General features: G+C 40.3%; 4 protein-coding genes across 11 annotated transcripts in view; 3 read left to right on the plus strand and 1 right to left on the minus strand.

Annotated features, from left to right (window-relative positions):
- Positions 1–1828, plus strand: part of MATN3 (matrilin 3) — a 15892-nt gene extending 14064 nt beyond the window's left edge. The window contains exon 8 of the mRNA XM_027690149.1: positions 1354–1828. Coding sequence (XP_027545950.1) covers positions 1354–1409 — 56 coding nt within the window. The 3' untranslated portion in view covers positions 1410–1828. The remainder of the gene's footprint in view (positions 1–1353) is intronic.
- Positions 1829–3832: 2004 nt separating this feature from the next.
- WDR35 (WD repeat domain 35) lies at positions 3833–47620 on the plus strand. Of its 3 annotated transcripts, none has more exons than XM_027690214.1 (29): positions 3833–3941; positions 4533–4650; positions 5403–5474; positions 7425–7517; positions 8901–9029; positions 9249–9382; positions 10645–10810; positions 10907–11046; positions 13166–13291; positions 16497–16682; positions 17247–17279; positions 19310–19370; positions 28602–28746; positions 29949–30018; positions 30585–30638; positions 32207–32316; positions 33836–34046; positions 34621–34701; positions 34833–34969; positions 37151–37354; positions 39270–39416; positions 40525–40657; positions 41634–41744; positions 42859–43023; positions 43978–44118; positions 44888–45044; positions 45713–45953; positions 46902–47083; positions 47120–47620. In XM_027690214.1, the coding sequence occupies exons 1-28, from the start codon at positions 3918–3920 to the stop codon at positions 47047–47049; spliced, it is 3537 nt and encodes a 1178-aa protein (XP_027546015.1). In that variant the 5' UTR covers positions 3833–3917; the 3' UTR covers positions 47050–47083; positions 47120–47620. The 3 variants fall into 3 exon arrangements, with proteins under 3 accessions (XP_027546015.1, XP_027546014.1, XP_027546016.1); XM_027690213.1 differs by having other exon boundaries at positions 46902–47082; positions 47114–47620; XM_027690215.1 differs by lacking the exon at positions 17247–17279 and having other exon boundaries at positions 46902–47082; positions 47114–47620.
- A 1257-nt stretch (positions 47621–48877) lies between these two features.
- On the plus strand, positions 48878–51533 carry TTC32 (tetratricopeptide repeat domain 32). 2 transcript variants are annotated; one of them, XR_003535354.1, is made up of 4 exons: positions 48878–48990; positions 49066–49226; positions 49885–50035; positions 50409–50516. XR_003535354.1 is itself a non-coding variant. In XM_027690216.1 (3 exons), exons 1-3 carry the CDS (start codon positions 48878–48880, stop codon positions 50536–50538), a joined length of 402 nt encoding a protein of 133 aa, XP_027546017.1. In that variant the 3' UTR covers positions 50539–51533. The 2 variants fall into 2 exon arrangements, 1 of the variants encoding a protein (XP_027546017.1); XM_027690216.1 differs by lacking the exon at positions 49885–50035 and having other exon boundaries at positions 50411–51533.
- A 4661-nt stretch (positions 51534–56194) lies between these two features.
- On the minus strand, positions 56195–73454 carry LOC113970927. 5 transcript variants are annotated; one of them, XM_027690364.1, is made up of 24 exons: positions 73363–73454; positions 72937–73029; positions 72791–72849; positions 72564–72656; positions 70787–70914; positions 69312–69458; positions 68073–68144; positions 66536–66703; positions 66349–66445; positions 65264–65481; positions 63947–64100; positions 62943–63151; positions 61589–61706; positions 60406–60611; positions 59665–59782; positions 59417–59583; positions 59192–59292; positions 58979–59100; positions 58810–58860; positions 58535–58718; positions 58330–58453; positions 57149–57245; positions 56834–56935; positions 56195–56315 (listed from the first exon to the last, which is right to left on the minus strand). In XM_027690364.1, the coding sequence occupies exons 2-23, from the start codon at positions 72963–72965 to the stop codon at positions 56853–56855; spliced, it is 2745 nt and encodes a 914-aa protein (XP_027546165.1). In that variant the 5' UTR covers positions 72966–73029; positions 73363–73454; the 3' UTR covers positions 56195–56315; positions 56834–56852. The 5 variants fall into 5 exon arrangements, with proteins under 5 accessions (XP_027546165.1, XP_027546164.1, XP_027546166.1 ...); XM_027690363.1 differs by lacking the exon at positions 73363–73454 and adding an exon at positions 73108–73316; XM_027690365.1 differs by lacking the exon at positions 73363–73454 and having other exon boundaries at positions 63024–63151; positions 72937–73317.
- Positions 73455–144179: the final 70725 nt, after the last annotated feature.

A 144179-nucleotide genomic window follows, 5' to 3' on the forward strand; every position in this document is an offset into this window, starting at 1 on the left:
GTCTCAAAACTTTAGAGACAACTTCACAGGGAGTGTGACAAGAGTCCTCTTAGGTGTGGTATTCCTCTGCATCCCATCTGCACAGGCAGGCACTGTCCCAAGTGGTTTTCATGCACCTTCTGTTCTGTGAAAATGTGCGAGCCTATTAATAACCAGCTCCTGGGATATAGGAAAATGGGAGAGCTGCAATGCAGGGTGCTGAGAAATGTGGTCAGCTCCCAGATTCAACATTCCACAAACACGTGGGAGAAAAAAACCCAAACAACATACAAAAAGAAAGCGGTGAACTCTGTGGTACCACACAAACCTGAATGCTGGAATAAATGCCCTCAGATGGCAAGGCAGGAACTAATAACTGGAATTTAAAGTTGGACAAGCTGTGGTCCATCCTAAGCCATAATTTTTAAAGTGAGAGTGGTTGATCACTTACAATTTACCAAAGATTGTGGCAGATTTTCCTTGCTGGAAGTTTTTGAAACTGCATTTTTTTTTCTGTAAAAGGTGCTCTTGTTCAAAGAGGGATTGATTTAGAGGAGCGTTATGTCAGTGGTAGTCATCCTGATCCCCGGGGCTTCAAAGAAGTATGGGCCATTTAGGATTAATCAGTGAAGGAGAGCAAACTAGTACGTTTTAGACATGAACTCATAATTTAGACAGATAAAAGAATTTTTCAGTTTGCCAAAGTTTCTGGAAGTAAAATGAAAACTTCTGCCAAGGACAAAAGGCTTTCCCAGAGCTTGAATAAATTCAAAGTTATTTTTATGAGATCTAATTGCAAATCTCTCTTTTTGCACTGTGTTTGGAGTTCAGTTTATCTGCCTGGGAAAATCGAAGGGAAGACTGATTTTTTTGATTATAATATATATTTCTGGGAATCTAAGTAGTTAAAAGTGAACAGTAAGATAACTAAACCTGTAATGTCATCTTAGAAGTAGCATGTCCTTCAGAGATCAATTTTTCTGCCTCAAGAGCTAATGTTAAGCAAAAAAATGCAGTGGTTTCAAGTTAGGATTTTACCTGATTATAAAGAATAGAGGCTTCCTTTCAGATTTGTATCCCTAGCATCATTTCAAGACAACCTGGAAAACACAGCATAGCACAGACAATCATCTGGCACTTCTCAGCCCTGAATGTCACTTGGTCCAATTCCTTCTAAGAAGTGAGGGTTGTTGAGATTATTTGGGAAGATGCCAGACCTTGACAGGTCTCTAAAATGTTTTGAAATCTGTGGTTCAAGCATGTATTGACCTCATCTAGAAAACAGATTGTGTGTTGAAAATGCAGCAATGAGAAAGATTAAAAATAAAACAAATCCTATAGGCATCTATTTTATTGCCCTTAACAACTGGCCACTAGATGAAGTGTCTGAGAAGCTGCGGGTGTATCAAGACAGACAGCAGGTTGTCTGAGTTATCCTTCTGCTTGATTTTAAAATAATCTTTCAGAATCAAACCTTTTTGTAGTTTTCGCCTTTACTTTGTTGCACAGCTTACAAAACAGGAGTTGGTTTGTTATTATTGACAAGTGCCAAGAAGACTTCATGAAGAAAACAGTCTTGAAAATACAGTGACCCTGAGGATCTTCATGTACAGTCACTTTATAGCCATAACACTACACCTGCTATGCTTCAGTTTGTTCTGCAAGTAGTGCAGCAGATACTGCTTTTCTGCAGTAGCTGCATTTTTTATTCTCTTACTTCAAAGTAAATACAGAAAAAATGAATGGATACAGTATATCAAATTATATAAAACTGTGAAATGGCAAAACAGAGAGAAAAAAATGTGCCTATGTTTTCTGTCTGTTAAACGGGAAAGTAAGTTGGGATCTTGTAACTTATTTTAATAAAATACAGTATGATAGGCACACTGATGTTGGAAGTGTTTTTGTATACAACTTAAAAGATGTGTGTTATGAAATAAAGGGTTTAAAAAAACAAAGAAACAAACCTTAAAGATAAAGGAGGCATAAATGGAAGAAATTCACAGAATTAAACAGGATACTATCCCCAAGTCACATAGTTGGAAAAAGAAGCATTTGATTTTAAAACCTACAAGTACTTATTAATGTAGGTAAAAGGTTTAACAGTAATTTCAAGCATTAAAAACGTTGTTTAATATTCAGAATGGTAACAGATATTCTCCAATTTAAGGTTTTTATCCTGCAAGATTTACTTATTAGTCAATTATTAGTAATTATTAGTTAATCATTCCTATTGTCATGCCAAGGACTTTACTGAGACTACTTGTGTCTGTTGTGCTTGTAGAAGAAAACACACAAGCTAACAATTAAAAAAATTAATTGTGAAAGGAATCTACTACTTTTGTACACTGGCATCTATAATAATCCAAATGCTTTAGAATCTATATTTAAATTTAGAGTCAAAACTATGATTAAGTTTTTTAAATCGAAAAATTCCAACATATTTTGTAGAGCCTTGCAATGTTATTACATAAAATATCTGGTAACTGGTTTGCCAAGGACATATTAACGACTTCTGTGCATGTTTTATACCCTCACATAATAGATACAAACAAGTCCAGTTATGTTGACTGCACATAGGAGTGAGACTTCAGGTATGTCTATACATTAATGTTAAGTTGGAATATAACACTTAATAGCACAAGTGAACAGTTTCAGCAAGGGCTAAAACCAAACTATAAACTGTCCAAGGATGCTGGATTGGACTGTGGTCGATATTTTATGATGTGTCCCCTCTGGTATTAATTTGCTGTCGTTCAATTAGTGGGACAACCTGGCTATGCTATACACTTGCTTCCTCCAAGTGCTGTGTATGCATACATTTTTTCTCTAAGTCGGGGAGGTTTATATCCAGCACTTTGCTTACTTTCATGTCCTCTGTTTAGACATGGGTATTATACAGGGATTTATAGGGCCAGAAGTAAGCCTTGGCCTCCGTAATTGGTAAGAATAAACAAGTTGTAAATCTAATGCAAGACTTTACAACTTTTTGGCAATTGAGAGTGGATGACATCAGTCCCATTTACACTAAGGCCAGTTGTCAGATGAGATGTAAAATTTTATACCATAGTGGAAAATTGTCCTGGAGGCCAGATGTGTCTTGCAAGCTGTCAGCTGGGCAGGCTTTGTTTCATGCACTAGTATTCATAACTCCATTTTATGTTACAAATGATAGTATTTACACTCAATTCCTCTGAGCAATTATCTGTCTCACTTTGTGAGTACCAGGTAAACTAGGGTGATAAAACCGATTTTTTTAAAAATACAACATATTGTTGTCCAGAAAAATGGGATTTGTTACCCTGTGTGCCACAAGCCAATAATTACATTCTCAAGAGAGACACTGATTATTTAGATAGATACAAATTCTCTTAGATACATTTAGATATGAAGAAGAAACTCTTTACTGTGGGGTGGTGAGGCACTGGTGCAGGTTGCTCAGAGCAGCTGTGGCTGCCCCATCCCTGGAAGTGTTCAAGGCCAGGTTGGATGGGGCTCTGAGCAACCTGGTCTAGAGGAAGGTGTCCCTGCCCATGGCATGGAGATTGGAACTTTAAGGTCCCTTCCAACCATTTGTGAGTCTATGTTGATAAAAGTTACACTACAAACGCCGCATACACAGAACTTGGGGTTCACAAGCTTTGCGATTTTCCTTGGCGTAGAAGCAGAGTGACCTTTATTAACGATAACCAAGCCGAGTACTACCGCCAGTGCCTGTGCCGCCCACACAGCCTCTGCCGGTACCCACCACGGCTCCGGTCCCTCACGGCCCCGCCCCGAAGCACCTCGTTCGCGGAGCCGGGGCGGGCACAGCCCGCTAATGGCGCCCGTCCGCTCCCCTCCGGAAGCGGCGCCATTTCCGCGCCCGTTGCCAGGGAGACGCGGTGGCTGCGCTGCCGTGCGGGGCGGCCCGGGCCCGCTGCCTTTGCTCCGCCGCGATGTTCATCTACCTGTGCAAGAAGGTGCTCTTGGGGCACGGGGGACACGCGGGGCGCGGCCGGCTCTGGGGGAGAGGGAGCTCCCCACTCGCCCCCCGTCTCACCCGGGAGCTCCCCGGGATCGGGAGCGCGGAGCCCTGAGGGACCCGCGGGGTCTCTCCCGCTGCGGGCCGTCTGGTGCCGGTGCAGCGCTTCCCAGAACGCTGCCCTGCTCTGTCCCCCCAGTTCCCTCGGCCTGGGATTGGGGCTTGGGGTTCGGTCTCCAGTGTTCCAGCTGCTCCCCCGGGAAGCTTTGGACACGGCTGGAGACCGAAGCCCTGTGCACTGTGTGACCTCTCTCCCCTGTTGTGTCAGCACACCTTTGAAGGTGTCCTGATATTGTTATTTACTGCATGTGTTCGACTACTCGCGTGTGGCACAGCTCCACTAGTGCTTGTCGTTCTGTCTTCTGTCTCTTTTTGTGTGTACTACTCTGTTAATAGAAATAAATTTTTCTCACGTGATTAAATTTTTCTCACGTGCTATCGTAGGTGTCTTTGAGGTGTTTAAGTAGAGCATGTGAAATAAAACGTGATTCTTGCAACTGTGTAGAGATACAAAGGACTTCTTTTTCAGATTGCAATTCCCGGTAATGTTCGCTTAAAATGTATTTCCTGGAATAAGAATCAAGGTTTCATAGCCTGTGGTGGAGAGGATGGATTGCTGAAAGTTCTAAAATTAGAAACACAAACAGGTAAATGAGGGTTTTTAATTTTTTTTTTTTTAAAGAACAACACCCACCACACTTTAGAAAGCATAACTTCTTCCACAGATTACCTGTTGATATGGCATGTTTTAAATCTGTACCTGGCTAGTTACATATTTACACTAACATCAAATTCTTTCATTACTTTAATTTGAACAGTTTTTCTTCAGCTGGTCTTACATGATGCATGTGTAATTTGCCTGTTATATCTGCTGATGTTTTCTTCAGTGCTTCTGCTTCTTTTTTCAGGGCATGTATTTAATTGTTGTTCTTTTTGTGTAGGCTTTCCCTTTATTTTGGAACTTTTTTCATGATTTCATGATTTTTGTTTGAATGCTCTCTGTCTGCCACCTTAGTAATTTCCGGGAGAAAGTTGTGTATTTTCATTTAAATAAATATGTTCCAAGAAAAGTAAAATCTATTCTCAAAATTTTTTAGACCTTTTTCTGAATGTAATAAAATGTGATAGCCACAGCTGTTGTTGTGGGGGATTTTGTTTATTTTGTTGTGGTTTTTTTCCTGAAAGAATGCTAGACCATAAAGCATGTATCAGTTTGGATGACAGATGTCAGTAGTGAACACATTGAGCTGACGGGTGGGAAATTCAGCCTGCAGTTACCATTTACATACTTTTAGGTGATTTATTGATGTAAATAGTGATTAGAGCTGCAGTATTCATAGAGACACAGTAATATGTATGGTTTGTTAGGTTTATTTTTATATGATTTTTGGTATTTTAGATGAAGCAAAAATAAAGGGACTGGCGGCTCCTAGCAATGTTTCTGTCAATCAAACTCTTGAAGGTCACAGTGGTAAGTGTATTTAGGCATTTAATCTACCTTTGGTTAGACTAAAAAGATACAAGATTTTATGAAGCTGATAGAGTAATTTTGGTATAACTTTTTATTTTAAACCTGAAATAAAGGTTACCAGTATTCAACTTGAGTATGTAACAGCTTGGCTGTCAATTTTTACCAGGTTATCTGATGAAAGACCTGCAGTCAATATTTCATGATCGTAAGTGAATCACTGGGTTGGGAATCAAACTAATGCAGCCTTCCCTCAGTTCTCCTGGCTGATTTTGTATGTGTGGAGCAGAGTGCATCCTGCACAGAAAAATCTCTGCTCTGCCTGATATGATTTCCAGTTTGCTTATGGATTTTGCAAGGTTAAGTCTGAACTTGGACATCACGGCCTAACTTGTGTTTTGTATTACCTCAATTTTGCTTTTTCCATATTATTTGGTGCCTATTCATTATCTTGAGAAGTAAATGTTGATTTCTATTTAAGTGGGTGATGCTGTTGTATGTGTTATATTACAGAGGGACTTTTGTTGTTTTTGCTTTTGTTTTTTTTTTAATTGTGCAGTGTTACTGGTATAGTACTTGTTGTCTCTGACTTCAGCATGGCTAATATGGAAGTGCTACTCTGTTGTGTGGGACAGGAATATATTTTTAAGTATTTACATAACAGATCATGATACGTTTGCTTCTGTACATTTGTTCACACACTGCCTTGGTAGATGACAGATAAAGAATGGTTTATGGTAGAAAAGATAAACTGATAGGCAGTTGATGCTGGAATTGGTGAGTTTAAAAAAAAAGAACAACAATTTTTTGTCACGCTGTATATAAAGTTTAAATTCCATATGATATGGTAAAATCTGAAATGACACTAAAAGCCTTAAGCATTTTTTCTAGTGATTCATATGTGGATAAGTCCATTTGGTTTGTTTTTATAGTGTCTGTGTGATTTGCCTATATGTTGTGGTAACTTTACATTTTCTTCTGAAGAAATCACAGTAAACCTTAACTCTGTCTTAAATATATCTTCATTTTCCCTTTATTGATGAAGTGCAGAATGTATACGTGCTTAAACTGCAGTATAGTATACAGACAAAGTTTATCCCATAGACGGGATATGAAGAGAATGCTAAAATCCTTGCATTATTTGAAGAAATTGACTTTTTATGAGGATTTGCATTTGAAACCTGCCAAGAGTCAGGTTATTTTAGAGACCTAGTTAAATAGAATTGGAACAAATAAATTGTGAGGAATTGATTTAGAGGATACTTTGAATGGATGTTTTCAATTCTGAATAGATCACTGTTACCTTAAAAATCCCTGAAATTCAAGATATCTCTGATTGCATCTAGTGATAAAGTTCATGAATGAAATACTGAAAAATGGAAAGGATACATAGAAAATGAGTGACTAACATTAAGGGCATGAAAAAGCATGATGCAACTTCATATCCAGTATGGAACTGATGAAATAAGGTTTGAAGACGATTCAAGTCAAATATTTATGAGTAGGATCCCATATGAGACTTCAGGGTCTGACAGAGTTGTGTGTAGAGTGCTCTCGGTAATTGCGAGGGAGATTTTGTTTTAAAAGCGCAACACTAGTGAGGATCAAACTACTAAGAGAAAGAAAAAAACCCACAAATTCCTGTGACAGTGAAAGTTTGTCAGTGTCCCAGACTGTCAGAGGCGGTCAGAAACCACCATTATTTGGGTTTTGCTTGGAAGCAACATTCCGAGCAGGATTTGGAGAGGACGTTACTCAAATAGGCGAATACAGAAGCAAAAGGAGCTGTTGAGCAGAATTTAGAAAGAGGAAACCAATGGTACGGAAAGAATACAACTAAGTCAAAGTCAGCAGTGTAAATCTCTGAAAAGCTTCAGGTTGATTGAGTTGGATGTGGTGGTTTTTGTTAACTTACTTAAATAATGTCAATAAAAAATTTGTATCACTTTCTAGGTTTTGTCCAGGTTGTGACATGGAATGAACAGTATCAAAAACTGACTACCAGTGATCAAAATGGCCTCATCATTGTGTGGATGCTGTACAAAGGTATTCTGCAGGATAAACTTGAGATGGGATAATATTCCATGTTGTGAGAAATCTTTTTTTTTTTTTAACCCCCCAGAAATTTTTACAATTCTTTTTCAGAGTTTTTATTTTGCAGATTGTAAAGCTCAAAATAGTTTTAAAACAATTCCTGAGTTTTTATTGTAATACTTGTCTACAAAAGGCATTTGTACTGCAGAGCTGCCTCGAGAGAATGTTCAGTTCTTAGCCATATGCTTGATAAACTGCTCTAAATTTCTTATCTCTGTTACTTTATTCCCTTAGAGGAAAATAATATATTGTGCATCAAGCGCAAGCATATTGGTAGAACTGCAAGAACTTAGCAACCCTGCTTAGAGCATCAATTAAATACTTCCATAAAAACAATCTTTAGAAATGTTTAATTAAGGCAGTGAACTAATATGACTAAGCAATGTATTGCTGTAATCATCTTTAATTACTCTTGACCTTTTCACATTTACATATACTACTTTGGTGCACTTCAATTCATTTGAAAGCCAGCAAACCTCACAGTCAAGTCAACCACTGCCCAACATATGTGGGAAAAAAATAAAGGGTTTTCTTTTTCTCTTGGGGATTTTAGTTTAATGAAAAATGGAAACAAATAAAATCTCAGCTTAGCTTTCCATTTCAAGAATAATGAATATAACTCAATTAGTCTTTCTGCCTGATATGTGGTGGCCACTGTCACATAAATAAGCTCATAATTTAGGGAAATATTCAGTAAATTACTTACTACCTATTACTGGCAAAGATGGTTGTTCTCTCTGATAATGTTTCCTAGTGTGTTCTTGTCAGTTCTGAAATTACTTAAGCACAGAGTTCTTCCTGTAGGGCCCCTCTTGGGCTTTGGCTCCCCTTTCGGATTCTTCATTTGTTAGTATTCGTTTCAGAAATAAGCTGCTCACATCTGAACACTGGGTTTCACAATAATTATATCTGTGTCTTCTGGGGGACACTGTCTTGCTAGACTGTTACTGAAAGGGCAGAACTTTCTTTCCAAAGATCAGTTCTTTTCCAAAACTTACTGCTTCTGTAGCTTTTTGTTGTATATTGCATTGCAGAGTCACGTGTAACTTACTGCATCATGTTTACTTAAAACCACCATTCTTGAGTTTCTCTATTTCAATGAGCACCTAATTTGATTGCTTGGGAACTTTTTTAAACTGTATTATGTTTAACTTATGTTTTTTTACAACATCTTCGGGAATTCATATGGCTAAGAAATATCATTACCATCTCATTTGCATACCTTTTTAATAAAGAGTAACTTAATTTTGAATTCAGTGATTAGTGTGTATCTTGAATCCTCTAGAGGATTATCAAATCACAAGTGTAACTCAGTTTTTCATTCACTGCTAATAGGTGCTTGGTATGAAGAGATGATTAACAACAGAAATAAATCAGTTGTTCGAAGTATGAGCTGGAATGCTGATGGACAAAAGATTTGTATTGTATATGAAGATGGAGCTGTGATTGTTGGATCAGTGGATGGTAAAATTTAAGCTCTACTAATTGTTTTGTTGTTACACAACTTCTGTTTGCAGTGTTATATACACAGTGGCCCTGTTTCTCTAGGTAAATACAATTAATAGTTACTTACTAATTGTTGCTTTGACTTTCTTTAGCTGTTTTAGTGTTTACATCGGTAACTTGCATCCTGTTTTTAATTTTGTGGTGTATTTATTAAGTACAAACAATATTCTGTTACAGGCAATCGCATTTGGGGAAAAGACTTGAAAGGTTCCCACCTGTGCCACGTGGCTTGGTCCTCTGATAGCAAAGTTTTACTCTTTGGAATGGCAAATGGAGAGGTTCACATTTATGACAATCAGGGAAATTTTATTGTAAGTTCATCCTCTTTAGGACATCTGAAAATCTTTTATTTTTGAAGATGGTTGTGATGATAGGACAGATTTAATATTTTTTAGCTATTGTTTTTTCTTACTTTCATTAAAGTAAGAGGAACTAATTGGAGGAACTAATGCTGGCTTAAAGGATATTAACTTCTTACAGCTTCTGTTTCTGAAAGAAGCAGTATTTTATTTTCCTATTGCTCCTATTATTCTTTTTTACATAAGGAATGTTACATGCTTTAGAGAAAACCTGGTAGTGAGTGTGAGAATGAAAGGAGATAACTATAGGATATTATTGCACTCCTACAACCTAGGTTTGTTTATTTATTTATTTATTTATACTTGTCTACTTGGACTATTGGAATATGACTATGACAAAATCCTAAACAGAAATAAAACATTGACTTTAAAAAAAGGTATTTGGGACCATGTTCTTAACTTTCAGATGCTTAATATGGCAAATTTTCTCCTCCTTTCCATTGCCTCCTTAAGAAAGTATCTGTTACCCTTCCCATTTTCTTTTCTTTAACCTCCCACTATATCTTTCTTTCTTCCCACTGTGTGAGTCATGGTGTTTCCAACTGCTACAAATTACTGAAATTCTTTAAATAATTTGTTGTCACTTCCCCCACCATATCAACAATATGTATGGTTGTGCTCTCTCTTCCTCTCCCTCCTCTCTCCCACAGGTTACCTGGTATCCCTCTTTGAATTGATCCAGGAATACTCTTACCTTTCAGAAAAAGCCCTTACATGTGTTACCAGGCATCCAGAGCTAATTATTGCAAAAGTTAACTTACTTTAATTGGTATTCTAATTTGGACACTTATTTTTTTCCACTTATTTTTATATGTTATTCAGCAGACTTTTATTAAGAAAACACTCACAAATTGTTTATTTTTAAACAAAAAACAACGTGGCCAGGAATGGTTTGAAATTTTTTTTTCCCAAAGCTCCAGCAGGGTTCCATGTGTTTACACACGTGTGTGTGTGGTGGGGTTTTTTATGTTGTTCGTTTTCTCTGGTTTTCAGTTATTTTTCAAAGACTGAAAATGCCAACGTTAAGGTACTTCTTTGTAGTTAAAAATATGTGTTTTCATATGCCTGATCTGGCTTTGATTATATAAGGATGTTTTTTAAACCCGTGAAATTCTGAGAACTTGAGAATTTTTCTCTGGACAGGAAAACAATTTTGCTTACACATCTGTTTTTTTGCAAGCTGTATATTACTTTAATTAATCATTCTTATCTAGGTGAAAATGAAGCTGAGTTGTTTGGTGAACTTAACTGGAGCATTCAGTATTGCTGGGATACATTGGTATCACGGCACCGAAGGCTACATTGAACCAGATTGTCCTTGCCTTGCTGTCTGTTATGACAATGGAAGATGCCAGATAATGAGGAATGAGAATGACTACAGTAGGTACAAAATGTGGGGTGCGAGTTACGGAGCTCCTCTTGACCCAAAATGTCTACTTGTGTTGATATTCTTAATGTTTATTCCTTAAAAACTAGATCCTGTTTTGATTGACACTGGTATGAATGTAGTATGTATTCAGTGGAACCCCTGTGGAAGTGTATTGGCAGTGGCAGGCTCCCTGAAAGGAACTTCTCAAGATGCCAACATTGTGCAGTTCTATACTCCCTTTGGTGAGGTAAAAATATTTGATATACTCAAATAGTATAAATGTGTTTTGGTTGGGGTTTTTTTGTTGTTTTTGTTGTTGTTGTTGTTGTTGTTTTTTTGTTTTGTTTTAAATCTTAGTATGTCTTGTCTATATGGTCATTACTGGTGGAATTTGGATGCCAAAATGCAGGTGTTTAGTGTGTTCAACATGCTCCAAGTTATCTGGGATATCCATGTGGATCTGGAAAGATGACATGGGACCAAGTGCCCTTTTAGAACAGCAAGATAGTCGCCAGCATGGAAATCCGAGTGCATCTCGTAAAACACTAAATGCTGGGATATGTGCAGTGTCTAACTTGGAACACTTGACTCAGATACCAGAGCTCAGACTATAGACAATAAGTGATTTGGAGCTTAGGCAGCAGTCAAGATGTCAACATCTGTGTATCAAATCCAGAGGTACTTGCCTTTTTACACTGGCTGTGTACATCTCCTGGACATTTTACCTGGACATCTCTAGATTAGGGGCTTAAAACATGGCAGTGAAAGATCCCTTCTATTTTTATGGAATCAGTAAAACCGAGAAAATGGCATCTGGTGTCAGTAAAAGCAATGGTTCAGAAACCTCAGAAAAGGTAAACTGTTTCTCATCTGCTTCATATGGCTGTTGGGGATGTTGTTTTGTAAGTGTTTTTTGTACATCTCTTTTTTATAGTATGTTAAATGTTTGATAGTTGAGAGACAACTTTCCAATGTATTTTTGTTTATGGTGCTATTTTTGCCTTGCTGGGTAATTTCAGGTAATTTCCCTTTCCCTCCTAGGAATATATCTGGAAATCAGTAAGTTGGTGTTATTTATGACTGTGAGGAAGGTTGTCCCTTGTACAGAGGAAGTATTGGCCAGCTCTGAGTTGTGCTGTGAAAGGGGTTAAGATCCAGCATCATCTGTAGGGGTTTCCTTAGCTGACAGTATTTCATGGAACCAAAGTTTTGACAATAATGTTACATCTCTAGTTGCTAATGTCCTTCAGATTAACTGAAACTGGTGTTCCAGATTTTGTATTTAGTGTTTAGAAGTAAATTCTTTAGGTTTTAGAATTGTTTTGTTCTAGTTCTGATACTTAGATATGAACTTAACTTTTTGGAAGATGGTATTTTTTGTGAATAATGTGTGATGAGTGTTTTGACTTGGTATTTGCATCTGGTCAGAGACACAAAATGGGTACTGATAGCAGTTTCTATAGGCCCAAAGTTTTACCCTCAAAAGGAATCTGAGCATGTATCAGTATTCCACTCAGTAAAATGTTATATTTATTTAAAGCCTAAGATTATTCAAAATCTTACAGTAAACAGTAGATTAGTATATCCTTTATTACATTCATCTACATTATTTGCAAACAAAAAGATACCACAAAGAAGTTCTCTGTGGGACTACGGTTATTGTTTTTGAAACATTATTTTTTTCCCCAGTTGTTTCCTTCGTTCAATTTTAAATTCTTCAACAAAGTAAAGATCTTAAAAAAAGATGGAAAGTGTAATAACTGCCTTTCTTAGACTCTTTTTGAAAAGGAATAGCGAAGAGAAAAACATCCATTGCCTCACTGCAAATTGTGGACCTATGCAGCTAATTCATTATATGCTCTTCACATAGATTAGCAACACCATTTTATTTGATTAAACTATCAGCTGTAGTTAGGGGTGTTGTGTGTCAACTGACTAATACATTTCCAGCATCAATGAAACTTCTCAGGCATGTCAGGATCGCTACTGTTATTGTGTTTGTTTTAGTTGTGACTGAAATTACAAAGGTGATTCAAGTTACCAGCCAAAGGAACAAACGTTTATACTGTCATTCTCCATCTACTCTTTATCTTTGTAAGCTTGAACTATCACTGAGTCCTGATTTTTCTTTCTCCCTGGAAAAAACCCACACACCAATCCTGAAGCAAAAGAACACTTTATGGTATTGCATGTTAAATGTCTCCCTCATTGCTTACTTATGTGTTGCAATTTGAGAGTCATTATGCAGTGCTGTTAAGAAGATCTGTGTTTTTTTTCATCCACTATCACAACTGTTGCTTATCTATTTTAAAAAAGGTATTCCTGTGATAAATTCAGATTCTTTTTCTTTCCTTGTTTTAACCAAGCATTTACATACACTGAAAGTTCCTGGCAAACAAATATCCTCCTTGTCTTGGGAGGGAGGTGGACTGAAAATTGCACTGGCTGTCGATTATTACATATACTTTGCAAACATCCGTCCACATTACAAGGTATGTAGTAACGTGACACTTAATTGTATTAATAAGTTTCCTGTTATTTCTTTTCTTTCTGAACGGGTTGAAAGAGTAGTTTGGTCTAATATATGTCTATCAGTGCTTAATTTATGATTACTGCTTGACTAACACTACTGACTTGAAGACTTTTTGGAGTCTGAGTGTCTGTCTTGGTGATGGAATTATTTAGTCATTGCTTTTACAGTGAATTTTTGATTTTATTTTCATAACAAGGAAATGTATGCATTATTAATATTAACAGAATTGGGCACAATTCTAAATTTGGTAGTAATTGAGGCTGTCATGTAGGTAAGGCTCCAGTGTTTTCATTGCTGTTTGGTTAACCAGAGTGGGCTAAGTGATACGATGGGAATTATTTGAGCCGTACTTTTCCTGTCATTTTTTCTGGCGGTGAATTATTTGTTTGAACCAGGAGAGTTGTGTAGAAACCTGAACAGTAGAAATGAATATAACCTGATAGACATACTTCCTACTAATATTTCGATTCCCAATATACTTTTTAGAAGTGTGTATTCACAGCTAATTCTAAATAATGTTTTTATCTTGACTATCATCTGGGTTTTTTCACTTGTTTAGTTGGTTTTTGTTTTTGTTTTTTTAAGAGTTAGGACTATTTCACTTAAATTTACAGTTTAACAAAAGTAGCAATTACTTTCCAGTATGCAGTATTGTGTTTTTGGTTTTTTTTTTTCCCAGCACAGGGTATGTTCTTTAATCATCAGTGTGTAACCACTGTGATTACAGAGAGGGAGAATGCAATGTGAGGAACATACTGCAGATATATTGAAATGTATTGTTCCACTTGGTTGTGAAAAACCAGTGGTCAGAGAGTTATAAACACAAATCTGCTAGGAAGCAATCTCAAATAATTTGTTGTAAATCTGCTGGAAAAGACTTTGGAAATTTGAGCTGGAAATTAGTCCTGCAGGAAATGCTACCTGATGTTTATTTTGGGAAATGTGTAACAGCTGGAACACAGGCCTGTTGCTTTCTCTTAAACTTATCAGTATCTATGAGACCATGTGTATTTCAGGATCTGGCACAGTTTGCAAATTAATATTTGGAAGTCTTAGTTTTAAAAACTGCATGTGTAAGCTCTTCCCCCCCTTTCACTTGAAGTGGAAAAAGATATGTTCAAATTATTTTATTTCTACAGCAAATAAACTCTTAATGTGTTGGTAGTATACTCGGTTTCAATGTTAAATATTTTTATTGGTGAATGATGCATGTTTTCCTTCAATAAATAATACACATGACTTCTGCTATGTTCTGATTATATCAGTAACTCCCTTTTAGGAAGCAGATATTCTAAAAGGTGGCAGTCATTAAGTGGGAGTGATTCAAAGCTGTTATTAACTTAGGCTGGATTGGAATTAATGACCTGGAGATGAAGTGTTAGTATCACGTTACCCCTCCACTGAATAATCTGGTTTCCCCTATTTTTTTCTTTTACATGAGTGTAATAAGAGAAAGGTGGTTCTAAGTTAATATGACAGTAAAAACTATGCATTGAGCTGATCTTTTTTTAAACTATTCATAGTTTACGTAGTATCTTTTTGGAGCTGTAATACTAACTTAGAGTCTACAGCTGTAGTTACATTTCTTCTGGTGTATATTACCTTGTAGAAATCTACATTCCACCGTGTAGAAATGTCATCATCCAGCATTCTGGGGTCCTTTGCCACTTCTTGAAATCAGTTTTATGTTTGACAAACACGATTTACAGTTACCTCATAATTTACTCCTTTCGTATACATTTTGAATATTCAAAGTAGTATAAGTTCCAGTTTGCATCTCTGAGAAGGACCCTGTGCATATTGCGCTTGGTTGTCAAAAACTGTTTTTATTCCAATCCTTTTACTTTTTTCCTGTATCCAAAATGAGCTTGATTTTATTGAAAATCCAACTGATATCCTACTGATAAGATCAAGTGGGTTGTATCAGTTGGGTAATTTTCATTTACATGCCTGTTGCTTCTCTGAAATATAATAATAAAGGAATGAGATTCAACTTCCAGGGCTAAAAACATGATGACTGTCCAGTATGTTATGTTTATCCATGTCCACCTAATGCCATTATTCTCTTGTTTATTTACATTTCTACCTTGTGTGAAAGATAGATTTACTGATTTGTGATTCCTGGAATCATAAGGCTTTCTACATCTGCCCACTCCTGTTCCTCTGGCTCCATTCCACAGCATTATGCTTGAATTCCCATAGAATTCAACTCTGCTTGAGTGAAAACCTTTGGGCTCTGACAATTTATTGCCATTCAGTTTAGAGATCTATTCTAGAAATTCTTCTGCTGATGCTTTAGTTTATTGTCTCAGTTTCATTTCCTGTGGAGTGTGGGAACCCCTGTGGCCAGCACTCCAACAAGCCTTCTCCTCTCCCTCTCCCTCTCCTCCCCTCCCCTCTCTTGTGGATGCTGATGCAGAGACTTCTATTAGTTTTTCTACAATTGCATCATCATCTTTAAGTTGTTTGTTTTATATCTTGTTTATTTGACAACTTCACCTCCTTTCTCAGATATTTTCTGATTCTGCTGCATTAGAAAATTCTATAGTTTAAATCAGTTGAATGCAATAAAATGCATCTTTCTATGATATTCCATTTCTTTTGCCTTTTTGCCATTTCTCCTATTTGTTACATGAATAATTATATTCTTCTGGGAGGAAGAGAGGGTTTTTCTCATGTTACTAATATGAAAGAGGTGATGTGAGTTATTACAGTGCTCTCATATAATTGCTTGTTTTTGTCTGCTTCAGGAATTGCATTGTTTGAGGTGTTTATTATATTTTCCTTGGGAAATGAACTTTGGGTTCCCAAATCAGTAGTCATAGAGCAAGCACGTTCATGGCAAAAACCACCATCACAGTGGGTATTTCTGTGTACCTGCTGAAGAAGGAAGAAATGTCATATTTTGACGTTGATCCTCCAGTTCTGAGCTTTACTGTGTGTTATGGGGAGGCTTCTTCTGCCAGTTTAATATTATGGCAATAACTTATTACTGGAGTTGTGTTCACATACTCTTTATAAATCAGTACATCACCTGACAGGTAAAAAGTATTGAATGCTGATGATGTACATGAAATAAACCCTTTCTGTCTTAGCTGTGAACAATTTATTATTGAACTCTCATAATTTCTGATAGGTTTTATCCAAATTGTCTTTCCTGGCAGTGGGGTTACTGCTCCAACACAGTTGTTTATGCCTACACCCGACCTGATCGCCCGGAATGCTGTGTAGTCTTTTGGGACACAAAAAATAACGAGAAGTATGTAAAATATGTCAAGAGCCTTCTTTCCATAACAACTTATGGAGACTTCTGTGTTTTAGCAACTAAAGCAGATGAAAATCAACCTCAGGTAAAGCCTGTCTTTTAATTTTCAATTGAAATGCTCTGTTCCACGTCAGTTCTTTACAGCCAGAATAGGATGAAATGGACAAGTCTCAATCTGTCTTAGAGTTGTCAGTTGTCATTTAACAGAATGGCACTTGAATGGGCTCAGTGTTTAAGAACAAAGAACCCCAACAAACAACAAAGGAACTGATTAACTGCCTCTACAGTTTAACTCCTTGTAGCCACTAGTAATCTAATAAAACTGCAGACTTCCAGATTAATGTTTCTTCAGAAATATTTAGAACAGTTCTCCAGAGACAAGCTAAAAGCAGGAGAGCATTAGAATGGTAATGAATATTTCATCAGTCAGAAATGGGAAAAAAAGGCAATTTCTTAGGTGATATAAATTACATGTTAGAACAAACTGCTCTGTTTATTAATTTATTTTATATGTAGCAACAAATGATATGATAAATGTATCCTTTGGCTAATGAATGTTCATTTAGCATCATGCTAACTGTTAAATGATTTTTCTTACTGCATTTACTTCTGAATTTTTTTCTATATCACTTGTATATTGCTTACAAAGGAGGAGAATGAGACAGAGTCATTTGGTGCAATGGTAAAAAAAAACAATCATGCTTTAGTGCTGCTTTGCTTGATTGTGCAATAAATGGTGTACTGTCATATGGACTGAAAATATAGTATACATGGCAAAAAACATTTGGTGAAGTTGAGTGCAATATAATGACTTTTTTCTGGATTGTATTTTAAAAATAGGAAACAAACAGTGGAGGGACTTAATGTAACTTTCTTAAGCATAAAGAAGAGATTTAATTTTAGCATCTGAAAATTACAGATAATAAGGATCTTTCGGTTGTTTTGAAATGGCTCCAGTGCAATTATTAACACCATGAGGGGCCCGCTTTTAGGAAATGAAGTGCACAAGTTTATGGGTAGCAGTTCATTAGAGTTGCTTTCTGAAAAACAGATTTGTTTTACAAAGAGATTTTGGTCATTAGGATTGGGATTTCAAAATGGCAGAAAGTCCAGCAATAGCTCATGGGGCCAAAAACCTAATTTCAGCAGGCCCTTTTTAAAGGTATTGCAAGTTGATCGTGAGTGTCAGTAAGTTAGGAAGGACTTAATGTTGATATCTATAGTAAGGCTGGATAAATCAGACAGTGCAAACTCCCTGCCCCTGGCACCGCTCTGTGCAGGTCATACAGCCTCCGTCTTGGATACTGTTACTGCATTGCCCCTTGCCAGGCTCTCATCTACTGACCTGGAGTCTCAGAGATGACTAAAGAGGGCATAATATAAACATGATGGAAATAAAAAAGCCCAGTGTGGTTTCCTACAGAGGTGGATGCTCAACATATTTTTTCTGGAAAAGAGAAATTTGAGTATGCTGGTGTAAAGTTTAACTCATGAACAAAGAAATAAAAATACTATCTTTTTGAGGTGCTTATTGATGGCAGAACCAGAAAAAATAAATTTTTTAATGAAAAGAAATCCTTGTTCAGATCTTTTTCTTTGAAAGAGTGAAGTTAATATAGTAGCTGAAAAGCTAAATTGAGCTGTTCTCATGTGATTAGTAAGATGTCAATCTGTTATTTTAAAGGGGTAAGCTCTACAGTTGCTCTAGTCTGCTACCACAATTACAGGAATTGTTCAGGAGGTGAAAGAGCTATGAAAAACTAATTATCTTTCACTTCTTGGAGAGTCAGGGTATCAGCTCTTAGGCAATTCAAGTTTTGGTAGCCCAGTATATTTTATTTATTTTTATTTTATTGTAAGTCTAAAGATTTGACAATAGAAATTGCTCCTTAATGTCCACACTTGTCATTCAAGACATTTCCCTATACAATCACTGTTAGGCTATTTTATCTTTGATTTAGGTCTGGAAAAGGAAATACATCAGCTACAACAATGAAGCATTTATGTCTAGTCAATTTTTATTTATTTGTACCTTCCTGAATTTAACAGCCCAATCTGAGGTTCCTGTGCTATCAAGACCTTCCCCAGCGGGATTACAAGGAGGGCAAAACTAACAAAACTCACCAGTTTTGTAGCACCTGTGATGTGCAGGACAAAGGGAGAGCCTTATCACAGTTCTCCCCACACTGTTACCTTCTTAGAGGTTCAAGGAGATGGAGGTCTGCGAAGGATAGAACAAAGGTCCTCCTAACTTGTGGGAGTTTTTAGGTTATGTTTTGCATGGACAGTGATGAGAGTTAAGTCCCTGAGTCCCTGGTGGATCATGCTCATACATAATCGCAGTGCAGTCAGTGCCTCACACAGAGCAGGTGACACAGTGGCTCTCTTGCCCATGTCTTGTCTGCGGACCGTGCTGGTGGTACATCCTTCCTGTTGTGTTTTGTCTGCTAGATTTGTTCCTTTGCTTAAAACAGCTGGTCATTTTCCTGTTTTGTGCTTGTTCTTCATTTATAATTGGCAAATAGCTTATTACTCTCATGCTTATGCTGCTTTATATTTACTGCAGTCATAGTCCCTCTGTTTTCTGTTGCTGATCAGCATTAAGCTATGTGACATGTGGGTTATGAGATGCACCTTCACAGAAAACCTTGTGCAGATCACTACCATATTTTTTCTAAATTAGTAATGACCCTTGCTTTTGTATCCATACAGTATGTGCTGGTTCTCTGCAATTCTATTGGCACGCCCTTGGACCCAAAATATATCGATGTTGGTAAGCAACTGGCAATAGTCTTATTCTGCTGGCATTTTTTCTAGTCTTCATAGTTAATTTCCTATGCAAGTCTCTTTTTCAATGATATAATTACCGTGTGTTAACACCACTTCCATTCAAACGTTGTGACCTTCTGTTCTGTATGTAGTTGTAACTATGATTTTATATTGGCTTCTCCCTTCTGCTTGGAATCTCTCTAAGTAAAATAAACATGTATTTAGGAGTTCCCATGTTGTGAACTGTAATTTGTGTTGGAAATAACCTCTTAATTACTCTGTTAATAAAAACAGTGGCTCATAAAACTAGTCATATTCCTTGTAAAATTGGCTACACTTAAAAAATTGTTACTTTTCCCTTTTTTTTGGATGGATGTTTTTGGTGATTCCAATTTGCCTTCACAACAGTGTAATTCAACTCCTTTTTAGGAAAAGGTACTTTGAAGAGGGTCTAGTTTATCAGAGCAAGTGAAATAATTTGATCTGGACTTTAATTTAAAATTAACTTGTTGCTGCTTCCCAAATTCTTGTGTTTCAGTGTTGTTAATATCTCTTCCTTATCTTCCTGACAATTGTTTTATCTAAATAGTTTCAGATTATAAATTAAAATTCAATTAAAAAAAAAACCAGTGAATTATAACAGGAGTATGAATCCTAGGGCTGAATTCCAGGCTTTCACTACTGCTTGTTTGCTGCAGGTGTGGTGCAGAACATTGCCAAGTAATTGCAAACCACTGTTTTCTGGGAATTTTGCTTGAAGATAAAGATCACTGATTTTTTTTCTCTTTAAATAGATGAGGGAAATGTGGACAAACTGAAAAATTAATGAGCTTTTTGATTAAGTAATCCACTTTTGTTTGTTCTGGGTTTTGCTTTATTTTTGGTTTGTTATCCAAATAGGTCTGAATTTGGATTCAGAATAGACACTGTGAACCCCATTTGCAGTTTTTGTTTCAAAGCTTGATTCGTTGAGTAACTCTTCTGTTTTGTTGAAAGGCTAAATAATTTGTAATGAAGGTTTAGCAAAAATATTTATTTGCTTTTGAATGAGAGAGGGGAGTCTTGTTATTTAAATGAAAAGTATGTATCTATTTTTAGTTTTTGAACCTCTTAACAAAGTGATGGTAAGTAGAAGGGGTATTTGGCAGTAGACATCTAATGTGATCCCACTGTGTTGGAAGGGTGGGATATGCTGTACCCTCTGCTGTGATCAGTCATGTGGCACTTTGTGAGCACACTAAAATCCTTAGGGACAAAAAATAGTCTCTACATGTCTGATACAGTAGAGGAACATAGGCTTATCCGTAGATTATGGATAAAACAATTGTTTATTGTAAACCTGGAAGAATCGCTCCCCTCATTTTATTAATGTAAAGGTGTCTACTTAATATGTGCATATAGCTTTGGAACTTACGTGCTCTGATTCTGCAGAAATTAGGTTTAATTTTTAATGAAACTGAAACAAAATCTTTTCTTTGCCTGTGCCAAAAAGGGGTGTAGCCATTATGACAGGAAACCTCAAAGTTTTTTCAGTGTCAATTACCTTCTAGACCCATTGTTTCATCTTCTCTGCAAAATGAAACTCTTCTCTCTTAAGTTAATGTCATCAGAGAAGTTAGCTCCAAGCTATAGTGCTAATACTTGGTTTTAATATTAAACAACGAACAGCTATTCTGTCTGATAAAATAGATGGGAAAAGTTTTAGTAAGATAGAAATGTTAAGGAAAGTAAGGTGAAGAATTATTAGACAAGGAAGTAACAACAATTCACAGAAGAATATAAGTAGGGAAAAAATCAAGTAAAGACTAGAAATAGTTGAGATCATGAAGATGATTATTTTCCTTAACGAGTGCTTCTAAACAGTTTTATTCTTTATTATATATTAACTAAATTTATAAGTTTGTGTCTGCAACCGGACATGCCTATCTCGTATTGACCTTTTTAGCCACCAACGCGTTTGCAACAAATGTGGGTAGAGCCCTTCCCAAATCTTCGTTCGCGAAGCCCAGCCATGATGATGATGAAGTTTGTGTCATTTTCTAATGTTCAGTTTTTCAGTGGTAGCAGCAGGAAATCAACTGTGAGTCATAAATATATATATGGTGAAATTCACGCCTTATACTGCAGATCATAATTAAAATGAAAAGTATCCTGTGCTGATAAATGAGTTTGATTACTTTGTCCTATGGAATGTGTATGAAATATTGTGGAAGTTTTTAGTCTTGTAATTTCTGTTTGTGCCAGTTTGATGTCCTCTTGCCACCTTTCACAACAGGGGTGGCACATCAGAATCTTAAGGAATAAAGTGTCCAGGAAATTCAATACCAAAAATTTTATAATGAATGGAGGGGAAAAAACCCAAACAACCAACCCAAAGTCCCCAAAAACATCCCTCCTGCCGAAAATAAAAACCCAACCCCCAAACCTGAGCACTGAAGTAAGATGATGTGGTGGATGATAGTGGTGTGAGTTGGGTGTCTGTTGTGTCCCCCCTGTCCTGCCATGTGCCCACCAGTTTCCAGAACATAATTGGCAGGTGGGATTGGGGTGGTGGGAGGAGGATTCAGGGACTTAGAGGGAGTAGTTTGTCTCATTTCTACAGCTGACATCTAAAATAAGTTCAGTGAATCATTCATAAAGGGGTCTTTTTGCTCTTCATTGGGTACAAAGAAGCCCAGGGCAGACAGCTCATCTGTCAGAGATGTCTAAAATTAGGTGAGATGAATCCCACTCAGATGGTCAAAATTAGCTTTGCATGGACACCTCTACCTCTGCATGTAAACTTTTTGCTTGGCATTTTTCTAGTGTTCTGTTTATGTGAGCTCTCTGAATCTATCTGTGATAGTTTTATTTATATTATGAACAAAGGTATCAATTTCTTTATGATTCTTCTACTATGACCCATCTCCTACAGCTGCTTGTAAAAGAATCTTCTCCAGTGAAGACAGTTATGATGAAATGCTATTTAATTGAAAAATGCTGCTGTTATTCCAGCTGTATTTGAATTGTTCTGAAGAGATTAAACAATCTGGAAAAAGCTTCTCTTCCTTTAGCACAACTAAGCTTTCTGCAGTCTCCTGCTGTTCCCTCCAGTGTCTGAGGACCAGTTGAGTGCATGGATTTGCAATGCTCTTCCCTAGTGTGAGTTCACTTGTGAAAATGCTGGGCATTATAGCCTTCAACCTCATAGATGGGCAAATACCAGAGGTTGGGAATATTTGCATTTTTGAGTCCTGAAAATTTTCTGTAGCCTCAGTAGTTCAAGCATTACAAGTGAGTCTTTCATTGCTGTTTAGTAAACACAGCCAAAGATTCAACCTTTTTTTTTTAATATATGCATCCTTCAAGACTGCTTTAAAGCTTGCCCACCAAAACTACAGAAGAGATTGAAGGAAAAAGTGAAAAGCAAACACCTTTAAATGCAACAATTTTGAGCACATCGTGCTGGCTTCATCATAGTTACTTTCCTTTTCTTGTAACATTTGAAGATACAACTTTATAGAACAAATTGAAATATTTATAATGTATGGTCAGTTTGTGTGAGGGGTTGACAGCTGTACATAATCAAGGTCTTACTGTACAGTATATCATGCTGTTTATCACAGTTGGAGCTTCTTGGCAGTAGGATGTGTAATTGTTCCTTTGACAGCATGCTGAACTTAAGCAGCTGTCTGGCCTTGCTTGAGGTCAATAGAGAGAGAAGACCTTGCAAAACCTTAAGGACAGATGACCTTTCCAAAAGTTCATGTAAGATTCCAGTAGGTACGTAATTTCTAACAAAATCGTTAGCTTTTTGTCCTGTTTATCAATGAGAAAAATCAGCAGTGAATCAATTTTCAGGTCAGAGTAACCATTAATAGTTTAAGATATAAGCAATTCAAAAGTAAAATTAACATATCTGTTACTCAAGTATTATTGACTTATGAAAAAATGTATCACCTGTTTGTTAAATTCTTTTTTTTCCTCTCCTTTCTACCAATACAGTTTTTCAATTTTCTTTTAGTAAAGCAATAAATTGTTGCATAAATTCTGTACATAAAATAATTTGCTTAGGTAACTTTTGTTTTGAACTCTTGTTCTTGTTTCGGACTTCTAAGTGCCATCTTTCAGAGTGGCTTAAATACAACTTAGTTTGTCATTTTATTTGATTTTCATAAATACTTATGAAAAATACTTTCTCATGCATGTCCTCAACAAGCCACTTGGTATCTGTGTGCTCCTTCCTGTTCTTGAGTGGGTGCTCTTCTCTGCCATGAGTCTAAACGCTGTTTGACTGGCTGTAATAACTGCAATTTGAACACACACCATCTTTGGTTTTTAGTAGAGTGCCCCTTGTTGGAACAGCAATCACCTGGTGCTCTCCTGAGCATAAAGGGTTTAGTCCTCCTCGAGACTTTGGTGCTGTGCTCTTGGGCAAAGCCTCTTGGGCTTTGTCCTGGCAGGAAATTGATAGTGGAGAAAAAAGATTGCTCATTTAGGGATGCTAAGTAGCTGACAGGATATTTGAATAATGCATCTGAGAATGTGTGTTAAGGCACAACTTGTACGAATTGTCAATTTATAACATTTTATAATGTTCCAACAAAGTGCTATTAATCTCCTAATGAATTGTGACATTGTGCAATGTTTGATTCACCCCCAGGAGATGCAAATCTTAGGTTGTTGGGCTCTATGCCAGTAGTTCAAGAAAGGCTCAAAAGAAGAAGTGCTTATTTCCTACATTCTGTTGAATTTTTAATTATGTCATTAGCTTTCTAATGCTTGCTTCTGCTAACAGTGACAAAAATGATTAATCAGTCATTATCTGATGAAGGGCCATCACTTCAGCTTTCTTTAGACATTGATGGATGGTTACACTTTCAGGCTGTTCCTCATATTGCTTTTTATTTTGTCCAAAGGCATTTTTCTTCCTGTGCTTCCTGTGCCTTTTGTTTGAGGTCCTTCACAATAGCTCATGTTTGCTAGCCCATAAATTAGTCTTTTCTTCATTGTCTAGCATTATTGCATTCCATCCTACTCTGGTACAAAAATTAACCAACACAGTTTTTTCTGTGCTTGTTTCACAGGCTTACAGACTTTCTGTTGAAGTCCTTTGATGAATAACTAAATATAAACTACAGAAGGTTAAATATCTTGTTATATAATATCTTTTTAATGGAAACACAACAGATGGTATCTGTTAAGAAAAGGTCACTCAGGCTGGATTATATCATCTTCTTACATGTGCTTAGGAGCACTGACACAGGGAAGTGTTATCTTTCAAGTGTGCCTTAGTACCCAGTGAAATTCATACAACAGCCTGACCAACATACAGGTGGATTAAAGGCAGAGAGCTGGAGTCATGCCCAGGTGTCTTGCCTCCCTCCTGGATGCCTTGAAAAGGGTGATGGAGCTACATGTGAAACAGCACTTGAATTGCTGTTACTTAAAGTTGAACCCTTTAATGTAAATTATAACTGATTTTGAGTATTTCTTTGTGTTCTGTAAACTGTGTTTGTTCATGAGTTGTCCCACATGCAGTTCAGTTGTCCCAGCTGCTGCCTGACATTTTCTTCTATTTGTGAGCCAACACTTCTAGAGACATTTAAATCAAGCTCTAAAATGACGTAGATTTTCTTGATTAGACTAAGTTCATTCCAGTTTCTCAGGAACAGCCTGTATTAGACTTGTATGAAAACAACAGTTTAGTATTGTGTCTGTCTGTCAGATTGCTTCCTTTCCATCAGATTTGGGTGGGATGACTTGCCTGTCTTGTGTTTGTGTATCTCAGCTTTTTCATGTGGCAGAGTAATGTAGTCATGCATTAAGTTTGTTTTCCATTTACTATTTTTATAAGAAGATCAGACATGAAAGCAGGTGTTTTCTTACAGTTTTGAAGTGAGATGGAGTGTGTGTGGATGAAATGCAGACATTGTGAAAGGTTAGTTGAGATTCCTGGATATGTAAGAAGTAAAGCTTCTTTCCTTCAGGGAGGAGGTTTTATGAAGGAACAGTGAAGAGAAATGAGGTGAGAAGAGAAAGAAGGTCCAGAGAAAACTTATAGGGCAGTTGTTTCACATGTTGGAGTTGTTTTGATGGGGATGGTATGTTTAATACTTTTCAGTATTTGATCACTGAAAAGTAAGGCACCTGTTTAAATGTTTTCCATACATATTTTCAAGGTCTGAAAATTAAGTATTGTCTTAGTACTGAAGCTGGCTATCTGAAAAATCAGCAGGAAGAGCTAGACTATCTCAGAAGTCTACGTTTAGCATGGAAAGCTGCTATGCAGTGAAAGTGCTGAGCAGAAGAGTACCCAAATATCTTGCCTTCTTCAGACTTTAGGTGCTTGCATTTCTGTCTAATTAATAGTCAGAGCACAGATTCTGTGAAGGGTGCTGATGCTCAAGTGAGCAGCACTGGCTGCTAAAACTAATGCTGCTGTATAAGATGGTAATACTTCTCTACACTAAAGGAAACTAAGTAGTTTAACCAGCTGCCTTGAAAGGGGTTCTAGATCTTCCTCAGCCTGAGGGAGTTGAAATGAGCGTCTTTCCTAGGAAAGGAGAAATCCTATTACTTCCTTCTCTGCCCCAGCAACAGCCTAAACTTGTAGTGGCTGGGGGCATCCTTCCCTTATGTTGAATCAATGCTGTTATGCAGTCAAGAAGGAGAACGTTTTAGGAGCAGAGTGTTAGCCCAGTGATGAAGGCTCTCTGGTGAAAAGGCAGACTAGAATACTCTCAGTTGGAAGGGACTGACTCACCAATCCAGTTCAGGACCAGTCCAGGGCTGACCAAAAGCATATTGCTAAGGGCATTGTCCAAATGCCTCTTAAACACTGACAGGCTTGGGGCACTGACCACCTCTCTAGGAAGCCTGTTCCAATATGTGACTACCTTCTCTGTAAAGAAGTGTTTCCTAGTGTCCAGTCTAGACTTGGATTTTAGTTTCTTTTTCAACAGATTTTTCTGTTTGTATTTTTTGTGTTTTCTTGTTCAATGACTGACCAGTATAAAATCCTAAAGCAATTCTAGAAAAAATCATGTGTCTTCTATGCAATTGTTTAAGTTATACAGGCAGTTTTGTAAAACCATCAGTTCCCACATGTAGATACTGCTCTTCCAGATGTGGTTTTGAATGGATCTGATCCTGATGATTGTGTCTGTGTGCTGTCTATTCCTGGGATTTCACATTTGGCTTAAATCCAATCATCGTGGAGCCTGCTGTTGCAAAGACGGGAGGGCCCTGCCCTCCATACTGGCTGCTCATTCCTGCCTGCTCCAGAATTTGTGATTTTCTCTTTAATCCAACTTAAACTAATCTTTTATTTATTTAATTTTGAGGTCGGTTAGATGAATGAACTGATCCAACTTACTCTGTTGTCAAGCTGCTCCTAGAGCTGCTATAAAAGAAGTGGCAGGGAAATGTGTCAGGGGTTGGTGTATGTGTGTTTTTTGACAGTCAGTATAAGTCAGACATGTTCATAAAATATCTAACTGATTGCATCCCCTGGATAAAGCATGGATGCTTTGCCATCTTATTTCTAGATCACAACAGACCTTATGTGAACATCCTTTTTCCTGGCTTGGGGTATTTTAAGCTGTGCACAAATGAGTAAGTTTAGGCTCCGTGGAAGCTGCAGGTCAAATGGGAAGTCACCTGGTGAGTGTGAGGAATGCCCATGGCTTTCAGGTGTGGGCCTGGTTTAGCATTGTCTTGGACTACAAGTGCTTAAATGTTGACTAAGTTGAGTCCCAGTATGAGGCTTAGTACAAAAATTTAGTGATTTGAGCAAACCTTATTCCCGTTCAAGTCAGAAGATTTTGATGTTTCATTTTTAAAGGATAAAAACATAATTGTTACAGCACCTATGGCTGCAAGTTAATAAAAGAATTTATTAATACTGTTGATGAAACAGGAGACTGTACCCTTCAGTTTGGATGTGACTAATTATTGAATGTGTTGTAAGTACATGAAATACACTGAGTTGCATATAACGTAAACAACTCTGCTGCTCACATGTTAAGCATCATCACTAAGCCTTCTTACCCAGTATTCACATTTTTACTGAAAAGTATTCTGCAGCCATCGGGTAGCTTATATAATCCTCTTGGTTTCAAAGAAATAAAATCTGTTCAACCAATCTTCCCCCATCTGTCTCTTGTAGCACTGCTCTCCTTTATGGCAGGCTTATAGCTCCCTCCAGAGTTCTGTTCTGTGCTAAAATACAGAAAAAAAGATCCACAGTAAAAGAATTGTATTTTGTGCTCACATCATGTTATCTGTATGACTCAGTGTTCCCCCACCAGGCTGGGCCATACAATTCTTTTGAATTTGCCTGGCTTTTTTTGGTAGCATGATGATTTACTTGTAGAATATGATGGCATTGGGAGATTTACTTACTAGGTTTCTTCATTCTTCTATGCCTTCTTATGTGCATTCACTGGTTTTCAGAAAGATGAAACAAAGGACTGTAAAAAGGAAAAATGAGCTTTAATACAGTCAAGACAGTGTATTATAAAGAATATTGTAATGCTTTATGTGCATATATATATATTTATGTATATTTGGTCACTGAACATGGACATCAGGAATAAGATACTCAGTTTATGCACATATTCTAAGTGGGCTTAGGGCTGAAGTAAAGAAAATACCCTGCATTCCTACAGTGTAATCTTTGGATATAATAAAGTAAGACTAAGCATACACTCTGCTAAATATTTAATTTGCTTCCATTCAGATAAAGAATTGATATTTGGCCCAGCTATTAACGAAGATACAAATAGTATTTCTAGGTCTCGTCTAATTTAAAATTTACCAAGTGTTTTTAAGTGATGCTGATCAAAGAATCTCTTCTAGGCTATCAACTTTTGAGTAGCCCCCCTTTTATTTATATTTGAGTAATTACAGATATGTCAGATATGGAGGTATGTTATAGATCTTGTAAAGACATTCAAGGTGTTCCTGAACTGGTCATTAACCTGAAAGTTTGCTATATGTATTTGATGTTTTCAACATTAGCACATGGAAATCTGCTGAAATAATAGGGGGAAAAGTGTTAATTGTAAAATCAGAACTTACAAGGAATTTCCCTCTTCTTCTGGAAAAGGCCACAAGGCCCCTATGAAACTTCTTAGCAGTTAACAAAAACTGCTGCTAGGTTTTTTGGGGGTGTGGGTGTGGATTGTTGTTTTTTGGCATCTATTCCAGTGCTTGCCACTCTAAATTTGCAACCCTTTGGGTTTCATAACAGAGCCATTGTTTGTCACGATGACCAAAACACATGTGATAGCAGCTTCCAGAGGAGCGTTTTACATCTGGCAGTACCGTGTGGCCAAGAAGCTCACAGCAATGGAAATCAATCAGGTAGCACGGACCAGGAAAGAAGGCAGAGAAAGGTTTGTCTTCAGGCTTTGTCAGTTTTCTTCCTTTGCTCTGGTGTTATTGATAAAGGTGAACTCTCCTGTGCCTAAAATATAAACTCTTCTCATTTTTCTAATCACATTTGTTGACTTGTAGGCTTGTAAGATTAAATACTATTTTTTCATAACAAATGTGTGTTTGTTATCCAAATCTCTTAGACGTTTTTGGATTAGTTCCTGTTCAGTGTCTCCATTTGCTCTCTATGTGCTTCTCTTAGGGAGCTGTGTGTCTTCATGCCTTTTTACCCCTCCCCTTTTTCTCCTCCATGCTCTTCGTTTTCAGGCAGCTATATTCCCTTGGATAACTTCAACTGCTTCTCATGTGTCAGACAGAACATAGTCTGTCCAGCTGGTTCTTCTCTAAATACACTTGTGTCTGATTGTGGCTTTGACAACTAATCCTGTATGGACTTTTATCCTCTCAAACTAAACAAGCCAAAATCAACATCATTCTGCCTCCAAAATATTTCCTTCCCAGGTGCTCATTTCTAGCATTAAATTTTCTGTCACCTCCACAAGCTTTCAACTTTGTTATGGTTTCCTTTTGTGTTATTTTTTGTGTTCTTCCATAGAGGTGCTGTAAAATCTTCCTATAAATCTACCATTTCCTGTCACTGTATATCTATAATAATGAATAATTATTTGTACATGTAATAACTTACATTGTTGTAGGACCTGTATGTCCTAGCCTTGGAAAAGATTGTAAATTTGGTAAAATATTGAAAAAAGTAAATAGTTGTAATTCAACCTTAATGATGATTTTAGCATTCTAAAATCTATCCCAATGCTACTTTTTAAGGCAAAAGAGAAGTTATGATGAAATATTGATAATACAGTAATACATAAGTTTTGTGGCTATGAAGGTGAAGCTCTTCATACGTGTAGAGAAGAACCTGGTGAAATATGGAAGTGCATGTTTGAAGGTGGTTGATGGTTTGCTGCAGAATGAAAATTCTCAGATCATGTGGGAATGGACCATCAGGGGCTGTGAAAGTGAAAGCAATCACCATATCTTTATATCAATAGAAAGCAGGATTATCAGTGGGAATACTATGGGAACATAAGAACAGGCATAGCTTTTGTTCTCTTCTCCAATTCCAATGGTTTCTTCTCCAAGGATTGGAGATAGGTATATGCTACCAAAAATGATCCTCTGTTTGGACTTGTTTTTTGTACAGGATCTATCATATTGATGACACCTCTTCAGGGTCTGGAGATGGACGCCTTGATTACAGCAGAGCTATTGAAGTGAGTGATGTTTTTAACTAGTTTATTGTGGTGTCACTCGTAGCTTGAAAGAGCAGTAGTTAGCTTTATTTATTTTCATAGATTTTCATTGGTAGAAGTGGTGGTACTTAAACTTTTTTTCATTCTTACCTTTTTTGCATACATGTTATGTTTCATCCCTCTGGTTTGTGCTGTTACTGTGTCATTAAGTATTACTGGAAATATACAGCAAATTGTAGGGAGTGTGGAAAAAGTATTTTCTGGGGTGCAGTATGTAGATACCTGCTGTCTTCGTGGTCAGAAGCAGCTCCTCTTCCACAAAATACAGACTTGTTGAAACTCAATAACCCTTGTAATCTTTTCTAGTATTTTTGGCCATTTTCACTTTATGTGGTGTGTGAGTGCTGGCTATACCCACAAACATACTTGAAATTAATTAGAGACATCACGAGTCAAAGATAGTTGCCTTCCTGTGTTTTCTGTTAAACATCTGTTATATTTTGTGTTTCTTACTTTTTTTTTTTTTTTTTAGCAGGGTATTCTTACCTTTGCAGTAAAACATACTGATGTTGCTTGTATACTTTCAGGGAACAAGAGATCCAATTTGTGCAATAACAGCATCTGATAAGATACTACTTGTGGTAAGTTATGTGATTAAAACAACTCCTTATTGCTCCTTGTGCTTGTAAGCATGAGATTCTTCTGCAGAATGTCATAAGCAGTCATAATTTCAAAGCATTTTTGAATTTAGAATTTATACAGACAAAATCTCTTTCTAAACTTCTCCAGAGATAACTTTAACAGTTTCTTCTGTTAACCTGGGTTCTTTCCTTAGGAGGGCTAATTCACGAAGTACTTACAGTTTAGGACTGGTTGCCTGAGTTGATACTTATACATAGGGTTTGATAAAGTCCAGGTTAAGACTTAATTCTGTAATCTGAGTTCTGGGAAGTCTCTTCTAGGCTCTGTGTTCTAGACAAAAAGATTTATAACGTTTGTCTGTTTACATATTAATGGTATAATGTATTGTAGTTTGCTATATCCCTATTAGTAACTAAGTGAGCAGAACAAAGATAGAAAAAGAACACTGTTTCCTCATGTTATCCACATTCCAAGAAATACCTTGGTGTTTTCCCATGTTTCTGCTTGAGCTATTGGTTGTTGTTGTTGTTTATGTCCTTTGCTGGATTTTACAAAACCAATGGGTCACGAGAAAAAGCATGAATGAAAAAAGTGTTATGGTTAGTTGGTAATGATGGGATTCTGTTTGTGTTTGAAGAATAGGAATGAGAAAATGAAATTCAGACAATAATTAATAAGTGTCTTTGGTTAAAAGGAAGGGAATGAGAGGAAATGCCTTTGAGATCAAATCTGGATAAATGTGCTGAAGGTGAATGCATGTTGCAGTGGCTAGATTTTTCTAATGCTTCTGACCAAATCTGCTTTTTAGTTTATAGGGCATACAGATGTGAAAAAATCAAAGGTGGTATTTTATGCTGAGGATCCTAGGGGTGGCTTTGGGAGAAGAAAAAAGAAAAAGAAGGAATGAAGTTTAGACTACCTTAAAGTTTAATGTTGACTCATTTCCAGCATAAGAGTTGAACAGTAGGTAAACAGTAGGTAAACCAAGCTGGATATGTTACTCAGTCTACAGAAACACCATGAGAAAATAGTGGCAGTGACCATTTCAGTCCAGAGATGTCAAACTCCTTTCAGACTGTTGGCCTGATAGTGTCTCGACACAGGGAATGGGTCTGTCATTCATCAAAATAAAGATAAATCACATCAGTACTTAGATTTGTTTCCTGTGAATAACCAGTGTATTTTACACCGGTATTTACTGTATTTACTACTTTTAAAAGTAGCACTGTTTGAGGGGATTTACTAGCACAGGACAAAGATCTTTTGACTGTTTTTCTTTTTTGTTATGTAGACCATGTCTGGAAGTTCATAGGGTCTGTTCTGTGGGCTGTATGTGGACTAGAGCTGTTTGTTTTAACATCACTGATTTAAGCAGATCTGTCAATTGTAGCATCGTGTTTAAATAGCAGAATTCAGAACTTTTAGGGTGATGATACTCCCTCTTTCCACTTACGCTCTGTCACTTATCCAAAAGCTCTTTTGACTAAGACAGCATATAAAGAAAACCATTTTAAAGAGTTTACTGATGGAAAAATTCTCGTGCTAAGCCAGGATCGCTTTTCCCTAGGGAAGAGAATCCGGCACTATTCAGAGATACAGTCTCCCTAGTGTGGCTCTAGTGCAGACCTATATCCTGAACTGTCGTGCCTATCAGCTGTCTTTGAACTGCAACTCCAGGTAAGTTACAGATCTGCTTCTAACACAGGTATCCAATTTCAAACTAAAGCACTGAAATTTGTGAAAATACTAATTCTATGAAATCTATAATTCTATAATAAGTATGTACTGATTTTAATTTAATATAAACTATTAATTTTATTGTTATTCATGGTTGCTTAACCGTTTCTTTATTACTAATTATAGACAGTCATCAGAGACTGCTCTGACACACTTAGTAAAGCTCTCCTATGCTTTATACCATGTATACATGAAAATATCTTTGTTTTATTAGATGAACCAAGCATAACCTTCCTGTGATCATGAAATTAGTTGACAAAATTATGTTATAACCTGAAACTTTGTATCTCCAAGACATCTTTATATTTCCCTGTCCTTCTAATGTCTGGAAAGTTTGTTCATCCCATATTAATTTTGTTACAACCTGTAACTGGTGGCAATACTTCTAGCAAGTCTGCTTTCTACTGAACAGCTACTGGCTTTCTACTGGCTTTCTACTTTACAGCTATTTTTGGGCAAGAGAGCACACAAGAGTCTTGGCAGAAAAGGCAAAAATATACTGACTAAAGAGTACTTGCAAGACAATTTAAATCACTTCAAAATAACTTTATAATTTCAAAAAAGATTCCTAATGCTTGTGTAGATCTCTTGCCTCTTTAGGTATAGCCAAAAATAGATTGCTTCAGTCAAAAGGTAATGTGATCGAGTCAGAACCACATTCATTTTGTTCTGAACCCAAGCTGTTTCTTTCCTAAATGACTTTGTGCTAGGGAAAAAGGCTCAGATCCATAAGCTTTTTAAAGTTAATTTTCTAAATTGCTTTTGAAATTTTAGTAGGGATTTAGGGTGTCTACCATTCAGTATTTAGAAATGCTTCTAAAATGGCCTTGTAGTAAATACAGGCTACTATGATTTCCTATGAAGACCTATGTAACTGGAAATTTTCAAATATAACATTTTAGAAATTGTATTTTTCCCATATTTTGAATCACTTGAAAGATTAATTGGATTATACTTTTTATTACCTTGAAAAAACCTAAAGAATACCCTTTGTAGAAATGTAAGAAATCCTGTTTTAGGAATTAACAGTTTACATCACCAAACTGACTTTTTAATTTAATAATCTGCTTCATTGCCTCCTAGTAAATAAAGAAAACAAGTTCTGTTCAGTTGTTAATTTTAGTCTTTGTCAAGAAAAGTTTGGTGAGGGGCAGAACCTGTAATTTACTCAACTTGATATCTGATGTACTAAGGATCTTCAAAATGCTGGATGAAAAAATGGGCGTATTTCAGAGCCTTTGCAGGGCCAGATCCTATATGAACAGATGTTTCCATGTCTCTGGTCTCTGCTGTGCAGATAAATGAAAATCACATGCATCTGTGCTGGTTTTGGCACACGACGGCATCTCATGGAATCACAGCATTATACTGTGCCAGTTTTGAGAGCTATTTCACATTTGCAGCCTTGAATAGTGTTGTTTTAGCCGTCTTATTTTTTTATTCCTTTGTTTGTCTGTAGTCGTCTCGCTATCATAGACCTTTCAGGTGTTCTGACTTTCTTTGACTTGGACGCGCGGGCAATAGACAGCACAGGGCAGCAGGTGATAGGGGAGCAGCTGAAACTGGAACGCAAAGATGTCTGGGACATGAAATGGGCCAAAGATAACCCAGATTTGTTTGCAATGATGGAGAAAACAAGAATGTATGTTTTCAGAAACTTGGATCCAGAGGTAAATATTAACATACATAAACTGTTCATTTTACAAGTTTGCTCATAAGTTAATGGCTCTTTCTTGAATAATAGTATTATTGTGCTTACCATTCAGTTAGACAAGTGTTTATTTAAACTTTCTTCTGGAAATCTCAAAATCTTCCCAACTCTCATGTAGGAATGTTGTTTTGGAACAAATAAGTAAAATGAGCTATCAGTCCTGGAAACATAAAAATGCTGTCATATTTTTATAAAACGTATGAGATGTTTTCAGGAGCATATTGTTTTTGCATGCTTTGGGAAACAAATGCAATTTTAGTAAAGATACTTGTAAAACACAGTTCAGTTGACTCTAAATAATAGGTGTTTATCTCTCTCATAATTTAGTTACAGAAAACATGAGAATTTTTTATGATGTCTGTGTTTATAGAATTGCCAATAATGTTAATGACTTTAGTATTTGTTTCTTGTTGGAAGTGCAATTAAATCCTAGTTTGGAGATGAATGTATTTATATGTATACTTAACAGATTTGATTAGGATTTAGTCAGAAAGAATACAAGTTCATTCCTTTGTAACTTATTTAACTTTAAGGAACCTATACAAACATCTGGATATATTTGCAACTTTGAAGATTTAGAAATTAAATCTGTTCTTCTGGATGAAATATTAAAGGTAAGTATAATTAATTTTATTTTGTAGGAAAAGTTGGTGTCTGTCTTAATGATTTGAACAGTAGATATTTTTGTTGGATGAAAACAAAGGTCACATGGAATAAAAATATGTTTCTTTATCCATTATGTTAGAATCCTGAACATCCTAACAAAGATTACATCATCAATTTTGAGATACGGTCATTACGAGACAGTCGAGCGTTGATTGAAAAAGTTGGCATTGAGGAATCTTCCCAATTCATAGAAGACAATCCACATCCCAGACTTTGGTAAAATCCTTTATAAGCCAACTTTGTGTAAATTTGTGCTCTTTTGTACTCTTTTACTGTTCAGACAGATCTAGTATGAAATTACAAAACCTCAAATTAAAACCAGCTAAGGAGTATGCACTAAGAATTTATGAATGTTGGAGTGCCTGGAATGGCAGGCATGTAGTGTGTGTCATGGCAGTGGGTGTAGGGTACAGGCTCTCTACTGTATGAGCCCCAAAACGCAGTGCTCCCTGCTTTTAGGGGTGAATTTAAAGGAAATAAAAAAGCTGGCAGAAAGCCAACTGACAGTTGGTTAAATTAAACATTAAATTTATATATTTGATATTGAACCTTAATGACAAAGCACTTAAAAAAAAAGGGAACACATCAGAATGATAAGATAAGAGTAGTTTGACTAACCTTGTAGCATTTTGGACAGGCCATAAAGGACAGAAATGAGAAGGGCTGGGTATGTTAATCATGTTATGATGCAGCATCTCAGAAGTAATCTGAGAGTTGGAGATGCTGGCATGCTTAAACTAAACATGGATTTAGCTATTAAAGTTGAAAAGCCTACATGTAAGCAAACATGTAAAAATAAACCTGGGAAAACAGTAGTTCTGGAAATCTCTTTAATATCCCAAGTCATAAGGGCTGTAAGAGTAAATGCATCAGTAGGTAATTTAATGAAAAGTGAGTAGCAGAACCTAAAACTTCATTGACGAGTTTCTTGATGAATGATGCCAATTCTCTTTAACTCTATGGAGATTGTTCTTTATCCTTACCTGTCTTTACTAATTTTGGCTTTATTTGGAAGCTAACTGATTGGATGTTTGGCTGTTAATTCTGACAGTTCAGAGGAAAATTAAGAGTTGCTGAAAGACTGGCCAAGACAGCTTGTTTTAAGTTTGTCCCTAAAAGATTTCTTCCTATCTACTTGTGCTTTTGTCTCCAGAATGTTCATTCTGAAAAAAAAGATTTGCTAGCTACATATTGAAAGTTTCTGTAATAATACTGTAGTTTTATTAGCTTGAGTGTGTTGGGTAAAATGTTGGTTTTGTGAATCTTCATTTTTACTAATGTCTTGAGCTAGCTGAAGATTTTTGGAGCTTTGAAGTCATCCATGCTTTTTGCTATTAGTTTGAAAATCTGTGTCTCAGTAAAAGTTTTATATTGTAAAATCACAAAACACACATCGAATTCTGTTCATCTTGCTCCAAAATTGCCATGAACTTCATTTTTATTATGCAAGAAAACACATGTCACATATTTATAAAGAAGAGATGGATTAGAAGTACTGGCTATAAAGCAAATACATTCCAGATCAGAACAGGACAGTGCCCTTAATTCTAGAATGCAGCAAACAGGATGATGTGTTTAGTAGATGGATTAAATTTGCCATACTGTTCTTCTCTCGGTTTCTTTGATGTCAGTGATGAGCACTTGATTTGAAGTGATACCAGCCTTCTCAAATTGATTCAAAAATACGGAGTTGGTACTGCCTTAAGCATGGCTTAGGTCACTGAACACAGCAGCAATATTATTGGTTTTGTCAGTGCCCTGCTGTGCTGACTTTCTTTCAGTGTCAGTCAGCCAGGCTAAATTTAACTAGCGTGATTTTTGCAGAGAATTCTAGAGCTCACTCAAGCACCTGATTCATGTAGGTTGACCTGCAGGTAGAAGTTCACTATTTGCAGAACTAACCAATGGGGCTGAACCAGTACAAGCTTTCCCAAAGTTCCCTGCTCTCCCGGACTACCATCCTAACAGGACAAGGAACATCCAGATGGATCAGAAGGATAATTTATTTGTCATGGCCAATGTAGTTGGAGTCTTTTAGGCTGAGGCTGCCATCAAGGTTTAAAGCAATGACAGATGGATAGGTAGAAATATCTAAATGGAACTGCATTGAGACCAACAACCCATTTCGTGCAGGACAAGTGTAACACTCAAATCCTGCCCATTCCTCCCAACCCACTGTCCATTTGAACAGCTGAAAAAAAGAATATTAGCAATTGCTTGAACATCTTTCCCCCAGAAGGTACTGGGAACAATCATACAACTGTATTAAGATAAGCTAGTAAACAATACAATTGCAATAACTTGAATGTCTTCTTTAAATAATTACTAGTTAAATGGATCCTCATTTAATTTACTCTCTAGCTGCTTTTCCATCTGTCATGTTTGTTTTTCACACAGGCGTCTCCTGGCTGAAGCTGCTCTTCAGAAGCTGGATCTGCAGATGGCTGAACAAGCTTTCGTGCGTTGCAAAGATTATCAAGGTATTAAATTTGTGAAGTGTCTGGGCAACCTGCAGAGCGAGTCCATGAAGCAAGCAGAAGTAGCAGCCTATTTTAGCAGATTTGAAGAAGCTGAAAGAATGTATCTGGATATGGACAGAAGGTAATTGTATGGAATCATCTCAGCAGCAAATAAAGAAAGAAAGTCTGAAAAAAAAAAGCATGCCTAAATCAGGAATAGCTGTTTTAGCTCTGAAGAGTCTTTACCAGTTTCTGCAAAGACATAAAAGGATCAAATGGAGAGAATTTTTTTGTATCCATAGATAACCAGTTCTATATGTAAATCAGCGCATTCCAAACTGGTTGCAAAACCTCGGCTGTTCTAGGTAGTGCTGTGTTTCATAGATTTTTTTTCACAAGTATTTTGTCAGTATTTCAGCTGGGATTTCAAAACTACAAACAGTCTTAACTAATGTTTAATTTATGTGCTGTTGGTCTTAGCTAGTAGCCAAGTACACATTCTTCCCAATTACATATACAAACAACAGAGTTTTTAATGAACTGTAATCTCTGGAGAGACAGAAAGCACTCTGGATGAAACTGTGGACCAATCAATGGAATTTTTCCTCAGGAATGAAAACAAACAAAGCAAAATTACAGTATTGCTGGGAATATAAATTAACACTAAGCAATTAGCTAGAGCACTGTCTCTGCTGGAAAAGGATAATGTTAAATCATCAGCAGCAGTTGTACAGTGTAGCCGGTAGATGGTGGTCAAACATGGAGAAACATGAATCACTTGTGCACACATGAAATTTTTAAGCTTTGATTAATGGAGCCATGAAAAACAGTAGGGAATGATGGAGAAAAAGATTAGTTATTCTTTCATGCTGTAAGAATGAGAAACCTTCCTCTTTCCCAGTAAGGGGGACAGGACGGGAGGGCAGAGGGAGAAGGCAGGAGCTGAAGGGAGATGCCCATTAGAGCCTGGTAATGGAAAACTTTCTTGCCTGTAGTTAATTATTCAATGGCAGTATGCTGCTTTGGGGAGGTGGACTGCCTCCTGAGCACTGCAGTCACACTGCAACACTGATTTTTAAATGTGGCTTATTCCTTTTCACATGGCTGAAGAGAAATGTGGACATTATAGGATTGCAGAAGTCAAAAACTTACTTTTTTACTGGTTTCTTCAACAGTAGAGCATCTTATTCTCCAGCTACGAGAATATGGGAATTCTGTATTGACGTTACGTGTCTCCTCACCACTAGAAAAATCCTGAGAAATATCTACCATAAATCATGTTGAAATAAATCTATTTTTCAAATACAATTTTAATGTTTTTAGATGGATACTCTTATTTTGCTGACTGCACTGACTTGCTACTGCCTTCCTTCATTTGTAAGCTGAGGGCATTTTTACAAGACATGTATAAGTCTCTCCCATTTATTTTCTATGCACCTGCAGAATTACTTTTATATGAAGTAATACAGAATTATTCTATTTGATGGAAAAACATGCCAGACAGACACACAGTGAGTCATATGTATGCATGAATAATAAAAATAATAAAAAGGAAAAACTACATCTGAATCCTTTCTCCTTTAGCCAAAGTCACCCTGAATCTGAAAGAGAAGTCTCTGAAATCCACATGATTTCATCTCAGCTTTAGCCTCCATTATTCATATTCCTCGCTTCTTGGCCTTTCCCCTCATCTTCCTCCTGCCTCCAGCCTTTTGCAGCTGGTGCCATCTCTTGTGGTGGTCAGCATGAAAGATACAGAACAGAGTAAGAGGGAACCTGGAGTAACATCAGCCCAGTTGTCTCACCAGCCGCTCATTTAACTCCTCACATAGGAGTATGGCTAATAAGGAGGTGCATACTTCTGAAATAACCTGTGAGCTCTCTGAGTATTTGCTTTCATAGAATAGTGTTTAAAATCAAAACAAGATATCTGGGATCACTGTGATACCTGCAGTGCAGGTTAAGAACATGAAAATACTTTTGGATGCTTTTCTCAAGATTTTTGTTACCCATTTTACTGTCTTTGACTTTTCCCTGCTAATTTCTGTTTATACCAGAGATCTTGCCATTGGTCTGCGGATCAAACTGGGAGATTGGTTTCGGGTATTGCAGCTGCTGAGAACTGGCTCAGGGGACTCGGATGACGCCCTCCTGGAACAGGCACACAATGCTATTGGAGACTACTTTGCAGACCGTCAGAAGTGGTATGTTCTGTAGAAGAACTAGTAAGAAGGAAATTACAAAGAAAATTATTAAACTGATGACAAGACTTAATTTATGAGGAGGGACAGACATCAGGATGCAGTACATGGGATAATTCTGGAATTATGAGATTTAGCTCAGACCTTTATGGTTCCATCATAAGATAAACAGAGAGCTGTTATCAGCTGTCTAAAGAATGGAGGTGATAAAAATCTCCATTTTGCCAGAAGTCTGTCTGTTTCAAAAGAGGGGAGGGGAAGAGAAATACCTCTACAGTTGTATTAGGCTGGATATAGAAAGTATTAAAGAAAAAAAGTAGTTAAAGGTAGGAGAGAATTATTAAACATCAGTGAATTTTCTAGAATGGTTCAACCCACAAATATTTGAAAAGGTTCAGATTTCTTTATGGCCTGGAACAGTCTCCAGCTGTTGCCCAAACTGGGCGCCCAAGGAATATTTTAAGGACAGTGCACACCCGTAATCGTATTTCTGCAGAACACATTTTGCAGTCAAGTACTTAGTGAGCCAGAGGTAATGTCTTCTTAGTTAATAACTTGCCAAGAATTTTTTTCATGCACTTTTCTTGTTGCCTTCTAACTATGTCTCAGAGTTCCACAGCTCCACTGTGTATTGTGATTACCCAAATTGTATTATCATAAAGAACTTGGGTCCCAAAGCAGTTGAAAACTTGTGATTAAATTTTGAAAGTTGACTTTTAGATGTTTTAGGTAACTTTGGAGAATGGTCTTGGAGGTCCCAGTGCTTGTGTTTTAAAATACAGAGGCACAACAGTAAAGCCCTTTTCTGAAGGTTTAGTTGTAAGTTATCCATTATCTGCTATGATCTATAGTTTCAAGATTCCTTGACTTCCTAACCTTATGCTAGTCAGAGAATCAGTCTTGCTACTACTTGAATATAATGATCTCTGAAAATTAAAACTTGCAGTACTTTTTAGAAAAACAGTGAAATTCTAGCTACAGAAGTTTTTCCAAGGAAAGCTGCATGTTAAAAATAATGATTTTAGATTTAAAAATGTAAAAGGCTTACAGAATTAAAAACTTCACTTGTGTTTATATATTAGAAGCCACCACATCTTTTTTGTCCTACTAGGTTAAATGCTGTACAGTATTATGTGCAGGGACGAAACCAGGAACGTTTGGCTGAATGTTACTACATGCTAGAGGACTACCAAGGACTGGAGAATCTGGCTAACTCACTTCCAGAGAATCATAAATTGCTCTCTGTAAGCAAAAAGCACCTTTATTTTTCATTGTCTTATTTATACCCAATTATTTATTTAAAATTTCACATCTTGGGAGGGTTAAGGAACAGAGAAGGAATGCAGCATAGGACCTACTCACTTAAGCATAATGGTGTTACTGTGGTATTGATGTCCAGTATTACTGTTGTTTTCATACTCCATTATTCTTCCTTTCTCTTATTGTCTCAGTTCTCCAGAAAGGCCCAATTGTTCATCAGGTTTTATTGCCACATGGCTAAGTCATAATTTACTGTTTCTCTCCCCAAATTGTGGCATTTCTCTCTGAAATAGCTGTACTTCACTGAGAAGTCACTCACGGATGGACAGTTACTTTAGATTTCATTTTGTCATCTTGTTTACACTGTTGGTTGTTTTTTTTCCCTAAATCCTTCCTAGTTGCTATCCCTAACTTCTTGCATGGTAACACTAATGTACAATGAAAATTGAAGATACTCTCAAAGGAGAAAAAGTAGGTGGGATAGGGTGAATAGGATATATAGGTGTACAGGGTATAGCTGTGTATGTATAGCAGGATATGACCTACTATGTAATAGCTAATTTAAAGCTATGCTATGGTCGATTAATTCAAAATGCTTGAAAAATGCAAAACGTGCTCCTTTTATGCCATTTTCAGTAAAGCAAGACCTAGCACTTTCTTTTTTAACTTCACTGTAGTAGCGAAGTTTCATAAAATACTCTAAACAGTAAGAATACAATCCTTTTGGTATGATTTTATTGGAAAGAAAAATTTTTAAATAGCTTTTTTAAATTTAGAAGGAGTGTGTGAAAGTAGCACATTCACTGTTCTAAATATTTGCATCAGTGCATGATGCCTTCATAGGATCTATGAAGGAAACAACCCCTTCCCCAGCCTCTTGGAATTAAATTAAGCAATATAAGTACAGAATGTACTAAAAATGTAGAAGTGAATTTAACATGGTGCTGATGATTTTTGCAGGATATAGCTTATATGTTTGTACGAGTGGGGATGTGTGAACAAGCTGTGTCAGCCTTTCTGAAATGTAATCAACCAAAGGATGCAGTGGATACCTGTGTGCACCTCAACCAGGTAAAACAGCAGGAGATCATCTGCTTTACCAATACCAGTTTAACTGTGAGATTTCTATCCTAGTGCCCAGTTAAATACAAGTCCTTGTTAAGTGTCTGGAAGATTTGTCACAGTTTCTGGAAGATTTATACTTCAGGGTTAAGCCAGTTCTTCAAGATTAAGATTAGACTATTAGAGGGACAGTGCAAAGGCACGTGCAGGGTGTGCGGTCAGCATGCTCAGCATACAGACATTTGTAGCCTCTCTGGAGCTGGGCTGTGCTGCCTTCTGATGGAATGGGAGGACGACTGGAGGAGAGAGAGATGTCTGTTCAGGATGTTTTCCACATTCCCCTCCTTCTTTGTATAGATGCAAATGGATTTGTGACTGAGTGAGGATGTAGCTGGAAAAAGCTGATCTGAAAATTGATCTGTGTGTTTACATCTACAGCTGTTTCCTGGTATGACTTACTTATGCAAATGTTTGTGTCGACAGAAGTAAGAGAAAAACTGAGGATGGCTATGAGGAACTTGATGTATGGGAATGGCAGGACTGGCTAGAGCTGGCTTTATATCAACAATTTCTTAGTTTATGGATCTGAAGAGCTATTAGGTGTGAGATACAGCTAAGACTCTCAGTCCTGCCAAACTTTTAATCTGAGGAAAACACAGTAGCCAAACTGTTGAAGGTCAGGAAAATTTGCAGACAAAATGAGGTGTATAGAAGGATAAGTAAAGTGTTACTGTGTGCTTTAAGATTCTCGGCTGAAGTCTTCTTTTAGGCCTGCTTTTGAGAGTCTGGCTTTAGTAATATCAGAAGTGTTGAAATCCATGTGTCCAGCTATGAGCTGCATTGAAGTGATTTTGCAAAGCTTTTACCAAAGCAGAAGCAACTGTTTTGTATGTGGTTTTGGACAGAAGTCCAGCATTTGTTTCACAGGCCTGCTGCATCACATGATTGGCAATGATGTTAGCATTTGTATTCTCTTGCTTTTTATGTTAATTTTATAGTAGTCTGGTTCTAAATGGCAGTGAAATATTGCACACAAATGTATCAGTCTGTTCATGGATAACCAGCTTGTTCTGAGAATGTATTTGAATAAATTAGGTTAATAATTGTCTCCTTTCATTTCTAGTGGAATAAAGCTGTGGAGCTGGCTAAAAATCATAATATGAAAGAGATTGGATCCTTGTTAGCCAGATATGCAAGTCATTTGCTGGAAAAGAATAAAATCCTTGATGCTATAGAACTCTATCGTAAAGCCAATTATTTCTTTGAAGCTGCTAAGCTCATGTTCAAGGTATCACAGGTTTTATTTTTGTGTCAAGTGGCTGGCTTTTTGCACTAGCTCTTATTACTTCCATGCTACTTTTATTCTCTTGGAGTTATTTTAGTTTTAGCAATGTCTGTGCTATGAGCAGATGCCATTATACGGGATACTGCAAAGATGAATCCAATTCTCAGAGTTCAGGTATCTCTATAATAGTTACCCTTGATGTCCTCTGTAGCTAATGGAGAGGATACTTTTGGGATGTCATCATTTCGAGACTTTCACTTCAGTGTGAGATGAACTGCACCTCAGAAAAGGTCCTGTTGCTCTGCACTGCCTAGTAAAGAAGTATGGTAGACTGGCCTGGGCTGCCATGTTCACACTATTTTATGTGTTATGTGAGTTAGTTTTATCTCCTTTTTAAAAAAAATAGCAATGTCAATAACTTTAAGATGTTAAATTTTGGTATTTCTTCAATTAGTACCTTCAGTTAGAAATGGCTGTGGTGGGCTTCAAGATAGAGATGTTGCTTAGATTTGGGTTGGCTGCAGAGATTTCTGTACATAACTTAAAGTCTGTAAGAGTGATATGTAATTTTTACAGCAAATATATATAGCAGTGTATATATATAATATATGTTTCTTTCAAAAGCCATTCTTCTTTCCTGGGAAAACCACCAGACCATATTGAAAGCTATGTATGTGTTTAAAAATTGCTATTTTTTAGTTTATTTTTATACTAAGTCAATAGACTTATACATGGTTACACTGATTTATCCTTCATGAGAATCTGGCTTTATATACATGTTACCTAAATAAATATAGAATAATGTGCATACTTCACTTTGACATTTTCATTTATAGTTATATTTGCAATCTAAATTATTACATTTAAAGGCAGAATCATTTTTTGGCATGATTTCCTAGGTTTGAACAAGCATGCAATTGTCTAAGAGAATTAAATCCCTTTGTTTTGTTTTTTAAGATTGCAGATGAAGAGTCGAAGAAAAGGACAAAACCTTTGCGAGTTAAAAAGCTTTATGTGTTGTCAGCCTTACTTATGGAACAGTGCCATGAACAGATGCAAAATGCACAAAGGGGAAAAGTTAAAGAGAAAAGTTCAGAGGTAGTGTCTTTTTTTTTTCTTTCTGAATTCTGGTATGTGCTACCTAGAATAAAGCAAGCTATCTTCATGGGAGGCTATAATGTTTTTCTAATAACCCTTTTTCCTGCTAAGAACAAAGCTTTCCTTAAAGCAAGTCTTCCATGAAAACCTATTAAGTATTATTTTAAAACATTTAAATCATATATATTAATAGATATTTTTCTTCCCAAGTTTAATGTGTTTTTCTTAATATTTTCACTGTAACAATGAAAACCATACTAAGAAACTCCAGACTTTTTTTTTCCTGCAAGACTGTCACTTTCATGTCATTTAGGAGTAAGGATTGATCCCAAAGAGGGATCTCTGATTAGATTATCTTACCTTAATTTAGCAGGGAGATGGCTCCAGATATGAGGGAAACAAATGGAAGCATTTTTTTTTCTGCGCACATTCATCTTCATATGCCCAAATGAAATAGTTTGGACAAAGTTTTAAGAGCTCTGGTGTTGAAATGCAGTATTAATCCAAGTATGAACCAGTCTGCAGATGTGCACAAAATATATTTGTACACACGTATACAATATTTATCTTTGAAAATCTGCACCATATGTTGTGCCTGTGCTCTGTATAAAATGTCTGACAATGTTCACTTTAGGTCCATTTATATTTCCCCTAGTTAACACAGACAGTGGTGTAATCACCAAGTACAGAAAAGTTCTTTTCATGTATCCCCATTTCCTGCTGTATCTGTTTCATATAAAAATTACTTGTGATACTGCTTTGTTTTCAGAGTGCTTCAGCTTTGGCTGGTTTGCTGGAAGAAGATGTTCTTTCTTCAACTAATCGCTTTGCAGACAATGCTTGGCGAGGAGCTGAGGCTTACCATTTTTTCATACTTGCACAAAAACAGCTCTATAAAGGGTCTGTAGATGCAGCGCTTAAAACAGGTAGGACTTCATTTTTAACCCTGTAAAGAAGTTGCAGAAACTGTTCTAATTGCACAGCACCTGCACAGCACATAATTTCATTTACAGTTGGCACTTTTTTCCTCTTCTTAATAGATCCATGGAATTTAAACCAAAACCATATAATGAATTGAATATGGCTGCAGTCAATGTGGCTGGAAAGGACTTTCCTGAAGACAATGCAAATCTAATTTTCCAAATATTACCTGGTTAAATTGGTCAAGTTCTGTAGCTATTCTGTTGACTGTTTTGTTTCTTTCCTTAAATTCTAAGGCATACCTGAATTCACATCGGACCTCCCGGTAGAGCTTCATAAAAAATCTGTGGCAGTTAAGAGAAGCAAGTAGTGCTTTACACTTTATCCAAGTAATGAAGATCTATTTCAAAACCTTGTAACATCTTTAAACCAAAGCAACCAAACAAAATGAAGTGTTTCAAGAAGACACCTCAATTTCCCAGTCAAATCCCCTAATTTTATTTATTTTTAAAAAGCAGTGCTTCATAGTCATGTCAGTAAAAAGACTTTGGTTCACTTTGTCCAATTTGTAGGATTAATACTGTGTCCTAGTAGCAAATATTTCATACAGATGCTTGCAGTTCTCAGAAGACGTGTAATAATTTCCCTGGATTTCTTTTTTCTTCTTTTTTAGCTCTTCATTTGAGAGATTATGAAGACATTATCCCTGCAGTTGAAATCTATTCCCTTTTGGCACTCTGTGCATGTGCAAACAGAGCATTTGATACTTGCTCAAAAGCATTTGTTAAACTAGAATCCTTGGAAACTCTTAGGCCAGAGCAGAGGCAACAGTATGAAGATCTTGCTCTAGAGATATTCACGAGATACAGTCCAAAGTATAACACAAAGTCTGATCTGGATGATGTTCTTGAGAGGTGGGCTTATTTTTATATCATACTGTAATAATACTATCATTTTTTTCCTGCTGTTGGTCTTTATTTTGGGTTTTAGCAGGTTTTGTGTGTGACCAAGTTAATTAAATGCTTTGCTGCTTAAACCAAATATTGGGCAAGAACGATGCAGGTGTCAGCCACTTTGCAGAAAGGGTAATACAGCACTGTGTTGTTTGGGGAAATAGACACTGACTGCGTTCAGGAACTGGGCATAAAGATGTAACTTCACCTTAATTTGAAATGCAGGTGGACAGAGCACGGGAGTTTTAGGACTTCTGATACTGTGTCACATGACATTACTACTTTAATGTTACTGTTTGCATCACCATTGTGGTGTGAAGCAAATATCCACAAGTGAATGTTTAACCATTATTAACTAATAAGTCCCAGTGTTTTGTGAATTACCTAAATCTACATGGTGTGAGGATATGTCAAGTGAAAAAAATAGAGTAAGAAGGGCACATTTAAGGGGTAAGTCCTTGGAATGGCTATACCCACAACAGTGTCTTTGACATGTTTCCTGCTAACAGCATGGAATTTGTGAGTATGGAAATTGACTGTGAGTCAATTTTCTTATTAAAAAGGATTTTAACATGTCTTGTTTGATCCTACTGTGCAGCTGTACAGAATCTCACAAACAGCTGTCAAGTTGACTCGTCAGAGGAAGGAGCATAATAGTAGTGCAGGTGTCTAATCTGACCTTACCTTTATATGGCCTTCCCTGCTTCTCTTCATCTTTTGGATCTGCTGCTCCTGATTTGTTGACTGTATGGTTCTAGGGGTGGGCATTCTCTGGTGTGAAGATTTACGTATTTGGCTATGTGAACAGTGAAGTGTTACATGATTTAATAACTTCTAATTAACAGTTGGCACACCATGTTTTTATTCTTTCAGCTTTATTTACTCTCTTTTTTTTTTTTTTTTAAATAGTGGAGATGGGAAACTTCCTGTATGTGTTGCAACAGGAGACCCTATCCTGGAGTATCGATTCTGGATGTGCAGTGTATGTAAGCATTGTATGAAAGCCAGTGAAGCAGGCAATTATAAGTCCTGTCCTCTGTGCCACAGCACAGTATAGCTGAGGATAAAGGCCCACATATCCTCATTTATGACTCTTAAAAATAGCCTCTAAAACGTTACCAATGTACTATATTTTAAAATACAACTCAAGTACTGTATTGTAGCAGATAGTGCTGCTATTAGGGAAACATTAAAAAAACAACAAAACAGAAAACCCACAAGAGAAAGCTTTACTGGTTCCATTTATGTGAATAAACAACCACATTAATAGACTCCATTTTTGTTACACTTTAAAAAAAAATTTAAGGTAAAAGCATTATTTTCTAATTGTAGATTGAGCCTAGTTTTAAAACCATGTGAGTTGAATGTAGGTTCATATTAGTATGTTTTACTCTGAGCAGGCTCCATTTTTTTTGTCTCTGTAATTCCATAGAAGATTATTGGGTTTTCTCAGAATTCACAGTTTTGTGAAGGAAGTAATTCCTGAGTTGAAATAAAGCCACAATAGTTCTGATAATATTATTGTATACCTTTTTGTAAGAGTAATGATACTAGTATAGGTATGTTTGTGCTGGTTTCTTTTGCCAAGTGTATTTAAACCCACCACAGCAATAAAGGGCTTGAAAACACTCAGCAGTCAGTGCTGTCTGTCTGTATCCAGGTTCCTGAGCTTGGCTGACGTGATCTTCAACCAGTTAAGGAAACCTCTATGAACCTTCAAACTGGAATCTGGCAATTTTTTTCAAGTGGCTTGAGAGAGCAGCTGACATCTGTTGAACAGATATCAGGACCTGAATGGTCACCCTTGTTACACACAAAGGTCTAAGAAACGATGTCTTACTTAGAACTGCACTCTTCTGTGTTACTGCTGGATTTGAGCCTCTGCTCTGGAAGTGCTGCAGGTCCTCGCTGCACAGGGTGAGCTTTCCCCAGGACCAGCCACCATTTGGCTGTTTGGAAAGAGCCATGAGCTGTGACATTCATGCTGTGCGTTGGCACATTTCTGAGAGGAGAGTGTGACACCTCTTCTGCACTGTCTTTCAGGGCAAGTCATGTCTCTCACCTAAACTTAGGCCAGGAAAGGATAAACTCCATTTGCATAGAACCCCAGAGTTGTAGAACAGTTTGTGTTGGAAGGGACCTTAAAGATCATGTCGTTCCAAACCCTTTGCCCTGGGCAGGGACATCTTCCACTAGAGCAGGCTGCTCAAAGTCCCATCCAACCTAGGTTTGAACACTTCCAGGGATGGGGCAGCCACAGCTTCTCTGAGAAACTTGTTCAGTGCTTCACCAGCCTCACAGTAAAGAATTTCTTCCTTATGTCTAATCTAGACCAACTCTCCTTTAGATTAAAGCCATTCCCCTTTGTCCTGTCACTCTATGTCCTTGTAAAAGTCCCTTTCTGGTTCTCTTGGAGCCCCTTTAGGTACTGGAAGGTGCTATAAGGTCTCCCTGGAGCCTTCTGTTCTCCAGGCTGAACAGCCCCAGCTCTCTCAGCCTGTCTCCATAGGAGGGGTAATCCAGCCCTCGAAACGTCTTCATGGCCTCCTCTGGACCTGCTCCAGCAGATCCATGTCCTTCCTGTGCTGGGGGCCCCAGAGCTGGACACAGCCCTGCAGGTGGGGTCTCACAAGAGTGGAGCAGAGGGGCAGAATCACCTCCCCGGGCTGGTCACAGCTCTTCGATGCAGCCTAAGATACATTTTGTATCGAAAACACTGAAATACTGTATTTTGTGCGTATGTGTGTGTGTTCTAGTATTTGAGTTTGCTGTTCCATCCGAGCATCGTCCCTCCCCGGGCTGAGCCCGGTCCTGCAGCGGTGCCCGCGGGGGCAGCGCCCTCCGCCCGCCCTCCGCGGCTCCCCTTCCGTTCACGTCACGGGCCGATGGCGCAGGAGGCGGCGGAGCTGCTGGCGGCGGCGCGGGCCGAGCTGGCGGCGCGGCGGCTCTCGGCGGCCGAGGAGCTCTACAGCCGCTTCATCGCCCGCAGCCCCGCGGGGTAGGGCCGGGGCCGGGGCGTGGGGCGGGGGCGTGGGGCGGGTCCCCCGTAACGCCGCTCGCTCTGTGCCCGCAGCGCCCGCCGCGACCTCGCCACGGCCCTCAACGACCGCGGGCAGGTGCGGTACCTGCGCGTGGAGTTCGCCGCCGCCCTGCAGGATTACACGGCCGCCATCGAGTGCCAGCCCGGCTTCGAGGTGCCCTACTACAACCGGGGGCTGGTGCGCTACCGGCTGGGTACGACCCGGGGCAGGGCAGGGCGGCCCGGGCGCGACCGCCGCGTCCCGGGCGGGGGCACCTGCCTGGCACAGGGGCGGAGGGCGGTGTCACACCAGAGCCAGGCGGGACACGCTTTGTCAGGCAGTGACAGGACGTTCGGCTACGAGCCCGCCCCGTGTGTGCAGAGACCTCATCGCAGTCTACAACTTCCTCGTTAGAGGAAGAGGAGGGAAAGAACTGCTCCGTTCTCTTGGTGACCAGTGACAGGACCCGAGGGAATGGCCTGAAGTTATGTCAGGGGAGGTTTAGATATCAGAAAAAGGTTCTTCACCCAGAGGGTGATTGGGATCTGGAACAGGCTCCCCAAGGCAATGGTCACAAACCCAAGCCTGACAGAGTTCGAGGAGCGTTTGGAGAACACTCTCAGGCACGTGGTGTGATTCTTGGGGATGGTCCTGTGCGGGGCCAGGGTTTGGACTCTCTGATCCTTGTGGGTCCCTTCCAACTCAGCACATTCTGTGATTCTAGGTGTGCTGGTGTGTCATTGGAAATTATGCTATTCAGTGAAAAATAGGGGGAAAGGTGCAGTTTCAGTTCTGGAAAAGTCTGCATTGGGGTAAAAGAAGCCAGTTCCAAGCAGTGCCATTAAACCTGAGATAAAGCATCTTCCAAGCAGGTGTACCTCCAGAGAGCAGACTCTTCTCAACTTCCAGTTGGCTGCCAGACACTTCTGGGGAATTTCTTGCCCAGGCTTTGACTATACCATAAGAAGATGACACCTCTGTGCCTTTTGTTGGAGCTTGGCTGTTGCAAAGTCCAGACATAGATGCTGAGGGACTTAAGTGAGCACTAGGAGAATGGAGCCAGACCACAGGCACCATCTGGGAAGCTGTATGCCAGTGTGCCAGGTGTAAAGCAGCCTGACTGTTCGCATGGGCCTTTTGGCTCCTCTCCTGAATTAATAATGTGGCTGAATTGAGCATCAAGTCTGTTTTAGGTTCAAAAATAAACACTCTGGTTCTTGCTCTGAGACCCTTTGACTCCCACTTGGGCCTCTGGAGAATCCAAATGTAATGGGTCCAATAAGTCCAGCTGCTGGTTTTTGTTAGTGAAAGTACTAGGAGGTGTTCTTCAGTTGTGGTTTGAAAGATAATTATTTTCTTTCTTTCTTTCTTTCTTCCCCTTTTTTTTTTTTGGGACAGGAGACTTTGATGAGGCCATGCAAGATTTCAGGAAAGTATTAGAGTTAAATCCCCAGTTTGAAGATGCTGCATTGAGTCTAAAACAGGCTATTCTTGATAAAGAAGAAAAACAGAAGCGGGGATATTGAAAATAGAGCTAGTGGTGTGAAAATGTTCTGCTAAACATGATTTTTGTCATTGACGGATGAAACACGAGATCGTTTACATCTGTTATGACCTACTGAAGAAACCTCATTCTTGGATAAACAAGTTAAAAATGGATATGATTGCAGAATAAACTGTGTTTGGTTAGTGTTGAGGATAAGTATAACGTTGGATCTCTGTGAGGCATGAGTACAGATTTTGTACAGAAATACCTTGTAAAGATTTTGGAAGCTCAGTAGCAGCAAATGAAGCCTGTAGTTCTCTTACTAAAACTTCTTTATTCATTCACAGATTGTTTTAAACAGTCTTTCACAAGGAGGAAAAATCAAACTGCACAAAACATTTAAATACTTATGATTGGAGCTTGTGAGAAATACAATAATGATAGTGTTTGTCCACATAGAAATGTTACATTTTATTTAAGCCTGAAGTGCGATTGTTTGTTGTAAGGTGTTGTCCTTTAGATTCTCTATGGTATCTGAATTTCTTTTTCATTTCAGAGTGTTTCTGTCTTAAGAAGCACTTAAAAGAGGTAATGAGATCTGTACCTTGCTCAAGGAATGTGGTAGGAGAATTCAGTCCTTTGTTCGTTCATTCACTCCTGGGGTTAGTTTTACATTACCCTAACAGGTAGGAACAGAGCACACCTCTTTTTTGTAATCCTATTGTAAAAGTTTTGGCCAGATTAATAATTGAAAGAATAAAAATGAGCATGTACTTTTTATCTTATGATTGTCTGCAAAAAGCTTTTCTTAGAAAATATTCACAGGAGGAATTGTGGCTTTCTCATTCTTATTGAAGAGATCAATTACCTGAAAAATGCAGTGTTAAATCAGTCTGATGAAACTGGCTGTCAATACCCAGGCCACCTCATTTCTCATGTGGTAGGAGGGGCCATTACTGAAATCATCAGCAAGAAACACTCTTGCATGTTCATAGCAATACAAGTTCTAATAAAAGAAATACTCTCTTGATTGCCCACATAAGCATTAGGATTTTTTTTTTTAAAATAAAATTATTCCAGTGACATTTCTGCTTCTTGTGGCGAGTTCTTCTGTGGATGACCCCGAGCCTGCACAAGCACAGGGCTCACTGAAGATCGTGGGACCCTCTGGGTGAGTCAGTCTGGAGCCTGTGGACATCCTTCACAGCAGCCTCACCGAGATCACTTTCAGCCTTGGGATGACACAGCAATGTCAGCTACAATGAGCAAATTTGAGACAGGGATGAGAAAATGCTACATTTACCTCTCATGCTCCTGACAATTGACTGCAGCGATTTGAAGTTACATAAATACATCGCATGATAGCAGGATGTGACCATTTACAGTTTGGAAAGTAAGCAGTGGCCATTTTTTTCCCCCACAAAGTCTTAATTTTGGACTTTTCTGGATATATTAAGCACATGCATTGCTACCATTTATCTTAGACCTCTGTCTCCAAAAAACACAAACAATTTACTGACTTGGCACACTTTGTGCCACCTCAGTCTTAAAAAGTGAGAAGTCATACCAACTCTTGGTTGATGGTAAGTGGATGACCATGGATGACTGACCATGCCAAGAAAATTAAAAAGAACAGTTGAATATGACCTATGAAGTTTTACTGTGAGAGGAGAGATCACAGATGTGGTTCTGCACAAAACTCTTTAAATGACAGGATACAGATAAAAATCAAAATCGTGAATAAGTATTTTAGAAAACAAAGATGCTAGAGATAATATTCCAGCTTGTGGTGTTCTGTGAATATTTCTTAATTACTTCTTGTGCAATCATTGGCAGAGAAATATTGCACTGGGCTGGGAGTAATTCTGTTGCTGGGAGCAGTTCTGTCTTACGGTATTTCCTTGTCTCTCCTGTGAAAGGACAAACCTGTCATCGTGCATTTCAGCATAATTTGGAATTCTTTCAAAGTAGTTTTGGCCAGTAGGGTTTTCACATTTTCCTCTTTCATATGCACGCGAGTCACTTAGTTCTCTGCCTTTACATCACAATACTAATTTGGGTTTTCAGTCTGAAATTATTAAATAGTAGTATGTGGTGTTCTTTCACTCAGGCCTGTTGAAAGGGTATTAACCATCATTACTCATATAAAAAAACCCTAAAACTTGAAGAGGAGGATGTATATAGTCCTGCAAAGTTTCCTGTCTGTAATAGTTTAAGATTTACAAATCTAATGGAGAGTAATAAAATTCTTTTTATGCAATGTATTGTGAAATTTGTGCAACCTCTCAGCCTGTAAAAGGAGTAGGGTTGTGTGCTTTCGATGTTTCACAATGTGGAGGTGCTGTGGGTTTATGCCTCCACAGGGATTTAGGGGTTGCCTCTGCCTGAGAATTCCACACCCCTGTGGAGCGCTGGGGTCAGTCCCATCCCCTCCACTGCCCTTGTGAAGCATTTGCTGGTCAAAGTTGTGGGGCTGCACCAGTATCTCAAACAGATGGTTACTGTGAGTGTACACTGACTCTCTTTACTCCAGCCAGAAATGTTTCAGACATGAAACATGAAAAATTCTCTACTTTCCCAAGGTTTCCTACCTATAAACCTACTCCCCCAAAGCCCTTGACCCTTTCCTTCACACAGCCATCACTGGCAGCCCTTCGGTTTGTTTTGTTCCCCATAGCTGGGGCTAATTTGGCAATGTGTAACTGTTCCCACCTGGTGATTTACCTCTAAACTTACAAAAAATACATTATTTCCTTAATACATTACAGAATGACAAAGAATAACATCACTGCCTTACAGGACAAGGCAAAGAGTAACATCTTCACTCTTTTGCTTTTCTCTAAGACTTTATTTGTCTTACTGAAACACTACTTGTCACACAGCTTGCAGTGTTCCAAGGCCTTTCCCTTGCTTTTGCAGAAAGGTAGGAAAAGCTGACAGAATCCCAGGTTAGCGGGGCACAGAGCAGCATGAGAAGTGTTTCATATAGGTTTAGTGTGAGATGTGGCGTAGGGAACAAGGAGAGCCTTTCCAAAGGGAAAGCTGTGGCATGATGAGGGCATAGGGCTGGGTCCCCAAGCGGCCAGAATATGTTCCTCTTCCACGTGCCTTCCGAGTGAACAACCAAGGTAAGTCAGCATTAAAAGCCTGAAACTCTTTGACTGTTACAACTGAGGACTATAGCGCACTACCCTGTTCAGTAGGTGACCTGGTAAAAAGTGACTGGAGTGAAAGGTGCACTATTCAAATTTTGTGGGGAATGAATGCCTATGAATCAAACAGCTCTGCGGGTCGTGCTCTCTGTTGTCTACCAGAAGGGGAAGGATTCAGAAAGGCACCCTTACTAATAGAAGGATAATATCCAATATTCTTTTATGTTAGCAGATTACTGTGGATCTGCTGCATCCTTTTAATAAAGGCAGGGGCTGGACCATAAAACAGATTCAACCTCAGCCAGTGGCTTTCATGGATAATGGAAAGTCTAGCTGCTTTTTATAAAAAAAAAAAGAGATCCGGTCAAGGTGGAAGCCCCATCTGTCAGCATATTGTGATCATTTGAGTAGAACTCTAGTCTGTTTCCTAGATTTTACGTGTAGGATCCTGTGAGCCTGGAGAGATTGGATGCAGTCCAAAGCATTGCTTCCTACAGCTCATGATGATCAGATTTTTCATCATTTTTCATCATTCACATCTTTGTGTTGTTTGATGAACGTATGAAATGGACCTGAAGGATATCCTTGTCTCCCAGCAAGGAACATCTGGTCCAGCTCTGTCCCAGACATCACAACAGTAGGTTGCAACCTAACTCCTGTTACTGTGGAAAAAGCTGATCAGTGCTTTCCAGGCTGAGGACTCCCCATCTTGGGGGCTCTTGTGTGCTTCTGTGCATTTTAAATAACTACTTTGCCAATTCCTTTTCTCCACATTGTCTGAATAATGAAGGCTTGTTCAACTATAGTGGTATGGCCAGAGTGGTTCTCGAAAGCTAATCCAAGAAAGTCTTTAAGCCCGTAGGCCTGAAAACTGCAATCTAGGACAGGAGTTAGGTGCTGAAATTCTATCTGCAACATCTGAGAAGAGGGCATAATCGCAGAAAAACCTCGCTGCAGAGCAATACACCTGTACAACAGCATGGCTGAGGCATAACTTGGGAAAGACACTGTTTACCTCAAAGGTAAACAGTGAATTCCTAACTCTAACACACTGTGCGATTTAGTGTGAAAAACATCATCTACCTTGACAGCAACCAAGGCAGGAGGAAGAGACCAAGAATGTGGAATTGCTCTGGCTTGTCTGTGCAAAGTTGGAAATCTGAAATGCCTGTTGAAATGGGAATGCAGGTCTGTCTCCCCTTCTCCCTCTCTCTTTCAACACATCTGCAGGAGAAAGATCTCCTCATCTGTTGGATGGTGGAGGAATGGGTATGGAATGCTGCTGGACCCCTTCCTGGCTCTCCAGGGCAAAAGGGGAAGATCTGGGATATCCCACGTGCTGCAGACAAGTTTACCCAAATCTACTCTGCAAGGCTGTAGAGCAAGTGAACCTTAGTGATGCCACACCAGACCTGTCGCTTGTCTGTGTGGAACTAGGCAGTGTTCTGAGAGTGCTGAGAAAAGAAGGGCTAGCTTAGTCATTATTATTTTCCCTTCATTCCAGTTTAAAACTTTCTAAAGGACTACATTTTAGATTAACAGAAAGTTATCCTAAACTGATGAGTTTGTTACTGTTATTAAAAATAGGAAATGTGCTCTCCTGGCAAATGCTGGGAGCAGTAACTTGCTGGGCTCTGCAGTGTTGGCTGTGGACAGCAGAGTGCACTGCTCGTACAGCAGAGGCAGGCAGCACGCAGGCGGCTGCTGAGGGGTCTTGGGGTCTTGGCAGTGGCCGCAGGAGCTGGGCAAACCCACTGGAGACTGCAGAGGTGCGTGCTATCAGCTGGCATCGGCATCAGTGCACTTGCCCCTTCTTCACTGCTGTTAAACAGCTACACATGCTGCAGCCACACCTGCAGTTACAGTGTAGGCACATCCTGAGAGGTGGTCATGGGTCAGGTTTGTACTTGATCTCTAAAAAGTAATGATGAAGAAGAAAGGCTTTCTGTGTGCACAGAAAACAAAATGCCAGGTAAGTTGTCCGTTTCGCTCATATTAGAGCATCTATCTACTCCCATATTGTAGAGTTAGCCTTTTCCATACAGAGGCAGGTGGGAGGAAAATGAGGAACTAACAGGTTTCCAAGATTCTCAGGTCAATGTAATGATATAGACAAAAATCTGCATTAATGAGGAAAAAAAACATGTCATTGTGTTGCATGTGGAAGAAGCCCTGGCAGCAGGTTGCTTGGCTCTTTGAAGCCAGTGTTGGTACACCAGATGGTTGCTGTTCCACATTAGCAAGAAGATGTTCTGTGCTTACTTTGCTCTGATGTATTTTTATTTGACTTTTCAGATTTGCACTTTACATTCAGATGTGAGGATTGGCAGCCACTTTATGAAATATTACAAGAAGCAGCTGTAATCAGGGCTGGAATAATTTTATTGATCTGCAAGTCCACATTTCAACAGCTGGAAGAAACAAGAAATGTTATTTCGCTGCCTTGGGTCATTTTCTGATAAGTTTTCTTCCGTAGCCACTTCAGAGAGGCAGCAGGTTACAATATTCACTGATTCTGTTAGCAGACCCTAGTGCTTTCCAGTGCTGTCCCACAATTGGGTCTTGTCACTCCAAGCAAGATAGTTCTGGTGGTCGCTGGAAGAGGTAGCTCCTGTGTCCAGTGGCACTGTTTGGAAAGCAGCCACCACAGCAGAGCTTTCAGGTGCTGTAGAAGGGACACAGAAGGAAGTGAGGAGTGGTGCTGGAGCACACAGCTGACCAGCTCTGGTTCTCCACGGGCAGATGAAACTATAGTGTAAACCCCAACTGTTTGGAGGATTTGGGCCGTTCAAAAGAATTTGGAATATGGCAGTGACTTGTGCCTTGGTGTTTGATTCTAAAATTTTGGATCCATTTTCTTGCAGACTAGGGGCAGTCCTGTTGAAAACCTGTTGAAATAATACCTGGCTCCAAAAGTGCCTGCTGTGGCCCAACTCCAACATGCCCTGCTCTGCTGCTGGCATCTGCTCCAGAGCCACACCACCTGTGTTTGGCTTGGCAGGTGGCTCTCCTTTCCTCTCTTACAGGCTCAAGGTTACACCTGGAGACTGCAAAATATGCCCATTCCCTAGTTCTTGTTCCAGATCTTTTATTTCTGAGGTCTTGAAGGACAGACTATGCATCGCTTGTGTCACAAAGCATGGTAACATCTCTAGGTGAGTACGCAGGGCCTGGTATTCTTACCAAATTCAGTTTCCATGTGTCATCTTAGATCTGGAGCAACAATCCGTACTGGTCCAGCAAGTACATAGCCCTGGAGACTGGCTGAATGGTGACCTGGAAGGGCTGAGAATAATACACAGTGTATTTGTGTAGTTTTTAAGGAATAAATACATGCTACATGTTGTGAGCTCATGTATTAAAGTATGAACCAAAGGTAACATCAATGTTCACAGTTCACGTCTGAGGCATTTCAGATGCCAAAGTCAGAGCTCAAAAGTCTCTGAAAAACATCAGGGCGGGGTGCATTGCAATGTTTTTTTTCTCCTGCACACTTACCCTTCCTCTCCCTGCTTGAGCTGCACTGTCCTCTGCAGGTGCTGCCAAGTGGTGTGTTGGTAGGAGAGCACGCTGCCACCAAACAGTGCACATACACCTGAGAAGAAGAAAAAGTGCCACTTGGTCCATATCAAATGCCACTTTGCAGAGCATTGTGTTGTCTTTTGATCTCCTTTTGCAGAAATTACTGCTGGTTAGACTTAGGCTTCTCTGAATGCTTCCATGTGACACCTTCCAGCTGAACCTGCCTTGAGTTTTAAATTTAGTGTCAAAGAAGCCCTCAGGCAGTTTGGTAACTGAGAGGCTGAGACAGGAGAAGTTAAAACCTCATGTGCTGCAGTGTATCAAAGCTAGACAGAAACTCAATCTGGTGCTATATGCAGCTGCACACATAGCCAGAATTGCATCATGTTCATTTCTAGCAAGTTGAGCTGCTTATGAAAGGCTGAGTCAAAAAATGATGTAGTTACTTAAGCTGCCCAAGCAGGAGTACTGCTGTGGCTGGCATCAATACATGTAGTCAGGACATGCAGTCCACTCAGCTGGGTGCAATAGGAGCAAAGTACCCTTAGGTGACTGTCCTGGGGTTTTCTTTGCTCTAATTAGTCCTTTTAGAGGAGAACAGAATCTCAAAAATTACGACCAAATCCACATGCCTCTGCTTCCCTTCTCATTGGGCTGGCATCCAAGGAGATGGACGACTGTCTGGGACAGATGGGAGACAACAGAGTTGAACTTCATGTGGATATTAGGGTGTATAAGTTGACTTTTCTGCTCTAGACATTTTGAGCTGAAATGCTATGAATCTAATCCTACACAAAGCCAGAAACACCATATAAAAATCATATTTACATAACAAATTCTTTTGTTTACTTCAGCCAGTCCAATCTTAAGTCAACTGTGTTGCAGAGGAGATCTGAGAACTAAATTAAAGCAGCAGTCAGGCTAGTTGAGTTTAATGCTGACTAGGTCTTAAGTCTATGAGGTGTTTAAATCAACTATTTTTTAAAGCATAGAATCATGGAATATCTCAGTTTAGAAGGGACCCATAAGGATCATCAAGTCCAACTTCCTGCTCCTTTCAGGACTACCTAAAACTAAACCATATGATTGACTGCGTTGTCCAGGTGCTCCCAGGATAGGGTCCAGGAGTGGGAGGTGAGCCTTTCACTTAGTCTTACCTGTTCCAGTTGCTTTGCCAGGCTTCTTACTGCCAGCCTTTTAAAGTGAGAAGGGTGTCTGACCCTGGGGCTAACAGGTACTGGGCAGAACTCTGCAGCATACTCACTGCCATTAATCTCACACCTATATGAGGGAAAAGATCAAGAGATTTAGAAGAAATTAGGGCTTTGCTGATGGGTGCATTGGTCATTTAGTACTACTTGCCCATCCACAGTGATGTTCCATCTTGGGGTGCTGCTGAAGTCCAGAGATCTGGTTACCCAGCAGTTTTCCAGGTATAACTCAACGTTGGAGCTCTCGTCTTTCAACTCCACCTCAAGAAACACAGGCTCCACAGATTGCTTGAGTATGACCATGCTGGGCTCATAGAATTCCATGAAAGATTCATCTAGAGAAAATGTCATGGGATTTTGTTGTTTAATTTTATTTAAACTAAAATACTTTTGGAAATTTTCTGATTTTCATAGGAGGACATTTACCTTTGGACACTCTTGAAACTACATTCAGAGCTTGTCTTACCCTTCTGTGTGCTGCAGAAAGGGAAATGTTAGTGAGGTTCTTTAGTAGAAAGAAGAACATGTCTTAACAAGGGAACTTACAACTGGAAGAGTCGGAGAGGTTTATAAATGGAGGAAGAGAATTGCCCACCTGCAGTATTTGATCTTGGTCCCATCGTACCGGAGCCAAAGGGAGGTGATGTGACTGGATCACTAACGAAGGCCCCCAGCACTAGGGTCTCCTTTGCTTGATAGTAGCACAAGACTGTTAGTCTAGAATAGGAGAAAGGGTAATTTTTGTGTTCACAAGTACTTTGCAGAAGCTGTGCCAAAGTGAGCAGTGCCAGTGAGCGGCAGCTCCTACCTGTAATCTGGATCCCTTGTGATTGTTGGTATGCTCTGTCCTGGAAGAGTCTCTTTCTCATAAGAGATCTCATTTTCATAAATAATGTGATCCCCTTCAAACTGTGCATATGGGAAGCTCATTAAAAATTGAATCTTCTCAGCATCTGGGGCAGGGGAACAAAAGAGAAAATGCAGGAGAGACAGAGTCTTCCAGCAGGTGTATCTGCTCCGGCCATGTGCTTACCCTTGCAGAAGTGCCACAGGTAGTGACATGGAACTTGAAGAAGGCATGCGCTTCATTATACTCTCTAGGCTTGCAAGAGCTGTCCCTTAGTTTGGTTTTACTCATGTCAATGGCAGGAACTGTCTTCATTTGGGCAGATATCATTACAGTACCATCTGGGTGGCATACTGAGAAAGTCAAAGAGTTGGTTATGAACTCAAGGAAAGAATCACACATCTTTTTATTGATTGATCAGTTGTATAACTTACTTATAAATTCTGAAGAATTAAAACTGCAGCTAATGGAGAACATCTGTAAGGTCTCCATAGTTCTCACTTTCCTTAGGGCAACATCAAACCTTGCTTTGATTTTCTGAAAGGACACTTCCTGTGAAGGACGAGATGGAAGAGGTGTCTTATTACAGTACATCATCCATGTGTACAAAGTTTTGCTCTTTAGTTTGTGCCACTTGAATACTAACAAGTCACAGGAGTTAAGTCAGTGTCAAGACTCAAGCCTGATGCAACGTGGGAGCAGAAGTTTTCTTGTATGAATTTATCACTCACTGTCACAGAGATAATTTTGGCTGATTATTGTAAAATAGTTCAGATGTTTATTATAGCATCAGTTTTTCCCTGCTATGTCTTAACATTTCTAGAAAACGTTCCTTTAAAAGAGCTTCTTTTATAAAACTTCTGTTGAAATATTGTTTCTGGCTCAGGGCAGATGGGACGTTTTGCCTCATATTAGTAAAAATACTGAGGAGTTTGTTTTTGAAGACTTGGTGCATATCTTTTAGAGGCAAGTGAGCACTGCAGATTGCATCATATATGGCATTACCAGAAGGGTCCACGTCTGATGCCTCTTGTCCTACTTGCACTGGCTTAGAGTCCTTCCCTCTGGAGGTTTTCCAATATGGGTGATGCCACAGCACTACAAACTGTGACTGTAGGATTCTGTGTAAGCAAACAGTTCTACATGCTTTAAAGAAGGCATTGCTAAACATGTACCTCGTAGATAACTCCCACAGCAAACAGAGGTATTTGCAAGATGAGGTGTGTAGAATTGATAGCTGCCAGATACCCATTGGTGAGTGCAATGTGCCGGTTCAGTAGCGTGTTACCAAGATACAGTTCCCAATACTGGTGCAAGCCAAAAGTAGGGAGGGTTAGATACAGGTTTTCTTCATCACAGGAGCCAACTGCTTCTGGTAGTTCTGCGAGAAGAAGGTGGGATGAAGAGTTAGCCATGAAGGAAGGTTTGAGTGATAATGTTTGACCCAGGAAGGGATTTCCATCAAGGGTAAAAAACCCAGCAGCTTGTTACGTGCATGCTGGCATTGTCTGCAGGGCCTTGGCTGTGTTGTGGGTGTAGCAGCTCACGTTTGGTGGGATGGGGAATCCTCATGCTTTAGCAGTGACCTTCCAGCTTGCTTCCAGGACTACTCCCTGTTTCAATAAGGCAAGCTGAGCTATGTACATAAATATATTTTTTAATCATACTTCTTTGAGTTGAATCAAGAGTTATTTCAAAGATTGCCTTTTGCAGCCGGACATGCCTATCTCATATTGGCCTTTTTAGCCACCAACGCGCTTGCAACAAACGTGGGTAGAGCCCTTCCCAAATCTTCGTTCGCGAAGCCTGGGCATGATGGTGATCAAAGATAAAATAAGACAGTGAGGAGACTGTCACCTTTATGGCATCCAAAAATCTAATAAGACATCCTGACTGTTTCAGTAACCTGCTAAGTACAGCTCTTAGTGGATGATTTCTCCTTACAGAAATGCTCTTTTTAGAGATCACAGTGACTTATTTGAGTCAGTTAAGTTCTGCCCTGGATTTAGAGGCAGAATTGTATTTGAGGACAAACTGAAACTTGTAGCAATGTCTGAAGGCTTTGCCAGTAGATGTATGTTCAGGTTCTGAGGCATCTGGTTCACTGAGTTTGCAAGCCAACTTATTCTACACACTTGTTTTATTGCTCTCAGTGTCTCGAGGGCAGACTGTCTTGCCAGGATGCAGAAGAACTGCCATCAGCAAAGCAGCAAGTTGGCTGTTACCAACAATGAGCTTTCGAAGGGTGGGGTTTTCTCCAAAGCTTCCACCCTCACTCTAATGCTGTTCTCACTGAATTCAATGAAAGCCTAATCCATGCTGTTGATGCAAACCAGTTAATATCAGGGGAAAGCTTACCAATATCAGCAATCACACACTCCACTTCTGCTGAATGATAATAGAGTGTCATCTCTGGCCCCACGCTAAGAGTGTAGTTAACCAGGAGGGTGTATTTTGTTTCATTTCTGTTAACATACTGAAAGAGAGAGAAGTGTAAGACTGCAGCAGCAATGGCTTCCAGCACAGACAGGCGTGTATATCCTGAGCAACATTAAATAATTATTCCAACACCCTCCTCTCCCCTGCAAATATCTCAGTCTCCAAAAATATCGCTTCAGCTGGACTAAAACTATTCAGAAATCTGGCCTGGATTCAACAGCTCTTTCAGCCAAATGTAAATGTGGAGCATGTTGTGCCTGTTCAGAAAATGGAGGCACAAGTGAACAGAGTGGTGGTTCCTCTGTAGCCCACTGATGAAAGAGCTTGTAGAGGGAGATCTGGTTCCAAATCCTTATTCTTCTTTACTCAGAGTGTGGGCTGAACCCAGGAGAGTAAGTAATTGGTTAAATAGAAGGTGTGAGGAGATTCTATGAGAGATCCCTCTCAATATCCTCTTTTACTCCACTAAAAGTGCTCCCAAAGCAAAACCTGGTGTTCAACCTGAAAGAAATACTTCTGAATTTTTTGGCCTGCTTTGATCCTTAATGCAATTTAACTGCGGTTTGACTGCAGTCTTAAAACTATTTGCACAAGTCCTGATCCTGTGCTTTCACAATGTTGTTCCTTGTAACAGAAAATAGCATCACAGCTCTGCGTGGTTTGGTTGGAATAGCGGTAGAGAACTTGCAGTTATGCATCCTCCCACTGAAATGAGAGGTTGAAATCCCTCTGTGAGTTCATACTTTTTGAAAAATATTTAGATTACAAATGGTCTGAAGCTTAACAAAATTAGATTTAGAATACCCTGAGCCTGCCTTTACGTGCTTGCACAGGGCATGGCTTGTGCCAGCGGTCAAATGGCTCTGCACAAACAGTGCAGAGGAGTTACTGGATGTTGGTAACTGGTGTTTGCAGCATTGCAATGAGTCATTTTTCCAAGACACTCCTGTTTCAAGGGACAGCATCTAATTAATACAGATTTGACAAGGCTCTTCCTGTTGGGTGTGCACTCGGACATCAGCCATGCTGACACGCACTAAAGAAAATGGTATTTCATCCCATCTAATCACACTTGATACTATGTGTCTCCCAGAGACTTATGGAGGGCAAACTGGAGACATACAAGCCTCTAATCTTAACTCAGATGAGCTCAGAGTCATTGACACCTTTATGACTGAGGAACAGTTGTTGGTTAATAAAAGCTGGGCTGTGTCTGCAAGGGGACTGCCCCTCCTCCTCCACTCATCTGCTGAAGTGATCTGCTGTATCTTACCTCTTTTAGAACATATGGATCATCAAAAGAGACTTCCAGGATAAACCCTTTTGTTCTATTAGAAAAGAGAGTTTCATAAACCTTGAACTCATGGTACTGTGCTTCCCTCGGGGTAAATGGCACATTTCCTATTGCGATTGCCACCAGAGAGACATCGGGAAGAAAGTGTCCAAATGCAACATTAAAAAGCCGTTCCTCTGGCACAGTATCTGCAGGGAGAGAACATCAAATTACTGCTGATGTGGATCAAGTAACGAAGACGGTTGGGGTGGCCTCTCATTCAAATTCCAGGAAACTTAGCCAACAGCCATCTCTTTAATGGCTCTGATTAATGAGTGTTTGTATTCTAGTCAGATCTGAAATACCCTGAGTACATGAGAATCGCTTCAAGCTGCAGGAGATTAACAACAAATACATACAACTTTATAGAAAGTGGCTTCAGTGACTTTCTAGAGGTGCACTATGGCGTGCAATGACTTTCCTATGAAGAAATCTAGAATCTAGTTCAGCCATGTAAAATACAGAAAAACTATCATAATGTATGCTAAGAGGCTTCCTTTTCTTTCTATATCCCTTATACAGGCAGCTTCAAAGATGTTTAGTGCCTTAATGCATTTGAAAATACAATTTAAAAACCATGACTGCAGTACTGGATGACACAATTATTTAAGTATGCTCCCCAGGTAACAAATGCAGGCAGTTTGGAGGAGAAAATGCCATCAATGAACACTGTCTTTCTCCCCAACATGATAACTGCACATCACAACATCTTTATTCTAGGGTCCCAGTGCTCACTGGAAAAATCTGGATGTTAATGCAAAAGAAATGTTTACGTTTTTATCAGTAACTAAGTTAAAGCTAAAGCTTTGTGGTTGACTTTGGCTAGCAAATTAGAAGTGGGAGTTGAGAACATTGTGGGGTATGTAGGGGTGTGGCAGAGGTCAAGTGGAGTGATGTATAACACAGCAAAAAATTGGTAAAAGACAACAAGAGGAATGACTTACTGTTGATAACAGTTGGCATTTGTGGCATGAAAGGTGTAGTGATGGATTTGATGACTGTGTACTTTGTGGTTTGCCAACCTGCATCTGTCCACATGTGCTCCAAAAACAAGTCAATACTGTAAATGACTCCATATACACCACCAGATATGGAACTCTAGGAAGTAAAATGTGTGATTAAGTCTTAGTTCTCAATAGCTCAATAAAGGGATGACTGTATATGGTTAAAATTCTTACAGTAGCAAGAGAAAATTATATACTAGTACAGTTTGGGATGGATTTTGCTAGGGGAGTTTGTTTGTTTTTTAGATTGGCCCATTTATCTGGTCCATGTGTGGCTCAGATACTGCTGAGATTCTCAATAAGGAAGTATCAGGTTTCCGGGGGTGTCCTCATTAAGTTTAACATGTTAACACATTTGTTTTTTGTTTGGTTGTTTTTTTTACAATCCCTGGATTTCCAGTCATGTGTCCCATTCTGTCCCAGTTCACTCTGAAAGTTTCAGTGCTTCCAGCAGTTCTTAGACCAAGCCTGTCTGGTGTTACCATACACAGAGTGATGTAAGTATCCACTGATACACAGAAAAGGGAACTTCTGAAGGGGATAACTCAAAATCACACCAATGTCATCCACATAAAAGGGAACTGATAAAGAGACTTGTAGGAATATTGCCAGCTCCTTTCTAGGTGTTCAAGGTCATGCTGGATGGAGTTTTGAGCAACCTGACCTAGTGAAAGATGTTTCTGCCCATGGCAGGGCAGTCTGGATGAGATTATCTTTAAAGGTGCCTCCCAATCCAAACCATTCTATCCTGTTTGACTGAACAATTTTTTGACATTGCCTCTGTATCTGTAAATTATAGATTGATGAGAAATAAATTATGTTCAAGGCAGGTGGTTGCACCCCAACTACATGTGGAGAAACTGTCCCATGCTAACTCATGCTATCTTCATGGAAATTGGCTGAGAAATTACTCCTTGAGCCAGGCCAGAAGTTTATGAGGACTGGTTTCACAATTTAACAACATAGACAATTGAATCCCAGTGTTCAGGAGTCCTTTCATTCTTAGTTTATTAGTATTCCTTAGAGATTATTAACAAAAGGCAGTCACTTCTATCACGTTTTGTAATCACAAATTCTTAATTTCTGAGTAAGTACTTTCAAAATATGGAGAAGGAGCATCTAGGTTTTCAAATATTTATTGTATCTACAAATTTTAAGCAGCAATCAATCAGTATTTAGAATGATTTAGAATGATCATGATTTAGAAACATCGTCCATGGTACAGGCCCTCAAACATGTCTGTGTGTTCGTACTAACCTTTAGCTTGCCACCTTCTGCTCCAATAGGGATAGTTATTCTGATGTGTGTCTCGTTGTGCTCCAGTAAGTAGTTCTTCTCCTCTGGATTTACTATGACTTGATCATCAACTCCCATTACAATGTTTTTAGACAGAAAGGTGGATTCTTGAACCACTAATGTGGGAATAACCCTTGGCGTCGTCCATGTCAGCGTAGTATCAGTGAAGCTGAGGCCACCTGTGGAGTTAGATAGACAGTCCCAGAGAATGGGTCATTGGAGTTATCAGAGCCATCCCTGTGCAACAGCTGCCTTTCCCTGACTCCTTTTCACCAGGATATCTGTACAGCTTTCACTGATGCAACACCTTGTAGGATATTGATCAACCGATGACTATTATGTCACAGAGACCCTGGCACTCAAAGCAGACTTGAATCACCAGTTTCAGGTGAATCATTAATTTTTTCAGAAGAGCCAGCAGTCATGCTGCCAGCTACCTGCTCTGTTGCCCTTCTGGTCCCAGGGCTTGCTGGCAAAAGGAATAAAAGGCACAGAGCAACTAGTTCAGACCTCCTTGAAATATTGGCTTCAGGGTCATGACAACTTAAAACCTCCTGCTTCTCACCACTTGTTCACATTAATACTCTTCTGTGAGAGCCAGAAGGTACAGCCACCACTTCTCTTCAAAAAGGCAGAGTAGTTCTACCTCTCCAGAGAAAAGGACTAGGTGAGTCCCAAGGATGCAGAGCTGCATGCCCTGCATGAAATGGTACAGAAGAGTAGAGCCAAGGCTGTGGGATTAGTCCAGGGGAAGCTCCCTGGCCCTTCTATAGCACTTTTACTTGTCTCCAGTTCCCTGCATCTAATGTGAAGATTTGAGAAACTGGAGAGAAGGCACGACCCTGCACTGGGAACACAAGTAATGTACTGTCACAGCAGGGAACGTGTTTGTCCAGGACTAAAGCCACAGACTCTTAGCTCATGTTGCTCTGAGGGCAGCTTGTAATCCCCTTTTCTAAGAGTAGGTCAAAGTGAAATGGGAAGACTGTGCTTTCTACTAGCTCCTTAGCTGTTTTTTTTTTAGTGAAGAAGGAAGAAGTTCTTACCAACAGGACAGGAGACAGTCGTGTCAATCAGCAAAAGCAGCCACCGCTGCCTGTACATGGAAGTGGAAGTGACCATGTTCATATTCACACCACTGACCTGATGGGATGCAGGCAGAAAAAGAGAGCTGATGCTCTAGAGAGGCAGTGGAAAGGGCAGAGCTTTGTGCGTGATTGAGACACGACTCACCATGCTGATGTCAGACTCGTTGCTGTGGTAGGGCGCGCGCAGGTACACTCGGGACAGCGTGTTATTGAAGCTGTATCCCAGTTTCACTGCATCGCTTACTGTTACTCTCTTTCTCCCTGATGGAGAAACAAACATCAGTTGCCATTGCTGGTATGCAACATTTTGAGTCTGCAAGAGAGAGATGAGTTGCATCAAACCTAAGTCTATCAAAGTCTCTTAAAAAAATATAATATTGTAGCACCTATTTTCCTGTTAGAAGCTTGAGTAACTGGAATGATACTGGACACTACTAGTTCATCTCAGGCAAGAAATTCCTTTGATATATATAAAGATAAGGAATTCTAGAGCTCTTTAAGGCATCTTTAAAGATAGTCTTATAGCAGCACTGAAAGAAATTTAGACTGGTGGCCTTGAACAAATTCACTCTGGACAAAAGTATCTGTGCTGTTAAGAAAATTATTGTCTTCATGTCTGTTGATCGTTGGAGTACTCCAGAGGCCAAATGACAGACTACCCTTTATAGTATGTAGCCATACTCTGCCAAAGATAAGAAGAGAGTAATGCCTGTACTGTCCTAGAACAGAATCCCCTGAAATAATAGCTGGATGGGAATATAGTCAAAAGGAAAATGGGCATAAGGAGCAAGTAAGATATCAGAAAAATAGGACAAGCATATATATTTCACAGAATCACAGAATAGTTAATGTTGGAAGGAACCCCTGCAGGTCATCCAGTTCAACGCCCCTATTTGAGCAGGGTCCCCTAAAGCACATTACTCAGGATTGTGTCCAGGAGGCTTTTGAATATCTCCAGAGAAGGAGACTCATATCCTCTCTGGGCAATCTGTTCCAGTGCATGGTCACCCACACAGTAAAGAAGTTCTTCCTCATACTCAGGTGGAACTTCCAGTGGATCAGTTTCTGCCCATTGCCTCTTGTCCTATTGATTGGCATCACTGAGAAGAGCCTGGCTCCATCCTCTTCAGATACTTACAGACATTGATAAGATCCTCTTAGTTTTCCCTAGGCTAAGCAGGCCCAGCTCCCTCAGCCTTTCCTCATAAGAGAGATGCTCCAGTCATAATTTCCCCATAATTCTTTCCATCCTCAAATACTTCTCATCTCAGGGACTCCTGAGCTATCTGTAGCTTCTTTGTATTTTGTACATCTTATTGGATTTCTCTTCAGTCAACTTTTCCAGATTCTCCTTGGGATCAAATAAGTTTTTAACAGCCACAACATCTTTTGGCCATGAGTTTGACAGATTCACTACCCCTTGTGTGAAGAACCACCTACCTTTGTTTGTCTTGAATGCAGTTTCCACTAATGGAACAAGCATATGGCTCTGTTCTCCCACCTAAACATCTTTTTGCAGTCTAGAGGTCTAAAAATACTTGAGAGGTTTTTTAATGCTTGATGGCAACTTTGTCATCTCCCTGGGTTTTTTTGAGAGAGATGGAGCTGTGCTCCAAGAATGACTCATAAGACTAGAGAGAAGTGGCAGGCTAGGAACTGTTAGGAAAGGCTCCCCTTCATACCTCTGGTAGTGCTGACATCCACGCTACGGTGTAGTCATTTGAAACTGCAGGGACATCAGTCTTCACTGACACCTGGGGACACAGAGGACATTATTTGAGAGCAAACAGATCTTCAACTTTATTACAGGCATGGGGAACAGAGAGAGAGAGAGCATTCAGATTTCTTCTCCAAATTATGTCTGGATTTAGCAATTTGCATTCTTTGAAGGTAATTAAAGTGTTTCAGTAGAGGTTTTGATGGCAGTAATTTCTGTGACCTTACAATCAAAGTTAAAACCATGGCCTTTATGGTGGTGCATGTATAGCAGAAGGAACACTTTGTGTATGACCAGGTAACCCAAAAGTCCTGCTTCATATCTGGTAAGCTGTAAACTAGATTCCAATCTGGAGACTTTCAGGGACATCTAGGTCTCTTCACCAGAGGTATAAAGAAGCAGGTTATTGGCTTAAGCAGGATTGGTTCCCCTTCCCACGCAGGCTGAACATCTGAAAATGCAGGATACCCAGTAGCTAAGGTAGATGCTATAGTGTAAATCTTGCCAGCATGAGCTTCAGTGTGCGGTGAGGAAAAAGGACAGAGTCAGAGAACACTGGGTTGGAAGTCAGTGTTTGCCTCAGACATCTGTACCATGGTTTAAGTGTATTGCAACGCCCAGATGTGACTGCACAACCTCATGTTCTAACAGGAGAAATATGCTTTCTTTGTCCTGCTTATAGTAGTTGTGTACAAAAAGCAGTGAAGTTTGGTTTGTTCACAGCCTTATTTCTACACTGGTGCATAGGTGGTGGCAGCGGGCTGGATGGCCCAATCATACCACCCAGTGGGAGGCAGGTCCTATCTCACAGTGATGTTCTGTGAGTTGTGTGATGCAGCAGAGGTGCAGCTCTGCAAACTCTAGGTTTTATTATTTCAGACAAAAGGATGACATTCTCACAGATGCTGCAGCACTTTATAACATAAAGGTACTCTCATGAGCTAAAGAGCTGCCAGGCTGTTGATTTGTTTGCAGAGGCTTGACTTACATCATCTGTACAGTTAGCTGAATTTCACTTCATCCAAAATACCTATGGCATGTATTACTAATAAGCATCTACAGTTACACACTCTGCTAAATATCAGCAGGTTGCTATTATGGCTGGTACATAGTGTACAATCAACTTCTGACAGGAATTTGTGGAGGTTGTTGTGCCTGGCAGGGAGCTTGGATGTAGCCTCAACTTTAGTAGAAAAATTTTTACCTCCATGTAGTTTTCTTCACACACAATTTCTCTTGAAGCCCAGGAAGGGTAGGAGCAGTACATAGGATAAGTGTAGGTCACAGCTGCTCTCATGCTTGAAAATGAGGAGACCTTGATGTTCACAGTCAGAGTAAACAGATCATCTGCCTGGGAAGAAAAACTGGCAATTCAGTAGATACTGTGTAAGGTCCCAGGAGTGGCTGCATGGGACTATCTAGTTCTGTTTCTGAGGGTGTTTTATAATGATGAGAATAGGTTTAGAGCTGTAGTGACAGTTCCTCCAACATACCACCCTGTCTGAAGTGGTTTGTTTGCAGGGGCTTCAGCACTCACAGCCTTTGTCTCAGATCACATCTCAGCACTATTCTTGACACACTATAGCGTGCAGCTGGTCAAGAGAAGATCTCACCTACCTCCCCACGTGGTTCACATTTCTCCTGTTTGTGATCCATGTGCCTCCCCACGAGAGAAAGTACTGGACCTTTTGTTTTGATGTAGGTTGTTCAGATCTGTCTTAAAAATGCTATTTAGAGCCTATCTTGACTCACTCTGGTAAGAACTCCTTTTGGTTCTTCAACTCTCCAGGAGCCACACCCAAAGCCATGGACCATGCTTCTATCTGATATAGATGTGTATTTTTCTACAGAAAAAGGCAAAAACTTTCCAGAGAAATTTCCAGCCTGGAAATCCAGGTCATTGCACAGCACACTGCACACCGCCTGTCCTTGTTAGCATAACCTCTGCCCATAAAGTTTTACCATATTTTTTCTATGGGGCTTCCAGGACCAACCAGACTAAACATGGACAAGCAATGAAGTTTCTACTCTGATATATTCTGTTTCTGGGTACATTTCATCTCAATGAATATTTAGAAATTAGAAGTCCAGGCTACACTTTTACATGTATTTTTGGAAGGGGTGAATCACTTTCCGGAGATGCCTGCCTCTCTCCATTGACTATTGTGGAAGCCTAAACAACTAGTTTAGGCTAGACATTATCTTTTAGATGGCTAAAGTTACATGAGACAAATCTGGGTCTAATAGGCATGTGTGATCTACGTTCCTAGGCATGTGTTAATAGGCACATTACCACACAAATTAAGCCAGGAAACAATCTGCCAGAATCACACTGCAAACGTTGCTTTTTCAAGCAGATGCCTACTTCTTTCCAGAGAGGCTTTCAAGAAACTCTCTGGCAAATCAGCAGCTACAAAGATATGCTTGAGAACTGGCAGCTAGTCAGCAACATTAGGCTAAGTGTCATTCCATGGACAGAGGAAATCCCATGTCAGTCACACTGAACAAACCTCGAAGCGGAGCGCCGTTGCCTATCCATTTCTGCACACTACCAACACTGGTTCCTTGAATTCACTATTCTCAAAACATGCCATTAGAATACCATATAATGTCTCAATCTTGTCTATTTGGAGAGGATGTGCAGTCTGAGCTGTTTTCAAGCCCGTGTCTGGGTCTTACCTCGTTGGCCACATGACAGCCAAGCACTGACGCGCGGAAGACGGGGTTGCCCCACACGTCTTCTGACAGCACGTAGCCACAGCGAGATGCCAGTTTCTCATCCAGCAGAATGGGGCCAGCATAAGGATCTACAGAAAAAGGGAATTATATGTGGGATGTAAAGCTCAGGGCAGGTCATGGGGCAGAGTGGTGCTGAGGCCCTCTCATGCAGCTCTTCTCTGAAGAGGTGCATCTGGGTTGGGTGCTCTCCAGTGATGTGTGCTATTAAGGAGCTGGTGAAACTGTGCTGGCATTTGTAAGAATGTGTGACACAGTCTGGTGTGACTCAACCTCACGCATTTAATGTGCACTTTAGTGCCTGTTTCTTGGCATCCAGAAGCTTTTGCCACTGCCACCTTGAAGTGCTATTATGGAGAGCTTCTCTGAGACATCACCTACATTTTTTCCTCCCTAACTCCCTAGAAAAAAGTTATGGATTATTAAGCCCATCCATTTTTAAAGATTATCAAGCTGTGATAATCTGCTGCTCACTCTGGTCAAAGGATGCAGTCATGGACCTGTTTTGGATGGGCATTTTTACATATTGATCATGTTTGCTGCTCATCTCTGCGTGCTGTGAAACCTATGGGGGAGCCAAGTAACATGCAATGAGGGCTGGCTGCACTCAGCTCTTGATGTTGGTAGGGTTAATAACATCATATTTTGTTAATTATCTGCCCTCTGATTAAGGAACTTTTTTAGTCTTGGGATAGACACAAGAATCTGTACAAACAGATAGGGTTTAACTAGCTGCCACTGCAATTTCTAGATTTGTCTGTCATCTTTATATGTAGAACAGTACTATAACTGCTGCTTGAGTAAATGTATGCTTGCAGCCTGGATAGACTAAGGAGATAAGTGGAAATAACTTTGGAATAAGAAGGAATAGCTTTTATGAGACCAACTGATAGAGCTGGAAGAAACAAACAACATTTTGTGCCTGAAGGCTGGTCTGTTGTTTCCAGCAGTATCAGTTGCTCTCATAAATGCTATCACTTCTCCCCACACCCTTTCCGTACTTGATTTTTTCAGTTCTGCCTTCAAATCAAGTGAAACAAAACCAAAACCCAGAAAAAAGTAACTGATCTCAACAGAAATTAATCTGGTTTGGGGTGAAATCACATACTTTTTACAATCTGATGTGAACATTTTCTAGTTTTCATTTTGGTTCGGTAGATTTTTGTTTTCCCCAGCAAACCGGAAACCTTTCGTTCAAACTGAATTAGGGTATTTAACTGCAATTGTGGTGTTAAATGAAAAGGAAATAAAAAAAAAAAAGTCCTTTAATTGCTGCAGCACTCAGCACTCATTGAGAGTGTGTTTTCTGGGTGTTACCCATCCTACAGTGCTGTTTTCATTTGTGCTGTCCAGGACATATCCAATCTTCAAGGTCCACTTTTTTTCTTGCTAGACACGTGTAAGAGCTCAGCAGAGGAAAGTAAGAAAGCCAAATGCCAGTCCTTCCTCTTCAGACCATCCTTTCTCCTTTCCCCAGCAAGTTAGTTGTAAGGGGCAAAGGGGGCTGTGGCTGTAGATACAAGCTTTAGTGCTCTGTAGGGATACTGGCCAAATTGAGATGTGACAGGCCAGGTCTAGGTGACAAGGATGTGCTGCAGGTTCTTTGGGGTCAGTTACCAATTATCAATAGATGGCAGCAGCATCCAGATCACAGACTTCTGTGATCATTTGGGTGATTCCCCAGCTGTCATGGTATTTGGGGCAGACACTTGTGACTCACCATAGATTTCCAGCTGGAAGAACTTTCCCTGGAGAAAGAGTTTATTCAGTTTCATCCAAAAAATTCTGGAGCGGCAACTGCTCTCTACAAAACCTGGTGGGAGCACATATAGAGTAGATGAGTCATTGGGACTGAAGGGCAGAGAAGAGGCACATCCTGTTATGAGCAAAATAACCAAGTTCTCATCCTTGCCTCTTCCCACTATCCTCTTATCATATTTCACCAACCTGGGGGAACCATCTGCCTCCCTTGTCCCAGCCAGAACAGCAAGAAAAGCAGCCAGATCCTGCAGTATAAGCCCATGAATTAATAATGGAGTGAACAGAGAAAAAAAAAACGAAAATTAAGGAGGTGGCGACCAAAGTCTTGTTACCTGCATAGTGAGTGACCCACAGCCTCCATCTGTCCTTGGAGACCTCTGCATGGGCATCAAAGTCCTTCTCTACGTGAAAGAAAGTGGACACAGCTGTGGAGACGGAACTTGGTCAGACCTAGGAGGAGAGGTACAGCTTACCTTTTACAGACTGTGCTGTTTTCTCCAAACCTTGTGTGTAGACCAGGAGAGGCCAGTGGCTTCTGTCGTGGAGGGACACCTGGGCTGAGTCCTTCAGTGCCCTCCAACGTTATCTGAGCTCACTCCTGGCAGTGGGAAGCAGCCTCTCTCTTGCTGGGAGGGCACAGCACCCTTCTGCCAGGTATTTGCAAGGCCAGAGGCTGCTGCTGAGCCTAACTGTAATGAGAGCAGCAGAGGGTACTCGATGCTTTCCATCAACCCCTGGGAAGTATTCTCATTCCTTACAAGCCAGTTGGGTAGCTTTGGCTTCAGGTCTTAAGAGCACATGAAACATTTCCCTGGAGGTATTTTAATTGGGTCTACACAGGAAATACATTTTTGTTTCTGTGAAATGTCCCAATGACCCAGCCATGCCAGAGATAACAGCAGTTCTTTGGCAGCTGCATGTTTGGCTTTTGTGGATCCAGTTAGGTCGCCCTTTGATTTGTTTGATTATCGGAGAGTGTTTTGGTGAAAACATCTTGTTTTTAGAAATGCTCTGATATCATTGTCAGACCATGTGCAGGTCTGTCTGTAAATGGCCAAATATATTGCCTGAGAAGAGAATGTCTTAGCTCCTGATGAGAGTTGTGACTCTGGGACTGCAAGTGACCCAGGAAGCAGGAAGGCTGAGAGGTTTGGTGAGCTGAAAATACAGCTTGTGTGGCATTGATGAGCCATGGTGGGTACAGGACATTTAGGCTGACATTTAAGCAATTGAAACATAGGGCTCAATTTCCTTTTTGTTTCCATTTTGGGGCATTGTCCAACTATTCTTACCTTACTTTGATTCACAGGCATGAGCAGAGCTGTGCTGTAGAATTGAGATTGTTTTCACAGCACCCTTCACACCACTTCAGAATAAACAAAAGCCAATGGGCACATCCACTCACAGGACACAGTGCAATTGGTCTGATTTCTTCCTCTGTCCCCCTGTCTCAAAGGACCTCTGCAGTAACAGCAGAGGCTTTAGCAATCTCCTAATTAATGTCCTTTGGCCACAAGAACCTTTCTCATTCAGTGGGAACTGAAGTCCAACTTCTGCAACAACTTCTCATGGGCCCACGCAGGACTCGCTGCATGATCCTGGCCTGTGTTACCTCTGTGTCCCCGGGCTCAGAGTGACTCTTCATTGAATCCAGCTGGGGCTGGAATTCGGCTGGAAATGGCGGTACTCAGATACCACAGTGATGAGTGTGGTGTAACACTGAGATTTTAAATTTTGAGTGAAAATTTCAGTATATTTGGATAACAAACAGTTCCAATTTTGATAAGCCACTTCCAAGAGCTATGTAGCACCTCCCCAAGATACTGAGATTCAAGGTCTGAGGGAGCCATGTTTGAGAGAGCACGACTGCAATTTATTAATTAACAGTCAACTGCCAGGGCAGGTACACAACTGCAATTAGCTGCCATGAGCAGTGAGATGAATTTCTCCATCTTTGAACAATGCAGACCATCACGGTTACTCTGTTTCTGGCATTAATCTTGTTTCTAAATGTGGCAGAAATGACTTTGGATGTGACATAGAAATTGTGGTCAGTGTGCAATAGCCAGCTCTTGGCCTCACTGTCAACCAAGCAAAGCAAAGCAAGTCCAGGTCAAACGCTTTTGGCTTCCAAGGATCGCTTAAGTGCTGTGGAAAGCATTGTTAGCATTGGGCGTCTGGAAGCATCAGCTGCTTGTGGTCCCTAAAGTTCCTCTGGTACTGATTATAAAGGTAGGGAGGATCAGCTTGTGCGTTCCAGGTTATTATATTTGTCTCCTCGGTTTTCCCCGCTGTTTTGGCTGCATAAAAGCACCCACCTTAATGTTCTCCTAGGGTAATAAACAGCTGCTGCGTTTCAACCTTGAAGTGATGGCATTCTGTGGTGGAGAAGATGATTCATGGCTTGGGTTCTTTCAAGCTGAAAGGTACCGTATGAATGTAATGTTTTGGTTTCTCTTTATTTCCTGCATGGGTCTGGAACTGAGGGTTGTATTATATAATGTGATTGGAAGTTTACAACCGGCCACTTGGAGCAGCACACATATAGCACTTCTCCCAGTGAGGCTTGGTTTCAGAGGTGGAAAAAGGCTCCAGCCCTTTGAGTCATGGTGTTTGTATGTCTGTTGTTCTGTGGCACTGAAATCCCCAGATTACTACAGAGATAGATTTTTTATTTTTTCTATCCCAAGTCTTTTAATTATAATTTTATATTATAAAGTTATATATATAATATTTATATATATTTATATATTATATTTATATATATATTTAGATAAAATTATAACTTTAATTATAACTTTATTTTTAATTACAATTTTCCAACTTCTTAAAAAGCAAGGAGGTATTTTTTGTTAGTTTGGGGTTTTTTGGTTGTTTTTTCCACTGGGGCATGTGTTGATCTGAATTAAGCTTCACAGTTTGATATTTAGTCTGAGTGTGGGATAGAGTAAAATGGCACCAATTATTGGACAAAAAAATAAGTAGTGAACAATGGGAGAGGGAATGGATCAAAGTCTTGTTTTAATGTATCGTAAGCATATTCATAGAATCATAAAATCACAGAATAGTTTGGGTTGGAAGGGGCCTTAAAGATCATCTAGTTCCAACCCCCATGGCATGGGCAGGGATGCCATTCACTAGATAACTAGATCAGGTTGCTCAGGGCCCCATCCAACCTGGCCTTGAAAACTTCCAGGGATGGGGTGTTCACAACTTCTCTGAGCAACAATCTTTGCTCATATAGAGCTGTGAGAAGCCAATATAAGGTATCCCTCTCCTCCTTGTCCTCTTGCAGCTGCAGGACTGGAAGATCTGAAATAGAGATAGAAATATTGGTATGTCATTGTTTCTAAACCTAGAAATAGCTGCCCAAGAAGATGAGCTAAGATGCGACTGTCAACTAGAGAGAACCTCTAGGAAATCTTCAAGAAGGAGATGCTAGAAGAGGTTCTTCTCCCTGGGAAAAGATATGCCTTGGAGTAAGATGAGAATTAGATAACCAGGTTGTGCGTTCAGAAGGTGAGAAATGAGAACAATGTTAAAATTTATCTCAGAGAAACATTTTCTAAGGGTGTCTGTGAGACACAGAGAGGTGCAAGTGGCCTCCACCTGCGGAGCAGCACTGTTGTTCTGGGATGAGCTTGGTCACCTTGTCATGGGTGTGTGCCTGAGCTCTGCTCCCACCGACATGTGCCATGAGCTTGTAAGTGCATTCAAAAAGCTTTGAGATCCCCAGAGAAAAATAGCATATAAGGACAGTTCTGGTTTAATTTCATGACATCCCACAAAATAACTTTACTGATGCCACTGCTCTGTTTTTGTATGCATGTCATGTTTCAGAGGGTTGAGGCTGTACTGTTCTGTGCAGATGGTGCAGGGGAAAATATACCTGTATATAACAATTACAGAAAAATCAGCTCAAAGAGCCAATTTCTTCCTATCTCCATGAGCTGGTAGTTGCTTCTTCTCTGAACTGTGAGAGTTTATATTCCTCATTTGTTTTTATTAAAATATCATTATTATAATAATAATTATTATTATCTGTATAACGTGTGTTTAGAAAGTGTCCACATGTTACTGCCATTTTTATCTTTAACATACGCCACTCTCAAATGCATATGAATTCCAAAAAGCAACACTTGCATGCCACTAAATCGTTAATGCGGTGGAAAAAGCACAAATAAGCAGACCTGTACACTGATGGGCTTTTAATTCTTTTTTAACATGTGATTGGTGTTAATTTCTCTGTGCCTGTAATGTTTGTGTTCACTGTAACTGAACAATAGAACTTTGTTTTTGTTCTTTGTGTAAATTAAAAACATCTGTTCTCTTTATACGAAAACTTGTTTTTTAAAAGAAGCTGGTCTGATCTAACTAAATACCAATGCTGTGTCCACAATGAGTTACTATTAATATTTGGGAAAGGCAACCATCCAAAGCAAGTGTAATGTCAAATCACTGGCGGGAGTGCATATTTATTGCTCGAAGTGACAGATAAAAATGCAGAGGTTACAAAAACAAAATTCTTGCGGATGACTAATGATGCATATATATGCCCCCAATGCCCCATCACCACATTTACAATTGGCAGGGTGTTCTCCACTGCCTCTTGCTCCCCCAGGATTAATCAACAAGAGACTGGTAGCTTGGCACCCTCCCCGGAGGAGCGATGCTGCTCCCACCTTCCCTCCTGCAGACCCTGCATGGAGTGACCTTTGGGGTGTGCTGGAATCTGATCCATCTATTTAATTTGTCAGAATTTTCCCCCACCTTGCTCTGGTATTTTACTGCATGGGTTTATTTTCGGCTGAAGGCACATGACTTTGTTTCTGTGCAGGTGGAGGAGGAGGAGCATCCACTGCATGTTTCTGTAGTGCCTGTGATGCCAGCATGATGGTGGTCTTCAGAGTTGTCTTTTAAGTTGTGGTATGAAGGAGTTGGCAGCCCAAGATGGGACTGTCATCTTTGTCATGAGGAGCAGTCCTGCATTAAGCAGCACTCTTGCTGAAGTAGTTATTTAGGAGGTTATTTAGGAGGTTATTTCAGATACATTATTTCTCATGATCTGCAGTAGCAGAACTGGGATCTGAGAGGCTCATGATCTCCCTGCCCAGGTGGCTATGGAGCCTTGTCACTAATGTACTTGAGCATCTCAGAGATGATGAGATAGCCCTCACAGGCAGATGTCCTCAGGAGAAAATACATATAATTAACATTTCTCGATGAAGGGCCTGATTCAGGTAAACTCTATCGAGTGCAGCAGTTAAGCCTTTGTTTAAACCTCATTTATTTCAGTAAGATTTAAACATCAGTAAACCCTTCCCAGACCCTGGGCATGTCAAGCTCAGACCTGCTTCTCCCAGTGCTGTTACCTCCGGTGTCCTGTGCCAAGGGTGCTGAGCCTTTCACTGGCATGAACCAAGAAAAAACCTTGGTTGTGTTAAAGAATTAGGTATTTTGTTGATGTGCTTATTGCAGTCAGTGCCACAACCTATTATCAGCATAATTTCCCTGCTCCCTCTTAAGATGCCCCACTCTAATATGTCTTTCCCCTCTCCTGTTCTCCTCTAGAAGAGCTCTGTGCTGCTTCCTTTCCTGTACCCTTTTCCCTGACTACCCCTAATATCCATATTATTCATCTCCATCTCTTTTTGCAGCATCTCTGCTCTCTCTCTGCTATGTACTGTGGCATCCCCCATCCTGCTCCCAACAGGTACCCACAGCAGTGGTGGCCTCCCACGGAGGCCAGCTCTCATCAGCTGATCAGACACCAATGTCCTCCTCCAAGATCCAGCTGAGCACAGAACTTGCTGAGTCACATTTTCACCATAAAAACACTCCTGTGCTTCCCTAGAGTCGCACAGTTATAGGCACAGCTTGGCCAGAGAGGAGCAGACAGCTCTCACCCTGAAGCGCATCCAGGAATGCTGGCAAGAAGTCGCTCTTGTTTCCTATCTCGAGTTACTGCAACGTGGGTTAGGACTACAAAAGCTTGAAATCCCTGGCAAGCTTACGCTGTACATCTGTCTAAGATGACGGCCAGCGTGGACAACCATGGGCTCCAGCCCATGACCAGTATGAAGCACTTTGTTCCTTGCTGAGCAGCTGTCATTAACAGTGATCTGTGAGGTTTCTTCCCGATTTCAGTCGATGGCTTGCACGGCTGCTCTCTTCTCTGGTGAGTTCTCCACGCTTGCCTGTTTGGCTGTGGAGGTGATCTACTGCTCGGCCTCACCAGCTAATTTGTCTTGTCATTTTGCTGTCAGGGTGGTGAGTGCTTTTTCCATCAGTCTGATGAGCTGCAGCCCCTCTCATACCCTTGGGGATGTAAAATCTGTAAAATGGGAACAGCACTTGCTCCCAGGGACCCTTGTGAGGGATTAGCAGGGAGTGTTTGTAGGGTAACTCTAGAGGATCTATAAATCACAAGGCTCAGCCTCCCTGTAAGTGGAGGTCTGTTTCGGAAGATGAGACAGAAGTGGAGTCACTGCCTCATATCACTGGTACCTTATGTGCCTATTCTATGGTCAGAAATTGGTGAATTAAATTGGTGCTACTCTACAGGAATTGAGCTTTTGTGTTCCACGGGACCTGTCAGACTTCCCTTCCTATCAGCAGGATGCTCATGGCCCATAGCAAAGAGTAGAGCAGGGTGCAGTGTCCTTTTGTTCTCTAGAGGGAAAAAATTTTGGTGCCGATTGTCCCCAACTTATCCAGGCTGATCTACCGCACGATGCTGCTGTCACCTGCAGCCGTGGCACTTTTGGTGTGCGAGTGGAAGAACAGCCGCCTCGGCTGGATGTATTTCATAAAGCAGCGTTCAACGTGATTGTTGTCCACCCTCTCAGTTCCCGAACCATTCCCAGCGGCAGGACTTCTCCTCTCTCCTGCGGGCCGCTCTTAGCGCCGGTTCCCGTTAGGTGTCTCCCTTCTCCTCCTTATGGGCTCGCGAGGCCGGTTGGATCCGTGGGATTGTCCCTCGGCACCGCTCCGGGATGGCGCACCGGGATCGGGACACCGCGGCCCGCCGGGGTCAATCTCTGGCTCTGGCCGCACTGTCGGACTTTAAGCCGGGATTTTTGCACAGGAAATTTCTTTGGCCGGGGAAGGGGGCAGGATCCTGCCGCCGGCACCGCTATCAGGGCAATGTCCACCCGCGTTTTTCCACCCCCCAGGCACCGCACAGTGATCCAAGGGGCTCCTTGGGGCTCCTTGCCCCTGCCTGTTCAGGGCAGAAAGCATCCCTGCCCGAGAGGCAGGTGTACCTGCAGGCAGGGGCAAAGCACTCAGTATCACAGAATCACAGAGTGGTTTGAAAGGGACCTTGAAGATCCAGTTCCAACCCCTCTGCCATGGGCAGGGACACCTTCTTCTAGACTAAGTTGCTCCAAGCCCCATCCAGCCTTGAACAATTCCAGGGATGGGGCATCCACAGCTTCTCTGGGCAACCTGTTCCAGTGCCTCACCACCCTCACAGTAAAGAATTTCTCCCTAATATCTAATCTAAAGCTTTTCTCTTTTAGTTTAAAGCCAATCCCACTCGTACTATCACTATCTGCCAGTGTAAAAAGTTGCTTTCTTTCTTTTTTATAAGCCTCCTTTAAGTACTGGAAGGCTGCAATTAGGTCCCTCCCGAGCCTTCACTTCCCCAGGCTGAACAAGCCCAGCTTGCCTAGCCTGTCTTTGTGGGGTATGTGCTCCAGACCTCTGATCATCTGTGTGGTCTCCTCTGGACACTCTCTAATACATCCATATCTTTTCTGTGCTGAGGCCCCCAGAGCTGGACACAGCACTGAAGGTGGGCTCTCACTAGGGCAGAGCAAAGGGGCAGAATCCCTTCCCTCGAGCTGCTGCCCATGCTGCTGTTGATGCGGCCCAGGATCTGTTTGGCTTTCTGAGTTGTGAGAGCACTGTTGGCTGAAGTTCAGATTTTTGTCTACCAGAACCCCATGGATACAGGACTGTATATATGTTGTACCATACAACTTGCTTTGCAGCTCCATCCAACACACCTCCATGGAGTTTCAGGCTGAGCCCGGATTTCCTGGTGTCCAGAAATTAAGCCAATAAGGTGGAGAAAGGACTGTTGCCTAGTCATAGGTACTATGTGCTGTCTCTGTTTGGAACCTAAGATGTTCCACTGTGCTTCGATGGGGTGAAAAAAACACATGGAAAGAGGGATGCATGATAGCAAGCTATGCATGAATGTTCCTGCCCCTCCTGAATCCTAATGTGAAATGATGACAATAATATTCCCAAGCCTTTATGTGGGGAGAAAAAGGCATTTTTTGGCAATGGGATGGCTGAGAGGTTTTTTCCTCTATTTCTGCATCTGATTTCTGATCCTACTTTGCCCTAATGAGTTTGGCTCCTGTGTAGCCCTTGTGACATCCCATGGAGCTGTGTAAAATTTTTCAAGTTTCATGCATCTTGACACTGGACTTTCTGCTGATCCAATATTATTTGGTACTGAAAATACAGCACTGCTGTATTTTGTGGTAAATACTGCAACAACCTGAGTGCTGCAGCATTCACAGAGATCATCCAGTCACTGCCATGGCTTTCTCCTCATCTGAAATCAACTTGCATGGAGATTTTTATGGCACTAAAAGTTTTGTAGCTGATTGCATTATTTTATTCTTAATTCACATGCAACACTGAAGTAGACCACTGGCACTCCTGCAGCATACAAAATTAGGTCATCTTGTCACCATTCTGTAGAGAGAAGAACTTAAGCTTGAGACTAGGACACTATGCTAAGATTTAGCTGCTGGAACATCTTTCAGAGGTATTTTTTTAAATTTTATTTTGATTTTAATATATTTATTAATTCTGGGCATGAGCTCCTGTTGTTGGCAGTGGTGTTAGTTCAGCTGTCACACAAGCAGAGTTTTGCCCCAGATGCAGCTGCATCTACAATCTCTGGGATAGGCTGACTTATTTAAACAACATGTAGCATCTGGTCTCTGTGGCTTGGGCCACTTACCGGAGGTCACACAGCAGAGACTGGGAAACAGCCCAGCTCTCCTGCATCTGATCTCTGTGCTTGAATTTTTGCAATGCTTCCTCAACCACAGAGCAGCACTAATGTCCACAGGCAAGAGAGGTAACAGAGCTGTAGCCAAACTCAGGAGACGTGGAATACAAGGTGGCTAAAAATCTGGCTGGGCCTGGAGGTGAGTGTTAAATGAGCTGAAGTCTGGCTGGTGGTTGGTGCTGAGCAACATCTCTCAGCTGTGGTACTGGGATGGACAGTGTTCAACACCCTCACCACTGCCCCGGTGACAGCATGGCAGGCACCTCAGTGGATGATGCTAAGTGAGGGGAGCATGGAATGTGCTGAAGATTTGCCTGCTATCCAGAGGACATGACAAGCTGAGGAACTGGGCCTACGGGAACCTCAGGAAGCTCAACAAAAAGGAGTGTGAGGTCCTACATCGGGGAAGGAGTAACCCCATGTGCCTGTGCTGCTGCCACGTGTGGGGACTGACTGCTAGGAAAAAGCTTTTCAACGAAGGACATAAGTAGTGGACACCAAGTGGGACAGAAGTCCACAGGGTGTCCCTGTGCCTGTGAGGCTACTGTGCACTAGGCTGTACCAGCCAAAGTGTAGCCAGCAGCCTCAGGGAAATGGTGATTCCTTTCTGTTTGTCCTATGCTGGAGTGCTGTGTTTAGTTTGTCCCTGCAAAAAAATGACATGGACATACTCAAATGAGTTCAACCAAGGCCACTGAGCTGGCTGGGGGCTGGAGCACAACATGAAGTAGGAGGAGAGTCTGAGAGATCTGAGTTTGCTCAGCAGGATGAACAGGGGTAGAGCAAGTACCTACTCACTGTTGTGTCCAGCCTAAAGAAGTGTTGCAGAGAAGATAGAACTGGATTCTTCTCAGATGTTTGTAGCAAAAGGGCAGAAGGCAATAGTCACAATCTGCAGCAAGGGAAATCCTGACTGAATATAAGGAAAAACCTTGACGATCAGTGGTTAACCACTGACATGATTGCCCAGAGAGGCTGTGCAATCTCCATCCCTGAAGATTTTCAAAACATGACTGAACAAAGCCCTGAGCAACCTTTTCTAATTTTGAAGCTCTGAGCAAAAGTTTTGACCAGATGACTTCCAGAGGTCTCTTCCAACCTAATTTATTCCATGACTCTACAATAGCTGGATACCTTCTGTGTAATTCTCGCTGTATTCTTGGGCGAACTGAATGGAACCCTTTGTCAGTATTATTTTCACAGGCACACCTTTCATAACCACCACAAATATCACAAAAGAGAAAAAAAAATCCAACGATGAGAGGAAAAATTGAAGCAAAACAATGTGCTACAAGAGCTACACAAAACGTCCAGTGTCTCAAAGCTGCTGGTTGCTGCTAGTGTTGGCATGAAAGGAAGTATAGAGTGGATTAAGTGCAAGGACAAACAATCTGAGGCATTCTGCTAGCGCAGTCTCCTGTCATCCTCCCGCTTCCCAACATGACAGTGATCCAAGCTGTGCAGAGTCTTGGATGAGGCTCCAAGAGCTGAATCACTTTGACTCCCCTCCCTCCCCTGCAATGATCACACATAGAAAACAGACATGACTGAGAGAGACTTGCACCAGTTTATAAAAGGAAAGTCACTTTTTGACACAACCCTAATGACAAAGGATTGTTGGTTTTGTCACTTAGCAAGCACCCCGATGGCCTGATAAGGAACACACTTGTCAAGCTGAGTTTCCTTCCTCAGGCTAGAGGATGGTGGGTTTAGGAAACAGTAGTTGCTGCAAAAAGGTGATGGTAGCCTTGAGATGGGATCTGTCCCTTGATGGCCTTCCTTCCCCTTGGCCACAGTCATGTTTCAAGAACGAAGATGATGCAAAGAAGTGATGAAAATACCTTCCTGCGCTCAGAAAAATGAATTGACAAAGAAATTTCTATATGACACGAAACCTTTTGTATTTGAAGCATATTAAGGATACAAAAGTGAAACTCACATTGATGTAATATAAACTCTATTCTCTTGTTATTGTGAATGAGGACATGCCTAACTGGCTTTGGGTCCTGCGTACATGGGAAACGGATCCCAGGCTCAATCACTCAGGTAACACAGCAAATAGTTAGTGAATGGGTGCTTGGGTGAAGAATCTCTGGGCACATCTGTATTGGTATCTTAAGCCAGTTGATATCTAGTGCGCAGGTACAGGTAACTTGCACACTTCTGTTGTGGGCAAACTTGTGCACTGCAGTCTGAGAGTTAGCAAAGGCAGATAGGAGGTCTGCAGTCAGAGACAGGAAAGTTTGATGGGATGAGTACAATCAGAGGAAGCTAAAGTTTACTAGTGTAAATGTATTTCTGTGCTTGGCTCCTCACCCTACTTGTCCCTGAGCCTTAGGCTTTACTAGGAGGAGCCTAGTCTATGCTTGGGGATAACCTACCCTTGGAATCAGTGACAGAGCTCAACCCAGGAAAAAGGTTTGGAAGCAGCCATGCCTAAAGCTGGAATTAACACTAGCTCAGTCAAGGTTGTTTTTACTTTCACTCACTATCATACTGAATCCAAGATCTGCATCAAAACTGTTTTAGTTGTGTTCGCCAGACTTTGAGACCTTGATAATCATTGTTTTCTGCTTTGCACCTCTGGAGTTGACCTTTTGTTATTTGACGTTGTTTTCCTTTGCTCTTGCACAATTTGCAAAAAAACCCAACAAAATCAAACCAAAACAACATCCATAAAAAAACCCCAACAAAAATCAGCATAACCCAAAATTTCAAAGCAATTTTTGGAGCAGTTTGAGAATATTTTCTCTGCTGGGGTGAGCCCATGTGAAGCTGTAGCAGCTCAGTTCCCTTGGCAAAGGAGAAATCAGTATAATGACTGGCCATAGTCCCCCCTGTTTCTTGAATTTGGGCAGTTTCAGGCAACTCCATGGCTAGCAAGAACAGTTTCAATTACAGCCATTTGTCTCTCCCCTCTCCTAGAGGAACTGAATTGCTACTGCCTCCTGCCTTACTCCCTTCAAAGCCTTTGGCCTTTGCTTGGGCATCAGCATTTTGAAGTTCTGCTCATTACACATGTGCCGACTAATCCTACTTTAAAAAGCCAAGTCCATTGATTCCAGAAGGACCACTTGTACACTTCAATGTCTGTGTGTTTACAAGCAGTGCTTGACCAGGCTTTACCTTGGGTTACCACCACAGAGGTTGATGGGAAATCTGTTCAGAGGGTAAAAAAAAAATACCAGAGTGTATATCTAGCAGGGTTTCATTCCAGGCTTAAATTATATAAACACTCTTATAATAAGCATCTTTGGCAAAATCTATGACCCAGCTGTGCCACTTTTCTTGCAGTACTTCTATTCCTGGATCCATTCTGCCGAGCTGTAGGAAATTTCTTGAAGTGCCTAAGTAAGCATCTGCTCATGTCACACTCCCATGACAGTCCATAGAAAGAGCTTAACTTCTCCAGACATTGTATCCCATCTTAGCTCTGCTCTGGAAGTGGAGACGAAACCTGTCTTTCTTCCAGGACCATACTGGGAATTTACGGTGACTGGGCTCCAAAACTAGCCTCAGTTATACCCCCAAAGCTGGGGGAAGGAGGGGATACCCTCAGGTCTTAATGTCTAAGAACCACCCGTGAGGTTATTTCTAAAGCCCTTGCACCCAAAACTCCCCCTGACCTTGAGCTGGTTGTTCAAGGTGACTGAACTGGTGCTGCTCCTGCTGCAGCTCCTTGTGTGGGTCCTGAACTGGAGCCACGGGCTCGAGTGGGGCCGCGGGTGGCTGCAGCCGTCTGTCCTCTGTGCCCAGAGCTGTGAGATCAGAGTCTGAGCATCCACATTCTGCACGTGGAGGGTTTTGCACCACACGTACAAATTATTTTCAGTGAAGAATCATGTATCAAGCAGTGAGTTAAAGAGACAAAAATCTTGCCTTCAGAAATTAGTTTCTAGCTGTGGAAAACAACAGATTACGTGTATTCATGGCAAAAAATGTAGAAAATAACCTCAAGAGTTAAATTTGATGAATATAAAATACTGCATGAACTATAACTATAGAACTATAACTCAGGACATTCACTACATTCGTTAAATCTCTCTCATGCATCATTTTAAAAGATCAACATCTTTTAAAGTAATCTTTCCCCAGCTATTCTGTATTAATGACTATTTACATAATAAGTTATTTTTAAAGATATATACATAACATATTTCTTTGAAGATATGCACTGGATAACTTGGAATAAATCCTACCTCATTTAATACAGATTTTCTGAGATGTGTAGAAAAATGAGAGTCCTGAAAAACCTGGAAAGAATTCACATCTGATGAAAAAGAAAATATTATATATGATTAAATTTTTCAACCAGCTTTAATAAATACAACGATATTTAAAACAGAGCAAAACAGAATAGTGAGGTATGTCAACATTTTTCAAGGCTTCTAATCATTTTTCAGAACATGAATACTGCAAATTTATATCCAATTATCATTATTCCTTGTCCTTTTTAAAATGACTGTAAAGTAATTGAGAAGGTAAAACAGTATTGGAACATGCTGTTAAAATTTACTAGAACACCTAAATCCTCTTAACTGCAAACAAAATAAAATGGGGATCACTATAATGACTAAGTGATTTAAACTAAGCTAAACACAGCAAGAAAAGGGTTTTTTTAATAGCAGGGAAGTGAAAAGCTAAAAATAACATTTTCTATATGAGATTGAGGTTCATTAATTAGACTAGTAATATTTTTGCCTTTTAAGTCCATATAACACGTAAGGTACTCTAAAATACCCCCTCTTTAAAATTCTTTTTTTTTTGTTTGTGGGTTTTTCAACATTTGAACGTATTTTCTGCATGTAGAATTCAATCCTTCAATCAGTGAATGCAAGTTTTTAAGACTCATTACCTGAGTTTCTGGAAATATTTCATTATCTATCTCACAATACTTTCTCTAGCCTGCCACTCATACTTTTTAAATTCGAACAGAGTTGAAATAGGGAAACTAAAGCAAAACAGAAAAGAAACTGTAACATGAGTCTGTTCAGCTGCAGCACAGCCTGTCTGTGAGAGGATATCTGAACACTAATCTCATTGTTGATTTACATCAGATTCCTTTTACTTTTGTCTGACTCTACTGAAGCTGTTCAAATCAGTTTGTAAATGCAGATTGAAGGAGCAATTTATACCATTATCTTGACAGGCAGCTCAATCAGTATAATTCATTGAAAATATCTATTTAAAACTCATCATGGAGACAGAGCATTTAATGCTTTCCTTTTTCAAAAAAGTAAGGATGATTTGCTAAGGAAATGGGAAATTGAAACACATTTTTTTTAATTTTTTTTTCTGGAAAACAGATGTACTTAAGGTCTCATTAGCTTTCTTTGCATTGATGTGATAATGCATGATGCTTTCCAAGCCATGAATGAACCTTTTTAAGAAACCTATAAAAATTACTTGCAAGTTGTATAATCCAAATTTTAATAAATAAATGTTTATCAAGTGATAGTAAGAGAAATAGTATCCATGGTAACAGAAATGTATTATGACTTTAAAACATGGGTCCCAATTCAGCAAATCAATTTAACATGTAGGTAGTATAAGAACAATTCCCTTAAATTAAATGTAGAAGGAACTCTGCTGCAGCCATGGAGTTCCGACATCTAAACCAGGAATCTTTCCAGCAATTAATGAGTAAGGCACTCACTTTCAGAAACCTTCTTTCCCACATGCTTCAAATTTAGGTCCTGCGTAGGAGCGCAGGTTATCTGAGCTGGCTTTTACCTATTAACTTCAGGGATAGATTTTTCCTGATGATTTTACTGCTCATGAGACTTTATTTGCAATTCTTTATCAGGTGTATCTCCTCATCACTTTGTAACCTCAAGAAGGATTCACAGCCTCTCATAGCAGGGCAGGATCCCTAAACTTCATGAAAACTGGACATTTGCAGGGTTGCAGCTTTTGCCAGACTTTGAAGCTCCTTTCTGGTCAAAATTTGAGGGGCTGGCAGGGAGGTGCAGGGAGGATTTTAATGAAAGATGTTAGTGAAGGGCGGAAGACTACTAAAAGGGATTTCTATATATTGGTATAAAATGGAAACCCTGATTGCTTGGGAAACCTTGACTAAGAGAACATAATGCTTCTTTGTAGAAAGTGCCCAAATGTTTTTCAGATGAGAGTCCTATGAAGGAGTTAATATGTTGTTATTTCACTAAAAAAACAGAGGCACAGACAACTTTTCTTCCTAGTGTCACATAGGCAACCAGTGGTAGAAAGACTCCTGATCTCGTGTTCTATACTGCTAGCACTGGGACACGTTCTCATTGCTTCTTCTTTTCTTGAGGAGTTATTAACATATTTATATCTCATAATAAATAAATATCTATGCCATTCCTAAATATGCCAGGAAAGAAAATGGGAGTGGGGTGTATTGGTTTGAAACTGCCATTTCAGAAGAAACATCCTTATCTTTTTGGTTTGCATGTAAAAATAGTGAAAAAAGATAATGAAAAGAGTGAAGAGCACAACAAAAATAATAAAATTTTTATTATTTATGAGAGAAAACTTTTTCATAAATGCATAGGCAATTGGACAGTTGCAAGAAGCAGAGGGTTTTGGGTGGCAAGAGGCTCTCCTTGTGTCCAGTGGCACACCTGACTCCAGCAGATTGCCTGGGGGTGCCCAAAATGCCTTTAATTATGGAAGCTTAAGCTATTTTTGGAGGATATTTTAAGCAGATAAGGGCTGTATAAACCTTTTCAATTAAAAGGGCTGCTATTCAGCACAGAATGAACACGATGGGTTTTCCAAACAGTGAGATACAATGACAAAATTGCACAGCAGCACTGGAGAATAAATACAGGCATTTTAGGATGATAAGCATCGGGGTACAAACTGAGTATGAAGATAATTTATATTTGTTTTTCTTTGGCTATTATGAACTTTGATGATTTTCATCCTAATTTAATAGCACGATAAATCATTTTTATGAATGTCATGTGCTTCAATTGCTTCCTTGTTAAAATGTGAGCTAATTGTCCTTGGTCTTGGAATAAAACTTCAGGGAAAAATAAAATACTGTTCTGAACAACCCGAGCCTCTTAAGTTCAACAAAGTTGCAGAAAAGTGCAAATGTCAGAACAGGCTGCTGTTGTGTTCCTAGCTGGAAAAGATAAAATCAGAAAGCACTGCTGTGTGTTAGTTGTTGCTGTTGGGTAAAGGTCTGTGGCTGAAGGAATTCCAGCACTACGACTTGCCCCTGAGCACCTTGGCCTTTTCTGACTGTAGCAATGGCTAACACTGAAAGCCCACTGACCTGGGCAGGCCTTTACACCTGCCTTGGACATGGCAGTGCTGCCCTTTCTGTAGAGAAAGCTTTGCTGCTCAACAACTCGTGTGCCTGCTCCTTGGGAATGACACCAAAGAATACCTTATAAATGAGGTATGCTTCCCATTAGGGATTACAGCATCATTTGATCAAAGTCCACTGGAAATAGCTCTTGGCAGGGCAGACATTCTCTGTAACTCTTCATTCACTTGAGTCTGATCGGCAAAGCTGGGAAAAGCAATGCTGATTTGGGGGCTAGAGGAGAGAAGGACACAAGAGGTGTTTTATAGTTTTTTTTTGTTGTCTTTCTCCCTGGTTAAGGAATGGTTGTGTGAAATTGGTTTTACAGATGCATAGAAAACATTGGCAATGGGCTTATTCTTCTATGGAGTTGATCGTGCCCTGCATGCTGGCTCAACTTGTAAAAGTAATGCAATACAGGCATCTCTTAAAATTAAACAATTTTTTGGCAACTCTGGTGAAATATATTGTCATCGGCTGTAGAGCACCGACACACTTGATAGAGTTAAAGAATGTTTGGAAGACTTCAGGCTCTCTCTGGTTTGAGTTTAATGAAATCTGGGCAATCAAAATGTCTACCTGGCAGCTCACAAGAGACACTTCATGTTCATTATTTTGTAGTTAAAATATCTATCTGCCCTGATGTGCGAGGCTAAAAATTTGTATACATTTTTATATCATCTATTTCCATTGTAGATTACCCATAGATTAAATACAGACATTTAGGCACCTCGAAGGAGTTTCTCGATCTCTATTTTGGTATTAGGGATAGATGTTGTTGAGTTTTGTACATTGGTTCCTTTCTTGAGAAGATCGGTTCTTGCACACTGGGAGAGAAATACATGACTCCACTGCCTCTTCTTCCCATTCTGTGGCTATAAATCATAACATTAAAAAAGATGAAATACTGGTGCAGTGCCATTATTTACAGCTTTTGTTTGAAGACTGCAGAGCATCTGACAAATGTAAATTGATCCTGACAAAACCTCAGTGAGTTATTATGCAGCTAAACATGTCCTCCATAGAGATGCAAAACATAAGTGATATGATTTATAAAAGCCTCCCTAAATCCATTGTATGCATAGTCTTAGTTAAATATGTTTAAGTCACCCTTCCTGTTGCACATAAATCTACAATGCCCTTAAGGCAAAAGGCAGAGATAGATGAAGAGAGCAGGTCCCTTTTTTCTGCCATATTGTGCCTCAGTGCTTGAGCTTCAATGCAAGAAAATTAAAGACCATAACACTGGCTTTTCTGGACTTTCTCTCCATCCCAGGTGATAGTACCCAGCTCGTTTGGACACAGAGACGTGTACACATTTGTTTTCCCTCTCAATGGGGAAAATGAAGTCCTACTCCCAGCTTCCTCCCCATACTTGAAATCTATCCCATTGAGAGTGTGTAGGCAATTCTATTAAAACAAAAAAACAAGTAAAACTATAAAAATATGGTCTCTACAAAGCAAGGAGAATGGACAGTAAGAGTGCTTTCCTGCTGAAGCAGGCCCTTGATTTCTCTGAGAGGTCTTCAGGCTTCTCTCACCCCTTTTCTCTCCGGACACACATGTTCCAGTTCATTTTACTTTTATTTCCTTTTTGTGAGTGTAATGTGCAGATTACGCAGCAGTCTTTTTGGTTATTAAATGGGTTTTAATAGCTTAAATATATCTCATGTCTGTGTATATAATGGTCCCAACATGTTTATGGCAGGTTATGTCATTGGTTCCCTTGTTAGTGAAACTAACAAAGCTTCTCCACTAGCTTAAGAGGCCTGGGAATTTTGTGCATCCTGTTCTTGTTGCTGTATGTCAGTGCTGGGCGGGTTGCCATTAAACCTCGGTGCATAATTCACTGGTTAAAAACATGCAAGTGTGTCTCCCTGTAATGTGTGGCTCCAAAAAAAACCTGCTCATTCCCCAAAGCTAGAGAAAGCAATCTTGCCAATTCCTGTGATTTTATTGTGAGTCCCTTGACATTTGGTGTGTGCCTTAAAAAACATAGCTCCTGGAGTTAAGATGAATGCATAAGAACCTCAGCTTTCATTTGAAAACTAGCATAAAATAGCATATTCTGAGCCTTCCTGTAGTGAAAGTGTTTGGAAGTAGACCCCAGTGGTAAAAAAGTCCCTAGAGAGCAAATGCAACCAGCCCCAAATGTGTTATTAAAATCATATCTTTTGGTGTGATTTTTATTTAAAGTTCATGAGTATGGGAACCTGTCTGCAACTTTTGGATGGCTCAAGCTGGCAATGTAAGAAATGCTGTTCCTGTTCAAGTGCTGCGCTTTTGTACTTTTGATGCTAAAATTCCCATGCTTGATTCCCAATGACAAATATTGTGCTAATCCGTGCACTGCTCAGAATTTGACTCATCTGCAGCCAGCAGCCTGAGGCCAGCCCGTGGAACTGAAATCCAGGTATGTTGCACTTAGTCAAGGACAACACTCCCTTAGTTCATGTGCCTGGAAGACAGATCAGACCTGTGCAGGTGCTAAGCAAATTCCTCCCTAGTTACATCTGTGTGATTCAGAGAGCCCTCAGCCCCTTTGGTCTTGGCTCTAGAAGCCACACAGCCATGTTAACACTGCAGCGCTCTCTGGATAATATATCCTGCTTTTCAGAATGGTAGTTAGCTTGGGCACCCTTCTACACTAACACAGAGATACAATTTCTAGACAGGAGCAGCTTGGGAATTTGGGGTAGAGTGCGTTGGCCTGTTTGCATCACTGTAAGTAGCAGTGCTTATCTTAGCAGTGCTCAGGAAGTTACTTCTTCATGGTAAACTGCCCAAAAGAGCCCTGTGCCACTGAAGTTAAAAGCTGTGCTTTCCAGCACACTGTGCCCACAAATGTTTGACAACTTGTGTTCATACATGTGCAAAAAAGGAGCATCCCAGGCTGGATTTGCATGCTACATGTTGGGCTTTTAAATATCTGCCCATGCATGTATCTAAAAGCACCCTCTTAGCTGGACTGGACTTTTTGAAGGTCACAATCCTTTCATTAGAAACTGGCACTTGTAGCAACTTCAGCACTGGCTTGATAATACTCACTGCTTGAGATCTTGATATTCTACATCTCTCTGCCTTTTTCCATACATTTCCTCCTTGGGTTCAGCCAACACCTGTGGCCCCATATGGGCAAATTTGGCAGGTGCAGGGGATGGATAACAAGCTCTGGAATATATTTTTCCAAGTGTGTCATCTGGCTTATAGGAGAACTCTGGCTTAGCTGTACTGCCAGTACTGGAACGACTCTGGAGCAGTCTCCCAGTCAAATGGTCGTAGAGCTGGCTGGCTTGCTTTGTTTTCCTGGACAACACATTGTCTTTTCTCTTTTCTTTATTTTTTTTAATATATATATATATTTATTCCCTTTTCACTGTGAGAAATAGGGTCCATATGAAACATCTGACATTAAAGCCTTGTTTTGAATTCCTTCTGCAGTCTGTATGCTAGGTCCATTAAGATAAAGGGAAGTCTTTTTCCAGTGTCTGTATATGTTCGTGTTATAGCTGGTAAAAGAATTCTAGGAACTACCTGTGTCTCTAATTGTGAAATCCAAATCTGAGCTCTAAGAATGAGAGCAGAGTTCCTCGCTTGCAAAGTCACAGCTGTGGTTAATGACCACAATGGAGATGAAACAACTAATTTTCTTGCAAACCTTAACAACTCCTGTGCACATTGTCCACATTTTGCAACCACATTTTCAAACTGCTGCATGTTTTTCAGAGGACAGCTGCTTAAGGAAAGCCTCTCTTGCTACCAAACACTGGCACTGGGTTGCAAAAGTCTGCTCTCGATTTAAAGAGTAGAAATACAACAGGCCTGGTGGCCCAGCACTAGAAAAATCAACAAACAAATAATCAGTTAGCTATTATTGATTTTATTTCCCCCAAAATGGCATTGGAATTCAACATTCCTCAGGCTGAAGGGAATGAGAAGTTCATTTTTGAGTACTTGCCATAGTGCATATGTCAGTACTTGCCACTGACTTTCCCTCATTGCAGCCATCTGCAGCCCTCTTGAACAAAATCATGTGCAGCATTGTGTTTAATGTTCCTGAAAGAAAAGGGAACATGTAATAATTATTTTAAAATAAACACCAAAGGGACAAGTACTGTGTTCTTTGGCTTAATTCATATGTGGATGAAATCATTTCTCTAAGCAGGCCTGCCAATGTCTTGTTTCAAAGTCTGAGCCTTGGAGGAGGGCTGCAATCACTGAATGAAGTGTCGGCCATCCCTTCCTCCTCCCGCCCTGCTCCCGGCTCCACGGCAGCCCAGCGAGCTGCAAACCTCAGCCACCACAACACGATGGCCGGTGTGAGGGGGCATGGAATATCTGCTCAGGATAAGAATATGGCATGGACATTAAATGTGAGCGAGTGCCCAGGTGCCCTGCAGCAGCCGGTTCAGCTGCCCTGCCACTGGCCCCAGACTTTGCCTCTGTCTCAGCATGGAGCAAACACACATGCTGATGCCACTGTCCATCGTGGTCTCAGTGCCTTCAAGAGCTTGTGGGGATCAGTCTGTCACCCCTAGTGGCTATGTGGGTCCCCTCGTGAGTGTCATGAGTGCTGCTGTCCCACCTGGCACTGAGGTGCTGTGGCTGTGGCACTGGGGACTGTGCTGTGGCGAGGTGCAGCCACTGCTGTGTCCAACTCCGGTGTGTGTGCTCCAGCTTCTGGCGTGGGCAACATTAGCCAGCTGTGGAGGTATAAAATTTGTTGTGTGTGTATTAGATATGTGTGCTGGTTCTTTCTCTCCCTTTCTTCCCTCCCAATCTGTCTCCTCTTTTTTGCAACATCTTCTGTGCAGCCAAAGAGACATCCCCAAAGGCACCCGACAACACAGTGGCAGTGGCACAGAGAAGGGGTACAACTTTGATCACAGCTCATCCTGAAAATCACACTGCTCTGCCTGGCTCTTAACCCACAAGAGAAGGGACCATTAGGGTGGATGTGTGAAGATGTTGGGATCCCTGTGGGTTATTCATGTCACCCAAGGTCAGCTCCCATGTATTTCAACTGTATTTTTCTTTTTTTTTAATAGCTGATGGGAACAGGAAAAATTGGCATTTGTGAATATGATGGTGTGCAGCCACAGAAGTTCGGGCATGGTGACCTCTGCAGTGTCCTGGACAGGGCTGTGTTCCTGTACTACCAGCATGCTGGGACAGAGGACCAGGGACTTGGCAAGGGTATTTACCACCTCTTGGCAACCACTGCCCAGTTTAATTTTTAATTACCTTCAAGGCCAATCTCAAGATATTACCAATGCCCTCAGAGGGAGTTGCATCAGCCTGTGTTCAGGAATCACAGTGAAAACTCAAACTTTGCTTTGGCATTCATTCTGAGAAACATTATAAAACTTCAGTATAACTGAGATGGGACCCTGTAACTGACTTGTGTTTTATTTTAATTCCCAAATCATTATTTGATTTCTCTGAGGTGGTTCCTATCTTGTCAAACAGACCGTGGTACAGACATTGTTTATTTATTGTTTATAGGAAAATCTCCCACGCAGAGCTCCATATTTCCCACTTAGTGATAATTGAAAGAAGTGGGCTTCATCTTGTCTGTCTGTGTGAAGCTGACTTTCCCCCATTAGCATCATTGCCTTGGTGCTGAACCAGTATAATTCATGCCAATGAATGCTGCGCCAGCATGAGGAACGTTTACAGACAAACTATCCTTCACTAATAGACAGCACAGAGTTAGAAAATAAATGCTTCAAAGGCTTGCAGACATCTCAGTGCGAAGATGCTGATCCAGTGAGCAACATCCTGAACAGATGTCTGCTCTGTAATTGCTTGTGTGCATGTTAACACTAGCAGGTGATGATCTGACCACCAGGCTGAGTGTGTATATGCATGTGGGTGTGCAGGGTGTGGGTGTGTGTGAAAGAGGATGATTTTCTGGATGCTGACATTTTGATGTACAGTAGTGTTTGATGAAATGCATCATTTCCCCTAAAGAGGGACTTGATCAATAACAACAGGTTGAGCTCTATCTACCTGGTCTTAGCCATGTTAGTTGGTGGCTAGGGAGGAAATTGTTACTCTCCAGCTTGTGAAATGAGTCATGAAGAAGCAAAGATCCTGTGTGAGTTTGATACAATGTTCACTATGTCTTGGAAGAGCTATTTTAAGAAGAATTTGGCCAGGATCCTCGACTTTTGATTATTCTTTTTTCCTTCTCCTTGCATTTTACTGTTTCCCTGTAGCATGTTCTAAACGTTGTGTCTTGATTTATATCAGTAAATAAATCTCCTTATTTATGAGGATGTAATGTCCCTGGGGTCCAGGAGGCCCCAGCCATTCCATGTAGCTGAAAGAGACGTTACCTAAGTGGACCATGAATCAGAAGTGGGGCAGACAGGGAGAACTATTTTTACCAACCCGCTTGACTTGTGAAGAGGTCTGCCCAAAAGGCAAGTGGGGGCAGCTGGTGGGGGGACTGGGAAGGTGCTATGAATTATACCGTTGGGTATCATTTCTGAGTGTTACAAGGTGCTGTGCTGAATTATGGAACAGTGGAAGGAAGCAGGAGAGACAGTGGGAAAGCTGTTCCTGTGCTATCTAAGCAATAGCCAGGGCATTCTTGACAGAGGAAGAAAGGTAGAAAGTGGTGGTAGCTGCTAAAATGAATGAGTTACTTTCTGTTGCTTGCTTGCCAGAAGCAACCTGATAGAGAAGTTGTAGCAGCTGGAGGTAGGTTGGTCACAGTCTAAGTATGATGGAGCTTTTTTTGCAGCCTCATAGGCTTCACTTCCATTCCTCTATTGCCTCTGATGCCATGAAATAAAGCCTAGTGTTAACAGTGCCATTTTTGGCTAGTATCCACAGAGAGGTTACCTTTCCATTCTATCTGTTTGAGTGGGAAGCTTCTGGGAGATTTGTGCTCCTCTTGGGATAAAAAGTCCTTCCATCTTTTTCTGGGCAGGTTCTGGTTGCAGAGGTGTGATGTGATCCACAGCAAATTCAGGTTGTGAGGAGTGTCAGTATCTGTCACCTGACCTTTCTCTGTCACCTGACCTTTCTGCGTGTTTATGACCTTTTTTGGTAGAGTAGAAACCTTGTCCTAACATGAGTATAATTTCCATTGCCTTTACTGGGAGATTGCACAGGCTAGGGATAAAAAGTCTTTTCCTGACTTTTTTTTTTTTTTAATCAGTCTTTATTTTTCAAGAATTTTTTTACCCATTTGTCTTGCTGATAATACTCTGCTAGCTCATCTCAGTGAACTGGATATGAAGAATGGCTTTATGTACTTTTCAGATACTTTTGTTGTTGCTGGTATGGTCCTGAACTATGGTTAGAACAGTAACTGTCTTGGAAATGCTGTCTTCTCACTCGAAATATCTGTTCTGGCTTGACTTGGAGTCTAGGTTTTTACTGTGAGTGATTAATAAAGATAATGTGTTTTTTTTAATAAACTAACAAATGTTCTACTAGCACATTCTGTTTGAAAACATTTTCATTGACCTTTCCTTAAAAGGCTCTAATTTCATGTGAAGATAGGGTCTTGGGCATGAAAAATGCAAAGATTTGAGTAAAACCAGGAAATATTTCAGGGGAAAAATATTATTAGAAAGTGCTATGTCAGGTCAGCCTGATGTCCACACTTTCTCATATGGGCCTGACCCCATCTCTGTGCCTCTCTGTAGTCACAACATTCCCACCTTGCACTGCTTCCCTGTGCTGTGTGAGGACATCATGGTGTGTTGGGGGATGCCGTCGAACAAACTGTTTTCATGAAACAAGCAGCATAGCATTTAAAAATTAAAATATTTGTTTATCAGGTCTTCTACCTCCCCAAAAGGTAACACTTCTTCAAAAAGATGGAAAAACGCTGGTGTAGGTAGGAGGCTGACTGAATTCCTGCGCATGTCACTTCAACACACTTATCAACTTAGTAATGATGACAGTGTCTTATTGCTAGTAGTGAGGTAAGTGGCAAAAAGCAGCCAATACACTTATCAACTCCCTTGAGGAGTTTGGGGAGTGACAAGGAAGAAAAATCATCTTTCGCCTTGCACATAGACCAAATATGATATTTAATCACAGAAAAAAAAGAGCACACAACAAGCCAGTCTTTGTCAGCTGTCTAATTATAGCTACAGCCAACTAAATAGCCAGCAACATGCAGTCCTCATTAAATCTGCTGTGAGCAGTAATTGTTAGGGTCCAGAGAAGCTGGGATAGCGAGGAGCTAGACAGAAGTCCAGCTGCAGGGAAAAATTATTTGAGAGGAGGAACCACTATATGGTCCCCATCTTTGGAGACCAAGGAATTGAAATGCTAATATTAGCAGGACATGACTTTTTTTTTTTTAGCAATTCAGGTTTGAGTCACCCAGGGATGCTGGAGACAATTATTCAGCCACTCTCTGTGATACTTTTGGAGTACTGCTGAAAACTTCCCTTCCCATCTTTTTATGTCTGAGTTTTCCTTGCGTTGGCCTCTTTTATGTTGTTTTGAAACTGGTAGGAGATGGTGTTGCCACTCTTGTAAAAACACACAAACAAACAAACAAAAACAAATAAGCAAACCTTCTCCACATTTAAAACAAAAGAATGCTTGGTTGCATGTGGGCAGTTGTGATCACAGAAACACAGAATATGCTGAGTTGGGAGAGACTCACAAGGATCAGAGAAGTGCACGATAAAGCTGGCTAAAATGTATGGGAGGTGTCCAGGTGGCAATATTAATAGGACGACTCAGAGACTGTTTCAAAAAACCTTGAAATTAAAGGTACAGAACACTTTGATAGCTATTTTTGAAAAATACGAACAGTACATTTGTTTTTCCTTCTTTCCATGTGTCTGTTCTCTCAGGATTCTCCCGTGGAGAAAATCCCTTCCTGAACTCTCGCTACAATCATCTGTCTTCTGCTTAACTTCTGATCATGTGCACAACAGACCCTCAAGCTGTATTAATGGTTTGATACAGTAGCAATAGCTGAATGATATGGCAATAGGTCAGATCAGCATTTTCCTCCTGAAGTAGTTCTCTAGGGAATCATGAGCTTAAAAAAGGAATGAAAACTTCTTCAGAAAAAAACCCAGCTCATGTTTTCCTTGGTCTCAGGGATGTTTAAAAGCAACCTGAAAATCCCCTGAATTTTTCTAGAAAAAGCAAATGACTGTGTGCAGTCAGCTGCTGCTAGGAGCTGTGCACCTGGAGTTGGTGCTGTCAGGTGGAGAAGGGAAATAAGCCCCTCTCTGCTCCTACTTCTCTCACCTCCATCTCCCTCCCAGCTGGGCTGGGTCGACAGCAAAGAGTGAAGGGAAGGGGTCCATACACTGCCATCTTTCCTTCCTCATTCTGAGCCTGACAACCATTGCTTCTAGACTCAAATGCTTTCAGTGTTAAATTGTGGGATTCTAAATCCTCAATAGGTACCTCACAGCAGAGAGGGGGTGTATACAAGCCTGCCACTCACACCTAAAGGGTGTTCAGAGGAGCCTTTGGGTCTAGAAAAGCATAGATGCACAAACTGAAAGACGTTACTGATGATTTGCTTCTATTTACTCTCAAAGATCAGTGTGAAGGAGTTTAAGGTCTTAGTTGTGCACTGAAGTTGACAGAGTTAGTTCAGGACTGTGTTTGGCAGTATTTCCATATCCTGCAATTCAGCATGGAATATGTAATCATCTGACAGAAGGTTCAGTATGTTTAGTTGTATAACTGCTAGAACAGATAAAGGATCAGCCAGGCAAACAGTGAAATATGAAAACGGTTCTCGTAAAAACATCCCAGCCTTGGGGCTTGCATCTGCCAAGACTACTCCGTGGTGACATGAATGGACATAGCATTTAACTACTCTCCAAGACGAGAGAGGATTACAAGGAGGTGGGGAAAGCAGAAGAAGCCAGAGCAACCCTGCCAACAATAGCAGGTTGCAATACTTAATCTCAGTGCTTGTGCCAATGTGCTTCGAAGCTGCTGTTGTTTTTATGAGGAAAAATGCAGAAAAGACTAATCTGTGTATTTATGTCTGTCTGGAAATGTTATAAGTGCCGTGTGGTCATTTTGATTCCAGAACCAAAGGGGTCGGTATTCCCAGGATGGGGAGACTTGGACAGGGTGCCAGAACTCAGCCACTACACGTGGGATTGAAAGCAGAAAGAGTGAGTACATGGAGGCATTCAGCAAAGTGGGAGACAAACCAGGAACTCTACCCGCATTTTCAAATGACAGAATTTTTCTGAGGCTGTTTCAGCCCAGTACTACAACCTGTATGCCCTTGAGAAGTTTTAGAGCATCATCTTCAGACCTCTCAAGTAGCAAAGTCACCTAAGTTGCTCATTTGTTCTCTGTTTTGACTATGACTGTAGTTTTGCAGGAGTTTATGCTGGTGAGGTGTGTTACAGTGAGCATCCTGAGTGCTGCAAGCTTCAGTGAACACAGACAACAAGTGCAATAGAGGAACAGTGCTCGCATGAGCAGCCTTCCATGCCAATATTTTCCTGTGCTTGCCAGTGTAATGTTTTATAGAATAAGGGACTGTCTTATTATCTACTCTTCTTTACATTCTCAATTGCAACAGAGGATTTCTTGACATAATAGACTGGGTTTTAAACGGTGGCTACTATGGTTTGGTCTTTGGTCCCATGTCATTCTTTCGACAATGGCAGCAGAAACTGTCAATACAGTACAGATTTTTTGTGGGCACTATGGTCTGTATGCCAGTGACAGGCACATCACATAGGCTATTGATCAATATTGGTACAGGATAGGCTTAACATAACAGATACCTGTGTTCTGTTCCTGTTATGTGTCTACTGCAGTTACTGCAGGATGCTGGCAGGTGCTTTGGTGTCAGGTTTTGTCACTGGCGACAGAACAAGAAGGAAGCAGATTTTCCATGGGTTGTTTGAAAGATTTGCAGAAGCGGATTGGATTCATTGGGACATACATTCCCTGAGGAGGGTGGAGGAATAACACAGATGATTTGCTGCTACTTCATACTACTCTTTGGTTACACAAAAGCATAAAACGCTGATCCATCTTTCCTATCTGATCCTGCCATGGTAGTCTCCATGCTGTCTAAGAGTTTGTTTGATAATGTGTCTCTGGTGGTTTGTACAGTTTTGCTTTAATCCAGCTAAAGCTTAGCTCTGTTTGACTGGTAAAAGACAGTGACATAGAGGAGTAGGGCTTCTCTGGCTTTCTTTGTTGGGTAGGACAGATACTTGGCAGCTGAGTTTCCCAGGGACCTAAGGATTAAAGTGAACCTTGAGTTCCTGTCTTACTTAAAAGTGTCTGTCACTCCAAAGTTGACATTTTTCTTCTATGTAAGCCGCAAACTACTGCAGGGAAGAAACGTTTTCCAGATGATAGTGCTCCATAAATGGTGTTGTAGGATGTCAGTTAACTGTGATGGGAGTTGCACACCTCTACACAACTCACGGTACCTCTTTTGACAATAAAGTGTTATTTTGGAGATAAAAAAAACGTGTGGACTGGTAAGAAGGTGAAAACTAGCATGATCCTTGTCTAAAACTGATTTATCTGAGCTTCAAGAAGGATATCTTGGTGAAGTGGGCTAAACCTGGACTAATCTGAACCTCCAAAGGTTTCTTCCTTTAAACACATCTGTAAAAACTGATCTTTCAATGGCTCTGTACCTGTCAACGTTCCTACAGTTTTTTTAAGGAATGGAAAGAACACTTCCACCATAATCATGACATATTTTGATGTTCACTCAATTCGGTGACCTTCCAGATCCAAATCTGAGTATTTAACATGACAGTGTTACACAGCATAAACGAGATTTCTGAAGTGTGCTGTGCAAATGGGAGTTTCAGCTGAGGTAGAAGACCAAACCATTTCCTTTGGAAAAGGAGTAGATAACAAGGAAAAGGAAAGTTCAGCAACGTGGGTGCTTCAAATACATTCCCACATGTTTTGCTGTAATTTGCCTTGCTAATTCCTTGGAAACAATTTTTGCCTCATGTTATTGGGATCAGATCTCTCAAAGATATGAGATGGAGAGAAGGAAAAACTGTCCTTCAGATTGAAAAAAAACCCAGATCAAGCAGCAAATAAATAAACTTTGTGCTTGTGTAGTCAGACACTGATACTGCATACCTAAAGCTGTAATATCATATGAAGTTTATCAGAGGGGTTGGAACGTTCACACTGGTGTCCCTGCCAATTTTCTCCTGGGCAAATTGCTATCCATCTTCCTAAATCCTCTTGGCAGTTTCTACTGGAGAAAGAATAAAGGTTTGCCATGTGCTGAGGCCCTGGACTGCACTTAGGTCTGGGCTCATGTCCTGTCTCTGTGCATGTTCCCTATCTGAAAAAGGCAACATTCACGTGCTCTGCAGGTCAGTTGTCCACCGGGTGATAACTTGGGATGGGAGATCAGGGAATGAATTATGGAGAGGCTTGAAGACTCTTAGCAGATGAAAGTTTTCCCTATCCCCTATTCCAGACACCTGTGTGCTGCTACTGTAACAGCTCTAACCCTTGCTTGCTTTGTTCCGTAGAGACAGTTGTGTTTCACCAGCACTATGGATGGGTGAAATGACTCTTGCAAGCTTGTAGGACAAATGAGTTGTACGAGTGCCACAGTACACGGGAGAAATGTGAGTCATAAATCACTGTTAAGATCTTCTGGAAAACAAATCTGTGCCCCAGTGGCTGTAGGTTACTCTGTCAGAGCACTTGACACAGTACCCACGACTGGTGTTATTTGGCATGTTTGGGACACAAGTCCACAAAGATTGAGAATAATGGCTGCTTTAACAGGCATGTCAGTTTTGGCTTAATGAATTTGTTAATATCAAGCAACTTTCTTCCTCCAAACAATGGTGTTGGTAATTCACAAGCTGTTATTCTTGGAGCCCCACTCTAACAAAAGCCAGCCTCTCTGTCTGAATGTTGCTGCTTTCATATTTTATTGCAGAAATTACACAAAAATATTTGGCTTGTCTAATGAGGGCTTGATGATATAGTATATATTGCTGAAAATGTGTCATCACATTATTCCTACAAAAATAAACTTTTGTGGGTTTTTTCCTTGTCCATTGGCATTTTGCTAGTTCGAACTGGGGAATACGGGATGTCTGTGTAACTTGTCTAATAATACAAAACAAATGATATGGGTTTAATGCTGGTATTATCAGGGCTACATAGATCGTTCCTTTGTACTTACACTTGTTTTCCTCTCTCTTTAAATCTATAGGTTTAGACTGCTCTTGGCACTGGAGTTTCAAAGGCTTTAGGAACACAGGGTTTGACCTCCCTGAATGTCCTTATTAATCCCTGTTCTTATGTGCTAGATCATGCAATTTGTTTTGCAGGAGGCTTTTTGGGCCAGGAAAGCTTATTGTGGTTATCTAATCTGACCTATTTCATTATGGAGGTCACTCAATAGGCCCCGCAGGATTTCCTGCAGCTGGGAGAGAGAGTACTTGAAGAAAGTTTTCCATTGTGATCAGTGATGGCTGAAGGCTTTTTGGCAGTGTAGGTAAAACTTCTTTTCAGGGCAGCAGCAGAATGGGTTGTGAGACAAGAAGGACTGGAAGGGGCCAGGGGATTTCAGGAGATGGGGATGAGAATGTTGGGATCAGTCAGAAGGACTCCAGCAGGCAAGTGTGAGATCAGCAAGCTTTTGGAGACCACATGTGTCAAACAGGTTTAGGAAAAATCATGGGGAATTGCAGAGAAGATATAGAGGTGATTTAAGGTTATTTTTTGGCAGGTGTGTGATTCAGGAGGAGGTCACACTGCCAGGTGGTTTAAAAGTTGGAGATGGAGAAGAAAAGTCATGGATACCAGAGAGGGAATGGAAGTGATGATACTTTTGTGAGAGGTCTCACTGGAGACCAGGAGGGATTTGAGAGACATGGGTAGTTTGAGAGGACTGTCATTTGGGGCAGAGATCCCTCTGCTCCCCTCTCATCCCATCTGACCCCTTCCCCTCTGGAATTACAGTTCTCACACTTTGGAGGAGTGTGAACCTCCCAGCCTGAGCCGCAACCAATCCCTCGAGGTGAGAGACATGCAGTTTGTGCAGTTCCTATTTGTCCTACGGTACTTCAGGAGACTAAAACAAATGGATGGGGAGGGGGCTACAGGAAGGCAAAGGCCTAGAGGGGACACCCAGGGAATGGTCCTTTCTGCCGGGAGTGTCAGGATAGGCCACAAACTGCTTCCCACTCCAACTGTGCCCCATCACCATTCCCAATCCTCTCCTTGTGGCAGGATCAGGGCATTAACCTGGCATCCAGCTGAGCTGTACTGTGGCTCAAAGGGATGCCCCCTCTCTTTTCTGGCTCTGCATGAGAAGGTATTTTGTGGATCCCCCTTCCCCCTGCTCTGGGCTCAGCTCTGCTCACCTGCTGCTGTGATTTGGCTCTGACCTTATATAAAGACTCTTGGTAGAGAGTCTACCAAGGCCCTTGGTCAGTCATTTCAATGAACGGTGTGAAAAATGTACATCACTTCACTGGTTTGAATCTATTTACCACGAGAAGCATGGGAGAAAAAGAAATGAAGCAGAAGAAAAGTGCAAATTTTGACAAGGTTGGTCAACCGTTGGAAAAAAGGGATGGCAAAGACAGCTTTTTTTCTAGGTGCAAGGTTAGAAACACAAGGCAGAAGAAAAGAGGAAAAGCTGACATGAATTGGATTAGGCAGCTAACGAAGGATTGAAGCAATATATTATATTGCTACTGTGGAGGAAAACAAATACCTTCCTCACAGAGATGAGAGATGAGGAAAGAAGTGGATATTTTTTCAGAGTAGAGTGCAAAAAGCTGGATGGTTGTCCTGTCAGAAAACGAGATCATTGGCTCTGTGAGGAGGAAAGTGTGGAAGCCTTAAGACTTCCAGTCCTGGACCGAAGATTTATAAGCTGTTCTTGTAAAAAGAAAGGCGAATTTTGCTTTGATAAACAGAATTTGTCAAATATCATATCTTTTGTGTCCAGTTTGGTATTCCCTCTCTGAAACTGGCCCAGACCTGATTTTTCAGAGAAAGACAGTGTAACACACAGACACACACACACGCACACACACACAGAGGCAGTAGCTTATAGAGGGGAATCAGGCCACATATGGACACCTAAATCCCATTTTGTTTTCCTGACAACCTCTAATCCAATCTTTGGCTGTGTACTCTCTCCTTTTTACTAGCCACACTGCTTGACCTATGACTGGAAACAAAGTTAGTGCATTGAGGGCTTTCTGAAAGGCCATTCATTTCATGGTACAGAGGAAACCCCACAGAATAAGGAGGCAAAAAGAGACCATAAAACTAGACAATATTGTTCCTTGTGGGATCCTGAACTGAGCAAGCCAGAGAAAGGGATATAATCAAAGAAGTATAGGAGAACAAAATAGGATGCCCATGTGTCTGCTCACCTAGTTTGTTATCATAGAATTATAGAATATCCTGAGCTGGAAGGGACACAAAAGAATCATCAAGTCCCACTCCTGTCTGTGTTCAGGACAACCCAAGAATCATGCCCTGTGCTTGAGAGCGTTGTTCAAATGTTTCTTCAACTCTGTCATGCTTGGGGCTGGAACCCCTGCCCTGGGGAGCCTGTTCCAGTTCCTGATCACCTTCTGGGTAAAGAATCTTTTCCTAAAATCTGACCTAAACCTCCCCTACAAGAGCATCAAGACATTCCCTTGGGTCCTGTCACTGGTCAGCAAGCAAAAGAGATCAGTGCCTGTCCACTTCCCCTCGTGAGGAACCTGTAGACCGTGGTGAGGTCTCCCTATTACTAACAAAGAAATACAGAGATGCCATTTTCTAAATGGAAGTGAAAATCAAAATGCTTTTTTAAGAACTGATCCAGGTCCTGGGACAATATTTGCCCAGGACCATCTCTCAGGAAAACTGCTGCTGGTAGCAGTGTTTTTCCTTCAATGACTGAAGAAAAGGGCATTATGGAGAAATTGGGTCGTCCTGGGTGAGGAGTGGGGGTCCAGCCAGCTGTTACAGGTGTGCCGTGGGGCTAGTACACATCTGGATGCACTAGGTGGCAGGATCTGTCTGCAGCAGTGAAACATGCTGTGGGAATGGTGTTTGGATGGGACAGAGAGCAGGTGGAGAGCATATTTCCTCGGAGATGCCAAAAAGGAGTCCAAGAGATCTCTATCTAAAGATGGTATGCAATTCATTACCAAAAGCAAAACAGTCTGCTACAGCATAGCTCACTGATGAGCAAGAGACTTACATTTTGTTGATTGAAAAGGAAAAAGGGGATTTTTGCTATCAAAATATCTATGAGCCTTGTTTTCAGGTAAAAAGAGAACACCATGGATAACAGCTCAGTGTCCTCTTCTACCTGTTTGATACTCAATAAATTTAAAACTGAATTGCTCCCTAAATCTTGGACAGGCAGAGATTCATGTCTGTTCTCATATCGTGCTCTTGGCCTGACAGAAACATCACTTGATTCTTGTTTGGAAATTGTGCTCAAGAGCAGCAAGTGGCAGGTGTGTGTGAAGACCAGAGGTCTTCTCCAACGAAAGTCTGACCTTGTTTGGGAAATCCTGGTGCAGGGGAGGGTTTCTTGTGAAGAGAAGGTTACTAGAGATGCTGGCGGCAGCTATGGTGGCAGAGGTATCAGCAAAAGGAGAAATTTGTATCCTTGCCTCTGTGGAGGGGGATATTGAGTTGATGTGACTTGTCTAGAACTACATGGAAAGTTAATAACAGGGCCAAGACTGGTGCCAAATGAGCTCCCTGGAGCCCTGAGTTTGGATGTCCTACCAAGTCTCGTGTGAAAGTAGGTGTTAGCTGCTTTCTCAGGTATGGGCCAAAGATGTTGACATTGTCTGACAAAAAGAAGATCAAGCTTGGGAATAGTAACAAACCTGACTAAAATATTTGAATGTCCTCACCTTGAAAGTTGTTGTGAGGAGACAGCTCCTGGTTTTCCCCACCATAATGCACCGTGGTTTTCAGCTCCTCTTTGCAGATTCCAACAGCTCACATATCAGGTATACATTTCCTAGATAAGATCCCCGTCTCTGCTGTGAAAGAAGATTTCCAAGTCACAAAAACTTGAAAGCCATTGGTGTGGTTGTAGATTTGTACTTCAGAGGCACAAACATAAAAGACAGGCCCAAAAGAAGAGGGGAATCTTCATCCTCTGTCCCTGTGAGGAACTCTGAACCTGGCATTTTTAATTTTAGGCAATGACTAAATATACTTGTCATGACTTCATACAGACTTCAGTTGTTTTGGCTTCTCTCTGACAAGCAAATAGTTAAAACCAGGTGGTAGACAAGATCCAGACACACTGTCCCTTTATGTGTTTTTCTCTGAAGATTCCATCTATGAGAAAGCAATATAGTTTTTTTCCCCCAAAATTTGCAGAGTATGTTTTCTATTTTGTGTAGTGTAGGTTGCAGTGTAGATTGGCTCATTCTTTCCTATAGCAACCTCTGGTCAATTGGTCTTGTTGCACATAATTAATTTTGTCTGTCATCATCTGATCCCTCTTCTCACATCACTTGCTACTTATACCACTGTAATTATAGCCATTGTTTAACTTCTGATCTACAAAATGTTGAGAAAAAGTATAATTTTCCCTTCAAGATCCATCCTGACCAAAACCTATGTTTGATTTGATATACTTGGACTGGAAAATAAAACCACAGGTAAGAGAAATAAATCTGTGCATGCTTTGCCAGGTAAGCAAAGGAGGAAAGTAAAGCTGCCCTGTTCCCCTCTTTCATTTTCTTGTAACTGAAAAAGACACTGGCAGAGGGCCGTAATTCTCAGTGGAAGCAGCCTATGACATATAGTCAAAGGGGCAATATTCATTGCTATGTCTGTATTTGAGGACCATAGAAAGGGACATCAGCTTCCTGAAGTGACGTGGAGCCAGTTGTGGAATCTATTTTTGGTGGGGAATCGGGCAGAGAATGCATTCCAGGTTGTCTTTGGATGGTGCAGCAAATGCTTGGAGTTACTGATTCCTCCTCAGGTCTGACAGCCCACGGAGCATCTTCAGTGTATGCCAAGGGCTTGAGGGGCTGGCTGTATACAAGGATCATGCAGATCCTTCAGGTCACACCCTGAGTGCTGAGTGCTTCCAGTGCAGTGAGCTTTTACTGCTTGAAGTCCACAGAAACACCTTCATAAAAATTGGCATAAAACTTGTGCAACCTTCCAGAGTAAGAGCAAAGCAAATCCTCCCAAGCTGAAGAGCTGCATTTCAGCTGTGTGTGACTACTTGTGTGTTAACTCTACACCTCTGGCTTTTTCACTGCTTCACTAGATCCTCCTTCCATTGGCAATTATCTGCTCTCTCCTCTCTGCTTACCCCAGTTAGTCATGCCTCCTTTTCTTCTATTGGCTGATTCCAGTTTCCCCACCTCCTCTCGCCCATGTTTTTTCTTCCCATCTTTCCCCTGGTGCTTTACTAAGATCCTTTGCCAGTTAGAGTGCTCTCTTACATTAGTTAAGGCCAACACTTGTCCTGCCTCCTTCCAGCAGACAAACCCGGAAGAGGCCAAGGCAAGATCAGGAATGGCAATCTGAATGCACCAGCAAAACACGCAAATCTAGCACATGTGAATCACCAAACTTTGGCCCTAGGAACAGGAGAGCACTGGTAATCACAGGAGACAGAGTGGTTTTGGCAGTGTAGAGGGATGAGATCTAGTTAGGACTTTCCAGGTGCTTGCAACATACAGCTTTATTTCCAAGGATTCTGTAAAAAAAAAAAGACACCAAGGAGGGAACATGGACAGCCTAGGAGGATGTGTGTCTGTGTATGGGGGGGATTTCTAGCCCATGTTTACCATGCTCTATCAAGTTTGTGAAGCTATCTGCTGCCCCAGGAGTAGCCTGAGCTGGTATCCAAGTACAACAGGTGGACTTTCCTCTTGTAAATGCTTGTTTGTTTCCAACAATGGTTCCACCAGACACCAGTCAGCCTTGACCAGGCTGAGTTCACTCAGCAAGTACCTCAACTCAATCACTTGTTTTTGGTTTGTCTGGGGGAAAAAAAAGGAAAAAAAGAGAAAAAGAAATCCCAGGAAAAGTGAACATTTCTGAGAATGATGGTTGTTTGCTGTTTCGCTTCAATTTTATATGAACTATTTGGGTTGGCTACAGCAGAGCTGCCAGGTGGCTAAACATGCCGAGTGAGTGTGGTCAGGGCTTGGGACACGCACTGTGCTCAAGGCATCCAAAAAATTACTCCTGACCTTCATTTAGTCTGCCAATCACTGCAGGCTGCCCTTACATCACATTTTTTCACTAGCCAGTAACAGATTCATAGAAATTAGGGATGGAAAAGACCTGTTAGGTCACACAGTCCATTTCCCCCCTTTCTTTCCCTCTGCTCCCTGAAGGTCAGCCCAGGGCTGTTCCCTACAGTGTATTTTCTAGTGCTTTGTCCAGTCTTGTTTGAAATGACTCAAATGGTAGGGCTGCCAGCAGTTCCCTCTGGGAGCCTATTCCACAGTCTAATGGGTTTCATTGTTAATTTTTTCCTGATTTCCAGCCTAAAATATCCCTTTGCTGGTTTTATCCCATTACCCACTTGAACCACCCTCCACAGTTCCTCTCCTTCCTCCTCTCTAGCACCACTAGAACTCCATGTTGAGAAAGCACCAGTTAGCTGAGAATTCAAAAGCATTTTACAAAAAGTAGGCACTACTGCTTCCTTTATTGCCATTGCAATGGGAAGTTAAGGAGCTGGGAGAGAAAGTGAGTGATGACTAGAACCAGACACAAAGCTCACATCCCCTAACTCATTTCATGGTCTTTGTAGATAAAAGCCTGTTCTCACCTCTCCAGTCAAATTTACACAGAGGGACTTGAAAATGAGCAGAGAAGAGAAGGTTTTGATACTGATCACAACAATCCCTTGACACTTCAGTTTATTGAAGTGGTGATGGGGAAGAAGGTTCAGAGTCTTTTTCTACTCCATCATCTTGTCTCAAAAAGATTTCTTATTGATGTTTGGACTTGGCAGTATCCAGGGCATTTGTTTTGAATAGAATGAGGCAGGTTGCCAGTATTTTCTGACTAGATAATGTCCCAACCCAAATTTCTGGATGTAAACAGATACCACAGTAGACTGTCTCCAGCTCCAAGCTTCACAGCTGGGCCTTGTCTCTAACGATATGTTGTACTAAAATCCCAGCTCCAAACAGGCACAGTATGAGATAGAGATTTTGAACCTTGAGCCTCTGTCTAGTCAAAGAAGAGATACTTTCTTACATACCCTTCATCAAATGTTTTCAAAACCACTCTGACCTTTTAAACCAGGTCTTATTGCCTGGTAGACCTTTGCAAACGTGTTTACTAATCTATGATAATGAGATCCTAGCTTTATCTTAGCTCTCATCAATGCTTTTTGAAACAATTTGATGTGGTGTGAGCCCAACCTGTGAGGTCCCTTGAGGACTGGGCCCTCAGAAACTAGATATGGAAGAGACCTACAGGATTAGCTCATCCTGTTGGTTCCCCCGCCAGTACAAGCCTGTTCCCCACGGTACATTTTCCAGTGCTACGTCCAGACTGATCTTATTTTTAAATGATTCATATGATAGGGTTTCCTCCAGTTCCATTGGTGACTGGCTGGTTGCCAGATAATTTCTTTTCTTCCCCCTTTCTTTGACTTTGTCTCTTTGGATTCATCCAGAGTTTTGAGGTCTGCAATTTGTACTGAGCATAAACTGGCAGTAAAGTGAGTAAGTGCAGAGAAAATTTTTACTTTACTTTATCCTTGTTTCTTGAGGCAAACAAATCTCTGATAGAAGCCAAGTTTCAGAGAGACTGGGCTGTTGGTGAAAGCTGCTTGCTAAGGACAGATGTGGGTTGGTTTGAAAGTACCTCTCCAAGCCTTCGTGCTGACATCAGTGGTACCACTGAGGTTTCTATCCTATCTGTTGAACTCTCGTTGTTGTAGACTGAGAGTGCTTTCTTCCCTGAATTTACAACGACAGTCTGAATTTCAGGGGAGTGTGCTGGGCCTATAGCCCATGTGGAAGGGGTGGAGTTAGCCAGTTCTCTGCACTGTTTGGAGTTCTTGGATACTGATGTCTGTGTCCTCAGAATCTCATCATTCATGAAGAATGAATTGCCACCTGGAAAATCATTTGGGATGAGCAGTGTGCCCAGATTTTCTGAGGCCTTCAGCACTCGTCTGGGAGCAACTGTGTCCTCTAAAGGACAAAGGCTCAGTTCAGGAAAGAGCTGAAACCAGTGAAAGGACTAAGGTTTCACCCCTTGTACTTTTCCCTCCTTATTTCTCTGCTGCCTGCCCAAAACTTTTTCTTTTCAGGGATAAACTTGTTTTGTGGGTGGGAGGCGGGGTTTGCCTTCAGGGAGTGCTGCACCTGTCACTGCAGCTAATGCTTAAAACCAGTGCTGCCAACAAGAATCTGGTCTGGAACATCAGTCCTTTCTACAATGTAACCTACAGGCTGATGAGTCCCTTGTAATGGACAGTTCAAAAATAAGAGAGGCGTGGAAATAGTGTAGAAAACACTAGAGAAGGAGGGTAAGAGAGACGAAGACAGAGCTCAGAGCCACCTCTTCAGAGACCACAGTTGCCCCAGAGTCCCTTGGAACCTGTCTGCCCTCATCCATCACAGGAGCCTTGACATTCATCTGCAGGATGGAATTACCTCTGGAGATGAGTCCTCCACCTCTCCACACCAGACCCTGAAAATCCTTGGCCCAGACCTGTTTCCTCCTGGACAATTAGAGGTTTATTTTAAGTGGCCAGACATCACATGTCTGGCATGTGATTTGAATGACAAACTGTGCTCTGGTATAATTAACCTTAGATAAGAGGTGTGTTTCCACCAGCATAATTATTATTTTTACTCAGAGGATTGGCAAAACCTAATTTCTTCTTTCTGCCAGCCAGCTGCAATAGGCTTATCTAAGAAGATCTAACAGCACTTTATATTCCTGCATGCGCTCTTAGAGACGTCTACATATGGTTCTCATTCTTTTATCTTACCGGTTTTTCTTGGAGCCTGGAACAATCGCTCTTAGACTGCACTGACTTTTGTCCTGTAGGAAGAAAACCAGTGGGATCCAGACTGGCTTAGAGGGATGATGATCAAGTGACTTCTAACAGGTGACACTTGTATGCACTGCACTGTGCTATGGTGACGTGTGTGCCTTTCTTTTTTTACTTGCATAACTAAAATATGTGAACTTGAGATAAGGAGCTACTATCCTGGAAAATTCTTGCCACTCTTCAGTCAAAAAGCTCTTGTTACATAGAGAAAAAGGTCATGAGGCCACCTATATTATTTAGCAGGAGCAAAATTATGATTATAAACACTCTGATCTGGAAATATACTGTGCTGTTACCTGATAATCCGCAGAATAAAAGTATTATTCCTTCAGCAGCAACTGAAATGGAAGGCTGGTCATAGAGTAAATCATATGAATTCTGACACAAATTAGTTGAAGCAAGATAGTTAGAAACCTAAATTTGAAACTGGCATGGAGGAATTTAGTCCAGTTCTTTCCATACTGCAGGTGACTTTCCATATTTTCAACCTGAAGTATGTTTCTTAACAACCTCACACAGTGAATGCTTTTGATGTCAGTGCCTGCAAGGGTAGCCCATGGCTAGAATCCAGGTTGTATGGTCATCCATGGCATAGGATACAACTTCAAAACTTCCTGCTCCCAAGAAAACCCACTGCTCCATCAATAGCGGTGAAATATCACAGATGAAATCTGCACACTTAGATTACTTAGCTTTTCCCTCTATAGCAAACAAATCACATTTAGTTTTTTATAGATTAAGCTAAAGTTCAGATTTTGATCACCCCTGTAGACAGACAGCAGATAAAAAGGTGTTCCAGAATACAAACTAGAGAGAACCTTAATTTTTTAAATCCACCCCACGAAGCTCAAATTAAATCAGTTTCAGGGTAAAATGAAGGAATCATTTGCTTTATCTGGGATAAAAGTGATGACAGTGATTGTGTTTTTGGTCTGTTTATTTATAACATGGCCAATATTGTAGATATGGTGGGTTGAAAATTTTCCATAAAAATTATTTTTGGATGAAAGTTTTACTTTTGACAGAGCAATTTATTTTGGTGAAGAAATGATTACTCTTGGGAAAAGTTTCCCTTGAAAAATAGCATTTTGGCTGAAAATAGATTTTTTTTTCATTTTTCATTTTCTGATGAAAAGTCAGAATTTTCCATGGTGAGAAAAGAAAGTTCCAAGTAGTTTCAACATAAGGCATTATATAGATAGGCGAGAAATGATCCTGCCTCAAAGGGAATGTAATATAAACTGACAAAAATCTAAGAAATTTGGATCATTAATTTTGAAGATACAAAAGTTTAAATTCAGCAGCTTTTCATGTGCTTATTAGAACCTCTCCAGTGATGTGTTTTTAATGCCTCAGTTTGGGATTGCCCATCTGAGAACATCTCATTCCAATCACAAAGTCCTTTTCCATTGTGTCTAAACTCAGTAGAGACCATGAGATCATCTAATTTGGCCTCTATGTATAGCTCAGTTAACCCCTTTCTGAGCCCAAAAGTCACATTTGGCTGAATCACAAATAGAACAACGAAGTGCCTACACTTTACTTTCAAATGGTTCACCTTCTTCATGTGTTGTTTCTTCTGGTTTTAGATTTATCTAAAATTAATCAAATATTTAACTGAAAATTTGTTTTGTTTTGACTATTGACAAAAATTGTCCATGTGTATTCTGACAGGTTAAAGGTCACTTGTAAAATCCATTGTTTTATTTGCATAAGGTTGTGGTATATCATCATCAAATTACCAGAATTTTAATCATTGTTAATAATGTGTTGATGGTTTATGCAGTAGAGTTTTTCAGTCTCTGCCTGTGCTTGTTGGGTGTGGGAGGAGGGGAGAAAAGCGTAATGCAATGTTCCTTAAAAATGTCAGAATTTTATTCAGTGTAGTGGCTTTGGTCCTCCCAAAAGATAAGGAGGAATTTAATCATAGATAACATCATTTTAACAGGTTTGCAGCAACATTTTTTGCATGGTGCTGGGACCTCAGCCTAGTCCATTCCAGCTTTAAAATCCATCTCAGAACTGCTGCCTTCTAGACGACCATTCCTGATTTATAGGAACAACCAATTCTTTTTCTCTTTAGACATGATTTTATGAAAAGCCTTTTTTTTAGTAGACCCAGATTACCTGGCAGTTCACTCTGCTTGCCTTCTCCCCGCTTTTGTCTGCCATTCCAGCTGTCTTTACATCATCCACAAAAAATATCAGCTCTAATTTTATATTTCCTTTCAAATACTTGAGGATAGAATGGTGTAAGTCTCAGGTTTATACCATTATTTTGTGACCCTCACAGAAACAGCTCTATTTGGTGACATTATTTACAAATACTTTAAGTTATGTCAATTAGCTAATTCTCAATATATTTTGTATAGAGTTTCTTGGTACTATATACCTCTGATTTTTATATCAAAATATTGTGTGGTACCAAGTCAAACACCCTATAAAATTTTATTACATCTACACAGTTACATTTATCCAAAAAAAACTTCTTAAAGAATGAACTCAAGTTTGTTTAAACAACACTATTTTCCATAATGCATTTCATGTTGTCTGGTATTCATTATATTGTTCTCCTTTATTTTGTTATCAGTTAAATTCCATATGTGTTTTTTTTAGTCTTTTGTTTGAGGTTGATGTCAGGATATTCAGTAATGTAACTCTGGTAGGTAGCTTGCTCCTCTCAAACGTTTGCACAAGATGATCATTCATCTGGTGCTTTCAGATTTCTTTGGTATTCTGGGATTTAGTAAAAATAAGCAAGAAGTGAAGATCTCTTTAGGCAAGTCCTTTATGACTCCTAGGTCCAAGTTATCCAGGCTGATGGCTTTAAAAAGTGCATCCTTAATAGATATTATCTAATTCCTTATTTTGGACCCTTTTTTCCCTCTTTCAAATAAAAAAATTGTCTAATCATACTTGGCTGATGAGGACACATCACGGTCAAACCAAAACCAGACATCTATTCAATTTTTACTTGTTCTTAGTATTTCTATTTAGAATTTTCCCCTTGTCACTGACATTCATTTTCTGCATTCATTTTCTTTGATGTCAATATATTTAGATTTCTTCTGACAACTAGTTTTGCCAACCATGACTTTTTTCTTTAGGATCTTTTGGCCATCTTACGCACCTTCTGCTCTTTACAACTTCTAATCTCTATGGTTTGGTTTCTGTTTGATGTCTTATTTCTTGAATAAAACCTCTGAAATTCCAAGAATCCAGTATATCACTGAAATGGAGCAAGCTTTCAGGCAATGCTGTCTTTTTCTGTTGATCATATGCTGTCTGGTCATCTAACGAGTTCTTGAAGAACTCTCCACTGTCTTTCATAATTTTTGTCTACATTTTTCCTATTACCAAATGTCTTTTATGTTTTCCCAATGTCAGAATATAACTGTTTGGAAGTACCTGAATATTTTTGTTATTTGACCTTTACTGTGTTTGCCTACATGAAATAAATAGAAACTGGTCATGACCTGCTGGTCAAGTGCCTGATCAAGTACTCTTCTACTGTTCAGAATTCAATTCCCCTTTATCCATCATAAAGAGTTACCATATAGAAGTGCCCCATGGATTTGTTTCCTTTTAACAGACATATGCTTTGTCATTCCCCTTTTTCCTTGGACATTTGTGGTGGCTCACAGCCTTCTGCCCTCTCTCCTCAGAAACTTCCTTTGGACTTTGCTCATTGCATTGACCCACCGATGTTCAGGTTCCTGCATTTCTGACATATCAAAACTCAGTCATGAGCTTATTAATCTCATTTATCTTATAATATTATCTGATTTGCCTCATAATACTACCCAGCAATACTTCCATTATAAATTACTTCCTTCTGGTGTGGTCAATAGGGACTGCAGCTCCACAGATTGAAAATACCCATTTATGGCAATGCACTCATTCAACCAGGGAAAGCTAAATTTAAGATGTCCCTGTAAAGTCTTTTGGGTCTTTCTGATTAACAAAGCACAGAAATCTTTATATTCCAGCAGCTGAAGCATTGAGATTTATGAATTCACCAACAAATGATTCATAGGTTTAAAAAATAAAGTAAGCAAAAACTTCCTACAATTAATTACTGAAGTGCTGAGACTGTGTAACTGGTGCTGAGAAGGTAAGACATTCCAAAGCTCAAAATGTTGTTTGAAACTAACTCTGTTACCTGCACATATGCATTTTTCTAGTTTTTCTTCATCTGCAAACTTTACTTGCAACATAACTGTAACATATTAAAGGTGCATGATGTGTAACATAGCCAGGTTAGAAGTATGACAAAAAAATTGGTTTAAATGCTCACACGTTAGTGAGATTTTGAGGCTGAAAGGGGCCACTTGTCCCTGTGTATCTACCTACTATGTGATAAGTGCCACCTAATCCCAGGAGTTTTGCAGTGCAAGGAACTGGAATTATTTTACATTTAGACAAGTGAATGATACTGTGGCTGCTAACTTGTTGTTGAACTACTAGAACATGTCACTTAAACATCCAATCTGCATTTGAAGGCTCCAGGCGATGATGAATTTACCACTTCTCTGGGTAGTACATTCTGGTGATTAATTACTCTCTCACTGTAAGGAATTTGTGTCCTATTTTCAGTTTACATTTCTCTACTTTGCACTTTAAGACAATCGATCTTCCAGGGCCTTTCTCTGATACAGTTAAGGGGTGGCATGTCATGACTCTCTGCTTCAGAAGCCTTAAAACTGGTCTCTGTTTCTTTGAGGGCCTGAACAGAATAAACTCTTTACATTTCTTGTTGGAAGATGTGTTTTCCAGAACCTTTCCACCTTTGGTCTGCTTTAAAATGCAAATTCCAGATCTGGACACATTGCGTAAGGTTCTTCCAAACCGTGTGTGGAGTCAATACTGCTATGTTTAACCCAAAGCAATACTATTTTTAGCACGCAATTAAAGTGATTTTTTTCCTTTCCTTTTTGCTGCTGTATCATGATCCCTGTAGCAGATTCCTGTGATCCATAGTTCACCTCTGCAGTGTCAGTCTTCTCCTGTGCATACCGTGCCATTAACAAAGGTGGGGTTTGTGGCACAATTCACTTTGTTACAGCAAAAGTAAATAAAGCCTGTCACCACTCTAGCAATGAGTGTAGGTGCTTACCTTGGAGCTGAACTGGGTAGGTAAATATACTGTGAATGGCCAACTGGATTGCATCCATGGGAATACGTCAGAAAGGAATCCTGACAGTCTATTGTTTCACTTGTGCCTGTGTCTTTAATGTTCGCCTGGTGCAAAGAAGAAAAAGCAATTATCAAAGGCAGCTTTTAGGAGTAACTTTACATATGGGATGCAATTACAGTGTGAAAGAACACTGGCTTAATAGTGACAGGCAGTGACTAAGAGATGTGATTACCAGGGAATTAGCTGCCAAAATCACATCCAGGAAAAAAGTGTGGGGGGAAAACAGCTTTCAGACTGGCCTGCATATTTGTTAATCCACAATTAGTGATACTGGCAAACTGCTGAGCATGCTGGTTTGTCCTCAGATGGACTAGTGCAGCCCTGTGTGTCCCTCAAACACTTGCATTTCCTTGCATCTCCCTTGTCAGACCCTGGAACATGGTAAAGGTGGGAGGCACAGCCCAGCGCTGCCACCTGGGTGCCTGCATTTTACCCAGCTTTGGAGCTGCTGAAATGAGGTGCCACATGCTTGCTCACCCTGCTCCCAGGCCAGTGGTGTCTGTGGCGCAGCAAGCTGAGGGCTCTACACTGTGTCTGCTGTCTGGCAGGGAGGGATCACATGCTGGCAGTTTTCTCATCAGCCCCTGTGCTGCCCATCTCCACTGCCCTGCCAGCAGAGTCTGCTCTATGCCCATGTTGTTCTTAGCTGAGATGCCACAGGCCATCATGCTTAAGTCTGGGGACCTAAATACCTGATGTGGTTAAAAACACTTGCAAAACTGTGACCACTGTCACCTGGCCCTTGGTATTTAAACCATCAGCTATTTTTCTACGAAGACATAACTCTAACAAGCAGTATAGTTTGTCCCCTTTTTTTCATTTTCCACTTGTCATCTCAGATTGAAATGTTTAATACTTTTTCCCTGTGGATTTCTTCAGTCTGGCTTTGCTCTGAGCCCCGAAGGGTCCAGGATGTCACAGCAAACCAGCTGAAGTCACCACTACACCCTCGTGACTCCAGGATTGCTCTTGAATCCTGAAATCACTTCAGAGTGACTCTGTTTTCAGCACACCTTGTAGTTGGACCTCAGGGTTCTACTCTTGGACTCCATATTCCTTCTCTCTTGGCTCATGTTTTGTTTTGGCCTCTCCATTCTCCCCTTCTCCTGATTTTGCTCAGTGTTTCCCAGACTTACCACCACCAACTCTCCCTTCAAAGAGTTTCTCTGCACTGAACGCCAGGGAGCTGGATTGTTGTCTGTGTTTGTGCTTCTTTCGCCATCAGCCTCAGGTGTTACCATTCCATTTAGTAGTAGCTGAAGCAGGATGGTGGCCTGGGAAGGAGCCAGGAGGGCTTTGGGGGGCTGAGACCACCCACTTCTTCCTGTGAAACTGACAGCATGGTCCTGGGCATGTGCTAACAACCTCCTTTAGGCGCAGTTTGGGTGGGGGAAGCCAAAGCCCTCACTTATGTTACTGCTATGGATAGAGCCTTGGTCTCAACACAGCCCTACTGTGGCTCTAGGATCATGCCTTTCCAGTTGGGAACTGCTGGCTTTGCTGATGCTCTTGCTTGTGTCTGCCTTGGCTGATGAATCACTCACGCAGAGTTGTGGCATCTTTACGCCCTGTTTTAATACTGCTACTTGTCAGTGGATACATGAGTCAGTACATTGCTGGCTGCATCCTGCTGCTCTCATCTGGGGCCCAGTCTCCAGGCTCTGATCTGCAGAGTATGCTGCGAAAGACAGCACTCTGTATTGTTTCCTTTTTCATGTGCCTGCCTCTGGACTGCCAGAGGTTTCAGATGTTTCATTTCTCTACTTGCCTTTATCTCTTTCTGGTTTGTTTCCCAGGTTGGGTCTGAGAGGATGAGCAGGTCAGACTCAAACACATCTGGGAGGTCAGAGAAGGTGTCCTCCAGGGCAGGCATTGCTGCTCCTCCTTATGTGTCCTTAATGGTGCTTGGGTCTGACCTGGAGCTGTACTTTAACCAGAGCTCTACACTGATGGGGGTGAGTTCTGAAAGACGTGCCATTACTCCCTGCATCCCTTGTCCCAGACCAATGACTCCGTGACCCTGTGATGAGCCAGTGCAAGGGCTGCTCTGAGAGAAGCACAATCCCACCATTATCCCCAAAAAGCATAAGACCTAACAACTGGCAAAATTGGATAGGGCAGAAAAACATGCACTGTTTTTCTTTTTCATGTGCCCACATCTAAAATAACTTAAGAAAAAAGGGAGGATTTTTTTTTTAATATTTTATTTGGGCATGGAGAGTGCAGAACTAGAATGGAAAATCAGGTACAAATATTTTGTTTCTGAGATCTTTTGTGTACCTTAACAAGATAATCAGCCACAGAAGTGCCGGCAGAACCAGATAGGTAGAGCAGACTTCTTAGAAATGTGACTCCTGATTTTTTTTTTGGCACAAAATTTCCATGCCACAGTCTGCAATATAAAGAAGCATTGACAGGTAACTTAGGTAATTTAGCCTCTAGTACACACTTGTGCTCGTCAAGTTCCATCTCCATTTTTCTTTAGAGTATCTCACACCACTTGGAAACATGGTAATATTGTAATTTCATAATATATGCTGTCTTTTGGATAGTGTTACAGTTTTTTTGTTCCTATCTTCTTTTACAACCAGCAGATTAGATTTGGAAAACACACTTTATATTCTGATAATGGAGGAGGAGTGAAATCCTGGTCCAAATGAAGTCTGTGGCAAAACTCCCGTTGACTTCAGTGGGGATAGGATTTCACCCCTTCCTGCTGCCTTGCCTAAAAAAGGAGATGAGACCTGATCTAAAGCCTATTGTAGTCAATGGAGAGACTCCCAGCAATTTTAACGGACCTGTACTTGGTCCAGCATGAGGTTATTCAGTCACCTTCAAATTTACAGGAATATAGCACTTGTGTGGCATTCTCCAAGGACTAATAAGCTTTCTCTGAGTTAGATACATTTCTGCACATTTCTTCTCCTGAAGTATTTGGATGTGCTAAGAAGTTCTTTCCTTTTTTTTTTTTGTCTTTTCCCAAGTTTCTCTTTTCAGACACTGCTTTGCCTTGTGGTGATTCTAAATCATCACAGAGCAAGTCAACACTGAACACTGACCAGGATATGTAAGTTTGGGTTTATAGATTCCAGTTCCATGAACTTTGATTTAATAAACTTACCTCTCTTTTTAGCAGAAAGCACAAAACATGGGCGTGTTGGTGATTTTCAAACCTGTTTCTGATTCTGACCTACATTTAAAAGCCAAATTTGAGTCTGATAAAGTTTTAAAAACAATGGTAATGTGAAAAAGATGCTTCACTGTTCCCTTGTGTTTTTAACCTTTTTTCCTATTAAAACTGTAAACAGTTTTATATTATTGCAGTGAATTCTTCTCTAATTTACTCCAGTGTAGATCCAGAGCGATGTTTCCGACAGCAGAAGAGCTAGTCTGCATTCATACTGGGATGAGAGACAGTGGGCTCTGCCAGGCAGTTTCCCCTTCCTCTTCCTCCTTTCACTGTTTGTATTGGATAACCCTGGGCAAAAAGTGTCATTAAATGCTTCACTGGTTCCAGTGATGGTCGGTTGTCTCCACCATTCCCCATCCCTGTGACTGTAAGGATCTAAGTGCCTGCAATATAACCAGAGCAGCTCAGGCTAAAAAAAGCCTTTCTGGTGGATTCTGTTTAGCCCCTAAAAAATATGACTATTTGTTTTCATTTTTGCATTGGAAAAACCCCCAAAATCTCAAACATTTTATGAAAAGCTTTCTGTGGTCTGAAACATCTGGTTTTGCCTCACGTCAGGGCCTGATTTGAATCTCTTGCATAATTTTCGATAAGGCAAATGGACTGTCTCTTTCTCCCTCTCACACACACACATACAGACATTATCTGCTTTGGATTTCAGAAACTTTCGTGTCGAACCTTTTTTAAACTTGAAGAAATTTTATAAAAAATGTTTTTTTTCTATTTAAGAAATTAACTTTAAGTTAATGTTTGTGAAGAGTTAGTGTCAGGAGTGTTTCCAGTTTGTTGTCTTGCATAATGAAGTTAATTTCAGCAGAGAATGGACTTTTAATGAGATTCCCTCCAAAAGTAAAAGTATCCTGTAGAAAATCTCACCTTTTTTCAATTTTCCCCCATTCCCCTCCACATTTTTTCTTCATTGTTTTCCTCACAGTAGTCTATAAAAATAGTGAATATATAAGCGGTTGGTTTTTAGGTTTTGAGCTAAATCAGTTTCTTGTTCACTGTGTGGATGGGAAGCAGAGATCTGTTGTCCTTTGACTGATACATAGTTGTATCATTTATTGATCTAAGCATCAGTGCTCATTATTATAGTGAGTCATCAAGTCCAGCTGCATAGGCCTGAAATTGTATCTATAAATTGAAATGTTCACCTGCAGCTGCCAGAGAATTAGGTATCTCCAACATGCAGCCCTGACTGCTGTGTCTACCATAGGATAAGATAAATAGTTTCTGCTGCTTCTCTCTTTGACCCTAAAGGGAACCTAGGGATTAGTTCAGGCTTAGACTTTTAAATCTCAGATGTATACACTATAGCAGATGAATCCTACTCAAAGTCCATAGAACTGTTAATTGGCTTACAGGTAGAATCAGCTTATATCTTTCACTTGGTGAAATGATATTTTTTATTTAGCTACTGTATGAAACTCTTGTAAACATGAAATTGCAAACTAAAGATGCTTTGTGCCTCATGTGGTTTCTTTTCAAAGATAAGCCCACTCTCTTTATGCCTACTCTATGAGCTAATTTTAGAAATTGTGATTGCTTTCTTCCACCTCAGGAAAAGAGAGACTTTTCCTGGGAAAAGTTGCAAGGTGATCCAAAGTCCGAGTCTTCCTGTTGACTTAAATGACTTTTGAATCACAGAATCGCAGGATATGCCAAATTGGAAGGGACCCACAAGGATCATTGAGTCCAACCCGTAGCTCTGCGCAGGACCATCCCCAAGAGTCACACCGTGTGGCTGAGAGTGTTGTCCAAATGCTTATTGAACTCTGTCAGGCTTGATGCTGTGACCGCTTCTCTGGGAAGTCTGTTTCAACACCCAACCACCCTTTGGGTGAGGAACTTCTTTCTAATATCCAAACTAAACCTCCCCTGACACAACTTCAGGCCATTATCTCAGGTCCTGTCAGTGGTCACTACAGAGAAGAGATCAGTGTCTGCCCCCACTCTTCCCCCCACAAGGAAGTTGTAACTGCAATGAGGTTTCCCCTCAGTCCCCTCTTCTCCAGGCTGAACAGACCAAGTGACCTCAGCTGCCCCTCATATGGCTTTCCCTCAAGGCCTTTCACCATCTTCGTTCCCCTCCTTTGGACACTCTCTAATAACTGAATATCTTTCCTATATTGCGGTGCCCCAAAGTGCCCACAATATTCAAGGTGAGGCCACCCCAGTGCAGAGCAGAGCGGGACAATCCCCTCCCTTGACTGGCTGGCGATGCTTTGCCTGATGCCCCCCAGGACACGGTTGGCCCTCCTGGCTGCCAGGGCACTGCTGACTCATATTCAACTTGCCATCGACCAGGACCCCCAGGTCCCTTTCTGTGGCTCTGCTTTCCAGCATCTCATTCCCCAGTCTGTCTGTACATCCAGGGTTGCCCCACCCCAGATGCAGAATCTGGCACTTTCACTTGTTGAGCTTCATATGGTTGGTGACTGCCTAGTCCTCTAATTTGTCAAGGTCTCTCTGCAGGACCTCCCTGCCTTGGAGGAAGTCAACAGCTCCTCCCAGTTTTGTATCATCTGCAAACTTGCTTAGTATCCCTTCTAGTCCTGTGTCCAAGTCATTTATGAACATGTTGAAAAGCACAGGGGCCAAGATGGAGCCCTGTGGACCCCCATAGTGACAGGTCACCAGTTGGATGTAACCCCATTCACTGTTACCCTCTGTGCTCAACCCATGAACCAATTGCTCACCCACCACATGATGTGTTTATCCAGCTGTGTTCTGTAAGGATCCTGTGAGAGGCAGTATTGAAAGCTTTACTGAAATCCAAAAAGATCATATCAACTGGCTTCCTTTGATAAGCTTCATGGGTTACCTTGTCATGAAGAGAAATCAGGTTTGATAAGCTGGACTTTCTTCTCATGAAGCTGTGATGGCTGTGACCTATGACTGCATTGTCTTCCAGGTGTTTTTCAATACCTCCCAGATTAATCTTCTCCATAACTTTACCAGGCACTGAAGTGAGACTGACAGGCCTACAGTTTCCAGGGTCCTCCTTCTTACCCTTCTTGAAAATGAGGACAACGTTCACCAACTTCCAGTCAACTGGGACCTCTCCAGATTCCCAAGACTGCTCAAATATCATTGAGAGAAGTTGTGCAGTGACATCAGCCAGCTTTTTGGGGATTCTGAAATGAGTCAGGTTTGTAGGTATAAACCCCATAGGTTTGTAGGTATCCAGCTGGAGGAGCAGATCCCGCACAATTTCAGGGTCAACTGGGAGTTGATCATTCTCACAGTCACGGTCCTCCAGCTCAGGGCACTGGGAACCCCCTTGGTTTGTCATCCATTTTGAAGACAGAGGCAAAGGAAGCCTTAAACACCTCTGCCTTGTCTCTGTCTCTGTTTGTGAGGTGACCACCCTCATCCTGTAATAGACCAATGATATTTCTACACTGCCTATTGCCATTAATGTATTTGAAAAACCTCTTTTAATTGTCCCCCACATTTCTGGCAGCTACAACTTCAGTTCAGCTTTGGCTGCGCAGATTTTTTCCTACAGTGACAAGCAGCATCTCTGTATTCTTCCCATGTCACTTGACCTTGGTTCCACTGAGCATACACCTTCCTGTTTTGCCTTATTTCCAAGAGAAGATCCCTTCTCAACCAAGCTGGCCTTCTGCCTCACCTGCTTGACTTCCAGCATTTGGGAATTGCCTCCTCCCACGGAACTTTATTTACTAATTCCCTGAGCAGCCTGAAGTCTGCTCTCCTCGTGGCCAGAGTTGAGGTTTTGCTGCCACTTTTCCTTCTGTCAACAGAGATTGACAGATTGACAGAACCGGATCACTTCACAGTCACTGTGGCCAAGAGGCCACCAATCTCCACTTCACTCATGAGAACCGCTCTGTTGACAAGCAGCAGATCGAGGAGGGCCTTTTTCCAAGTTGGGTCCCTTAGGACCTGTTCCAGAAAGTCATCATACAGGTTTTTTAGGAATCTTCTTGCCTGGCTTGTACCAGGTTGTGTGATGTTCCCAGCTGATTTCTGGAAAGTTGACTAAGTCCATAAGGATAAGTGCAGCTGACTTGGAAGTGTCCCTTAGTTCCTCAAAGAATAATTCGCTGGCGTCATCGTCCTGGCTGGGAGGTCTGTAGAGACTACCACGATGAAATCCACATTATTTGTTCACCCCTTGATTCTTACCCAGAGACTCTCAACTGCCATTGCCAACTGTGAGCTCCACACATTCTAACCCTTCTATTACATGCAGTGCCACCGCTCTGCCTCTTCTGCCCTGCCTATCCCTCCAAAAGAGTCTGTAACCATCCAACGGGGCACTCCAGCCACAGTTGTCATCCCACCAGGTTTCACTTATGCCAGTGATGTCAAATCTCTGGAATTGGGCCAAAGTTTGAAGCTCCTCTTGTTTGTTCCTCGTGCTGTGTGCATTGGTGTAGAAATATTTCAGGAGTGGTGCATTGTAGCCAACACCTCTTGAGCCAAATTGAGGGATGTCATGAGTGATGATTTTCTCAAGTTTGGCACACGATCCAATTGCTCATCACTGGTGAGCCTGGTTTTGTCCTTTTCTCCCATCCAAGCTAGTTTAAAGCCCTATCAAAGAGCTTTAAGAGCTCCTGCACTAAAACACTTTCCCCCTCTGAGATAGGTGCTGTCAGGTGTCAGAAGACCAGGTGTTGAGTAGATCATCCCATGGTCAAAAAAATCCAGATTTTTCCAATTACATCAACCTTGAACTACGATCAAAGGTGTTTCACATTTTTTTTTTGTGCATGAAACCCTAAAGTGAATTTTTCCATTATTCAGAAGAGACCAGCTGCTGTCAAATGTGATTTTTAGCTGAAAAGTAGTGCTATTAATTATACTGGGAAAGTTGTTTGACTTTTTTTTTTGTTTTCTCCTCTACCTACCATCTAACAGTTGATAGCTATTTATCAACAACAATAAATACACATCTGTAGGCAGCAGGATTACATCAGAAATGAAAGCTTTTTTTTTTTTTCTTCACAGATTAGATCCTGGTTAGAAACCAATAAACAGAAAATAAAATCCATTAAGATATTGTTGGACTAATTTTCCTGTTTCTAATACTGGATAGAAAAAAGGTTGACAAGTTGTTTTCTAAACCAAAATATTTGTTTTGTTATTTTAAAATCTTTTCAAGGCAAATGTTCCAAAGGCTTAGACTATATTTACATATTTTTAGCAGCTTTCTGTACTTAATTTTTGTCATGTTATCAGCACTACCTTCTGTAGTTAATTTGGCGTGCAGAAAGCTGTGATTAATGGGCCTTTGCTATAGCATTAATTTTCAGCCCCAACCCCTCCTTGCCCTTTAGTGTTATGTTAATTACTGGAAAAGAATTGTGAAACTGTGTATGGCACAGAGCTGTGGCGTGGCAAAGAACAACAGCCAGAACCTGGGTTCTGAGATGTGTCTGAACAGAAGAATGTATCTGATTCAAAAGCATCTGATCTGGCTAACAGTATCAAAAAATGTAAGAGATTCTAGGGATTAGACAGTTCTAGTTTGTTCTGGACAAGTGCTCCATATTACTGGAGCACTTTGTCAATGGTGATTTTTTTGTAGTTCTGAGGAAAATTACTGCACTTTTTTTCAGTCCTTGGGAAGACACTTAATTTGAAATCTACTGTTTCCTCAGTAGATTTCCTCCCTGACCTGACTGCTGTAAGGACTGTTGGTTCTTGATCCAAAACCAGCTGGAGTCATTGCAGTGAGTTAAGCTTTACATCTATCCTGTTCTTATGGAGAAAATAGTCCTAAAATGGTCACCCTTGGAGAAGTAATTTGCTGTGTTAAAAAAAACCCAGCAATGCTACTTAATAGTAATGTGAGCCAGCTGCTAGAATAGCAAACAAAATAATTTAGTGATGAGACCAGAATTATTAATTACTACTAAAATAAATGTGAACATGATAAGCTTTAGTGGAAAAAAGAAATATTTTCTTTAACATGGCAGAATATAGTAGTAGCCAAAATTAGACTTGTTTGAAAGCTTTTGTTAGATAAATGCCCAGTTCCTCACCTGATTGTTACTATACATAAGGTAAATGAACTGTTGTCCTGGTTAGATAAATTTGGACACATCTAACAATGGCCTTGGGCACATAGTCTGGGTCTTGCCAGAAAGTACAGAGCTGCATTTAAAAGTGTGAGCCTCACAGCCACTTCTGAAATGGATGTCTAGAGTTTGTGGGTTGGTACCCATCCTGGCTTTAAAAACAAAGCTCATGTGCACCTACATTTCTTATCCTGCAGCTGCCTGAGTTGCCCAAGGAGGCCCTTCTGCTAAAGTCCAGCCTGGATTCTCTGGCTGAGGGGTCATGCTTTTTACCATAGGCATGCTCAAAACACTCTGGCCACAAGCTGCCCACAAATCTCACAAAGTTGTCATGACCAGTTCAACTAAAGAATACACAATAAATGTTGTGCTGCCTATTGCTCCTTATTAAGGAGTGATGAGAGCAGTTATTGAGGCTGTGGGTGATTGGGGTTTCATGACGTCCTCCTTCAGAGGGGATCCTACATCTCCAGTCCTTGAAAATATCCTGCCCACTAGGCTACGGGCAAAAGGGGAAAAGATTGGAAGGTCATACTTCTGCCTGTTTTTGAAACTGTTCCTAGAGGTAGAAAAAATTGCTAGATTCAGCAGGAAAAGATTGAAGAGGGAGAAAGCAGGTGGTGTAACCAACTCTTCCATGGGCTTTGGCAGTGGTTTGTGCTGGAACTCACAACAGTGGGCAGGACCCAGAACTCACCTTTTTTACACACATATGCCCCGCTTGTGGGCTGGAGAGTCACACTCATTAGTCCCCATGTTGCCCCTAAAAGAGGTACTGTCCTTCTGAGGTGTCTGGGTGTGAACTGAACTGCAGGGTTCAAGCCAGTTGTCAGGTTGGCCCAATGGGTGATGACCCCTAGGTGGAAGGGGCAATGCAGATATGTCTGGAACTTGTTAAAACTTGTGACACTCCTAAGTGACATCAACAAGGGGTTCATCCATCTCAACCTCATCAGCGGTAGCCTTGTAAGCTGATAAAAGCCTGGTGTCACCAGCAGACAGAGGAATACAGGAGAAGAAAGACGAAAAAGTAGATACTGCATTGTGAAATGCTGGGATTTTGTATCTTTTCCAGTTTAAGTGCTAGACTTGCCTCTCTGAAGCCAAGAAGTATCATTTTAGTCTCTCTCACTGATGACATAAGACTGCCATATGACACATAGCCTTTATAAAGCATCAAACATCTAGCAATGTGATAGTTGTTTTTATCACAATGCTCCCAACAAATAGCACATGCTGTTAATATGAATCTATCTTTCAGCAGGAGATATTTCAGGCACTGTTAGTAACATAATCTCATGACATTGCCCTAATAGAGGATGCTACAGATCTAAATCTTGCTGGAGTGAATTCTTTCTTTGGTTATTTTCCTGTAGTTCTTGGCTTCAGTGGGACACGTGCCCACATACTGTGAATATGCTCAGCCTTGTTAATCTTTTTCCAGCATTAGGTCTCTGCCAGCCTGTTTGTGGGCTCAGAGATGCTGGGAGAGCACTGCAGATAATGGCATGGGCTGAGGGACACTGTGGAGGAAAGGAGGAGCAGTAGCAGGTCCAACCAAGAAATAAAACGGGACAGTAGTAAGGTTGTGGTGCTGTTATACACTCCTTAAAAGAGTTTATAATACATTTGAGGTGAGATTAAGAGGGGCAGAGGAATCCCAGGGTTTCTGCTACAGCACTCCCAGAGATCCTGTGCTGCTCTTGAAGCGCTACCTGTTTTAGTGTTGGTTGCAGGACATGGTCAAGGGTAACCCATCTCTCTTGGGCAATTAACCATATCCCTTTGTGTCCAGGCTAACACAGCAGTGCCAGAGGTCTTGGGCCCTGGTGTTTCTGTCATTAAAATGTTAGAGCTATCCTTGGCATGATTTTGGCTTGGGCTTATTGAAAGTCTTTCGTACTATTCCTGGTCCTGGTTCAGGAGTTAGCCTGGGCCAGAGACCATCAAAAAGGTGGTTTGGATACAGCCTCCCAATTTTAGAGGCCAGGAGAGTTCAATAAATGTATGCAGCCATGTTATGACAGCATGCTTCTGCTCCCAGGGCCAGAGAATGGGGCCTGGATCTGCCCAGTTTATTGGTAGGGTTGTAGTCATTGCTCTTGAGAGCCTCCTGCAACGGGGAGGCTCTTGTTTCTTCTACTGTGCTGCAAAAATCACATGAAATAAGACCAAACCAGACACTGATTACATTTTTAAAAAGGATATGTTCTTTGAAAGTTACATTTTTGCTAACTAGACAGAAAGGCAGAAAGATTAAGAGGTTAGAAAAACTCAAAGAAAGGTGGATCTGGTATATTAGACAATAAAATTTTGCGTATGTTTAAAAAAATTAAGAAAGCTGCAGAAAAGTAGAAACAACAGAAAGTCAATGTATAAAAGTTTACATGTTTGATAAACTAGATCTGGAAGATCTTTGATATTTCAGGTCAGTTTTACAAAAAATGTCTTGCCAATATTCATATGAACATGTCTAAAAGGGTTAGTGTAGTATTTATTAATTGCTAACATTCCTGTATGTACTCTGTCTTCAGCCAGTAACCTCGCTAATTTAAATGGAATTGATCTAGTATTAGATTGGTGGGTGACATTGTTGAATTGTACACAAAAATGCTTATAGACTACTGTTAGGTTTGTTGTCACAGTTCTGGTAATTGTTAATCCTTTGAATTTGAAATGAATAACATTTTAGTATTAGAGCTTCATTAAGTCCTCTGCATTTGTTAATCTCACACTCTGTGTAATCTGAATTGAGATTCATTTTCAGTGTATTCCTCTGTTGCCCAAGTCCTGTGTGTATATAGCACACAGTTTTATACTTGGCTATTTGGAAAAAAAACATGACTTCACTACTGTGGCCTGAGAAAACAGTGTACTTGCAGCTGCCTGTGACTATCAGTCAGGAACATTTGTGTTGACCAAAATACTCTAATAACTAGGTCATTGCTGTATTATTCTAGTTTTGTTGTAAAACCTGACCATGGTGTTACTCTGACAATGTTGAAGGTACAGCCGTGGTATGATGTGGCTGTCGTGTTTGTCTTTCTCGCAAAATGAACCTCCAAGACTAGAAGCCAGGTAACAATTATAACAGTTTCTTAGAGTTTGAAACTTTGGATAGTGTTTCTAAGCTGTCTCTTGCCTTCTTACATCTCCTTCTCCTAGGCGGCAGTCCCTGAGCATGGTCCAATCTGGGTTGCCAGACCTTGTCCTTCTTCCTACAAGTATTCCCTAATCATCTGACTCAGGCACATCTTTAAATTTTCTCTTCTCTTGCTATATGTGAAAACTCATGTGATGGATCCTATGTGTGTTTCTGGGCAACAACACTGTGTGTGTTGAGGCATCAAAAAGGAGAGAGTTGACAGCATTAAATTGAGGCTGTGAAGGAATCACCTTCTTGGATTTGAGAGATAATACACCACACGCTCTTGGGCTCCCAAGTGGGTTTGATGCTGATTGGTTTATGATACTTCATGCCAGTGAGCCTCTCTGGCATGTGGAGCCACAGAATGAGAAAGGGGACAGGCTAGACTGCAGGGGCACGTGGATGACCCCCAACAAATGTCTTCTCCAGGAGAGCTGATCCCATGCATCTGCATTTTCTGCTCACACCAACTAACTTGAAACAGAGCCTAAAGGAAGCAACAGCAATTTGCTGATCAGAGTTCAGAGCACATCTTTTCCACGACACTCATGAGGCCCCAGTCCCAAGCATTTCAGGGAATAACAGTTTTCCCTTCTGCTTCTGCTCTTCAGATCTGGTAATTCAACATTACTTTCTGCCGCAGACCTGGATGAGAGCAAAAGTTTAATCACTTCCATACTGCCTCTGCTCCAGTCAAGGGTTTAGCTTGAGCCCATTTGCAAATAAAACAATTAAGAGAAGACTTTGTCTTAATGCATATAAGCTGGAGCTGTGTATTAAAAAGATAAAAACTGAGAAACTGCAAAGCCTGTTCAAAGGCAAGCTGGTAGAGTTAGGAAGTATTTTCTTTTTGCAGAAAGAAATAATGCTCAGCCAAACACTTACAGAGTGTAATTGTACATGACAGTCCATGTCAGAGTTCAGCAGTGAAAACTGAAGTAAATATTTTTTTTTTCCAAGCTGGAAATCATGCATCAGCCTAATGAGCAACAGGTTTTGTTTGTTTGTTTGTGTTGTGTTTCTGTTGGTAGGGAGGATGTGTTCTTTTGTTCTCACCATTCCGTGCTGGCTCAAGTCTCTAATGCTACCATCACATTGACTTTGACAGATTCTGCTGGAAAAACAGGCACATTTCAACTAGTGGTGCCCAAATACCAACTATGTGATATGACTCACTTTGAGGAGGTGGAGGAGAATAGTTTGTTTAAATCACTGCTTGGTTTATGCCCGAAGGATGCTTTCACAGAGGAGGTTTAACCTGTTAAATCTACACTACCTGTTCTCTTTCTAAAGGACTGGTTTTGACAGTCTTCACATATATACATGTGCTGTATAAATGAACTGAGGTCTGCCTTACACACTTTGAGTTATAACCACACTGTGGTGCTATTAATTGTCTTTGCTATTGGTTTGATCAGGAGTTTGATCCTCCAGCACAGCCTCAAAAAAAGAGGCACAGCTTTTTAGAGGAAAACCTTGAAAAATATATTTCTTCCAGAGATAGGGTGTATATACTTTTAACTTTAAAAGAAAATCTAATTAAGCACTCAGTGAATGTTAGTTTTAAGACTTCAATGTATTCAGGTCCTCTTAGCATCCAGTTTTGTGAATTTAGTGTGCTGGATGATTGAGGAAGGTAGGAGACGTTAGGAATCATATATGACATGATTATAGTGAACAGGGAATGTTTATTCACTGTTTATCGTAAAGTAAAACATGAAGGGACTTCTGTGAAGGTTATGGGATGGCAAGTTCAAAATAAACAGCACATAGTTAAACTGCGGCACTTATAATCTTGAAAGTTTATGTGAATTTAAGAAACCAATTAGATGAATTCATGGAAAAAGAGTACTCAAAGGATAATAACATGAAGAAATAATCTCTGTCTTAGGAAGTCCTTATGATTACTGGCAGCAGGAAAGCAATGCCAAGAGAGGCATCAAGAATTGTTTCCCCTATTATTCTGAATTTAGTCATCCTCTACTGCTCATAGACCCAGATTAATCCTTGTGCAAAATGAAGACTGTAAGCACAACAGTGAATATAAACTGGTGTTAAAGCTCCAACAAGTAGATCATAAATTTGGGATACTAACATTGCAAATTTCATGTTACATCTTGTGAACAGTTTGTTCACATTAAATTTGCAAGTTAAATTTTCTTCTTTTATGTTTCTCCATAACTTTACATTGATACCAAATTACTCCATGTCTTTTTGAGTAACCTGATTTCTAATACTATTCTGTTGTTAAAATAGATACCTTAAGACATTAATCACTTTGGAATTCAAGTAAAGGTGAATGATTCCCTCTATAGTTTATGGCATTATAGTAGCTGATCACATGAAAAAAGAGCATAGTATATATATATATGCAATTAGTTTGCGTCTTTTATTCTTATTTCTTAATGTCATTTGCAGAAGAAATTGTCTTTTTTGAGTTTAAAGAATAGAGAAAACATTCTACAGTAATGGATACTGAGTAAATATTATAAGGCTTTACAATATCTTTAGGTTCAATTATTTTAAGCAGTATACAAAAGATCTGACTTTCAGCTAGTCTTGAGCTAGTGCATATAGTAATGGATCCTCTATATTCCTTAACTTACACACACATACACATATATACAGCTGTGTAAGCACACAGACATATTTTTTATACTTACAGTATGTATTTATGAACGGTATAGAAATGACATATAAATTGCAAACCTGAAAAGAAAATAAAAAAAATCATATATCAAAGAAGGACAATTACACTTTCCTCTTATCATACAACTGAGTTTTAAAATAAAAATTATACAGTGTCAATACCTGTCCTCAATATAATATTAATCTATTGATTTTTTTCATCATAACAAAAGGTGTATTGGAAAAAAGTTGTCCCAATCTCTTAACTTTGTCATTACTTCTTTTGATAGATTTGTTATTACAGTTTCTAACAGAAAACTATCATTCTTTGGGTCTTACAATGGGAAATGTGTCTGTTAATATGGCAAGTTATATTTGGAGACAGCATGTGCAATACTAAATGCCAGAACACCAATACGACCCATCTGCCCAATATGTAAAGTATAATAACACCATTATGAAGTGATGATATGTTTACATACCCTTGTAACAGGATTAAAGTTTTCTTAATTGTCTCCTGCTTGAACCTAATGTAATGTTTTTGGTGTGTCCTATAGAATAATATTGAAAGAATGAACAAATCAGTGGCGGAACCTTCTGAGATTTGCCTAATTACAACTCAAATTGTTCCCATATTGGAAATTACATGCATATAATGCCTTTTGGGGCACAGAGTAGAAGAAGCATATGAAGGTCAGCCAACAGTATTCTGCAATGAGTTCTGTCTTCATGAACATTTAAAATGTCTTTTTCATGCAATGAGACACATTAATTTACTAGAAACAGATTTCAGAATTGTTTTATCCAATTTTGGAAGGCTTATTTCTGCAATTCCCATAAACCTGCTGAGGAAAACACAAATTGCAGTTGCCCCGAATTTAGTTAAATCACCACAAAGAGAAATCACTCAGCTAGGTCATGTGTAGGATTAGGATGCTGCTGCTGCACTTCAGGTACGTGATTATTTTGAAAGATTCTCAAGAGTTTTACAGACCTTCAAGCAGATCTTGACCCATGCATCATTCAAAACAGCCCTGTGACATGCAGAGGGGTCTTGGATAGGTCAAGAAATACCAGGTGCATCCAGGTGTTCCCATGACACTATTCATGTTTGTGATAGGTGAACATATCATAGTTTTTCTTTTTATTCCACTTCAGCCGTTTTACAGTACAGCTGCTTGTTAACCAATGACTTCTTGCTAGCCTGGAAGTGCTGGCCTCACTGAGCAGAACTACATGTCTGAGGGCAGAGAGATACTTGCAGAATGACTAAGTCTTTGGGGAATCTCTTAAGGATCAGTAAGGTCTTCCTGAGCTATTGATCTGGCTGGTGTTTCAGGAGATGTAGATGATGCTTGATTGAGTTGATTACTTCAAGTCAAAAAAATCCCTTTGCAATCTGCTTTAATGAGTGCACTGAGGAGTTTTAAAATGGTATTATGCAATAATTCCTTCCATTGAAAAACATATAAGTCATTAAAATATGTTATCTGCTATTAGTCTAAGAAATATTCTGACATCAGTATTCTCATAAAATCCCAGTTTCATCAGTGCTTGTTGGCACTGCCAAGCACCTGAGGACTTCCATATTAGAAACAGGACCCGTACCACCCTGCAACCATAAAACTGAACAACATATACAAGTGTTGTTTGTTTGTTTGTTTGTTTTAAATAAAATATAGCTGCTTGAAAGGTGGGCTACCTGCTCCTGAAGTATGACAATGCAAAGAAAAGGAGTGGATATAGTCCCTGATGGATACGGGTCAGAAAAGTATCTAGGTCCTGTTATAGAATCTGTCTGTGACATCCTCTGTGGTGGTACAGTGCATGTACTGCTGCTTGGGATCTTTTGCTTTCAAATGTGAGTTTTGGCATCAGGCTAGTTCATTGGTAGCCTTTTTCCTTCAAGAATTAGTGTTGAAACCCATTCTAACTGGAAAAAAAAAAGGAAAATATTCATTTGGCAGTGCTCCATGACCTTGATTTGCTCTGCTTGCAAGGTACAAATGAGAGCTGAGATTTTTTCTGTTTTAGTTTTTTTTTACCCCAGTTCATTGGAAATTTAAGGACTAAGAGATCCAAGTCATACTCCTCGCTTGGGTGAGAAGGGAAATGAAAATGCAATTTTTCAGGGTGAACAGCATATTTGACATGTTGTGATAGACTTGTATCTGCATATTTTGTGACCACTGGGCACTAGGGGTTTTCATATTGTGCCATTACCATATAGCTGATGGGTATAACGTGAACTGGTGCTAGAGCAGAGTCTCAAACCTGAAAGCTATCATTATCAAAGATTTGTGCCTCATGTTGCTATGCAGAACCAGCAGTTAAAACTTCTTAGTCTACTTCTTAGTCTATTTTGCAGCTTTACAGAGCTTTGGAGCCTTGCAAATGTTTAGGTTTTGTCTTGACCTACCCTAGCAGGGATGAGTGGGCAGGGAGTTCGTGCTCCTACCCTCAGCACAAGTGTGGATAGCATTAGAGTTTGGACTTGGTCCCATGACAGGATAACTGCAGCCAGACTCCCTGGGGTACCCTGGATGTTTTGTGTTGAACCTGTAGTGCAGTCTAACCCTCAAGCCAGCGTATCTGGGCCCATCACATCAGTGTAGCCGATGCTTTCAGACATGGAGTGCTGGCATGGAGTCTCCAGTGCCATTCTTTTCCCTGTTTTTGGTCACACAAGGCAGTCGTGTTCAGGACATGAACACCTCCACCTTGCTTCAGTTCATGGTGGTTGGTCTGACCCCATTGCTTGTCATCAGCAAAAGCAAGATGACTTCTTGCTGCCTCATTGGTGGCACTAACTTGGGTTTAAAAGGTCTGGGTATGTTGCCTGCAGGGCAGATATAACCATTTCCAACATGGAAAATTTTCTTAAGCAGTGTTCTTTTCTTCTGGAGATTTTTTATGTACAATTTTGCCCTTAATGAGCTTTGTAGCTGCAACAAAAATTGGCAGTTTAGTGGGTGTTATCTCAGATAATCAGCTTTATTAGCAAAATCAGGTCTCACAGCTCCCTTTGACTTGGTTCAATGCAAAGGAGCATTAACAATTTAAGTTTAGTCTGAGCTAGTTGCTTAGATGAGGATTGCCAAGTTTATGTGCATGCTTCTGTGTAATTATAATTATGAAAATTGCTCTTCAGCTTGTGAAATGGTGGAGCCTTCAGCCTTTTTAAATTAAGAGGCTGTCAAATATATATGCTGTTCCAGTGTACAAGTCCGTGGCATTTAAAAAAATAAATTCTTTTGAATGTAGGAATCCAAGGCTCTTGCCGTACAATTATGTTATGATTAAAATAATATTCATGTGAATTATGGTAATTCCAGTTAAAAAACACTAGAGGGAATTAATGATAAATTATTGTAGCAGGTTGCATTTAATTTGATGGCATTACCCATTTACTAAGGAGCTCCTTTGTTGTCCATCACCATAGTATTAGAGAATGAAATCCTCAGCATAATGTAGGTAGAATTTATGGTTCACACTTAGAATTATGTATGAAAGAGAGGTATCTTTAATCTAAACCAGGTACTTGGGACCCTTAGAGGGGGAAACCCACGGTAGAATATTCAGCCTTTTGGCTGATATAATTTTAAAGAAATGATGCCAAGCTTCCATAACATGATGTTTTGTCTGATTCTTTTGTGAATGGAGATAAAGTTGGTACAAAGTGTTCATTACCAATACCAGGATCATCAGTGCCTTTGAAATATTTCAATTAGGAATAAACTTGATCCAGAGAAGAACAGGCAATGGGGTTTAACAGCCTGTGTTATTCAGAAGGTTGGAGGGAGAATCTTAATAATCCTTTAAGGACTCAAAGTCTATGACTAGAAGTGTATTAAAAGTAACTCATTTGGACATGTAAAATGCATGTTTTCATAGTTACAGGCTAATTTCCATATACGTTTTTCATTAAGCAAAAAAGAGCCATCTTCCTTTCTCCCTCAGTAAAGCTGTCTGTAGAACAACATCAAAAATATAGAAAAAAAATCTAAATAGTAATAGGGTTGAAGATGGTGAGTTGAAGTTTTGAACACCGTGAGTCTACAGGGAAACCTGAAATGTGCAGTCTTGAATGGCCATGAATCTACGCTAATTAACAAAGGCCAGGACCGTGCACTAATGTAAGTTAGTTACAGCCCACTGAATCCAGCCACAGCAACACCTGTCTTCAATATAGAGAAAGAATAATTGCCATGAGGGACTTGAGTCCAGGATGCAATGATGGAAGCTCCACTTCGTGCAGAGGGTAGTAAAGCCTCTAAAAATGATGGATGATAGATGATGGTTTTCTAACACAAAACATACTGGGTTTGACAATGAGTAATTTTATGTTGGATCTTGTTCTGATGGATATAGATGAATTAAACTCTGCGCAGCAGCCTTTAATAGCTATGGGTCTGATGATCACAATCTGATTGCAAGTAACATGTAACTTAATATATAAAAAGAGAACAGTCTCAACAACTAGCATATTTGTGAAAGTTAGGGAGAAGTGGTGAATAAATTTACCTCCAAGGAAAATTGGAGATGGAAAAATCTGAATGAAAGCAGGGAGTACCTCAGCAAGAGTTTATTGTTTGGCTAGTAAGTCTTGATTCCACATTCAGAGGATGTAACTTGCTAAAATAAATTCTGATCCAGTGGAAAAACAAGGCTATAATCACCCCCAAATATCTGACATGTAGGAAAAAGTTCAGAGAGAGTTGAAAACAACCTGTATAAACTAGAAATTGTGGTACTGTTAAGAGAAATTAAACCTCATTGCTAAGAGAAAGAAAACCTATTACAAAATCGCTGGTTACAGGATAGGGATAAGGATATTAGGAGGAGAAGAAACCTTTGGGAGGAGGCTGGCTTAATTCTAGAGAAACCAGACAAAACTGACAGTGATGAAGTAAAAATACAGAAGTAATAAGGATTTCTCATCTCCATTTGGAAATATATACTGTGACATACTTTATCACCTTCCTAGCTCATCAACACTGAAGGAAAACAATAGAGAACTGCTAGGGATAAACATTTTTATATCATCTGTCTTGGCTAACTTGAACTTAATAATACTGAAGAGTTGGCTGAGGAAGTCTCTGTTTCACAGATGTTCATTTTTAATAAGTCCTGAAATCTTGGGGAACCTCCAGAACAGGGGAAGAATTGCAATATTGTGCCAGCAAACAAACCGCAGAAGTGAGCTGATTCAGACAACTGTAGGCTGGTTTACCTGGCATCACCTTCCCTTCAAATAATAGACAGTCTGGTACAGAATTCAATTGATAAGAAAAAAAATTTCCCATGAATGTAACCAAAGTCTGAACAAAAGGTTTAGGTAAATAAATGGGCTTTACTTTTTGGAATGACAAAGTGAATTGATTTTAGTAACAGCACAGACAGAGTGCGTTATGGACTGTTTTAATCTGTACCAAGTGTTATTCTGACTAAGGGATCAGCACTACATGATCTCAAGAAGGTAAACTTGGAGTCTGTTTTGACAAAATCTTAAAAGACTTGTCAGTGGGTATCTTCATTAAATAGAAATGCTTTCAGTAGAGCTACAGAATGGTGGCTTCTGGCTTCAAAGTCATGTAAATTTTCCCTCAATGCTATGGAAGTAAGTAAGGATCTATCCCTGTGAACATCTGTGAAAGACACAAATACTGTTGAAGTGATTTCTTTTGATGATTACACAAGGTAATCCAGATCCTTTGGTCCAACAAAAAATGAATTTGTTTAACTGAGCCAGAGAGAGAAGATATTTTTTTCTCTTTGTTCTGTTCTTCCTAGTACCAACCCATTGTTTCTGAAAAAAAAGGTGATGAGTTGGAGATTTTGGAAAAAAAAATGACAAAAAACCCCAAGTCATAACAATGCTGGAGAAAAAAAGACTTTTGGTGACAGGATTAAAGTAAAAGAGCAGGGGCTTTTATTAAAAAAAAAGTTCAAGTGGAATGAGAACATTTAACAATAGATTTTTTATTGGAAAAAGCTGCCTTGTGAAATCAAAGCTCTGTTAATTTTTCTTTTTTTTGGCAGAATCTTCAGAAAGGTATTTTGAAAACTTGATATAATACATACTAATATTTTTGAAACCATGAAGCCCATTTTTATGCTTTAAAATGGCTCATTTTTCTAAAATATAAGCTAATTCTCATAATAGGCAGTTATAAAAACACAAAATGGTATATTCTTCTCATTTGAGAATCCAAAAATCCAAAGAATTATGAAAATCTTAGTGTTCTCAGAATTTCACAGGTGAGCATTTTGAATATCTTAGATGGGAAAGATAGCTGTTTTGGGGGAAAAAAAGTAGATCAGAAAAGTATTGTTCTATTATGTAAGAGAGAAATTACTTGATTATAGAAACAAATTTTTCCAAACAGGAATAGAGTACTAGGAGACAAAGATGAAAATAAATGTTTACATAACAAAAAGCTGATCTTCTGTAAAATGCAGCTATAGTAATATAACTTATTATTTCTATATCGAGTGCAGTAATTTATAAGACTAAATTTTAGCTTCTGGAAAGATAGTCAATTTTGAGTCCATGTCTTCAAGAGGCATTATTCCATTATTTTCCTTGATAGATAGTTTCAGCAATCTTTGACTAATACTTTTAGCAAGATACACTTCTGCTTTGAAAACATTTGCCTCTTGCATTCTGCTGTTGACTCTTCCTATGAAGTTATCATGTTATAAAGTAGTCCTTTAAACCCTGCTGGTTTTCTTCACCACATACATTTTTATTTATCATAGTCAAGTTGCCCCTTCAAATAATTATGCCACACAACGAGGCAATCAAAACTGAAAAGATATTGTGGCCAAATCAAAGACCTGAGTCCAGTTTTGCCTAAAGAGAAATTTTATTTGAAAGCTGGTATTTCTGTTCCAGTTCTCAAAAATACAGATTCATAGGAAATAAAACTGTGCATGACAGACCTCCAGGGGTCATCTTGTACTGTGGCTCAGGGCAGAGTCAACTAAACTTACGTCATTCCTGCCAGATGCTTGCCTAACCTGCTTTTAAAATCCTCCAGGGATCCTACAGCTTCCTTAGAAAATCGACTCCAGTGCTTCATTATCCTTACCATTAGGACATTTTCCATAATATCTGGTGAGAGTCTTCCTCAGTGCTGTTAAAGTCCATTACTTTTCACTCTTGAAGACAAGGAGAGCAGGTTATTACTGTCCTCTTGCTTCAGATGTTCCACTATCTGAAGTTGGTAATTTCTTCAACTTTCCCTATACTAAACAATGATAGACTTGCCTTTCCTCAGAGTGCTCTGAACTAGTGCACTAGCTGAAGTGTTGCTAAGTTTAAATGTATTCCTACTGATACATGACATTTCAGAAGGTGTTCATTCAGATAGCAACCGCTGTTCTTAAGCATAGAAAGTATGATCTCTTCAGAATGTTCATTTGACTCTGTTGGAGTACATTTAAGTTATACTGTACACATTACCAGAGGTACATGCCCTTAGAGGTTAGAGATATCACAAAATGTAGTTCAAACCTGTCAGCCCAGCTTTCCTTCGCTGTTGAGGTCCGATGTGATAGTAACCTTGTTTTTTTGGAAACATACTTTTCGCATTTGAAAATGTCTGTCACAGTTTGGAGCATCTTGCTAGATTACATCACAGTGGCATGCAACACACAGGAAATCTGAAAAATATGCTGCATTAAACTGCCCTTAAGGAAAATGTGGTATTCAAAATAGAATATGTTTTAAATCTTACTTTCTTGTTTGTACAACTGGCCTATGCTACATAAGCCCCATTAAAACTTGTAGGTTGCGTGTAGTAACCAGGTATCCTGGTGGTTTTGGGTGAATTCACTCACATTACCATATGCTCTGTTTTGAGGTGAGGGGAGCTGGAGAGGTTGGAGTTTTAACCTGAAAAGAGTTATTTGCCAAACTGTCTGATTGATAATGGAACTGGGATACAAAAGAATGAGACATTTATCATCTGAACTCAACTCAATTTAGCGAGACTTTATTGACACCAGAACTTCTCTAAGATCTGCCAAGGAATGTTAATCACTGTGCTATCTGTCAAGAGGAAAGGGATAACTCAGTATAGAAAGAACCCTTTAATAGAGTGAAGATAAATATAAATGTAGATAAAACCAATATTCTTTGTTACATTCATCAGGGACTTCACCCTTTATGAAATTTTACTTATTGTTGCCAAGTGATTGATTGTACTTGTTTTAAATCATAATTTCATCACATATCATTCTTTACAAAATATTGAGAAGGCACTGTGAATCCCACTTGATTTCAGACTTCAGCAGTAGACAGCTATGTCCAGCTTGTCACCCTCCACCTATTTAACCTCAAGGGGAAAAAATAGCTACCTTTCCCCTGCTTTGCCTCTTCTTTCTCCTCCTCCTCCACTGCTCTCACCTGCACCCCCTCCATTTCCATAATGTGAATGTGATTACAAGATGCCTTGGCTGGACTGGAGTATATCGCATTTCTTTAAGGGGAGAGCAGCCTCTCTCCCACAGTGACTAGCCTGAAGCCATTCTGGTCTGTTTCAGGGCCCTAAATTATTATAATGTGAATAGCAAAAGTCAAAATAACACGCAAACAAAAACAGCCAAGAAATAGAAAGGTTAATATTTTGTATTCTTTTCTTTTGAAACTAGCTCATTGAGCAGGTTGGGTTAGTTTCAATCATTTTTTGTTTCTCATTCTTTAGGAGAGAAGTGGACTGTGGCCAGGTTTTCCTATCACAGCCCATCTGTGTTATGTGCTAGGGAGACAAAAGAAAAGATTAAAGACGATACTGTGTAAAATGCTTTATATTTTGGGGGTAGGGAGCAGAGGAGCTAGGTAAGATAGAAAATTATTTCCAGTTGAAGATTGTACTTAAAAATTATTATCATCTTTTGTTGGTTTCAGTTGTCTGGGGAGTTTGAGATGAATGATGCTACAAATTGCTGATCAGATGTGTCAGAATTAATTTCTGCTTTCCATAATTTTTTTAAAAAGCTTGCTCTGGTTGAACTTTGTGCTGCTTTCCTTTGGAAATAAATTTTAAAGTGGCTTGACATGAAGGTGTAAGTATGGAAAAATGAAGAATAAATGTTAACATAGTACTAAATATGTATGTACTAGAAAATAAAATTTCATTCATCAAAGGAAAAGCTTGACCAATGTGTCAATCCATGGTTTTCCCAAATGCTCCAGAGTCTTTAAATGCAAATCAGCAGCCCAAAGATATATTAAAAAGATATTATTCAGGTTGTAATGTCAAATACTCAAGCTCTTGGAAATTACTTGCCCATGTAATGAGAATTAAAATCTCGTGTGCGTATGATGCTGTCACTAATTGCATGATCCAATGTTTTGCCTCAGTGGGACCTTTGCCACTTTAAGTGGAGGAAATCGATGTCACTGACTTAGGGAACAATTATTCCTTATCATATGGCTAAGTATCTATTTAAAATATGAAGTCAGAATCATGAATTTCCCCATGGTATATTCTGTCCTGTAAATGACTTTAAAATCTGGGGCTTTATATGTCCTGAATTCATGAGAGTTAATCAATATCCCCGTGTCCCTTTCAGGTACAAAACAGAGCTATCACAAAAGCTTTGAGGCACTGAGGTAAAATTTTATATGCCAAAATTTAAATGCCAAATTTGAATCACCCTGAATCTGATTAATTGCAAAATTCAGCCATGTATATGACAGTATATGTTCAAAATATAGCTCTTGTTGTCTTTATTGACAGTTGTGAGTCATCACCAGTTATGAAAATAATTTGGGCACTCAAACAATGAAGACTGCACTAGTAGCAACTGCCTAGGTAAAGCTTGGAATACATGGTTGCCTCCTATAGCAGATACAGGGCCAAAATGTTCTCCAGGACATTAAAAAAAAAAATCTAAGAGTGGTAATGCTGGTGAGAACAGAGGTTGTGTTAACCCAACTTCTTGTATACAGGATAAGGCGGTCATGGAGGATGGAGATTTCCAAGATGGTTGTATTAAAAGTGAGTCTGATCTTTGCTAAGTATATTACCAATGCAGACTGTTTTCTGAATCTTTATTTTGACCATTTCTGTTCCTTTGAGAGGGCAAAATCACACATCCAATATACAGAGATCTCTTTTATGCCAGATTTCAAGTTTCTTAAATGAAAAAAGGAAAAAAGAAACAGATATTTCAGATACTTTTGCCCTTATTTTAATTTTCCAGAATTGCTACCATATTAGCTGAAAATCAAAATAAGTTTGTGATGGATACCTATTACACAGAATGAGCAATCAAAACTGTTAAACTGTGTTTGAGAGCCACTGAACAGGGAATTAAAAATGGGAAATCTGGGGCAAGTTTCTTAATAGGCTGTGTCACCAGACACACAACTATTCATGTTCTAATCCAGAACTGAATCTGACAATACATGCCCCTCCTTTGAGTTTGTTTAGTTTTTATTATTAATTTAGTTTCAAATTCTGTGACTTTCCCGCTGCTGTATAACACATTTGCCTAATCAACTGTGCCATCACAGCACTTCACTTAAATGGAAAAGTATCATCCATGCTTTGCCCTTGAGAAAACTGAGCCACATATGGGCTAGAATGAAACATTGACTGAGCAAAGATGAGAATTTAGACCAGATTCCCCAGCAGTCACCCTTCTTCTTACACATCTGCCTCCTCCAACGATGTCAAGTGTGTGAAGGTTTTGTGTTCACATCTGTATTCCAAAATGCCTCTCAGGGAATATACGTGGCCAGTTGTATGGTTTGTAGATTCATTTCTGATTGCAAGTCGATGGTTGATTTTGACATATAAAGCACTAAGTTATGTTGGTTCTCCTGACCTGAGCACAACATTTTATGGTGTTACATTATTGGAGATTAACAGGATGTTAAAGAGGGCACTGGGTGTTTTTGATAAGCCTTGATGTAGGAGCTCCTAAAACGGGTGGTATGAGATCTGTGATACAAAGAACACCGGGTTTGAGATTTCAATAATTTAAAGAGTCTTTCTTGACAGTTTCCGCTGGGTTATCTGAAATGTAACAAGTAAATTATTTCTTTTGAGTTTAACCCTCAATATTGCAACTGGGCCTGCAGGGAAATTTTGCAGGCCATGGAGAAATGGAAGGCTTAAGTCAGCCCAAAAAGAGAGAAAACTAAAGTGAAACTTTACCAGAACTCATGTATTTAACCATGTGTTCGTGATCAGCATGATTAGATCTACAGATATCACTGGAACTACTCACAGGCTTAAAGCTAAACTGATGTTTAAACATTTGAAAGTGTAGGGCATTCTGCACAAGATCAGAAGTTACGGTAAAACAGAAGAAATGAGATTGGACAAGTGACTTTAGGGTGTGAATGGCAGGTGTTTCATAATGCAAAACAAGGTAAGAAAGTTATGAGCAATAATAGGCAACAATTTACATGAATGCTTATTTAGTAGAAAATTTAGTTTCTAAAGGTTTGATTTATCTTCCACAGTTAAAATTTTTGAGGCTCTACTTTTTACTCAGAAAGATACTCCTAATAGGTTTCCTCTTTTATTCTGCTTATTTTAGTGAGAAAACTACCCCCATAATTATCTTAATTACATTTCAGTATAAATGATGGGGACAATTAATATCACTGGCAATATTTCCAGTTAAAGTACACCAGATTTAATATCGGTTTAGCTATTTAGCTATTTCAAAAGTAAATACCCTTACTTCCAAACTCCTCCATCTTAATTTTCACTCCTTTAACAGAATACTTTTAATGATGTCTTCAGTACAGTTTAAAAATTAATGTCCCGACTCTCAGAAATGCTGAGATGGAAAATTAGTCCTTCCTTTCGGGTTTCAAAGGAAGTTAAACAATGATCTTTAGTATCACTTAAACACGATGGATTCAGTTTTAGTGTCAAAAGCTTGCATGCATCAATCTTCTATCAGTGACTGTGAAGCCCAACAGAGCGTATCTCAGCCATCCTGGCATGTGAAATTCCTGAGAGCTGCAGCTCAGATCTTGCAGTTAAACAGACAAATTTTTACATAAGGTTGAAGAATATACCCTTCAGGTGTTAGTATTGCAAATTTGTGTTTTTGGTGGTCAACCATTTCCAGCGTCCTGCTGCTTTAGCTCTTCCTTCAGTTGTCTCCTATTCCTCCATAGCAGCATTGATACTGTCATATCTCCACTCCCAGAAGAGGTTGTCTCTCAATTTCTACCATGAGCTGGGAGTGCGGGAAAGCCAAAACTACTCTCTGCAGCTGCAGAGAGTCAGGGTCAGTATGGGTCCTAGCACAGCTTTTCTGGCTATATCTGCAGAGCTGGAGAAGTGAATCATGGTACATTCTCTGGCACTAAATTCAGCTGGTATCATGTATCTTGTGTGCATACACTTAAACTTGCTGAATTTCCCCCAGAATGGAGTGGCTACCTCCAAACTGCCTGTGAGGAATGGTTCTTGGCTATGCTGATCCCTGAACTATGCTGGCATGATGTCAGCGAGAATCTTATGTGGCACAGGTCAAAAGTCTGCCAGGAGGTGCTGCCAATGGTTAGCAGTGTGAAGGGATGTCTGCCAGACTGTGTACTGGCCTTGTTGAGTTTATTGATGTAGATAATGCCTCTGGAGCTCACCTTGAGTTGTGAAATCTAGACATTAAGCACTGTCCTCACGTGCCCTAGGAAAGCAATGTTGCCTGTCCTGGCCATGCAGCTGATGGAAGGAAAAGGCAGTGGGACTCAGCACTCTTCACATATGCCCTAGAATGACTTCTGCTCTCAGTCAGGTATGCTTAATCTTTTACATCATGATAGGAAGATTGTTGTCTAAACAGGATGAGCATGTGCAGCTCCATAGCCTTCACCTGCACTGGTGATAAGTCAAGCCCTGTGATACCCTACGTTAGTTGCCTGAATTTTAAGCTCATGCCTGACTGTGAAAGAGTTTCTAAAAATGAAGGATCCTCTGAAGATCTCCTTTAAAGGCCTGTATCTCATACCAAGC

This window comes from Neopelma chrysocephalum, unplaced genomic scaffold (assembly GCF_003984885.1).
Source record: "Neopelma chrysocephalum unplaced genomic scaffold, ASM398488v2 Primary Assembly neopelma1_80b, whole genome shotgun sequence".
Lineage (NCBI taxonomy): Eukaryota > Metazoa > Chordata > Aves > Passeriformes > Pipridae > Neopelma > Neopelma chrysocephalum.

Bases quoted from the DNA above. Each gene is read 5' to 3' on its own strand.
- WDR35 (XM_027690214.1), top strand. From the start codon at position 3,918: ATGTTCATCTACCTGTGCAAGAAG. The intron at 9,383-10,644 runs GTAAGTTCATCC...ATTCTTATCTAG, and splicing joins ACAATCAGGGAAATTTTATT to GTGAAAATGAAGCTGAGTTG. The intron at 39,417-40,524 runs GTATGTTCTGTA...TTGTCCTACTAG, and splicing joins TTTGCAGACCGTCAGAAGTG to GTTAAATGCTGTACAGTATT.
- TTC32 (XM_027690216.1), top strand. From the start codon at position 48,878: ATGGCGCAGGAGGCGGCGGAGCTGCTGGCGGCGGCGCGGGCCGAGCTG. The intron at 48,991-49,065 runs GTAGGGCCGGGG...CTGTGCCCGCAG, and splicing joins ATCGCCCGCAGCCCCGCGGG to CGCCCGCCGCGACCTCGCCA. The intron at 49,227-50,410 runs GTACGACCCGGG...TTTTTGGGACAG, and splicing joins GCTGGTGCGCTACCGGCTGG to GAGACTTTGATGAGGCCATG.
- LOC113970927 (XM_027690364.1), bottom strand. From the start codon at position 72,965: ATGGAGGCTGTGGGTCACTCACTATGCAG. The intron at 59,783-60,405 runs GTACATGTTTAG...CGTCCTTCACAG, and splicing joins CTGTGGGAGTTATCTACGAG to GAAGTGTCCTTTCAGAAAAT. The intron at 58,861-58,978 runs GTGGGCAATTCT...CCCTTTCTGCAG, and splicing joins ACCAAGATCAAATACTGCAG to CACACAGAAGGGTAAGACAA.